At 40.0% G+C, this 144,179-nt stretch overlaps 1 protein-coding gene across 1 annotated transcript; it reads right to left on the reverse strand.

The window, feature by feature from the left end:
- Window positions 1-3,059: 3,059 nt before the first annotated feature.
- On the reverse strand, window positions 3,060-92,705 carry RYK (receptor like tyrosine kinase; the record flags this gene model as incomplete). Its single annotated transcript, XM_084232434.1, has 15 exons — window positions 3,060-3,171; window positions 4,121-4,257; window positions 23,800-23,959; window positions 24,121-24,230; window positions 25,443-25,575; window positions 38,584-38,653; window positions 43,303-43,389; window positions 45,139-45,264; window positions 46,351-46,451; window positions 51,593-51,737; window positions 55,491-55,544; window positions 57,670-57,804; window positions 59,714-59,813; window positions 69,337-69,458; window positions 92,477-92,705. 15 exons carry the CDS (start codon window positions 92,703-92,705, stop codon window positions 3,060-3,062), a joined length of 1,821 nt encoding a protein of 606 aa, XP_084088560.1.
- Window positions 92,706-144,179: the final 51,474 nt, after the last annotated feature.

Below are 144,179 nucleotides of genomic sequence, written 5' to 3' on the forward strand. Positions count from 1 at the left end.
TGTTACCTTCAAAATGTACCTCCAATCTGCCCCTTGCAATCTTCCACACTACCCAAATTGTTCTAAAACCATTAACTTTCCTTTCCTAAATCATGCAACGGTTTTTTTAGAGACTTATCACCTTCTTAAAATCCACTCTCCAAGGCCCCTGGTCTGTTCCTGTTTCTCCCAGACCTCCTTTGGCACCAGCCCCTCTCTAACTACATTCCAGTTTCTCTTCTCTCAATACCAGCAGCTGAAAGATGAACACAAAGAGCCAGACTGGAGGCCAGCTTGTGCCTACATTAAGGTCTCTGCAATTGTGTCCGTTCTGCCCGGATCTTGTGATAGATGGCTTCTTGTCATTCAGATTTCAGCTCAGAGATGTCTAGGTAAATATTACATCTAAAAAATATTTTCTCTAGGATGCCACTCTGCATTTTTTACAGCACTTACCAAACTCTTACTTATGTTCATGATGTGCTACTTAATTAGAACATAAGATTGAGAAAGGGAAGAACCTCATCTGTTATTTTCTGCGTATCTTGAGAGTCAGGCATACATTGGGCATTCAATCAATAAATAACCCAATTCTCCTTTCTTGTACAAATAAAATTTCCTTAAAGTGGAGTGTTATAAGAAAGGGTAAAATATAATAAAGCTCTAGGTCATTAGGGCCAGCTTATATCCCATGTTAATTTGCTTCTTTACCATAAAAATCACATTTTTCTGTTAAGTCTATGTAGTAATATTCACAATCTATGACAAAAATACTGAAATAACAGTCGTGGGAATCTGATAACTGTTTTTTTCGTGTTAATGACTACCAGTAGCTCAGCAATAAAATACCTACTTAAACTTAAACCACCTATTAAGACAAAAAAAAAAATCACAAAATAAAACAGCTTGCAAACACGAAAAGATAAGGTTAAAGGCATCAAACATCCCAACAAATTGGAAGCAACTCTTAGTATTTGCTAATTTGGGATAAAAGTGAGATGTCAGCCCTTTTTCTTTTGAATTGATCTTGTTAGACTTGTCATTTCTAGGTAATGTGCTCACGTGAATATACAATAAAATGCACCGAATGTTGGAAGGAATGCTAGAGTTGAACCACTCCATGTGTAGAACACAAAGTAAGTGCTAAATAAATTCTTGTAGACTGAATGCCTTTAAGAATGCAGACTGTGGGCATCCCTGGTGGTGCAGCGGTTCAGTGCTGGGCTGCAAAGCTGCCCCGCAGCCTCTGCTGTGCCGGTTCAATCCCTAGCCGCCAGCAAGGGTCCCATATGGCGTGATGGCACGCAGACCTCTCCTGCTGTGCCCGCTACTCCCCTCAGCAGTGTATTTTGTCAGTCTGCCTGTTCTGTTCCCCGCTCTGGCTCTGGTGAATTCTCTCACCCTCCCGCACTTCTGACTGTACCCAGTGCTTGTATAAATAAATAAATAAATCTGTTAAAAAAAAAAAAGGCAAAAAGAATGCAGACTATTGACAAAATATCTTTAACTGACAAAACAATTCAAAGAGCTTTCAAAAACCTGGCCGTTCAGAGAGCTGAGTGTTTCATAAACGTAAAGAACAAATGCTCAACCAATGGTATACAGGAAAATCAGGCTCATGGCCTGCCAGTGGCACAGCATTTACTATGTCAGTTGTTTTTCCAGATGTGCTGCTGATTTATAAAGCTTCTTTAAAAATAATAAAAGCCTCCAACTGCTACACAGTCTCCCTTATATAACTGTGAGGAGGGGAGCTGCAGGTCGAGTTATGCAGGGGGCCCATTCAACTCTGCCTGAGGCTAACTAACACCAAGCATGAATACATGCAGACCCCTAGTTTAATGGTCTGGAGACAAGTCTCAGTGTCGTAGTACTTCCTTATAATAATATTCCCAACTGTTTATTAGAAACTGAACACTGAGCAGAATCAGCAGCAATTGTGTTATGGCTTAGAAGCCTGAGTGAAACACAGATGGGATAAAACATGGAGATCTTGCTGTTGCATGTTCAGAGGTTTACCAGACACAACCAACAAATCCTTATGAACAATATTTTCAATATGGACATAATATAAAACAAATCCTTTAATTTTTCAAGTGTTTTAAAAAAAAATTCATATTTACGCCAGCCTTGAAGATATGCACAAAATTTACCAGTTTACATTTTGTTTTACCCACAATAACTCAAGCACCCACTCTGTGCATAGCACTATTCTAGGTGCAATACAAGGGTTTCTTAACCTTAGAAACATGATTTCACTTTCTGGAATTGTATTATCTCCTTCTCCAGAGAGTAAAAATAAATAGAACCACATTGTTTACTACTGACCTGCCCCAAGCCTGCTTCTGGTTCATGGAAAAGCTAATTTCTGACAAATTTAAGATGTTTCAATGAACTCAGCTCCTCTTCCCCTAAAATAAGAAAGCAGAACTCCTTTACATTAAAAAAGTTAAAAAACAATGTTCCATGAAAGGGCAGTTTGTTTCTAATTAAGTTTCTTTTAGTTTCCGTTTTGTTCTCTAATTTTTCTTTAAGTTTTCTTCCTCTAAATTCAGCCTTTTCTTGTAAGGCAAGCCAAACATCTTTTTATGCTGTTTTCTTTCCTTAAGAAAATTACTGCATCTTTGAAGACAAACCATTCCCCAAAACTAGTGATAAATGTTAAAAAAAAAAAAAGACTTTAAAGGTGAATCACCTACATTACCTTGATGAAATCAAAAAATAAAAAGCAGTTGGCACTAAGATAGCTATTCAAAATATTTGTTTAAACGATTTAAAAAACTGTTAATTTATTTTGTAAAATGTACCCCTAGTCCAAAGTAACTATGTTTGAAAAATTTTTTGGCCAAAAAATTTACAAAAACTTTTCAGTTCAACCTAATAAAAGTGATATCTAGAAAATATTCCACATTAAGTCTGTTTTTAAAAGTTCAGATTCTAAAGCATTCCTAAGGCACAGTGTTCTGGAAGACAAATGTGCTTCTGCTGGCTTTGCATGGCGCACGAAGCAATGGTGACTGGCTCCAAGTGAGCCCGGGCAGGCACCTTCCTCCTGATGCTGCAGGACTATGAGAGTAGAGTCAGACATAAGCCCCCAGGGCTGCATGGAACTCTGTGAGACACTGTACCAGCTGCTGGAACTTGGGTCTCTCCTCTGGATCTAAGGCCCAGCAACAAGCCATTACAGCAAATCTGCAGATGACAAAAATGGAAAAGTTGGCTAGTGATAATACAGTACTCCTAAACTTTTAGTCTATTTCATGCCAGTTTTTTGTCTAAATGTGTGCATGGGGGGATAACACACTGAAAATCAATTAATACTATTAATATTATTAATAGTATTAATGCGATCTGCAGGCAGTTCTAAAATAAAAAGAAACTAAGAGAAGTTACCAAGATTTTTTGTGAGGATTTCAATTCCTCATGAGAGGATATAAAAATCTATCAGCAAATACCAAGATTTCATACAGATACCCAAAATAATAACCTGTGTTATTCTACACTTAAATTCTAAGAGAAGGTGAAGCTTTAAGTTCTAAGAACCCTGGATCTACAATAAAATCAGTGCAAAAGCCACCACCTCACTAGAGCGTAGAAATCGTCAGTGGATTACAGAACTGACACCACAATCATCTGTGTATGCAAACAACCCCGAAGAGCTTCCTGCACAGCCCATTAAATAGAAAGGTTAGCCATGTGACAAAGTAGGAAACAGGAACTATCTTGCTCACTAGCTCAGAACATCTTATATCCCAATTGATTCTAACTGGTATCAGGCAAGATCGCAATGAGAAAGGCTTTTTATAACAACGAGTGTCCTTAAGGCTGTATAAATAAAAGTCAGGTCCTCACAATACTTTGAATAACTGACATAGTATTCAGAGTTTTTTCACCATGTACATTAGTCTCTTGGATTAGATTAAATACTACAACAGCAGCTGCAAAAAGTCCTACTGTCAAATTCATTAAAGAGTGAATAAGTCTGGTTGACTGTGGTTCTCTGCAAGACTCTAATTCAAATCCAAAGAATCATTATTCTCAAAAGTGAAGTCTCTGTATGAATATGGACACCTGCTATTTTTCTTTTATTCCATTACCGTAAATGGAATGAACCCATGTCATCAAGCTCAGGAAAACTTACAACTCATCAGGACAATTGATTGGCTGGGCTATTCGGTAACCATCTTTCAGGTATGCAGCCATCTCAAAGGGGTCGATGTCCACATAGGGTGTTTGGCCCAGAGTCATGAGCTCCCACAGCGTCACTCCAAAGGCCCACTGAGAAAAGCAACACGAGGAGACATTTAAAAGAGATGTCAGAGTGCTGCTGCCTGTGGCCAGGTATGGACCCCAAACAGCAGATGAACCAACTTCTAAGGAAAGCAAAACATTAGGTATCTAAACAAGTCTACCAAACTCAGTCAGTTCCTCTTGCTGAGACAGAAAAGAACATTAATTATTAATTAATGCATTCTTTAATGTGCTTATCATTACTGAATACTCTAAGGTAATTAGATTCAATGGAAAGAAATGTTTTTACTATTGATTACAAACCTTACCATCCAAACTGTTAATTATGTTTTAAGATTTTCTTGGTATGAAAATTTGTTACTTTAAATATTACAGTTAGCCTGTGTTACTGTGATGTGGAAAATGAAAATAACTTTAGCCTAATTGGAAGGAAGAGCATCCTGAATAAATGAAATATGCAAATTAAATAATATATAATGTCATGGATTTTTACTATGTTCAAATAATTTAAAGGTGCAAATATCCTAAAAAAATACCTTCCAAAATTGCTTAAGTATAAGATCAGATTTTTTAAAAATCAGTATGTGAACTATTGGTAGGAGCAGAAATCATAAGCAGTGTCAATAATGCACATCAATGGTCCCCCCGGGGACTCCACATTTTGACCAAGTCTGGCCCAGGGAGTGAGGGGAGGGCAGGCAATGTGTATAGAGAGCTGCCACCAGTGGCTGGGAAGAACTCGGAGCAGGGACTCCCACTGATCTGCTCACGTGAGTGCACCCTGAAGTCAGAACAGCTGAAGCTGGATGAGGAGATTCCCATGTACCCTGTATCATGTTTATGTGTCCCTACAAGTTCTAGGTATTCTGCCTCCTTTATTTATTTTTCACATCAAACCTGTGAGAATCATAGGTAGTTCAATTTTACAGAGTAAGAAACTGAGATTTAGAGAAGCTCCAAAATTTTTTTAACAAGTGAAGAAAAAAATGGAAAAACACTAGTCAAAAAAAACCCCAAAACTGTTTTCAATAATAAAATCCAAAAATACTCCTTAAAACATACAGATTTTTTAAAGTCTTGTATTAGTGCAAATTAAAAATGGAATAGTGCCTTTTAGAACATTTTAAAATTTGTCAATGGTCAACTCTATACCAAACCAAAGACAAAATACAGAGTTTTTCAACAAAAGCTGACAGAAGATGTCACTGGCAGACCTTCACTGTAAAACATATGAAAATAGTTCTTGTGGAAAGGGAAAACAACAGGTGGAAATCTGGATTCATACAAAAAATATGGGTACTGAAAATACGATTAACAACTATTTTTTTCCTCATTTTAGAATTTTCTTAATCAAGTGTTTAAAGCAAAAGCAACAACAATAATGGTATTCATAGTACAAACAGAAGTCAAAAGTATGTCCACATAAAGGATGGAATGGGGAGAGTGGAAATATATTATAAACTGTTTATGTTAAACATGAAGTGACAAAATATTATTTGAAAGTAAAAGGTGCACACTGTAAACCTTAGAAGAGGTTTTTCAACCTCAGAACTACTGGCATGTAAAGCCTAGATTAAAATCTTTCCACAAAGAAAACTGGATGAATTCTATCAAACTTGAAAGAAAGAAACAACACAAATCTGTATTCGTTTACTAAGAATGTCTCACAAATGAGGTGACTTACACAACAATATTTATTGTCTTACAGTTCAGGAGTCTAGAATTCTAAATCAAGGTGTGAGCAAGGCTAGTTCCCTCTGAAATATACAGGAGAGAAACCGTCCTTGCCTTTTTGTACTTTCTGATAGTTTGCTGACAATTTGTAGTATTCCTTCATTTGCAACTGTAGAACTTGTCTCTGCTTCTGTTTGCACAGGCATTATCCCCTTACGTGTCTGTGTCTTTATCAAGCTACCGTCAAGTTGAATTGAGATCCACCATAGTGGGCCTCCCCAATGGCGCAGCGGTTGAGCGCTGGGTTGCGAAGCTGCCCGCGGTCTCTGCGGCGCCAGTTCGATCCCCGGCTGCTCCCCGGCCACTGGAGGAGGGTCCCACATGGCGCGCAGACCTCTCCTGCCATGTCCGCTGCTCCCCTCAGCACTGTACTTCGGTCCTTCTGCCTGCTCTGCTCCCCGCTCTGGCTCTGGTGAATTCTCTCACCCTCCTGTGCTTCTGACTATACCCAGTGCTTGTATAAACAAAACAAACAAACAAATAAATAAATAAAACATGCCTCTATATATAAAAAAAAAAAATCCACCATAGTTAAGAGGAAGTATTACTTCCTCTTAACATTATATCTGCAATGACCCTATTTCCAAATAAGGTCAAATTCTGAGGTAATGGATTTAGAACTTCAACCTGTATTTGAGGGGAAGGGGCACTATTCAACATACAAGCGAGCAGAAAACAGAGGCGAACATTTTACAACTCATTTTAAGGACAGCATTACTGAAACCAGAGAGTTCAATTTTCTGGAACTTTGTATCTTTTTCATTAATAGTGGCCATTAGGGTAGAGCAATGCTCACTCTTAAGATCTGAGCTTTGGCAACAAAAAAGATAAACACATGCAGTTTGCAGCAACATGGATGGCGCTGGAAGGGATCATACTCAGCGAAATAAGCCAGAAAGAAAAAGAAAAAAACCGGATGGTGTCACTCATAGCAGGAATCTAGAAAACCTAAATAAGGGACCAGGAAAAAGAATAGCTATAAGAAAGAAAAAAAATCAACAAACAACTATGAACCAGAGACACACACTGGGGGTGGGGGGTGGGGAAAGGAGGGTTGGGGTCAAAATAAGGAGGTTGCAATTGTATGGGGAATATAAAAATAAAATTACAAAAAAAAAAGATCTGAGCTTTGGGAGGAGGGGAAGAGCAGGAAAAAAAATAAATTAGATTAGATTGGATTAGATTAGATATACACAGTCTAAAATTTCCAGGGACAGAGCCCACTGAACCTTCTAGATTAAGAAAAATGTTCTATTCCGCTTAAAAATGGAAAAATGATATCAAATTAATAAGTCAAATTTTTTATCTTACCTCCAACTTAAAATCTATTTCTATTTGAACTTAATAATGACAGTCATTAGTAAATGTAATGCTTTATTTTTAAAATAGTGCTCAACTTCTAAAGGGAAGGTAGTTTAGTTCACTTACAGAAGGAACAGAGCCCAAGAGGGGAAATGTGTCGGTAGGGTTTCACAGTCCTTCTTCACCATATGACCCAGCTAGGTCTGCTACAATTCAATGGTTGTGGCAACAGTTGTGGAGAAGGAACAATCAACCCAAAGTTGATTTTGGAAGAAGAAACAATGGGAATTGGCAACAAGAGGATCTACATTCTAACAACTGACTATAAAACTTTCAGAGAAATATTGGTGGTATCTGAGACCAGCAGTATCATCAGATACCATAACAACTACATGTATAAACAGACTTGAATTACTTATTTCACATCATTTGTCTATATTATTGCTTAAGCATTTAAGATTCTCATATTACATGTTGTAACACTAATAGACATCAAAAAAGGTCAAAGGGTCCACTATAGCTTCATTTCCTTCAAAGTCAACAAAAGTGATTAATTACACATTAGCTTACCCACATTAAAAAAAATGCAAGACCAAATAACACCAGGATGATTTATGGAAAATTTGCTCTCTAAAGTTTTCTGATAACTGAACCATGTAAAATAGACTGACTTATTCTATAATTACCTTTTGTTTGACATCTTTGGAAAGGGGGCAATGAAAAGGTCAAGGTTTTTTCCCCAGTTTCATGAAAGGTTGCTGCTAAGTTCAATTAAAGAACCTTTACAGAATAATGATGTTCTTCTATTCATCTTATTCTCCGTCTCCCAACTCATGCTACTGAGTTGTCAGAAAAGTCATATGCATTTTTGCAAAGAAAGCATGAAAAAAAGGTCATGACTTTTCTGACAGTCCAATATTTTATAGCATCTTAATATAAAGGATATAAAACACTTTTTTTTCACTAACAACACACAGTGATGTGACTTGTCAAAAAAGTATATATATATTTTTACTTTTTAGTGTAATAATAACTAATGGTGGGTCAATTAAGGTTATTTCCACTGTTAATTCAGGAATTTATACTGCAATGTTGAGCATAGTATAATGTATGTTGATGAATAAAGAACTGTGTCCATTCAAAATGATCTCACTGGACCACAGTAAAAGCACAATCAGGTGTTCTATGGCTAGACGTTTCTGTTTGTACTAGAAATCTACCGTTTGCCAAAGCTGTTTTTGCCATTCTGTAGGTCCTTTGTATTTCCATGTGAGTTTTAGAGGCAATCTGTTTCTACCAAAAAAAAAATAAATAAATAAATCAAAAGCCTACAAAGATTTTCATTAAAACTATGCTGAATCTATGTATTAACTTGGAAAAGAACATCTTAATATGAGTATTCTGAACAAGGTATACCTCTGCATTTGTACAGGTCTTTAATTTCTCTAAAGAATGTTCTATAGGGACCTCCTTGCTGGTGCAAGGGGTTAAGCACCACACTATAAAGCAGTCCGCAGCCTCTGCAGCATGAGTTCAATCCCCGGCATGCCAGGAAGCAACCCACATGGCAAGGCAGACCTCTTCTATCTCACCCGCTGCTCCCCTCAGCAGTGTATTTCAGTCAGTCTGCCTGTTCTGTTCCCCACTCTGTCTCTGGTGAATCCTCTCACCCCCAGCATCTCTGGCCTGTACCCCAGCTCTTGTATGCATAAATAAAGAAATCTTTAAAAAAAATGTTCTATAGTTTTCATTGTATAGGTCTTCTACATTTTGTCAGATTTATGCCAAATAATTTCATGTCTTCTGATTTTTTAAAATGTAATTTCTAATTTTTTATTATTAGTGTTTTACATTGATCTGGTGTCTTCTTTCTAAATTCATGGTTTAGTTCCACTAGCTACTCTGTGTATCACACTGGCTTTTCTTCACAGGTGGTCATGTCATAACAGTAAAATTTTATTTTTATTTATTATATTTTTTCTTGCAATTTCCTTTTCTTGGCTTAGTGCATTGGCTAGAACCTCAAATACAGCACTGATGAGAAGAAATGGATGGGTTCCCTAGTCTTGTTCCTGTTATTAGAAAAGTTCAGTCTTTCAGCATTAAATGTGTTATCTATAGGTGGTTGTTCTTTTTTTTTTTTTAAGATGTCCTTTACAGATTGGAGAAGTTCTTTCCTATTCCTAGACTGCTAAGAATTTTTGTTAGGAGGAATCTGGATTTTTTCCTAATAATTTTTCTGCATCTCTTTAGATGATCACATATTTTTTCTTTATTAGTATGTTAATACAGTAAATGTCACTTTTGATTTTCAAATAGCAAAACAAGCTTGGTCTAAAAACCAAACCAAACAAATAAATAAAGCAAAAATAAAAATATAAGAAAATAGAGACTCTCGATCTTGCTATTCCATCAGGCTATGATCATTTCATTCCTCTTCATAGCTAAATTTCTTCAAAGTGTAATCTATTTATTGCCCGCATTTTCTCACCTACTACAGAGTCCTTGACAGTCACATCTCACTTTAATGATTTTTTTGCTTATTCAAAAGTTCTCCTGATCCTTTCTGACCACCACAGATATAGACTACAACCTCTTTAAATTATTTCTTTTCTTGGCTTCTAAGACAGAATTCTCTGGATTTTCTTCTTACCTTTCTGTTTTATTCCTTTGTTCATCTTTCTTTTCTCACTAAAAATAAACATCCCCTGTATTCATCCTTTGACTTTCTTTTCTCTACATATTCACTACTTCTGGGATCAAACACTCTGTTTATTCAATCAACACTTTTAAGAAGTTGATGTCCAATTTCTAATATTATGCTTCCACACATCTCACCCATTAGTATATGTACTCAACATGCTTCCTATAAACTCAATAATGTTTTCCCCCAAAACCAGATATTCTATCTGCTGTCCTCAATTGTACTGCATATTCACTTAACATTTATTTTGCACAGTAGAACTGAAAAAAGTATGGAATGAAGACTACACTGAAGTTTTCAGAAACACAGGCCCTGGACAGAAAAGCAGTAGACAATTACACATTATATTTAACAGTTAAGAGAGGCCTCAGACCACAAAGGTTAATTAATGAGTCATTTATTCATAATTATAACAACTGTCGTCACAAGAACAGATGGGATCTCTGAAATGAAGTCTGTGGGAGTGAGACTAGAAGAAGTGCGAGGATTCAGCATGGAAATAGAAGAGAACAGTTTGAGGCTATTCAGGATTCTTTTATAGTCAAGTACACAGCTCTCCAAGGATAACATTAACACTGCTGGCTAAGAATGTTCTTAAAATAAATGACCCAAAATGTATGTATATGTACATCAACATCAATCCAGTAACTATGAAATACCTGCTAAGCAAAAGGCAGAGTTTCCATCACCCATTCTGTGAAAAATGAATTACGCATAAAAATATAAGGCATATAGATATAATTATCTGGAGATAAAAAGATCATCAAAAATTATTAAAGGACCTAGAATGTGTGGACGTAATTGGAATTTCAGATTGACTGTAATGAATATAAGCAAGCATACAGTAGAAAATATGAAGTTGAAAAGGAAAGGTAAAGTGATGAACAGAAGTTCTGAAGTCTAGGGGAAGGAGTCTGGATTTCTCTTTATCAACTTCATTTAAGAGTTCACTCTTAAGATCAAAATATTGTAAAGGGATATTCCTGGCTATATAAGCTTGAGTTTATTCAATTTTCTAGCAATAACCAGTTTTCATAAGTTTTCTTGTGAAGCTAACACTATACCATGTACAAGGTACAGGCTTTATTAGTAGATACCCCTTCTTAAATATCCAATTCTTAAAATGTTTATTATTCTATGAATTTTAACTTTTCAGATACGTATTTTCTAGGCCCTTTTAATAACTACGACTGAACTATACATCTATAGGATTATGTTACTTTTGTAAGGCCTTACAACTTAAATATTAAGAGCCAATTAATAAAATTATACAAGTGGCCTTTAAAGGGTCCCTTTAATAATTTCCTAGTCAATGTTAACTATTACCTAAAAATCTTAATTCTCCTCCAGATTTATCACTGTGGTAAGTATTCTAATTCCAGCTGAGCAGATGTACTGAGATATACGATGACTATATATAAAATGCGCTGATTACATGAGGTATCAAATTTAAATTTAGTCTGTATTGCTAACTCAAACTTCAAAAATCAGCAATCTTTGGGCACAGAGTGTCAGACATGGCTGAAAAAAAGATCACTTCTACTGTGAATCTGTCCTAGAATCTGTAATTAATTAAGAGGGAAGACTCAATATCAGATGCCCACTAGGCCATCATAAGTACCTACTATTTATAGCACTTTCCTTCACTGTACCAGTTGCTTAGACATTACTCCATCAGTTATGATGGAGTTTTCTGATAGAAATGTTAAACAGGATAAGGATATGACTAGGAAGGAAAGGAAAAAGATGGCCGCAGGTCTTTTGAGGAAAATATCCATTCTGAGGGAAAGCCAAATACAGAACATACATTAAAGTTAACAACTTGGTCAGAAGACAGCAAGTGGTCACTTCTGAAAATAAATTAACTGTTCCCAAAGTAAACCCATTTTTCCTCATTCCGAGGAACTATTGAGACTATTCAACTTTAAATCTTCATTTCCTAAACTAATGTATAAGTGGATCCTTTCACCTCTCTAGCTTTTTCTTAATGTCTTTATATCAATTTCTCTGAATGTAACTTTAGGTCAGTGATGACTGTTAATTTATAAAATCTGTAACCCTAATAGAAAAAAATTGTGAATTCTAAAGTTATGAAGGATTTAATAAAAAAGTTTCTGTACTTTTTTTTAAAAGTTATTTATTTATGCATAGAAGAGCTGGGGTACAGGCCAGAGATGCAGGGGCTGAGAGGATCCACCAGAGACAGAGCGGGGAACAGAACAGGCAGATGTACTGAAATACACTGCTGAGTGGAGCAACAAGAGAGACAGGAGAGGTCTGCCTCACCGTGTAGGTTTCTCCCTGGCTGGCTGGGGATCAAACTCGTGCTGCAGAGGCTGTGGATTGCTTCATAGTGCGGTGCTTAACCCCTTGCTCCACCAAGGAGGAGCACCAAGGAAAGTACTTTATTTTTTTTAAAGATTTATTTATTTATGCATACAAGAGCTGGGGTATAGGCCAGAGTTGTGGGGAGTGAGAGGATTCACCAGAGACAGAGTGGGGAACAGAGCAGGCAGACTGACCGAAGTAGCTTGCTGAGGGGAGCAGAGGACGAGTCAGGAGAGGTCTGCTGCACCATGTGAGCAGCTCCCTGGCTGGCCGGGATCAAACTTGCGCTGCAGAGGCTGTGGACAGCCTCATAGGTTGCATCCCAACCCCCTGCGCCACCAGGGAGGCCCAAAAAAAATTTTCTGTACTTTTGAAAAAATAAACATTTCCTGATTAACTATAACTTTCTTTTTGATACAAGGTAGTTCAGCAGACCACTCTTTATGGACATATTATGAATCTAAGTTTTTCCTGGTCACATCTACTCAGGTCATAGCAATGGCTTTCCATTGCAGTGGATAAACAGGGGTAATAAGAACTACTCATATAGTGTATCTAGTCTTCCTAATACGAGGGAGTTACCCTCTCCTCATCTTGTGATTACCTTTCCTCTGTCCTAAAGCCCCAGGCCACTCATTTCTTAGTTTAAGACAATACTGTTATTTTGCCTCAATGATGTTAGAATTTATAGCCATGCAGATTCCCCATACATATGTAAGTAATTTTTTTTTCTCTTTCTAAAAACAAAACAAAATAAACAAACAACACAAAAACAAAAAACTCCCACTGCTGCACAGGTAATACCTGGATAACTTCACAGATTTCCCTCCTTTTTTGAGGTAATCTTTAATGTTCATAAAGTAGTATAAAAGCGCAAGAAACAAATTTTAATTGCTCTGCACCTTAAAAACTATTCAAATACCTTAAAGGATCTCTTCAGAGCCATAAACTACACTGATAAGATTAGCTTGGCAATTATTTCCTTGACTTGTTTTTCCCAAGAAAATGCTTTCTTAAACACAATGTAAAGAAAATCATTAAGAATGAAACTTTCAACTGTGTATTCCTGATTGCATTTAGTCTTTCAGAAAGTAGTTTCTTAACAGCAGCATTATGTTAGCTGTTATAATTAACTACATAAATCAAAGATACATATCAAGATAACTAAAGGAAAAGAAAGTCACACAAAAAAATCTATGGTAGTATCTACATCTGATGAAAACAGGATAAAAACAATATCCCGAAAATCCTAAGAATGCCTATGATGATGTCATATCTTATAATAATACTAGAGATTTATGACTAGTCAGATCTGGTTGTGCATATTTCCTATGTTCAACAGTTAAAAACTGATCTAAACATCTTAAGACTCCTGACATACTGAAATAGTAACTCCTTCCACTAAAAATTGTGAAAAATTCACCCAGGGATTGCAATATAAATATATATATATATATATATATATTTTTTTTTTTAAAAAAAAAAACACTAATGTATTTCCAAACAAAGCATATAAAACCCTTTTTTTTTTTTTTGGTGGGACCCTCACCGGTGGCCGGGGAACGAACCGGCGCTACAGAGGCTGCGGGCAGCCTCGCAGCCCAGCGCTCAACCGCTGCGCCACCAGGGGAGGCCCAAGCACATAAAACTCTTATCTGAAAGGAAATACAGAAACGTTAAGGGTTTTGTTTAAAGGACAAAGAGCATTTCCCCTCATGGCAGTAGTAACAGTTGTTAGGTGCTACATTTGTACATAAAATGTACATTTTACATATGTAGAGACTATTGGGAATAGGGTATATTTGCTTCATTTCTTTGATTCTGCATAAATTTTATCAACACCAAGTAGAAAAAAATGTAGCTTTTAAAACCCCCAATTCCATCCATACAGGAAAAATGGGAATAAAAATTAATAATTATGGATACACATTTTTTAATACAAATGTTAAAAGCAATCTTTAATATTTGTGCTTTAATGTAAGAATTCAAAAAAGATTCAGTCACCAAAAGCTGAAAGGCAGAACTTTTACACTAATAGCCACATCACAGTCATACATAAGGGTGTTCTTCCTATTCCTTTAATCTCAATTTTCCAAGGCAAAAGATGTTTAGGGAATAAAAATACATATTTGAAGGAAGTGAACTAATAAGAATATAAAAAAGAAAAACCTGAACATTTCAGGAGTTAACGAACCATGCTAAATGTAAATCAATGGGTATTCCCACCATCTCATTCTAAAGTAAGTTTATTTTAAGTAAGTTTATGCCAAAACAGACTAAAAGTGATTATTATTTTTAGTTTTCCTGTTAAGTTGCTCAACAGTAAGTTCATGGTGATTTTTTAAAGATTTGAGAAAAATAAAAAACATAAAAAAGCACCCCTCTTCCCCCAAACGAGCCCAAATTGTTTTTACAGAACTGTTAAAACATTAATACATTGCTTGGAGTATTTGCATTGCTTGATTTATAATTTTCACTTTCAGACATTAATGTTAGAGAGAATTTTATAATATTGTCAAAGTTCAAAAAAACCAGATTTGACCTATTTCCTGTGGCTATATAAGCTGATTCCACAGGATTTGTTATCTAAGAATCTGGATACATTTCTCATACCGAACCTATCCACTACCCAATGCCTCTGGTTGGAAAAGGCTGTGGCAATATAAAGCAAGTTTCTGCCTACTGTTATCTGTACCCGCTCCTTGGAGCTGATATAACATCCCTCTCATCATCGTTCACATTTATTCTGCTCATCTATACCAAGTGTCAGGTAAGTCTTTTTTCAGAGTAATTAATTTTAAAGTATTTTGAAGAGATGCACAATTAAAGATCTTAATTCCCAGGGAAAAAGTCAAAACAATCATGTAAGTAAATTGTTTATTAACAACAAGCAAGCACATTTTATCAAGACACTTGGTATGTAAAAAGAATAACATATCAGGTAGCTAATTAGCTTCTGAAAAAAGAAAAAAATCAATTAGTAGATTACATTATAATCATTATCAAATCATTCTCACTCAAGTTTGAATTTCAGTTTTTCAGTAAGGAAATCTTAGACAATTCCAGTTACTGAGTATAATGAGTATAGTATGTCCGCATTCTAGTCTCTAAAACCTGTAAATATGAAACAAAGGTAAATTGAGGGCGGAGCAACATGGCGGCGAGGAGACGCTGCGAGTAAGATCTCCCATTAAAAAAAGTTAATAGGGAGGAAAAGTGGCAGGTCCCAGTGAGAACTGGGACACGGAAGATAAACGGACGACTCCAGCAAACTGCCCAAAGAAGAAAGTTGCCATAAAAGAGGACCAGAAGGGAGGGAAGCGCAGAACCCTGCTCCCCTCCCCCGCCCACAAAGTCAGCACTCTCCGACCAGCAGAGAGGAGGGAAACAACAAACCAAAACGGCCAACAAGAAAAACGGACGCAGCAAGTGGGAATGTGAGTGGAAAGGAACTATTTCAGCCACCACACCCCGTGAACGGGAGCTGTGGAGAACCCTGCAGGATCCGCCGCGGAGGTGAGCTCCAGGCACCATTAAAGAGAGCCCCGCCCCCCAGGAGGAGACCAGCACCAGCACACAGCCCCGGCCTCCCGGTAAGCTTGCGCGGAAAGCAGCGCGCTGAAAAAGCAGACGCGGATCCGGATCAGATCGCAGCTGCCCAGGTCCCCGCGCCTGCGACCTAGGCTTGCGGGGAGACCGCGGAGGCCCTCCCTGAGTGAGCAGGAACAAGGCGCCCAGGTAGGGAAGCGGGATTCAAAAGGCGCCATTCCCGCGCCACTGATCTGGGCTACAGCCCGCGTCCTGGAACTGAGGGCTTTGGAACTGAGACCTGGGGCACGAAATTAGGGGCGTGGGTTCCCCACGATGGTGGAGCACAAGGCAGACACAGCACCCCAAAGCCGCTGAGGTGTACCCTACCATCCCCGCTCTGCTCCCTGTCCCACGGGGTGGAAAATCAGCTCCCCAAGGGCTCTAGGAGAGATCTCTGGTGCCACCTAGCGACTTGAAGCCAGCAGAGGCTCCTGAAGGAGCTAGTGGCCAGCTGGGGAGTTAGCCCACACCAGGCCCCTTCCGACCAGTAGTCTGAGACCACAGGGAGAGCGAGCACCCACAGCCGGCAGACCAGGCGCGCAGAAGAGTGTGCCTGAGACCAGAAGCGCAGGGAGTGTGTCCCACATCACCATTTTAGAACAGGGACATTTCTTCAGTAAAGACTACCTGCAGAAGGCTTCCTCAGGAGCCAGAGGTGAGCGGGGGAAGTTCGCCCACGCCAGACCCCCTCTGGCCTGCAGTCCAAGCCCAGAGGGGAGCAGGAACCCACCGCCGGGGCAGACCAGGCGCACAGGGGAGTGTGTCCCCACATCGGCATTTTAGAACAGGGACCTTTCTCCAGTAAAGACTGCTTGAAACTGACAGATGACTCCTGGAGGAACCAGAGGGGAACAGAGAAGCCCACCCAAGATGCCGGCCAGTCCCAACAACACAGTGTCCCAACGCATATGGCAAATTAGAAAACAGACAGTAGGGAGGAGAAGAACCACACGCAACCTAGCAACTCTCCAGAGAAAAAGCACACCACAAAAAGAAAACCAGCCCCCAGATTGCAACGACAATAACTTGGAAGAATTTCTGAGCCTTCCAGAAAGAGAATTTAAAATTGCCGTGATTAAAAAACTGACAGAAGTCATAAAGGAAAACAATGATAAGGGAAAAATAATCAACGATCAGAAGAATGCAATTGAGTCCCTAGAGAGGGAAAACAATGGTCAGAAGAAAGAAATTGAGTCCCTAAAGAGGGAAGTAAAAGAAATGCAGGAGATCAAAGAATTAATGGAAGAACTAAAGAATTCTGGGAAAAGCAATGAAAGCAGAATAGATGAAATGGAAGAACGAATAAGTAATCTTGAAGACACAGAAATAAAAAGAACCAAAACAGAAAAGGAAAGAGAAGTACGAAGGAAAAAGAACGAAGAAAGACTTCGGGAACTATCTGACTCCATGAGGAAAGGAAATATAAGAGTTATAGGAATACCAGAAGGAGAGGAGAGAGATGTAGGAACAGAGAAAATATTCAAAGAGATAATTGAAGAGAACTTCCCAAATGTGAAGAAGGAGCTGAAAATTGATATACAAGAAGCAAGAAGAACACCAAACTTCCACGACGAAAGGAAAAATACAGCAAGACACATAATAGTAAAGCTCCCAAGAATCCAGGACAAGGAAAAAATAATGAAGCTGGCAAGAGGGAAGAAACAGATAACATTCAAAGGAAAACCAATCAGGCTGACATCAGATTTCTCCGAAGAAACACTACGGGCAAGGAGAGAGTGGAGGGACATAGTCAACAGACTCCAAGAAAACAGATGCCAACCAAGAATACTCTATCCCGCAAAGCTCTCCTTCCTCTTTGAAGAAAGAATATGGACCTTCCCAGACAAACAGAAACTCTGGAATTTCATTGCAACTAAACCCAAAAAATACTACAAGGAGTCCTAAAGCCAGAACCTCAGAGGGACGAATAACAATGAAAGAAGGCCAAAAAAAAAAAAAAAGTTATTAAAAGAATAAATAAATGAAATCAAAGGAAAGACAAACACAATGGCAAATACAGATGTTAACATATCAATATTAACTCTAAATGTAAATGGACTAAACTCTTCAATAAAAAGACACAGAGTTGCAGCCTGGATTAAGAAACAAAACCCAACCTTTTGCTGTCTCCAGGAAACACATTTAGCTACAAAAGATAAAAATAGGCTCAAAGTTAAAGGATGGAAAACAATCCTACAAGCAAATGGACCAAAAAAGAAAGCAGGAACAGCTATACTTATATCAGATAAAACAGATTTCAAACTCAAAAAGATAAAAAGAGACCTCAATGGTCACTACATTATGATCAAGGGGACAATACTTCAAGAAGAAATAACACTCATTCACATATACTCACCAAACGAAGGAGCACCAAAATATATCAGACAACTGTTGTCCTCTCTGAAAACAGACATCAGAGAAAACACATACGTAGTGGGAGACTTCAACACACCACTATCAACAATGGATAGATCAACAAGACAAAAATAAGTAAAGAAACCAAAGCTCTAAATAAGGACCTAGAGCAATTGGGCTTAACAGACATCTATAGAACACTAAACCCCAAAAAAAACAGAGTACACATTTTTCTCAAGCGCACACGGATCATTCTCCAGGATCGATCACATACTGGGGCACAAGACAAACATCAACAGATACACCAAGATTGAAATCATATCAACCATCTTTTCTGACCATGAAGGCATCAAACTAGAAATAAACCATAAAAAGAAGGCAAGGAACTTTCCTACCTCATGGAGATTAAAAACCACACTACTGGAATACCATTGGACTAATGAGGAGATCAAAGAAGAAATTAAAAAATTTTTTGAATTGAACGACAAGGAGGACACCAATATCCTAAATGTATGGGATGCAGCAAAAGCAGTAATAAGAGGAAAATATATAGCAATAGAAGCTCACATCAAGAAACAAGAAAGAACGCAAAGAAACAACCTAATCTCGAAGCTCAAAGATCTAGAAAAAGAACAACAAAAAAACCCCAAAACCAGTAGAAGAAAAGAAATAATAAAAACCAAAGCAGAAATAAATGAAATTGAAACTAAAAAAACAATCCAAAAGATCAATGAAACCAAGAGCTGGTTCTTTGAAAAAATCAATAAAATAGACAAACCCCTAGCCAGGCTCACAAAGGAAAAAAGGGAGAAAGCACAAATAAACAGGATCATCAATGAAAGAGGAGAAATCACAACGGACACAGCAGAAATCAAAAGAATAATCAGTAACTACTCTGAACAGTTATATGGAATCAAGTTTAACAATCTAGAGAAGATGGACAAATTCCTACAACTCTACAATCACCCAAAGCTAGATAAAGAAGAAATAGAACACCTAAACAGACCAATTACAATTAGCGAAATTGAAATGGTAATTAAAAACCTCCCCAAAAACAAAAGCCCAGGACCTGATGGATTTACAAATGAATTCTACCAAACATTCAGAGACGAATTAGTGCCTATCCTTCACAAACTCTTCCAAAAAATTGAGAAGGAAGGGACAATACCAAACACGTTCTATGAAGCCAATATTACACTAATACCAAAACCGAACAAGGACAACACAAAAAAGGAAAACTACAGGCCAATCTCCCTAATGAACACTGATGCAAAAATCCTCAACAAAATTTTAGCTATCAGAATCCAACAATGTATCCATAAGATAATTCACCACGACCAAGTAGGATTCATTCCAGGGACACAAGGATGGTTTAACATCCGAAAATCAATCAACGTTATCCAACACATCAACAAAAAGAAATACAAAAACCATATGATAATATCAATAGATGCTGAGAAAGCTTTCGACAAAGTGCAACACCCATTCCTGATAAAAGCCCTTGAAATTCTTGGGATACAAGGAACATACCTCAACATCATAAAGGCCATCTATGACAAGCCAACAGCCAGTATCATTCTCAATGGTGAAAAGCTGAAAGCAATTCCATTAAGATCTGGAACAAGACAAGGATGTCCACTCTCACCACTGCTTTTCAATATAATACTGGAAGTCCTAGCCAGGGCAATAAGACAAGAGAAAGACATCCAAGGAATCCAAATAGGAAAAGAAGAAGTCAAACTATCACTATTTGCAGACGATATGATATTATACATAGAGAACCCCAAAAACTCCACAGAAAAGCTAATTCAACTCATCAATCAGTTCAGTAAAGTGGCAGGATACAAAATCAACACGCAAAAGTCAGTAGCCTTCCTATACACAAACAATAAATCTGAAGAAGAAGAAATCAAAAAAACCATCCCTTTTGTTATTGAAACAAAAAAAATCAAATATTTGGGAATAAATCTAACAAAAGAGGTAAAGGACCTATACAAAGAAAACTATAAAACACTGTTAAAAGAAATAGAAGAAGACACAAAGAAATGGAGAGACATCCCCTGCTCATGGATTGGAAGAATAAACATTATTAAAATGGCCATCCTACCAAAAGCAATATACAGATTCAATGCTATTCCAATCAAAATTTCAATGTCATTCTTCAAAGAAATAGAACAATTATTGATGAAATTCATATGGAATCACAAAAAACCCCGAATAGCCAAAGCTCTCCTGAAAAAAAAAGAAGGGAATGGAGGCATCACACTCCCAGACTTCAAACTATACTACAAAGCCATAATCATCAAAACTGCATGGTATTGGAACAAGAACAGACATACAGACCAATGGAATCGAATAGAAAATCCAGAAATCAACCCACAGATTTATGGTCAACTAATCTTTGACAAAGGAGCAAAGACTATGCATTGGAGCAAAGAAAGTTTGTTCAATAAATGGTGCTGGGAAAACTGGGTCGCTACATGCAAAAGCATGAAGCTTGACCACTACCTCACACCATACACAAAAATCAACTCAAAATGGATTAAAGAACTAGACATAAGACCTGAAACCATGAAATATATAGAAGGAAATATAGGCGAAACACTACGTGATTTGCACATCAAAGACATCTTTACAGACACATCACCCAAAGCAGTGATAGTGAAGGCAAAGATAAACAGCTGGGACTACATCAAATTAAAGAGCTTTTGCACAGCAAAAGAGACAATAACAAAAACAAAGAGAAACCCCACCAACTGGGAGAACATTTTTGCACCCAACACTAATGATAAAGGACTGATCACAAAAATCTGCAAAGAGCTGATGAGACTCAACAACAACAAAGAAAATAATCCAGTCAAAAAATGGGCAGAAGAGGTAAAAAGAAACTTCTCTGAAGAGGAAATGCAAATGGCCAACAGGCATATGAAAAAATGTTCAACATCACTTGTCATCAGGGAAATGCAAATCAAAACTACCATGAGATACCATCTTACACCAGTGAGAATGGCACATATTAAAAAAACTAGCAACAACAAATGTTGGCGAGGGTGTGGAGCAAAAGGAACTCTTCTGCACTGTTGGTGGGAGTGCAAACTGGTCCAACCACTGTGGAAAGCTGTGTGGAGATTTCTGGACCTACTAAACATAGAGCTTCCACAGGATCCAGCAATTCCACTCCTAGGTATTTACCCAAAGGACACAGAAACATCAATTCCAAACAACACCTGCACCCCTATGTTTATAGCAGCACTGTTTACAATAGCTAAGCTTTGGAAACAACCCAAATGCCCAAAAATAGATGACTGGATCAAGAAGATGTGGTCCATATATATCATGGAATATTACTCAGCATTCAAAAAAGATAAACACATGCAATTTGCAGCAACATGGATGGCGCTAGAAGGGATCATGCTCAGCGAAATAAGCCAAAAAGAAAAAGAAAAATACCGGATGGTCTCACTCATAGCAGGAATCTAGAAAACTTAAATAAGGGGCCAGGAAAATGAATAACTATAAGAAAGTGAAAATCAAAATCAACAAAAAACTATGAACCAGAGACACTTTTAGGGGGGTGGGGGCGGGAGGGGAGGGATTGGGGTCAGAATGGGGGGGCTGCAATTGTATGGGGAATATAACAATAAAATTTATAAAAAAAAAAAAACCTGTAAATATGACTTTATATAGCAGAATGTGATTAAATTGAGGACTGAAAGAGCAGGAGTTTATCCTGGATAATGGAGGTGTGCTCTAAATATGATCATAGGAATCCTTAAGGATTTTTGAGAGACAGACACTTTCAGGGGAAGTGATGTGAACATGGAGTAGAGATGCAGCTACAAGCTAAGGAATGCCAACAGTCATCAGAAGCTGGAAGGGCCAAGAAAGATGTCCTTCTCAAAGCCTCTAAAGGAAGCATGATTCTGTCTACACCTTGATTCCAAACATTTAGTCTCCAGACTTGAACTGTGAGTGAATAAATCTCTGTTGTTTTAAGTCACCAAGGTTATAGTAATTTGTTACAGCAGTCACAGGACACAACTATATTGAGGAAAACAGTGTATTAAAAAGAGTAATCCATAAAAGAGTAAATCTGTAATCTGTAAACTTAGAAGTAAAAAAGTAACCACAAATTATAAATAAAATACAAGATAAAGATATAGTAAGCCTGATTCTTAGTGTTGAAACCCTGATGTAAATTATTGTAGAAGAACTTACACAAACACTAAAAGGTATCACTGAATGATCATAAAGGGGGGCATTTTAAGTAGAAGTATTACCTAGTCTCTAAATATCAGCTACAATAATAAAGTGCAACAGGCAAAAGACAGGAAAATAAATTAACCTTTAAAATCAGATTAAGGGTCTCCCTGGTAGCAAAAGGGGTTAAGATGCAACCTATGAAGCTCACCTAACTGCAGCCACTGCAGCACGAGTTCGATCCCCAGCCAGGGAGCAACCCACATGGTGCAGCAGACCTCTCCTGACTCGCCTGCAGCTCCCCTCAGCAGTGTATTTCAGTCAGTCTGCCTGTTCTGTTCCCCACTCTGTCTCTGGTGAATCCTCTCACCCCTCACACCTCTGGCCTATACCCCAGTTTTGTATGCATAAAAATAAAATAAATCTTAATAAATAAATAAAATCAGATAAAAAAATAACAGAAATTAAAAACAAATAAAAATGCTTGAAAAATACCCACAAGTAGATGTGACTTCTGAAAGTACATATCTCTCAGTATAAAAGATCCAACTGTATGATCTACTTGAGTGGGAAGAACCACCAAGGAATTGATTAAAGGGAAGAGAGTGACATCTGGAGAATTATAAATTACACAGGTCACAATACTTGGAAGAGGACATTAGAAAAAATAAAACAATAGGTCTTTATGATCGGGTCATTCTGAGACTTAAGAAAAGAGAGATAATCAAACACCATAACCTAAGGCTCAATATCTTCACCTTTAAAATTGGGACAATAGTCTTTACCTATCATAGTATAAACAGTGCTCTCTTCATCAGGCTAATGTGAGGATCAGAGGAGAGAGCACATAGTGCTGGCCTGTGGTTCGGGTCCCCGCTTCTCTCCATAAACTGGCTGAGTAGAAACTAACTGCACTAATTTGTCAATAAAAAAATTCCATGTAACAGTTACTAGATTTAAAAACAAAGCAAGGGGACTCCCTGGTGGTGCAAGGAGTTAAGCACAGCACTGTGAAGCTATCTGCAGCCTCTGCAGCACAAGTTCAATTCCTGGCCGGCCAGGGAGCTAACCCACATGGCACAGCAGACCTCTCCTGTCTCACCCGCTGCTCCCCTCAACAGTGTATGTAGTTCATTACATCTGCCTGTTCTGTTCCCCACTCTGTCTCTGGTGAATCCTCTCACGCCCCACCCCTGCCACACCTCTGGCCTGTACACCAGTTCTTGTATGCATAAATAAATAAATCTTTAAAAATAAATAAATAAAATCTAAGCAAAACATAAAAGTAGAAAAACACTTTAAAACAGATAGCCTTTTCTCCCTTCTGATGACATCTGGGGGGTCACAGCACTTACCACATCACTAGCACTGGAGAACTCATTATTAACCAGACTTTCAAGAGCCATCCACCGAACGGGCCTGTTTTCATTATCCCCTAGACAGTGATAGTCCATGGGGAACAAGTCTCTGGAGAGGGCATTGTCTGTGATCTTAACTTGAAGTGTGTCATCAATGCTGAAAAGTAAGATGTGAACATCAAATGCAATCAGAGTATTAAGAAATATGTATCATGATCACTCTTAAATAGAAAACAATTCACTCCATGATTCTGGAGAGAACATCAAATCCAGGGACCCCAAAACATCAAAAGACAGTGACAAGCTCATGGCACCTACACACAGTTCCTAGCAGCCAGGTCTTTATGGATGACTTCCCTTCTGGCCAGATAGCTCATTCCACAGGCAATCTGGATAGCCATGTGTACCAGGTCTTGTTGAGAAATTGCCTGTGGTAACAGAAAACGACAATATTTGCAGTTAGCACAAAAATTATGACGGCAACTGCATATTTTATTCTACAATCCTACTCCATCCCAAAATACTTCTTTACATTTATACTTTAAACTTCCTAAAGGCTACTTCTTAACCAAGAATATACTCCCACAGCTTCCTGACTTATATCTGCTGCAGTCCTTATCATTCCATAATGCATTTTACCAATTATCTCACTGTGTCCTCTTACCCATTAGATATACCTACCCAACACATAGCACATAAAATAAGTAGTTGCTTAATAAATATCTGTTCAATGTATGCTGAATTCTCAAGTTAATATTTCAAATACTTATCACCCAACAACTCATTCTTTTATAAAAATAGCAGTTTTAATTATTATCTCAAGGACCATTTTCAAACTAATACAAGTCTACAGCTCTCTTTCCTGATATGCTCCTCTAATGTATGCCAGTATCATGGGCTGAGGGATGAAATTTTTCCCTAGGTGACGCTGATGTGTCACAGCCTCTAACCACTTCTTTATTAACCTGTTGATTTACCAAGCATGCCACACATATTAGGTCATATACAATGCAGTTTTTGAATCCATTTTCTCCTGCCAACTGTATAAGTACATTACTATGAATCCTAAACCAACTTAATGGGCTACAAACTACAGGAGGGAGCAAAGCAACCATTAGGCTTTACTACCACTACCATCATACGATGGAGCTCACCAAATACTTCCTAACTTTGTGCAAAAGGGCAAGAAACTCTGAGATGGCTGACTCTTACAGTCAAGCATATTAAAAATATAACCAAGTAATCCCTGCTGCTTAGATCTCCAGTTACTATCAGTTCTTGATACAATGCTGACCAAATGTAAAGTCTGTAAAGTCTGTTTCCATTGCTTGTAGAGAGATTTTGTATATAACTGCCTTCAAAGAGTTAACAGGTAAATGACTTAGATGGTGTTAAAGAGTTTGGGTGATCCTGAATAAGTACACAATGGATATACAAAGAAAAACTTTAGCATCAGCAATGAGTAAGTCTCAAGATGGAATCAGACATCAGCTCCTTTATCTCATCTTCTCTATAGACAGATTATAAATAACTTTTTAGTTTCTCAATCTTTAAACAGTTTGAATATAAGAATGTTAATACCTACTTTCAAAAAGATCAGAAGCTAAGGGCAAATAACTGTTTGGGCAAATTCTTCTCACCTGAGGATTATTGGCCTCTACTAATTTGCACTGCCGTAAAAACAACTTAAGGTTCCCCCAATTCATGTAAGGCAGTATCACCATGGGCTTTTCTCCTTCTTCTATACAGACGTGAGTAATAGGAAGAAGATTTCTATAAAATGTAAGAAATCAGAAGAAAGACAAGTGAAATTTGGAGCCTCAGGGGCTTATTTTTAAAAAGTAGTAAGAATAACCTAAAACAAAAGAAAATACAAAACATACTTAAAAACACGACAATGATTAATAATGTAAAATTACAAATGCTCTTTCAAATCAGACTTTAACACTTCCCAAATATGCAGTATCTTGGTAGGAAAAAGTCATAAACTCAAAGTTGTTTCCTGTGGACTGGTTTCCTGAAGATAAACTAGAGCCACACTAAATATTTACTGTAAAGGGTAATCTGAGACACCTAAGGAATGGCTTTACCATGAGTGTATTCTGGTAATATCCCATTTAGTCCATTTATCACTCTTAAAAAAGATAAGGCTCCAATGCAGAATGTGGACAAGAATATGATCAAAAGGCCTTGAAGAAGCTGATACTGCCAAAAAAAGTCAAGAAGTCCTTAGCTGGCACATGGGATTAGTTGTGATTTCTAACTCCTAAATTTCCATTTACTGTCTGTGTGAGCATCTCTTTTGCTGTTAGTTTCCAAATCTCTAACATGGGATCCTACCAAGCATAAAAGGCTAGCTATGATGTACATAATAAAGGCAAGCCTGTAGTAAGCAATCTTGTTCTTTTTTAATTTCTATAGCATGCATGTATACATTTCACTCGGTTACATAATACTTCTCCATTGGCTTCCACAAATAATTTTCCCTATGTTATCTTACTTTTTATATAATTACATCATCTTGCCCACTAAACTGAAAATTCCTAGAAGGGAAACATTACTGTGGACTCTTATTTTACATCCAATGCTTTGTTTCCTATGTCACAAAGAATAAGCTTTTAATAAATACTTGACAAACATACAAATAATGTTCCCACTATCTAGCACATCTGCTTCAAAGAATGTTTAATAAAATAATATCAAACATAACAAAGCTATATGAACAGGATAGTTAATGCAATATTAACAGCAAAAAGTTACAAACAACTTGAATGTCCAAAGGAAAGCAAAGACTACACCCAAATAATAGACTATGTAACAAGTAATTACAAAGAGATATTAAGAAATACGAGTAAAAGCTTATTTTACATGAAAGCAAGATATAAAATTTATATATGTTTACAGGATAATCACAAATGTGGAGGAGAAAAAAATACTACACAGAAATACATCAAGAGTTAGAGTTGTTGTCTTTGAGCAATGGGACTTCAGATCATTTTTACTTACTGTATTTCCTAAATTTTCTCATGAGTATGTATTTCTTTTAAAGCCACAGTAACACAATTCTGGTCTGAGTAACCCTGCATAAGTGAAAGCTGTGGATGCCCCTATACTTGGAGTTCCTACGAGGGAAAGCACTCCCTCGGAACTAAGAAATTGAGGGCTCAGAGATCACTAAGCCTACACAACATAACCTCTCATAAGGCTTCTGTTTGCATTACAACCTGAGTGGCAGTAATGATTAGTCCTACTTTATAGGTAAGAAAACCCATGCAGAAAGAAAGGGCTAGTAAATGACAAGAAGTATGGTAATTTGTCAAAGACAACAGCAAGAACATGGAGAAAAAATATCAACTCTTCATCTAAACCCTAGTGTTCTCCCCCTGATCACAAGATGTTCCCTGCCAAGGAGCAGGAGGAAGTTTGGGGAGAGGACAGCACCTTCTACTAACAAGTCCCATACACACTAAAATTATTGCAACGGGTTTGCACTCAGGATTAACTGAGCATACCATGGCTTAAGGGGTAATGGGAGAGTTGCCCAACCCCTTTAGCTTTCCCTCCAACTCCTCAATTACTTCTCTATTCTTTTTCCCATGGCTGGATTCACTGAGAAGGGTTAGAAGCATTTTGTACAGGAACATTGTGTGAGGTCAAATCTTTTATTCTATCATCAAAGGACTAAAAGTCCTCTGCAAGAGGTAACAAACTGCATGATAGTATTTCATATTACAAATGGATGCTCTTCTTTCTGTTCATTTTATAAAGGAAAGAATAAGAAGGTAGGTCTGTATTCTTTAAAGACTGAACCAGAGCAGAGACGGAATCAACATGGCGGCAGGGAAACACTGCGAGTAAGACCTCCCATAAAAAAAAAGTGAATAGGGAGGAAAAGCGGCAGGTCTCTGCGAGAACTGGGACATGGGAGATAAACAGGTGACTCTGGCAAACTGTCTGAAGAAGAAAGTTGCCATAAAAGAGGACTAGAAGGGAGGAAAGCCAAGAACCCTGCTACCCCCCCCACCCCAACAAAGCCGGCACTCTCCGACCAACAGAAAGGAGGAAAACAACAACAACAAGAAAAACTAAAACAACCATCAAGAACAAACTACGCATCAAGCAGGACCGCGAGTGGAAAGGAACCATTTCAGGCACTGCACCCTGTGAACTAGAACTGTGAAGAACCATGCAGGAATCACTGCGGAGGTGAGAGAACTGGCTCCATTAGAGGAGAACAAAGACTCCCAGAGACCTACAAATAGCCCAAGGCCAGCAGGTAAGCTTGTGCAGAAAAGTTGCATGCTCGAAAATCATACGCAGCTCGCGGCTCAAGGCTGCCCAAATCCCCGTGCCTGCGACCTAGGCTTGTGGGGAGAAGTGTGGGAGCTCTCATTGAGGTGAAGGTCCCTCACTGAGTAATCAGAAACCAGGCACCCGGACAGCGAAGCGGGGTGCAAAAGGCGCCATTTCTGCGGACACTGAACTGGGCTACAGCCCGCATCCTGGATCTGAGGGCTTTGAAACTGAGACCCAGGTCATGAAATTCAGGACATGGGATCCCCATGATGGTAGGGCACAGGGCAGACACAGCACCCCCACGCCGTTGAGGCACTCCATGCCACTCACTCCCACTCTTCCTGCCCCCCCCCACAGGGGGGTGTGGCATGGGGGGCGGGAAAACAGTTCTGGAAGGACACTAATAAAGATCTCTGGCTCCACCCAGCGATCAGGAAAAAAATTCACCAAGTCCTGATGGTTGGAAACCAGGGATCCCAAAAACACCCTCAGGCTCTGAGAGAGAGTTGGCCACACAAACAGGGGTAAGGAGGTAAATAAGTTGTGGAGCAAGACCCCATCCTGGAACTGAGAGCCAGGCGCAGGATCCTCAGTGTGGGACGCGCCATAGCAGCGGGCACTGCACAGGGTGACAGCCAGCATTTGGATCCAGGACTTCTGATAGTCCTGGAACTGAAACCTAGAGCGCAGAATTCAGGGCATGGAATCCATACAGGTGCGGGCACAGCACTCAGTGAACACGGGACAGACACAGCACCCAGCATGAATAAGAGCCCCTATGTTGAGGAACTCCCCTCCACACTCCCTCCATTACTCAGAGAACCACTGGGAAAAAGCACAGATCAGCAAGTACGGGTCTCTGGCACCATCTCGTGACCAGAACAAAATCACCAACTAGCTGATTCCCTCTTGGAACTGAGTAAATACAGAGGGAGGGAACTGTAAGGGACAGTGCCCAGCAACACAACATCAACATCCTGGTGTTTTGGCCTACCAGTGCTGGTCTCAGTCTGGTAAAAGTTTCCGACACCCCTAAAGCAGCACTCCAAAGAGATGCCCACCAACACCAGTGGCACAACGTCCCAACGCATAGAACTAATTAGAAAGCAAACAACAGGGAGAAGAAAAAATATAAATAACCAAGCAAGCCCACAGGAGGACACACCACAAAAAGAAATACAATCACCAGAGCTCAACAATGACATGGAAGAACTTCTCGGCCTATCAGATAGAGAACTGATAATTATCATGATTAAAAAGAAGAAAACGAAAAGGAAAAAAATGATTTGAGACAAATAATCACTGAACTGAAGAATGAAATTGAGACCTTAAGAAATGAAAGAAAAGAAATGCAGGAGATTAAAAGATTACTAGAGGAGGTAAAGAACTCTGGGAAAAGCAATGAAAACAGAATCAATGAAATGGAAGAACGGATCAGTACTATTGAAGATACAAAAATAAAAAGAGCCAAAAGAGAAAAGGAGAGAGAAGTGCAAATGAAGCAGTAGGAGAATACTCTTAGACAATTATCAGACTCCATGAAGAGAGGAAATATAAGAGTTACAGGCATTCAGAAGGTGAGGAGAGAGACAAAGGAACTGAGAAATTATTTAAAGAGATAACTGAAGAAAACTTCCCAAGCATGAAAAAGGAGAGGAATATAGATATACAAGAAGCGAGAAGAACTCCCAATTACCACATTGAAAAGAAAACTACAGCAAGACACCTAATAGTAAAGCTTGCAAGAGTCCAAGACAAGGAAAAAATAATGAAACTGGCAAGGGGGAAGAAACAGATAACTTATAAGGGAAAACCAATCAGATTCACTTTAGACTTCTCCGAAGAAACATTACGGGCAAGAAGAGACTGGAGTAACATATTCAGCAAACTTTAAGACGGCAAATGCCAACCAAGATTACTTTACCCTGCAAAACTCTCCTTCCTCTACGAAGAAAAAATATGGACCTTCTCAGACAAACAGAAACTCCAGAAATTCATTACAATTAAACCCCCACTCCAAAAAATTCTGTAAGAAGCCCTAAAGCCAAAACCAACAGAGGAATGAACAAGAACAGAATAAAGCAAGGAATAAAATCACAAAAAAGACAAACAAAATGGCAAACACAGATGCCAATATATCAATATTAACTCTAAATGTAAATGGATTAAACTCATCAATGAAAACACAGAGTAGCAGGCTGGCTTAAAAAACAAAATCCAATCTTCTGCTGTCTCCAGGAAACACATTTAACCACAAAAGATAAACATAGACTGAAAGTAAAAGGTTGGAAAACAATCCTACAAGCAAATGGACCAAAAAAGAAGGCAGGAACAGCCATACTTATATCAGATGAAATAGACTTGAAATTAAAAAAGGTAAAAAGAGACATAAATGGACAATACATTATGATCAAGGAGACAATACATCAGGAAGATATAACACTCATTAACATATACTCACCAAATGAAGGGGCACCAAAATATATTAAGACAATTATTATCAGCTCTGAAAACAGACATTAAAGAAAATATGTATATAGTGGGAGACTTCAACACCCCTCTCTCACCAATGGACAGATCAACAAGACAAAAAATAAACAAAGACACTAGAGCCCTAAATAAAGACATAGAACTCATGGACTTAACAGACATTTATAGGACACTGCACCCAAAAAAAATTTGAGTATACATTTTTCTCAGTGTGCATGGATCATTCTCCAGAATTGATCACATACTGGGCCACAAGACAAACATTAACAGATACATGAAGATCAAAATCATTCCAACTATCTTCTCCAATCATAAAGGCGTCAAGCTAGAAATAAATCATGAAAAGAAAACAAGGAACCCTCCCACTTCATGGAGATTGAAATTCACACTAGTGGAAGACCACTGGACTATGAGGGGATCAAAGAAGAAATTAAAAAATACTTTGAGTTCAATGACAAAGAAGACACAACTTTCCAGAATGTATGGGATGCAGCAAAAGCAGTAATAAGAGGAAAATATATAACAATACAGGCTCACATCAACAAACAAGTAAGAACTCAAAAAAACAACCTAATCTCACATCTCAAAGAGTTAGAAAAAGAACAACAAAAAAACCTAAAGCCAGTAGAAGAAAGGAAATAATAAAAATCAAAGCAGAAATTAATGAATTAGAAATTAAAAAAAAAAATCCAAAAGATCAATGAAACCAAAAGCTGGTTCTTTGAAAAAATAAACAAAATAGACAAACCTCTAGCCAGGCTCACAATGACAAAACAGGAGAAAACACATATAAACAGGATTATAAATGAAAGAGGAGAAATCACAACAGACTCAGCAGAAATCAAAAGAATAATCAGAGATTACTATGAACACTTATATGGAAACAAATTTAACAACCTAGAAGAGATGGACAAATTCCTAGAACGATATAATCATCCAAAGCTGGCCAAAGAAGAAAGAGAACAACTAAACAGACCAATTACAAGCAGCGAAATTGAGGCAATAATCAAGCACTCCCCAAAAACTAAAGCCCAGGCCCAGATGGTTCACAAATGAATTCTACCAAACGTTCAGCAGTGAATTAGTGCCTATCCTACAGAAACTCTTTCAAAAAATTGAGAAAGAAGGAATACTACCAAATACGTTCTACAAAGCCAACATTATACTAATACCAAAACCAAAGAAAGACAGCACAAAAAAAGAAAATTACAGGCCAATCTCCCTGATGAACACTGATGCAAAAATCCTCAACAAAATCCTTGCCAACAGAATCCAACAATGCATCAAAGGCATAGAACACCACAATCAAGTGGGATTCATCCCAGGGGCACAAAGATGGTTCAACATACGAAAATCAAGAAGTGTAATCCAACACATCAACAAAAAGAAAAACAAAAACCATATGATCATATCAATAGATGCTGAGAAAGCATTCGACAAAGTCCAACATCCATTTATGATGAAGGCCCTTGAAATTCTCGGGACATAAGGAACATACCTCAACATCATAAAGGCCATATATGACAAACCCACTGCCAACATTATTCTCAATGATGAAAAGCTGAAGGCCTTTCCTTTAAGATCAGGAACAAGACAAGGATGTCCTTTCTCACCACTGCTCTTATTGCCCTAGCCAGGGCAATAAGACATGAGAAAGACATACAAGGAATCCAGATAGGGAAAGAAAAAGTAAAACTATCACTATTTGCAGATGATATGATAATATACATAGAGAACCCTAAAAACTCCACACAAAAACTACTCAAAATAATCAATCAGTTCAGTAAAGTAGCAGGATACAAAATCAACACACAAAAATCATTAGCCTTCCTATACACAGTCAGTTGGAAGAAGAAGAAATCAAAAAAACCATCCATTTTATAATTGAAAGCAAAAAAATCAAATACTTGGGAAGAAACCAAACAAAAGAGGTGAAAGATCTATACAAAGAAAATTATAAAACACTGTTAAAAGAAATTGAAGACACAAAGAAATGGAAAGACATCCCCTGCTCATGGATTGGAAGAATCAACATTATTAAAATGGCCATCCTCCCAAAAGCAATATTCAGATTCAATGCTATTCCAATAAAAATCCCAATGACATTCTTCAAAGAAATAAAACAAATACTGATAAAATTCATATGGAATCACAAATACCTAAAGCCCTACTGATGAAAACAAAGGAGAAAGGAGGTATCACACTTCCAAACTTCAAGCTATACTACAAAGCCATAATAATTAAAACAGTTTGGTATTGGAACAAAAACAGACACACAGACCAATGGAACCAAACAGAGAGCCCAGAAATAAAGTCGCACTTATATGAACAACTAATCTTTGACAAAGGAGCAAAGAACATGCAATGGAACACGGACAGTTTGTTCAATAAATGTATTGGGAAAACTGGACCTCCACATGCAAAAAAATGAAACTAGACCACTAAATCTCACTGTGCACAAAAATCAACTCAAAATGGATAAAAGAACTGGACATAAGACCTGAAACCATAAAATATATAGGAGAAAATATAGGCAAAACACTACAAGACATACATCTCAAAAACATCTATAGAGACTCATCACCCAAAGCAGTGGTAATGAAGGCAAAGATAAACACCTGGGATTACATCAAACTGAAAAGCTTCTGCACAGCAAAAGAGACATTAACCAAAACAGAGAGACACCCCACTGATTGGGGAAAAATCTTTGCACTACATCCAACTGATAAGGGACTGATCACAAAGATATACAAAGAACTCACACGGCTCAACACAAACAAAATACACAATCCAGTCAAGAAATGGGCAGAAGAACTCAAAAGACATTTCTCCAAAGAGGAAATGCAAATGGCCAACAGGCATATGAAAAAATGTTCAATTCAACATCCTTTATAATCAGGGAAATGCAAATCAAAGCCACACTGAGATACCTTACACCAGTAAGAACGGCACATATCAAAAAAAACAAGCAACAACAAATGTTGGTGAGAATGCGGTGAAAAAGAACTCTCCTACATTGCTGCTGGGAGTGCAAACTGGTCCAACCATTGTGGAAAGCTGTCTGGAGGCTCCTCAGTCTACTAACAATGGAGCTACCATACGATCCGGCAATTCCACTCCTAGGGATCTATCCAAAGGACACAAAAACAGTGATTCAAAAGAGCACCTCTACACCTATGTTTACTGCAGCACTATTTACAATAGGTAAAACCTGGAAACAACCCAAATGCCCAAAAATAGATGACTGGATCAAGATGTGGTATATATACACAGTGGAATATTATTCAGCAATCAAAAAAGATAAACTCATGTCATTCGCAGCAACAGGGATGGAGCTAGAAGAAATTATGCTCAGTGAAATAAGCCAGAAGGAAAAAGAAAAATATCAGATGGTTTCACTTATAACAGGAATATAGGGGAACCAAATAAGACATCGGTGTAAAAAAAGTAGTAACAACAGTACAAAACACAACAAAGCAAAAACAGACAATTATAAAACAGAGAAATATTGTAGGGGAGGAGGAGGGAGAGGGGTGAGAGGGATGGAGGGAGGAGCACAGGGGACTGTGGTGATGGTGCATGGGTGCCTTGGGGAAGGAGATTCTATGGGGACTCAATCTGAGGGGGTGGGGGGAAGCAAATATTGTCTTAAAAATGTAAAAAATGATAAATGTTATAATAAAAAAGATGAAAAAAAATTGAACCAGAGCAAAGCAAGTGCTATAGAGAACACGGTAGAGGAAGACGGTTCTGGGAGGACCTGACTGAAGACCTGCATACAGTACTCTGTCTCACCCAGTGACTGGCAGAGTGAGGGCTGTGAGGCATTCAGCCTAACAAGTGCCCCTTGGGCCAATGGAGAGTTCACACTACAAGCAGAAATAGCTCAAGAGTACTTGTGTATGAAGCACTTCTAAAATTAAGAGGTTGATAGCTGTCTTTTATTTATGCAGTTATTTTAATTGATAGTAAAAATTATTCTCACAAATTGCAGTGAAAAAATGAATGAAAAGAAAGGATTTCAAAATGGTTTAAAATATTTCAACACTTCTACAACTTCAATGATGGAAAATTAAATATGAAGTAAACATACTCAATTACATACCACAGTTAAGAAAAATAAAATCTGAAACCAATTACCATTTATTTCTGAGTATATTTAGTTTGCTTGATAAATTCTATGTGATCCCTGAAGATCATTATTTTATTTTTATCCCTCATGCCTAGCAAATTCAAGTGCAAAGTAGGTATTTAATGAATTACAATGAATAAGCAAATGCATACACACAGCTATGAGTAGTCTAGAAAACAGGAGTCAAGAAATAGTATGTGGTAGGCCTTAGTGCCCTTAAGAATGAAATAAGTGCTACAAAGAATGGAAAGAACTATATACTTTTTACATACTGACAATGTGTTTTGCTCATTATAAACCAGGAGTCTTACTATCAATTTATAGGCAGGAAGAACAATTAATCGTAACGAAACTGTAACTACCTTTTGTAAGATTTTCTGATGGGTATCAACCTCAAATCAGTATGTTATCCCATGTCATCACTTCAGGGTACCCTGGGGCATCTAATTCATACTGGTAGGATGTTAAAAAACCCTACAGTTTAAAGCTACATGAGGAAATACTGCAAATGCTTTGACCATTTTCAGCCAGAATACCTTTGGCCTAAGTGTTTCTAAAACTGCTCTATAGGAAAATCTTGGCTTTGTCTACATTTATCCCTGTAATGCATTTCTATGCTTTAGAGGTGCAGACTTTTCACTGGACTTAGAATACCTAGGTGCTGTAAGATCAGTCTCCCAGAAATTGTTCAGATAGGCTTTTTCCAAGATGCCCAGTGTAAGCTTTTTCCAACATGCTGTCTTGGTCTATGGCAACTAAGGCTGATTGAGGTCCTGCAGGTCTCCAGTGAAACTGTGATCATTACCTTAAAGAATGAAGATAACGCAGATTTAGGGTCATCTCCATAATTTTTTTTATTGGAGAAACCCATCTTAAGGCAGGGCAAACATGCAGAGGCAAGATTCTGTCACATTAAGTCATCCCTTCCTTGTCATGTGAGCTCCCCCCATCTCCTCTCTCCTCAACACCCCAGGGTCCTGATCTCATTCTTCAGGGTTTAGGATATAAACCCTCAGTTTGTGCAATTCACTACAGAATTTACAACCATGTAAGTTCTCCAGAGATATGAAATTAAATTTGGCCTTTCTCTCCTCCTTATCTAATATTAGTTTGTTTGGGGCCTCCCCTGGTGGCGCAGTGGTTGAGCGCTGGGCTGCGGAGCTGCCCACAGCCTCTGCAGCGCTGGTTCGATCCCCGGCCACCGGCAAGGGTCCCACATGGTGCGCAGACCTCTCCTGCCATGTGCTGCTCCCCTCAGCAGTGTATTTCGTCACTCTGCCTGTTCTGCTCCCTGCTCTGGCTCTGGTGAATTCTCTCACTCACCCGTGCTTCTGACTGTACCCAGTGCTTGTATGAATAAATAAATAAATCTTTAAAAAAAAATTATTAGTTTGTTTGCTTGACCAGCCAGAAAAGAACCCAGAAGGGTGTAGGAATTTTCCCCTGCATCCTTAAAGTACCTCAGTTCTATAATGGATTAACATTACATTACAGTATTAAATTCTTCTGACATTTCCCTCAACAAAAAGGACATTGCCGATGGATCATTACCTGAATCTTGTTTTGTTACCCAGAGAAGACAAAATGTTTGTTTTTCTTTAGAAAATATGGTCCAAAGGATAAGTTTTTCATCTATTCCTTTGCAAATGAGTTCTATTCTTGGACTGAATTAGGCCAATGGAAGTTAACTTCCTTAAGCCATAAAACTAACTATGTAAGACCTCTCTGGTGGCGCAGGAGGTTGAGCTTCACACTTTGAAGCTGTCCACAGCCTCTGCAGCGCTGGTTTGATCCCGGCTGGCTGGGCAGAAACCTACTTGGTGCAGCAGACCTCTCCTGTCTCGCCCACTGCTCCCCTCAGCAGTGTATTCTGTCAGTCTGCCTGTTCTGTTTCCCGCTCTGTCTCTGGTGAATCCTCTCACCCGCCACCTGCCCTGTGTCCCCTCTCCCCCGCACATCTGGCCTGTACCTTGTTTTTAAATCTTTAAAAACAACAACAACAACAAAAAATTAACTCTTCAAAGAGACATCCTCAGTGTCTCAATATTGTTGTGTTAATTTTTTCAAAGGTCTCTGGTATTTTGTTTTTCAATGAAAAAAAGAAAAATTATCACTGTTCATTATATTGATCAATTTCCCAAGTATAAAATTAATCTAATGAGGGCCTCCCCAGTGGTGCAGTGGGTTGAGTGTAGTACTGTGAAGCTGTCCACTGACTGCAGCACGGGTTCGATTCCTGGCTGACCAGGGAGACACCCACAAGGTGCAGCAGACCTCTCCTGTCTCACCTGCTGCTCTCCTCAGCAGCGCTTTCGGTTGTCTGCCTGTTCTGCTCTCCCCTCTGTCTCTGGTGAATTCTTTCACCCTCCTGTGCCTCTGGGCCTATACCCCAATTCTTGTATAAATAAAATAAAAAATAAATCTTTTTTTTTTTAAATTAATCTACTGAGACATCTGCTTTGGAATTTGAAATTAGAAAAATTTTCCTGTCCCCAAGGAACATCTTTGTATCTTTTCTTTCCTTTTTTTTTTTTTGACTCAGAAACCCTATTTCTTTTCTTCTCTTTCTAATGAGATTTATCGGCTTTTGGCTTTAGCCTTGGCTGTCCAGAAGCTAAGAGTTGTTTTAATGTCTAATCACAGCAAAAATAGTAGTCTCCTTATTGTTGGCTTTTTTTGTTTTCTCTTTTACAATCATGTCAAAAACCTCAGTTTCATTTACCATTTTACTTATCTTCTTATACTCTGCCTTCTTTCTGGGTTCTCAAATTCTTTTGAATATGCATCGGAGTATAAGCACCACTCAAAAATAAAGATCTACATAGTCATCTTATTTTTAGCAGAACTAGAGAAACTGCTCAAAGTTCATAGAAATTAAATGCATGATGCCTTCTGTATGCATTATTTCCTTTATCCCCCAGAAATGCATAAATACTTTTCAAAGGAATGGTTACTATTTTTTTTTAAACAAATTTCAGTAGGCATATAAACTAGCTCATTCTACATAGTGCTTTAAAAAGAAACCATCCCCCAGTATTGATATTGCTGCACACTGTGATACTATATTTAAGCCCATTTTGGCTGGGAAGGTATGTTTTTGTTTGAGTTCTGTGAACAGGACCAACAGAAAGTTTTTTTTTTAAATCTCTTCAAATAGAACTTTAAGTATTTTTTTTAAATCATACAATGATCTAATGGTGACACAAATTAAGTAAAGGGTGGTGCATCCACTCAATGATTATTATGTAGCCTTTTAATATGCAGACATGAACTCGTGGTTAGTGACATGAAAAACTGGATATATTGTTTTATCAAGAAGTGTGTTCACCTTATTAAAGATACTGATTTTGTGATTATATAGAAAAATAACCTCATTTTTTAAAAAAACACAAGTTGGAATTACATTAAAAGTGTTAAGATGTCCAATTTACTTTTATAAGCTTCCACACATACTAATACATAGATTATGGATATACATATACACACACACAAAGCAAAATATCACCTACTTTAGAAGTTTATTGATGTTTACTATTGTTGTCTTTGGTATTTTATATGTTCAAAATTTTCATAACAAATATTTTGTATCATTATCCTATTTTTTAAGGGAAATATGCACAAAAATATTCATAAACTCCTCTGGAAAGCTAAGCTACAATTATCCAGATATGGGCTTACATAGTTTGTTTCATACTTTACTCTGTTTTTGAATTTTGTGCAATCAGCATGCTTGTCACTTTTATATTCAGAAAAAAGCTATCCCAAAAATCTTTCAATTTAGAACACATCACAATATTCTTAAAATAAATAGCATACAATGTTACCAGGCTTATCACCTAGAGCCAGATGTTTTCTTCTCTCACCTGTGATGAAGACCTCGGAGCTTACAACTTTCAGTGAGCATCATTGTCACCTGAATTTCAGAAGCTTGGTCTATATATATATTAAAAAAAAAAAAGTATTTTGAATGGCAGTACTATAGGTAATATTTTCTGCTATTAGTAAATAATTATTTCAGACTATAATGTAAATTTTTATTGAAAGTTACAGGTAAATCTAAATAGGTATAGCCTAAAATTTTATTGCACTAGACAGTCTTACCACTGAAAAGGCCAAAAACTATTAATGAAAAATTTGACAACATAAATATTAGAAGTTAAGAATTCGCAAACAAGTAGAAAAAGTAGTAACAAACTGGAAAAATATCAGCAACACATAGGCATATAAAGGGCTAATTTCCTTTTGTATTTTTAAAGCATTTTTTACTTATTTTATTTTTTTATTGAGGTAATGTTAATTTACATCACTGTATGATTTTAGGGGTATAATTTCTTTTTTTAAATCTCCCTTTTTTAGATAGTTCACACAAATCAATAAGAAAAAAATTTTAAAGAGGCAAAGGATGCATAAAAATAGTTGGCTGACAAAAGAAACACAAATGATAAACAAAACTATAAAATGATTTTCAGCTTTACTCCCAAGTACAGAAATGGAAATTAAACTAGAAGATGCATATTCCCTATCAGATTGCAAAACACAAAAATCTGTCCTACCTGTAAGTTTGGGCAAGCGTAAGCAAACAGGCTCATTGATAGGGTAGGTGTGGAAAGCACATCTCACAGAATTTTAAAATGCATATAACACTTTTTTCATAAATCCTAAAAGACTTCTCTACAATATATACAATATATCACAAAAGATGATCTGTATATATCAGGAATATAGTTCCACAGTAACAACAAAAAGAAAACTTCAAAGCCATCATTGTTCCCATCAGCAGTGAATTATTTGAGTTAGCATATCAGAATACTATGCAGCTACTTTTAAAAACTAAAATTTAAGTCTTATAAGTAATGACAGAAGATGATCTCCAAGGTAAATTTTGGAAGCAAGGTGCCAAACTGTGTTTTGGTGATCAGTTACATTTTTTAACAAGCTTATCTGAAAATTTTCATACATACATTTGGGTAATTTTTTTTTTTCTTACTCATAGAGAGAACATAAGAAATTTTTTTTGGTGATACTTTCAGAGATGTGAGAATTTACATTCTTACCTCTCTGCAGTTAAAATCAAAAATAAAATATAATTAGGAAAGATGTAATTCTGCAATAGCTAAAATTAATAACATTATCCCAATTTACTTTTGACTTTTAAACTCATGGTCTTTGGTCCAGAGTTAAAAAAAAAAAAAGAAAACTAAAATTGGCTTTTGTCCAATGATTTTAAAACAAAAACATAACACAATTTATCAATATCTTTAGTTTGCAACCTCCAAAATAACTTTTAAGCCATCAAATATCTGAACAAATCTACAAGGATTGCTCATGTTGCAGGGCCCAGTCTCTTAATTGTATATTCTACACTATGTAAAAAGAACATTGGCATTAAATGAAGCGTATTTTTATTTAAGAAATCCTGAAAATAGTTTTTTTTAATAATTTTTAGATATCACGAACAAAATAAGAGTATAGTGTATCCTTAAAAACACTTCCACAGAATAACTAATCTGTATGTCAATAGTAAGAACAGTAATAATTTATAAAGCTTACAATCAATGAGCTAAGAGAAAGAAGACAACTGGCAAAGCCAAGATTCACACCTCTGCTTGCCCCACTAAGTAAAGTGCTGAGCCAGTGATAAAATCCAGAATTCTGGCACAATGATGGCATGTCATATTCACTCATTAAAGGTTGTGCTGTCACAGTTGAGAAATTGCAAATTTCATTTTCCTAGTTCAACTAGTGGAAACACTCCTGCCCTGCTACCTGCTACTGTTCCCTTTTGAGGCAGTTTCACTTAGTTAAGACTTTTATAAGAATGTAAAAATGGGTGGACAAAAAGTCAAGAACTTCAAACATTTGATACTTTTTTGGAAACGGTTCCTCACAACAACATCTGTTGGAATAAACTATCTAAACACACTTAAAAATTAGGATTATTTAGTAAATGAGACTAATTTATAATAATTCAGAAATTATTTTTAATGAAATTATGGCCAGGACTAACTGGGGGTTGTAGGATGTTTTAAGGATTAAAAACCAGTAATAGTTGAGAGTCTGCATCCACTTAGTAAAAGTTTATCTTACTGTCAACTGACATGGAGACCCGGGAAGAACAAAAGATAATTTCAGGATGTATCATTTTACACCTAAATTTTTTAAAGTTCTTATCTATGATAAGCATATTCTATAAACAAAGGATACTTGAAATGGATGATAATGATAAGAAAATGCTGAAATGGGAAAAAAAAATAGTATCCATTTAGTAAGATACTAAACCAATTTTCCTGGATTCCTTCCCTAGTATAGCCCTAGTCTTTTACTTTTCAATACTGAGAGGTCTATCTTCAAGATATATACATTTAAAAAGAATACTATAAAGTAATTTATACTCAAAAATTATAAGAATGAACAAAAAGATTAAAAAATTTATTCCAAAATTGCAAAAAATTAGCAGGTATAAAAGAAGAATTTCATACCAATAACAAACTAATTCATTTATTTTATGGAATTCAATTACACAATATTCATGCTGTGAAATTCAGATTCTAACTTCAATCTCTGAAAATATATACTGGAATATCCATAAAGTCTATGCAAAATTAAGAATTTTTGAAGATGCTAAACTAATTTCCTACATATGCCTAAAAACAGAAGGCCAATGATCTTTGAGAAATTTTTTGCATTTTCAACTACACTTCTAAATTGTCTAGCATGTAACAAGGCATGTAGTTTTGTGAGATTCTGTCAGCTCTATGAAGCTTTAATTAAAAAAAAATCCATAAGAATAAATCTCAGAGATACCCAATCACATGGAATTCTCTCTTTTAACAATTTTGAGGTAAGGGCTGTGGTCAATGCACTTCCTCTCAGTTTCCCATGCAAATCATGACAATACCTTGGCTAAGGACTCGCTGTGCTTTTTCTGGTTTCCGTCTAGCTCATGTGGTAAGGCAGAGGAACAACCAAGTGACTACAATTCAAGTGTATATGGAAAAAGAAAGCTTATCTTGTAAAACAAACCCAGCATCCGCATTGTGTTTACTTATCACTTCTATTTCCATTTCTCCCCCATCCAACCTTACATCACCCTACTCTGTACAGAAACCTCTAGTTAATTCAATATTTATTCAGAACTAATTAATAAAAGCATAGCTCTAAATTGTCCATAGAATATTTACAAATATTTATGAATCCTAAAAGAAACAGGAGCAGGTAATGTTTCTTTTGAAAAAAGGAGTGTAACAAGAGGCAGTAGTTATTACATTTATAAGAATAAAAGTGTAAAATATTCATTAAAGCTAGTTAGAAAACCTAGTCAGAGTTAACTTAAATATTAACCTTTGGAAGTATTTTGGAGGCTAGAAGAAGTAAGTGAAAAAAATAATGAAAAATATAAAAAGTTAAATCATTTCTTCAGAAAAAATAAAAGGGCTGTGCGTTTCTGCAGCATTCTTCAACAAGCAATTTTGCTAAATTCAAAGCAATCAAATTCCAAAGATTTTTTTTGCTGGATTGATATAACTCAAGTTTTTAGAAATAATAAAGATAAACCCTTCATACTTTGCAAGAATTCCTTTCAGTAAATTTAGAAACATAAGTTCTATAAACTAAATTTATAATAAACCTCATAAGACTGTCACCTCCTACTCATAAAAGTGAATTAAATTTTTCCCTCAATTTCTACTTTCAAAACACTAAATATTTTTCCAAAATTAATATCTTATCATCCCAACCTACAGCAGATACTGTTAGACATTAACATCCTATAAATACATTTTTCTTTCTCTTAAAAGGCACAAATAATAGACTTAAGATTATTTAAGTTTTTACAGACATCAGTTAAGAAATAATTAAAAGTCTAGTATTTCAAAAGGTCTTATAATTTATTAGCATTAGGGAATAAGCTATACATAATATTATAGTGTATTTTGATAGGAACCTCTAATTGAAAAATATGTATAAATCGATAAATGAAAAAATTAGGCATCACATTTCAATAGGTGGCCCAAAGCACAGTATGTGAAAATGGGTATTCTGTTCATGAAAACATTAACTACCTTTAAGAGAAAAATCTGGAAATATCTAACAAATTTTAAATATAATCAACTGTTCAGCCAGCAACTCCAACTATGAATATACCTGAAAAACTACATTAAGAAATATTTTTCTGCAACAATAAATATAATAGCCAAAAAGGGGGGGGGGGTTGAAGGAAGACAAACAGTTGCTTGAGTAATGTCAGCCTAGGGCTAACTGTTTTTGTCTACAATGAGGGGATACTAACAACAATGCTTTTTAAGAGAGAAAAAGATAGTGCCAAAAAATTTTAGCCTAGGATAAAGATAGTAATAGATACAGCAACAATAAAGTCAAGTGGATATAGTTTAACCAAAAGCCTAAGTAATTTCTAATAAATGTTTATGTCTTGATTTATTAGACTGTATCCAATACCTAATGAGGTCAACCCAAATCTTCTAAAAAAGCCTCAGGTGGACTGATTTAAAGGTCTGGCACACACTGAGAATCTATGCCACATTAGACAGGGTAGCACTGTGGAAACAGTATAGAAAATACCCTACCTTTAACTGTTTTTACAAATGCCTGCTTTTCTTTATTTGGATCTTTTTCATCTACTAAAATCCCATGGAAAATACGGCCGAAAGTACCTAAAAAAAAAATAATATTTAATGAGATCATGTGAAAACCTTCATAAAATTATAACTACCAAACTTTCTGGCACAATCTAACTTAAGCATAACAAGGGTATATGTGATAAACAACATGACTCTAGCCCTGGCAATGAAAATCTTTGTCTTTTAATGACTAGTTGAAGTTCTTTGTGACTATTAAATAATCCTAACTTGCTTTTAAACTAAGCAAGCTGTCGCCCGCTGCTCCCCTCAGCAGTGTACTTCGTTCGGTCCTTCTGCCTGTTCTGCTCCCTGCTCTTTTCTCTGCTCTGGCTCTGGTGAATTCTCTCACCTTCCTGTGCTTCTGACTGTACCCAGTGCTTGTAAATAAATAAATCTTAAAAAAAAAAATCTCTAATACAATGTTCATTGAAAATCAATCACAGCTTTCTCTCACTAGAAACTTTTACTTTCCTTCCTTCACATTTTAAAAAATATGTTTGCAAACAGTTTTACTTTGCTGCAGATACCTTGCATATGAAGATGCGTGCTCTAATGTCTTTCCCTCTATGACTTAGAGTTATTGGTGCCTGCCTAGTAGGAGTCAGAGGTCTACGAAACAGTGTAACTTCGATGCTTGAGGCAGAAAAAACTTTTGGATAATCTTTATTTAAGACACTTTGCTTAGAACTGAGTAAATATTTTCAAACACTGTAGCTAATACATAGCCAGAACTATATACCTTGACCCCTTTGATACCCGAAGTTTACCTTGCTTACACTTTCACTCTCTACCAGAATAGGACTGTAACAACTTCTACCCTGTCTTCCTAGTACCTATTCCCACTTATAAAAAGCATTCCTAAACATATACTTAAAATCCATTATGAATGTAGGGAATATATACAAAAGAACATCTGTGTGTATGTGTGTGTGTGTGTGTGTGTATAACCTTACAAAAAGGTTACTATAATTGATAGTCCTATCAGCAATGTATAAGAGCGCTTGTTCCCCCATTCCATCTGTCAGCCTGGATGTTATCTATCATTTTAAATTTTGCCAACCTGACAGATGAAAAATGATATGCAACTATTGTTGTATTTGACCTCTTTTTTATTGTTAATTAGCCACTGTGTTTTCTTTTATGAATTTAAAAATAAGCTATAAAATAGCTTATTATTTATTATTTTTATAATAAAAGGAAAGCAAAGATGAGCAAGCCAGGAAGGGAAAGGGTATTATTTTGTACTAAACACCTATTACGTGTTAGTTCACTGAATATATACCATTTCATCTAATCTTCATAACTACTTTAAGAGTTGATACAGTTCAAATTTATGGAAGAGGAAACTGACATGGAAGACATTAGGTGATTTCTCGAAGGTCTCATAGGTAAAAAATGGGAGTGGAACTTGAGTATAACTCCAAAACCCATGCACTTCTTCTGCTAGACCCCTCTTACTATCTGTCAGATAAAAAACAATTTAGAATACTTTAAAGAGGCCTGCCAGGATGTGATCATCTTTAAACAAGAACTACAACAGAAAAACATACTTTAAAGATAACAAACACTAAAATATATGCTTTCATATACTTGAAAATCAAGAATGCACCAAAGCTGCATTAAGGTAAATAAAAGATTTAAAGAAAGAGAACATGAAAATCAGATTAACAAGTGCTTTCTATCATTAGACACAAAGTGAGATGGAATTCATAGAATTTGAAACAGAAAGATTTTAATGCTAACATTAAATCTTCCCTGAAAAATTGATTTTGAGATCAATACCTTCTTGGAGTACATCTTTTAGAGTTATCCTCTCCCTTGATATTGCTATATCCTTCACCTTGGCTTTTGCTTCCAAAAGGGTGACACTTCTCAGGTCATTCTTCTCTATCCTCAAGGTGGGATAACCTGAGGAGCCAACATAGCCAAACCAAGAAATATAAATACCCTTAATATAGCCTCAGGGTAGTCAACTAGTTCAGGTAGTGCCTCAGGACTAAAGTAACAGGAATTAATAAGTATAAGAATCATAAAAGGAAAAAGGTATATACATGAGCAGAAAGGATTGCTTATGAAAATCAATTTAAAGAAATATTTTTTAATCTACTACAAAATCTTAAAAAGCAGAATTAAAACAAGAAATACTTAAAAATAATACTATCATCTCAATTGTCTTTCAATCAAATGAAACAAGCTTTGATTGATAGAATTTAATTTTTTTATTGGCTGTTTTTCTTCCAAAAGATTTTCTAATATAGTCTCCTAACAAAAGAACTTTTTAAATGAGAACCTAATCAATCAATGTGATTATCACTAAGTCAAGACTGGACTTGTGAACCCACTGTTTATCCTAACGATTATATTATTATTTGTATGGTTAATGATTCCAAATTATTTTAGACATAATTTATATACTAATTTATTATATACACAATTTATATACATAATAATACTCCAAGAGTATTTTCTCCCCAAGTATCTACAAATTACAGTGCAAAAACTTTCATAAAATCCTATTTTAAAAGAGGAAACCAGATCCCATTCTCTTAAATCTCATGGCAGCTAGCTTCCTATTATGGTAGAAAACAATGTAAAAGTCTTACCATGGTCCATAAGAACATCAAACAACTCATTAAATCCAAAGCTTCTGTTTTCATGCACCTCAGTAGCTTACTCTAATTACCTGAAAATCTTCCTTCTGAATCTTTGTAAAAGTTGATTCGGTAGCCCTCTCAACAGTTAATCTATGGAAATCTCCCCAAATCAAATCTAATTCTAGCAATTAAGCTTTAATTTTATTTTTAATACTCTGACTTTAGACTATTTCATTCAATATCCTAGAAAGCAAAATTTGAAGGTTAAGGTTAATTTATTACATGTTAGGCACAATGTACATAGAACAGTACACACATCTCCCAAGTAATGAGCCACAGAATAGTACTGATAGACCATACAACTTTGGTAAATCATCTTTAGAATTAAATTAACTCTTACTGGTGATAGGAGTTGCATTGTTGGGTGTGTCAGCTCTCAGATACTGAGTCGTCTGTGTTGAAGGCTGAGACAGCCCTTGGGAACTACTGCTGGCACTGATGCTGCAAACAATTTTTAAGAGAAAATAACTGGCAAGTCAGCTTAAATGAGAAATTTCCTTTTCCATACATATAAAATGCACACAGCTATATAATCAGTCTAAAATTTTGAAGGAGATCATAACAATGCATGAATCTTTATCACAAATGTTCTGTATTGAAATTTTAAACTACCTTATAATGTATACTCTTTTTACTTTCTATCTCCACTATCTAGCAGGTTCATTTTATCAAAGTCATTAAAGAAAGTACTAGTCCTCAGAAGTCACAGAAAGCAGTCCTGAATCTCACACAATGATATACTAGGGAATTATAAGGATCATCTCTTAGAAAAAGAGCCAGTGCCATTCAACTAGATTGTTTTTAAGAAAAGGTTCAGAAAGGATTCTGTTCATGATGGTCCAAAATCAAGTGGCCTGCAGATGAGGAAATAATAAAGCAAATCAAAAGTGTTGATATGCTTAAAGCTTGGAAAGGCATATCCTATCTGATTCAAGTTCGTTTAATCACATACATTTGGCTTCTTTTAATTTCCCTAATCCTATCTATAGAATTTATGAAACTTACCATAAACCTCTAGTACTTGAAACATGATACCATATTCTTTTAATAATACTGGAGACCCAGAAGATGGAAGGTTCATGTAACTTCTAACTCTACATTTGAGATTACTGCAAATCAATGCCTCACAAATGTGTACTTTTGCCTTTTCAGGCAACAGCCTTATTCCACGTCACCCTTGAGCACAATCCAGTCCCACTGCCTCTACTCCTATAAATGTGCAGCAGTAGAAAATGAAGTACAGAAATTCAGCAGGAAGAGTGAAATCACACAGCAGAATGTCAACCTTCCATGTTTCCCTTAGCAGGATTAGCAGAACCCAATCAGAGTTCCTGACTTTCTTAAACATTCAAAGTCTTTTAACTGACCACTTCCCACACAATAGGTCTGTATTTTCAAAACCCAATGATTAAAAAAAAAATACAGAATGAAAAAAAGCTGCTATTCAAGAGCTGAACTGTATGAATTTATACAAGCAGTGGGTATGGGGGGAAATACAGTAAAGTGATGAAGAACATAAACCATGAAATCAAAACTGCCAGCACTGCTTTTTATCAGCTGTACGATCTACGGCAAACAAAATATTTTGGAGCCTCAAATTCCACATGGATTTTAAGGAACATAATACTAGCTCCTGACAAGGCTGCTACAAGGATTAAATGAAAAATATATAGGCAAGGCATTCAGAACAGTGCCTGGCATTCAAACATATATTCACAAATTATTATTACTAATTATTTTTATTACTAACATTATGTTTTCCCAATCCTTAGATTATAAAGGAACCATGGGGTATCTGTTTTTGCAGTTCTCAAATATCAGTCTAGAAATCAAAGTTGTTAAAAGTCCGTGATTCAGTAATGAGAAGGAAAAACAAGCATTACCATCCCCAAAGAGGTGGAGGGAAAAACTTCAGTTTACTTACTTAAAAAGGGACTAAGAAAATTTGCTTCCCCAGATTTCTGAGAGGTTCAAATTATATAAAAAATGTGAAAGTCCTACTTAAACATTGCCTGCATCACTGCAAGTTGAAAAAATGTACAACCTCAAATTAATCACTAGAAAATTGTGCTGATCTCCATTACATGAACAATAGGTGGCACTGCAGTACCACTTCAGAAAAGACACTGGGCATATAAAGATGTAATGAGTATGAACACGTCAATTTTTCATTCATTCAACAGATATTTGGGAGGGGGCCTGTATAATAAGTGAAGCACTATATTAAGTGTTCAGAACAATCCTCTTTGAAACCAGGTTTACTATTATGAGAAAAGCAGGGAGTTGTAGGAGATCTACCCTTGACACCAAGTAAAGTTAATTTTTATCTAGCTACATCACAGGAAGTGGAAAATTAGACAAAATGTACATTTACTAGCACTTACTAGTTTAAAAACAATCTAAATAAATCACCTCATTTGACTTTCATAAGCAAGTAAGAATAGTCAGGGAGATATTAACATTATTTTAGAGTCAAAGTTAGAATTTGGGCAAAGGTCATTGTCCTTCAGAGAGCACATATTCTGTTTTTATGTGTAACTCATTTATTTATTCATTCAAAAAATATTTATTTAGTTGTCTACTACTTGCCAGGTACTATGCTGAGGACACAGCAGTAAGCCTAACAGAAAAAGATCCTCCCCTTCTGAACCAACATTCCAGTGGGAACTTCTTGTTTAATACTGGCCTCATCTACAAACATTATAAACCTAATGAGAATAGGAAAAGTACCTGTTTGTTCACTCCTCCCACCTAGCACATAAGTCAGTGCCTGGCACAACAGGCCCCAAGCGAGTCCAATGATGCCTCAGTAAGGGCTCAATTAACACTTACTGAATTAATCAATCAATGAACTGAGAAAACCACACCTCTAGGAATAGAAAGACATAAACCAGGAGAATGGTCACTTCTGACATTAGCTACTGATATATATATTCAAAGACACAAAGAATTATTGGTGTTGCAAATGTTTTTGCCTCTCTCTACTCATTCTTCATGCAACATTCACTCAGGAGACACCTATTAGGCACAAACTACAGAAAGCAAATATGAGAAATAAAGGAGACTTTGTCACCAGTAATGGGAAGGGTGGCTGGGTAGAAGAGATAATGAAAACTGATTATATTGGCAAATAACAAGTTAAAGTACACCATAAAAGAGGAACGAACTTTCCTACAACCATAAACTACAATAGGGACAGGCTCTACAGTATGGATCAACCCCTTTGTGGAAAGAGTTACGTGTGAATGTGAGAAAAAGCTTTGCCTCTCCGGGATAAGCTCATCCAGAATAACAGAGACTGAAAATCAGATGAATTTATATTGTCAGGAGCAGGAAAGCTACAGACTGGCTCCACTGCGCTGGTATGAATAAATCTCAGGTAGTTTTATTCTCTGCCATTTAAGATGCTCTATTAATAAAAGGACTCTGACTCCTAAGTGCCTGAATCTCTCTATCCTTAGTCTATCACTACTAGCATTACTACAACCTGCTGGAGGAAAAAAAAAAAACATAATAATGGCATATACTATACAGCAGGACTTTGTTCTAAGAATTTACAGTATTTTCTCATTAAACCTTACAACACTCCTACTAAGTACATGCCATTATTATCTCTGCTTTATAGCAGAGAAAACTTACTCTATCTAGACCATAAAGCTAATGGCCAGAACTCAAACAGAAGTGCTGTGGCTTCAGAGTCCATGCTCTCAATCAGTAGACTATGCTCTGAAAATACATATTATAAAATGTTGCTTTAATTCAGAGAGTATCTGGAAGCCTTCACCAGAAAGTCAGAAAACTAAAGGACATCAATTCCTTTTTAGATGGTATTAGATGATTTTAGTAGGCATAGGTATATATGTCCCATGGACTCTAGGTTCTTACGCAACTCTGGCCTTTGTAGGTTCACAGCCCTAGCACACAAACAAGCATTAAAGAAAAATGCAACCCTATATGCATATCAAGACTGACTTCTAAATGCCATGCTTTTCAGTGAACCCTCTAACTCTACTTGTATCCTCTCTCAAGTCCTATCAAAATGTTCCTGTTAACTTCATTTTCCATTCAGTAATTTCCAAGCGCCACATATTCCCCTATAAGAAATCGAAATTTAATTTCACCACCACCAACTACAGAAAACATATTCTGAAGCACATTACCCTGTATTTCTCATTCATTCTTTTTCCCTTTTCTTTCTATACTCAGGTAAAGTAAGTAAAACAGTGGGGACAGAAAGCACTTAGGGTCAGGTATTAAATGCAACCAAGCTCCCTTCCCCTTGTGGTTTCTGTTTATGCCACAAATATGTAAACCCATTGTATGAAAGACACTGCACTAGGACTGAGGATTCAGTCACTAACAAAATACACTGCTCCCTAATTGGATAAAGGTTACTTTTTAGTAGATGACAAAAAAGTATTATAGAAGGAAAAAGGATAATAACTGCTGCCAAAAAGAAAGAAAGGCAATGCTAGAAAAGCAGAGAGCCCTGTGGGCAGAAGGAAAATATGAAGAAATGTGCTAAAGGGCAAGGTGTAAGGTAAAAGTAAGGACTAAGTAATCAATTGGCTGGAACACAAGTAAGGATATGCTGAGAAAGAAAGATTCAGAGAGTATGGGCGATACATCGCCATATAAAGGAAGGGACTGAAAGCCAAGTCATGAAGCAGAGAATGTCTTTAATCAGCAACTGGGAATCACTGAGGAGGGAAACAAGAATTGTTGGGAAAAGAAACCTGTCTACTACTCTGATCTTTCCCTCTTTCTCTATCCTGGCTACAATGTTCTCCCTGCCATCTCTGACTCATCCAGGCTAGGACAAGCACCTTTTGCATTCCCACACTATACTACACATATCACCATCATCAAATTTATAAACTTTTATAATTATGGGTTAGTGGCAAAGATTAAATACTTGAAGCCATGAGGTATATCATTAACATTTTTATTCCCAGCATTTAGCATAATATCTAACCCAGTATAACTCAAAGGCTATATATCAGAATCATCCAGGAACCTTTAAGAAAAATACCATGCCCACACACTAGTATACACCAATCACATCAGAATCTCTGGAAGTGGGACCCAAGTACTGATGTTTAAAAAGCTTCCCCAGGATTTCAATGTGCAAGCAGGTTGAGAACCAATGGGTTAAGTCACAGCAGGTTCTCAGTAAATATTTACTGGAAGAATGGCTGGCTAAAAGGCTGGCTGGCTGATTGGATAATGATGGTGGGACAAAAGAGGAGGAAGAAACTGGGTTACGTTTAAAAGGTACTAAGAGTCTAGAATAGAGTCATATCAAAGGGGTGGGTAAAAAATTAATCTCCATTTCCTTACCACCAACTAGTAAACTGATTTTTGACTTCACAAATTAAAAACAAACAAACAAACAAACAAACAAAACCAGAGAAACACAATGACAGTAATCACAAAGACAGTAATTTTTCCCTTCGCTTAGACTTAGTTATCCTCCCTCCTTCCCCTCCACCACCAAATGCCAGTGTGCATGGGTGTGTATGAACCCACATCTAAATGCAAGTAACCGCTTTTTTTTTTCTTCCCCAAAATATAAAGAATACCTGTCATCCAGTTCAATCCTTTTCATACTATGAAGGTGCAAAACAGCTAATATTATTGCTACAAGAAATATTACTGCACAGCAAACCCCTACACTGATATAAAACACACGAGTAGAAGTGGTTGGAGCTGCATGTACAGGATCATCTGAAATGAAAATGAAAAACACATTAAGCTTTTTAAATATATATATAAATTGCTTATGACCCAATATACACAATGAGTTTCCTGTTCTTGGTAAAAGATTTTCATTTCATGTGTCCTTTCTTTGATAAAATTAGTCACCAGTAGTGTGATGTAATTTTCACAATTTTTAAAATGTTTTTGTTGTAGCTTGAAAAAAAAAAGATTTTAAACAGAACTTCTGGCTAAAAAAGTGTAACAGTCATTTGCAAATGGTGTGTCCATACAGTAAACCATCTGTAGAAGTGCTATTCAACAGAACTTCCTGCAGAGATAGAAATGTTCTGCAGGTCGCTAACAAAGCAGCACTAGACCACCTGTGCTATCAAGCACTAGAAAAGTAGCATGAGGAACTGAAGTTTCATTTCACTTTAAGTAATTTAAAGTTCAATTGCCACATGTTTGAGGGTCAGATTACTTTTGTGCCAATGACCACTGACTTACAGGAGAAGGACTATACAAAAGGGACCCACAAGTTAAAAAAACAAACAAACAAAAACTCCATCTTTTTCTCTTCTGAGGTAATAATTTATTTTACTTATCTATTTTTAAAGAGAAAGGCAAGAAAATAAGGCTCAACTCATTAAATAATATTCAAGTTTTATATCATTCAATATAGAGAAAGTGTCAACAATAGAAGTGACTCAAAAACATAGACACACAGAGGCAAAGACACACATGGTATGAGGAACAGAGAGGAACACAGAAATAGAAGCATTTTCAGGATTCAAGTGGGGTTAGTGAGTGTTCACATCATAATTCCACTTAGTAAAACCTTAGCGCTTTGAGTTTTACCTTAAATTAAATAGGAAATTATTACAAGGAATGACATACATTATCATTCTTGGGAGAAAAAAATGACTCTGCATGCAGTGTAAAGAATGCTGTATAGGGGGCAAGAGCAGAAAAAAACAAGGAACAATTTTAAAGTTACCACAGCAGTCCAAGAAAGAGACAGCTGTGGCTTAGGCAAGAACCTTATAAAGAAAATGAGAAATTAATGGATTAGGAAGCAAAATCAACAGACCTTTGCTAATAAATGACACTGGGGTAAAGGGCCAAGAGGAATCAAAACTTTGGCTTAAAGAATTAGGTGGACAGGCAGCTCTCCTGCCTACTTGTGACATTTCCCTTTCATTCATCTAATAAACTTAACCTTTTTGGAGATATATATATATATAAAGAAGTAGGTGGATAATGGTACTTCCTACAAAGATAAGAAGTAGAGAGAATCAAGAGTTTGCTCCGGTGAAGATAAATTTGAAGTACCTAGTACAACTTAACAAGGAGAAGTAAATTTGACAGAAATGTAAGTTTAGAGCTCTGGAGATAGGTCAGGACAAAAGTAAAAACTATAGCTTTCAAAAGCAGGAAAATAAAATTGCTTTCTAAAACTTAAACCTTGAGTCAACAAACAATAAGTTATAAACAAATTAATACAAAAAGAGAAAATGGCTTCTAAGGCAGCTTGATAGATTTAACTGTAGCATGAAAGAAGGCCACCAGTTACGGAATCTTAGAAAACGTTGATCCCAAAAGCTGATGCTGGCAGTCTCTACCCAGGTTCACTCCAGGACAGAGAAGAGAAAGCCACTCTGCTGAACCCCAAAGCTCCCTGCTCTATTACTTCCAAATTCCCATTCCCCTACTCTGACTTTTCACCTACCACTACCTGGCTACTCTTCAGGTCTCAGATGAAATGTCACTATCCTCAAAAAGCTGTCCCTCATGCCTTCACAGACGAGGTTCTGTACTCTGCTCTTCAGGAACTGTGTGCTTGTCCTACCACAGTTGACTTGCTATGTTGTTATCACTGACAACTGCCCTGTCGACCTCCATTACTATATGATAAGCCCTTGAAAGTCGGGTCTGTTTTGCTCAGTTTAATCCTCTGCCTCAATCACACTACCTGGTACATCATAAATTCTCAATAAATGTTGGCTGGATGCATAAGTAGGAAGGGAAGGAAAGAGGGACTGAGGAAGACACAAGCAAGAATATGCATTACTCTATTCTCTTTCTATGAAATAACATCCTACTAGTCTGAAAGAAATGACTAAAATCACAAGAATTTTAAAAGTAAACCTAAGGAGCTGATGTTTTTAAAAATAGCATTTCTACACAGAGATAAATCCAAATGAAATATTCTCAAAAAGCTGACAACATCTCATATTATTTTTCCATCAAAAAACATCTACTTTGAAACATCCTGATACTCTGAACCTCCTGAGGTGATGAAAAAGATAAAATAAGAAAGATACACTACCATGTGAAATATTCTTGCCAAGAGTTGGTCCTAAGTCTAATCAAGTATGAAATCTACCAGTTTCTAGGAGAGACAAAACCATGTCAAATGTCACAAGGATGCAGATTTGGGGAACTCTATGGGATAAATGACTCAATTTCTTTAGCAAATAGGTGTTATTAAAAGGAGAAGAGGTGGTATCTAATTAATATAAAACTCATATCAACCAAATATAGTATATATAGGCTTCATTTAGATCCTGATTTGGGTGGGGGGGAGCAGGAACTATAAAAAGACAATTTTGAGACAATCAGATTAATTTGAACGTAGACAAGCTATAGAAGATGTTAAGAAATTATGTTAATTTTTATAAGTGAAGAGTTGTTTTTTTTTTAAAGATTTATTTATTTATTTTATACAAGAACCGGGGTACAGGCCAGATGTGCGGAAGGGTGAGAGGCTTCACCAGAGACAGAACGGGGAACAGAACAGGCAGACTGACAAAATACACTGCTAAGGGGAGCAGCGGGTGAGATAGGAGAGGTCTGTCATGCCATGTGGGACCCTTACCAGTGGCTGGGCATCAAACCGGTGCTGCAGAGGCTGCGGGCAGCTTTGCAGCCCAGCACTCAACCACTGCCCCACCAGGGGAGGCCCCGTGAACAGTTATTTTAAAGAGAGCCACATTAACCCTTCATGGATGAAAATGCTATGATACTGGGAGGTATATCAAGACACTGCCTTTTGACCCACCTACCCATCCAAGAAAGGAGGGATTCAATGGAACACCACTGACAAAATGCTGATCATTATTCAAGGAGGGTGATGATCACACGGGGGTTCGCTGGAGCACTCCCTTAATTGTTGTGCACTTGAAATACACACAACCCCTATTTTTTTTAAGTTTACTTTGATGAGGAGAAGCTTAGTAATATTTTAAGATAAGGTTATTAAAAGTATATCAGCAAGAGCAAGAATCAATGATGTACCCATGTCAGAAAAGGAAAAAAGAAGTCACAGTTATACTATCTAAATACAACTATTACCAAAAAATAAACATCTACTTTGAATTTCAGCTTTGTAGGTTCAAATCATGTGGTTTCTTTTAAGCTCACATTTCTCACTTGGATCAAATGAGCTAAAGGTTAGGTTCAGGTCACAAATCAGAATTTTCTCAACTTCTCCTAAACTTTATATTTCATGTTCACACTTTAGTAGTGACCATTTGAAATGATGTGCTATAAATTCTTGCAAGATTTTTAGATCATCTGTTATATATGTAAACTTCACCTTCTAAAATTTTCAGTATTTTGATAATTTCATATGACTATATAATCTACAAAATATCAGTGAAATAAATAACACAGTGTCATTTATCTTTAGGAAATTACAAGCCTCCAAACTTCATGTAACGATGTTCATTTACAATCAGCCTTTTTTCATTAATAGAGAAAGATGAATGCAACACTTACAAATAGTTCTGCTAGTGTTTTTGTCCAAGGGTGAAGTTTTTACTTCTTCAAGCTCTGAAGTAAAAAGGAGATAAAAGATACTTTAGAAATTCTTTTCCAAGAAAACCCTCAAATACTGTAATTGCATTTTCTTAATTTTGTGATCTATCAGAATGCTGCCTGAATAAGTAACAAGATACTTGCTGCAAGAAAATAAATGCTGCATTACTATCAGATAATCATCAATCAACCTTCTATGGCCAGCACTGGCCTAAGTGTGTAGCTTTTAGATGCTCATTGAAAAAGTGTTTCAGTGGTCAAGTTTCAGTGGTTTGGGAAAAGTCACATACTATAACCTCTGTGGAGACTCACAGTGCCCCATGCACATTGCCACTAGCACACGGTGCACAGGCTCTAGGGAGGGCCAGAGTAACAAAATTTGTCTGATCCAGTAGTCCCCACCCTCATATGATAAAGAGCCTTTCTTGCCAATTAATATCCATTAACATTCAACAGCACAGATAAATTTTCTGTGCTATGTTTTTAAATGTAATAGAGTGAAAAATCAAATACACAAATACATGAAAACATATGAATTCATGACTAGAGAAGTAGGACCACCAAATAAAGAGGAGGGTACTATATTACACTTATGTCTACAATGGAATAGAAAACTGCACCAAAAGAGAATTTTAAAGTTAATTTTCATATATGTGTTAAAGAAAATGGGGACAATATGGAATCTTCCTAAATATCTGTTAATCCTTAACCTTAGTGGATATTAGCATTGGTGGGCTCCACAACCAATTTTTTGGCCAACATTCTGCCTCTAAGCATTAACAGATGAGGGGATGTGGTACGGTCATTGCACACCTCCCTAGAGATCAGGAACTGGAGGTTTCACACTACTCACTGACCAGCTATGCTGGGTAGGTGGCCACGCCAGGGTCAATCATAAAAGAATTACATTAAAGCAGAGGGTCTCTTAAGTCTACTTTAATGTTAAAATTACATGAAAGTAGGTATACAACTAAATACATGAAAACTCAAAAACATATCACAACTTGAAAGCTAAGAGGTGTTCATTTTTCATTTAAAAAATGTTCATTCTAATGTAGTATGGCTTTTTGATTGGAAAATATCTGAACATTAGTCATTATAACTCACTTCAGGTCTCAGTACAAACTTCGATTAGTATGTTAAAAATTTAACAAGGCAGCTAAGAGCATGGGTTGCATCCCAACTGTACCACTTGACTTTCTGACCTTGGCAAGTTGGTTAGATTCTCTCAACCTCAGCTTCCTCTTTAGAAAATGGAGATATGGAGAGAACCTCCTCCCTAGGGTTGCCCTAAAGATCAAATGGGTTTAATGCATGTAAAATACTTGGAATACAAGCTTACACGTTTTCTTTTCATTCCTAGTTCAGACACTAACCAGCTCTACCTACATGACCTTATAAAGTCAGTCACTTTACCTTGTCTAGAATTTAAAGTTAAGTGGGTTGGACTCAACCTTTAAGGAGAACACTAACATTCTTTGATCTATAATCTAGACCTCTCTTATATTCAGTGCAATTTCTTGAATTGGATTTTTCAAAACCAAAAATGATTAATTTTTATTAAGTATTCACTTATGGTGAGTACTCAGGTTAGATTCAATTGGTGTATATAAAGAAAAATCTCTAAGTCTCTGAAACAGATCATGCTCATTCTACAGGTAAAAATACTGAGACTTAGGTTAAGAAACTTGTTCCAATGTCCTGGCAAGGGCAGAGCTGTGATTCTGACCCAGGTTTATCTGGGCTCATGGATATTTATCTGGGCTCATGGATACCGCTGTATAGGGGTAGCTTTATAAGGGAAACATAGTAACACACGGTTACTCAAGGATTCCCATCAGAATTACCAGATTTCTTTACCTCTTCAGCTGCATCAGCACTATCTTACATTGCTAATGGGAACTGTCCAAGCAATTTTGATGAAAGATTTCGAGCAAAGAGAGACTGTGTCATCTGAGTGAGAATTGTGGCTGCAAGTTATCTGATGATTAACTCCAAATTTCATCTGTTAGTGCTCTTTTTTTCTCATTTTGCAACTATATTCAAGACTTGGTGACAAATCAGCAAAAAGATGACAAATCTAATTTTGACATTCTCACATCTATATAAAAACACACATTTTGGTAAATAAATTCCTTACTTTTGTAGCACATTTTCCTTCTTTTAAAATTTAAGACTGTAAAATTTTTTGAAGAATTTACTGTCAAGTTGAGCTGCATAAGTATCATAACTTCAGAATCTACTTTGCCAGTACAGGAAAGTTCGACCCGAAACACTGTTTAAAAAAAAAGTAATTACTCATTAAATATCTTAGAATTATTTAATTTTGCTGCATAAAACTAAAAATGCATTTACATAAAATACTAAGCAGGAACTTTCAGAGAGTTTATTGGCAGAACACAGTTTCTTCAGACATTAAGTATTTTACTCATTATTAACACGAAAGTTAGCATTAAAGAATAAACCAAGATATAGAGAGAATTATTCTCAACTTTTGTTCAAGATTTTTAACACATCGCTTTATCTCATTATATTAAATCATAATGCTGTAGAATCATAAGGCAAACTCTGCTTACTTTATTAGTCATAGCAGCAATAGTTAACAACAAAAATTACTTAATAAAAAGGACATACCATCAAAATGCAATTATGTGTTACTCTGAATTAAAGGATTAAATATAAACCTGTAATGAATCTGATAAATTCTCAATTATGAATTTAAAAAAATAAAAACCTTTCTGAATAGAAACTGGCATTTTATCAATTACTATTGCAATGGAATCACATCATTTTTTGAAATCATTCAGTTTAAGGTTCTTTTCCTACAAACATAGAATAAATCATTCTCCCATCTGCATGAATGAATGAGAAATATGGACCCTTCTAAATATCTTTACTGATCCACGAACCAGCCTTCCTATGTTTTCTTTAAGTGCAATTTTTTTTTTAAAGGTTTATTTATTTATACAAGCACTGGGTACAGTCAGAAGCGTGGAAGGGTGAGAGAATCAGAATTCACCAGAGCCAGAGCAGGGAACAGAACAGGCAGACTGATGAAATACACTGCTGAGGGGAGCAGTGAGCACAGCAGGAGAGGTCTACGTGCCATGTGGGACCCTCGCCGGAGGCCAGGGATCCAGCTGGCGCTGCAGAGGCTGCAGGCAGCTTTGCAGCCCAGTGCTCAACCGCTGAGCCACCAGGGGAGACCCTCTTTAAGTGCAGTTTAATGTATGTCACTATTAACAGTGAACAAGACTACCAGGAAAAGTTCTACACAATGCTGTGGCTCACATTTTCAAAGTTCTAACAATCTGTATTTTCTTAAAATCTCTAATCTCCGAGGGACCTTTCTCAAAAGAAGTTAAATTTGTATAAATTTGATACTTAAATCATTTACTGAGTCACTACTGTGGACCATCAAGTATGAGACACTATGCTAGGCACCAAAAGAGCTGAAAAGATAGCTCCTGTCCGGCAGGTGGCCACAGGCTAGTAGGGAAAAACTGAAACAACGAATTACAAGATAAAATGATCAGCTCAGAAACAGTAAATACATGTTTCTATGGGGCAGGATAAGGGTTAACAGTAAGGAGAGCAGGAGACAGAAGAGGACAGGGCAGGTTTTGAGTCTTCCAGAGTGAGCAGTATGTATGCATTCGTAAGCAGAAAAAAGGAAAAGACAGTATCATGTGTACAGGCAAGAACATCAGAACTGCATTCGATGATGCGGCAAGTGCAGGAACAGACAGGTATGCAGGAGCAAAGGTTAAACGCAGCACTAAAGAGTCTGCAGTGCATTCAGTCGATGGGGGTCAGGGCTGATGGGCTTGATGGCACATGGTCAGGCATTAGTGTGCAATGATAATTACGCCACAGTGTGGGAAATAATGGAACAGGAACAAGACCAGACACAGGAACCCATGTAAAGGCCACTGCCAGTCAGCAATGCAAAAAAGGAGAAAAGAAGAACTGAAAAGAGATAATGCTAGAGGATAAGGAAAAGATGGAATGGTTTAAAACATGATGCAAATAAGCACTATTTACAAAAATTACTTATCGAAGTACTTAGGTATCTTATGCCTATCAAATAAGACACTACATATCAGTATTTAAACTGTTGTTGGGGAGATGTCAGTAACACAGTTTAAAACTGCATGTTATCTCTGTCTGAGACTCACTCTTACCTGATAAAGTGCGTGGAACTTCCCCTTGGGCAGAAATGTTAACCTGGGGCATGTCCATAGCCACAAAATTGTCTACTTGGAATCCCAACTTATATTCAACCTGTAAAATGGAGAAACAACTGAATCTGTGATAACAGAAAAAAGAACAGCTTGACTTAACTGATTAGCTCATTGACTAATAAATGCCATGAGCCTTTCACATGTGAAAATTATGCAGCTATAAAAAAATCCATTTGTCAGAAACAACCATGGATTTTTCAACTGGATAAAATTTCAACCCAGTAAGCCACTCTCTATTAAATGTCCAGAAAAACCACAAACTCCTGATAAAACCTGTCATCTAGGATTCAGAAATCTTGCTTAGGGCTACAGAGTCATCGATCAGGAAGACCTGAAAAGAAAGCTATGAAGAGCCAAGAGGTTGAGATGTGTAATTTACACACCAGGACTAGTCACTGATGTCTTCTCCGGTTGATGAGTCAAGCTCTGAATGCCTGCATGTACTGGTGAATGAAGGTGTATGCTCTACAACCCGCTGACCCCACGAGTGATTTCAAGGCATGAAATCTTCATGGAATATCTAGACCACATTCTCTTGTCTAACAGTACCCACTAAGAAAGTTCACGTTTGGATACCTATCTAACCTCTGAATCTATTTTTCAAGTGACTCAAAATCTAGAAGAAAGAGAATTAACTAAGAAGACATCCCTGGAACCCAGTACATATCAATACCTGGCCAACACATCATAGCTTCATGGAACCAACAAGCATTAATCAATAAATAAACCCTTGTTCCCAGAGAGATGTTCATGGGAGAAGCTCAAACTGCAAAGCAATAGCTGAAATTCACAATGGCTTCCACTGTCGAGACCTTGAAGTAATATTTCATGTTACTCTTTGTTCTGTTCATGGGGTCTTGATAAGAATATCCCTCTCCCAAACAAAGCTTTGGTGGAGAGCTAGAAATAGCAGAAGACAGGGGCAATCATTCTTTAAGAAACTTACTAGGACAAATTGGGGGTGGGGGGTAATCCAAAGTTTTTTTTTTCTTTTTGCAATAGAGATATTCAAATGTGGTTATGTGCTAATGAAAAAGTCAATGAAATAAATGGGACATAATATAGGTGAAAGGAAACAGCAAGAATATCACCCAAACGCTATAGGATATATAAATATTAAACTAAGTATACAAAGAATTTACTTGGTAAGTGCAAATTCACAACAAAGGAAAAGTTCTTGCTGCTTGCTGTGCGAGTGGCTTTGTTGCCTCTGACCATACTGTTGCCTCTGACCATACTGTCACTGCCACCAGGAGGTGCTATAGCACTATATAGCCCAGCAAGTTTGGGCCAAGAATGAGAAACCTTTCCAGAAGCACTCATTGACTAATTTCAAGAGAATGCACAGAATATCCCTATATTCATGCTATCTCTGAACAGGACAATACACAAAGACCAAGTGCACAAAAGAAATTCACACAGCAATCACAGAATTTGGAACCAAGAGAACCTATGACCCTTAGGTAAATGATTAACTTTTCCAAGTTCAGTTTTGGTAAAATGAGGAAAACACAACACTTTGAGTCAGTGTGACACAGGTCCCTCCTGACAAAAGCAGACCCCAGTGTCAACAGCAGTCACTCCCTACTGCCCCACTGCTCTTCTCCATAAGCCCCAGCCTACTCAAACCCAGAGACTCTGACATCAGCCTTCCTGTGCTCTGCCAACAACATGCTGCAGTCCTGTCTCCCATCTTGGGACCCACAGTATTCTAAACACCCTCAGTCCCACACCCTTAGCCTCTTCACAAACACCTTTCCCACCTTCTCCCTCAATCTGACTTTCCTCAGAAGTCATCTCTTCCCTCCATCATTCAGTTCCTACAACACCAGAAGTAGAATGAGAAAATAGGGTTAGCATTCTTTCAGGGTCATTTAGTCCTCTCTAAACATCTCTTCCTCATGTAATCCCCTCCCTATACGCTGAAGCTCACAACTTCTACTCATTATCTTTCATGCCAGAGGCCTTGGCTCTTGACTGTCTCCTGCCATCTTCCTGATGCCATCTTGATTTTCTGTCATCTTCAAATGTCAGTATTCAGTATTCCTACATACCAAAGAATTGCTTCATAACTCAAATAAATGCAAAAATACCCCTCTATCAAAGATCTCATCATTACCTCAGATTCCTGAAAAACCAGTTCTTTGTCTCCATCATTTTATTCAATTAGCATTTATGAAGCACATTTATAAGCCAAGGGTTGTGCTCATAGCTGAAATGCAACAACCAATTAAGCTATTTCTCTCCTCTCCAGTGCAGTCAGTAATTGGTTTTACTTTCCCATAACCTGTGCACCAAAGAAGAATGCTACTGACAAAAGTCGTATGGACACCCTCAACTATTTCACTCCCACACCCTTAGAGGGCGCCTCCAGCATCCTGGCAGCCCCTCACTCTACTCCTATTGCCCAGCACTGCTGGGAAAATGACTGCCCAGGAGAGAAGGGTATTTTCACACAATGATGACACCCCCGGCTCCCCACCCAAGTTCAGTGTAGTTGCTTAATCCTGCTCAGCAACCCCAAACCCTCTCTCCTACTCATCTCACCTCAAACCTCACAGGACCTCACCACTTCACTGTTACCCTTCTGGTTTCCTCATTTTTGGACAGTGTTATTGTCCCTTTTAGCTAGCACAAAGGGAGCCCCTTTCTGCCTTTCTTTTGAGTACCAGGCAAATCTGTTAAGGCATCCATCCTGTATGCTTCGGTCCTGAGGAAGACTTACTCTTATCGTAATGACAAACTCTTCTCCCTTAGTACGCTAGAAGTTTCAGACCACCAGACCACTTCACCACAAATGGGCTCTCATAGCATCAGCTGGTCTTTCTCATACCCCTTTATCTCCAATCTCTCCCACTTAGCTACTTAATAGTCTTACAGCCCTCAATTTGACAGATTCAAAGCCAAACTATTATGTTTCCCCACACTTGTTGTATCCTTTATTCAAGATCTCAGTTATCGTGCAGAGGCACAGTTAATCAGGGGCCAGAGCTCCTAGGAAAGCAGAGGGAAAGAGAATGGTGACTAGGGTCCAAGGTCCCGGTGCAGTGCTAAGGGTGGGAGTCAAGACTAGCACCTGAAGTATCTCAGTGTGACAAAGAGAAGAGGGCAGGAGGAGAAAAATGAACTAGTGAATGCAGATGGATAGAGTGAGGGGCATAGGGGGAGGTGAAAAAGGCACTGAGCAGTAGGTCTGAGAAGGCAAATTCTTTGACCAGAACAGCAGCCTAGAAGAGTATGAAGGATGAAAGCATGGAAGCTTGCCCTTCGTTGCTTCCCTTTTTGAGAACCCGTTTAAACATCTGAGGCATTCACAAGGCATTTCTCTTCCCTCTCTGAAATCTTTACATATAAATATTAAAACTGCACTTTCTGGGGTCAGAGAAGAAATTGCCAATTATTAAAGTTCAATTTTCTCTGCTTTGGCATGCATCAATTTATATGAAATCTCATGTCCCAATAATCCTTTGATGAAACATATCTGTTTTAAAGCTAACATTCACAACCTACTGGAACAAAGGAAATATGAACAGCAGTTATTTATCAGGAAAAAAAAGAATGAGCCAAAATACTTCAGAAAAGAAACTAGAGAAAATATAAATATTTGAGTAAGCTAAAAAATAAACATTTTTGGTAATCTTCCCTTACTTGGAAACAAATGGCAACTACAAATAGATAGCCAATGAGTGAAGCCATTTTCTTCTGGAACAGAGGAGCACTTCAAAGTGAATACACTTCCTACAGTCAAACAGCTTTTAAATTCCTCTGAAATTACCAGAAATTCTGCCTTTCTCATTGAAATCCCACTCTGCTGGGGATACAGCAGGCTGATCCCAATAGCTGCTATAGGAACTCAGTACACGTTCCCTGCAGACCCTCATGACAATGATGGAAAGTTCCTGAAACCAGAGAACAGCTATGGGGTGTGGGTGTGGGTGGGTTATTCCAGTCCATTTTTATACAGTTTTGCCTTTCAGTTATCTATTTGTTTAGTGAGACATAACAAATGCAGTTGTATGTTCTTTTTTTCTGGATATCAGAGAATGTTTTAGAGTATTAAAAAAGCTAGGTCTTCAAATCCAGCAGTCTCTTTTTCTTTTCTTTCTTTCTTTCTTTTTTTTGAGTGTGTGGCCTCATAAAAGAGAAGCAATGCCAGAGTTCTCATCCCATCTGGAAATGCAATTAACTAATGGTATTTACTGACCACTCACCTCACTAGGCAGTGTGACCAAGAACAAGACACTGCTGCAGCCTCTGAGGATACCACAATCTGTTTGGCAGGATGAAACTGTCATGTAAATACTAAAGAACAACATTATTAGCAAAAGCTTTGATGAGTGAAAACTAATGGTGAAATATCTACAATGTGAACAGACATGCCAAGGAGCCTGGAGATCTTTGGAAGCAAATACTTCACCTCTGGCAGAATCTTAAAAAGCCAGAACTGAGAGTTTCTGATCAAGTGTTAGAGTTTGGGCGCCACAGCCCTCCTGAAAAACCATGCTCACATCCCACAATCAACCTGAGTGCCTTGTCTCCTGCCTTTTTGTATGACTTTCCCACTATGAGTCACCGCTGCTTCCTGCTTCCTTGGCTCCTACTACCACATTGATTCCTTTTCCAAATCTGAGACTTTTTTTCTCTCAATAAACTGAAAAATATACCAAACCACTTACTAATATGTGATACCACCACTGAAGGGAAAAGTCCAGCTCTACATGCAATGAAGTATAAGCACATGAGATGTTCATTCCATACACACACTCTCTCTAGAAGAGAAGGCAGGTACCAGGTAACAGTGGTTGCCTCAGGGAAGGGGAACTAGGTGCCTGAATTGATAGAGAGTGGTACAAAGATGTAGGGGACTTATTTTTCACCAGACACCCTCTGCCTTTTGAATTTTATACCAAGCACTTATACCGCCAACTCAAATTAAAAAAAATTTTTATAAAACTTGCCAAACAGGGCTTCCCCGGTGGCGCAGCGGTTGAGCTCTGGGTTGCGAAGCTGCCCGCAGCCTCTGCAGTGCCGGTTCAATCCCCGGCTGCTCCCCGGCCACCGGAGGAGGGTCCCACATGGCGTGCAGACCTCTCCTGCCGCCCGCTGCTCCCCTCAGCAGTGTACTTCTGTTCTTCTGCCTGCTCTGCTCCCTGCTCTGGCTCTGGTGAATTCTCTCACCCTCCCGCGCTTCTGACTATACCCAGTGCTTGTATAAATAAATAAATAAATCTTAAAAAAAAAAATTTAAAAAAAAAAAAAAAACTTGCCAAACAGATTGTGGTCCCCTCAGAGGCTGGAGCTGTGTCTAATTTCTGATTAATTTAATGAACTGTGCTAAAATCATCACAGAAATTAAGACCTGAAACTAAGGCTACAATGGTGGCTGAAGCTTGAAACTAGATGATAACACATACTCCTTAGTTTTTTTACCATAAAACATTTTAAGATATGAGATTATTACTTTAATTCAAATCTGTTACAGATGAATTTGTGAAATGTGGTAAACTCTATATTCAATCTACAGATTCCAATCATTTCTCCAAATTTACAATTTCACTCTATTCAGAGTAAGACAACTGAAAATATCTCACATGGTGAACTAGTATCAAGTGTACCCAGCCTATATCTTCATACTTCTAGAAAGAGGAAATTTGCCACTCCTAAAGTAGCACATTCCAACTGTGAAAAAGTTCTAACTGCTCAAAAGTTCCTGTTGCTTGAGTTGTGCCCTGGGGCTGCTTCCTGTGCATCTCTTCTGTAGTCAGTTAAAGAACACCTATAACTAAGTACAAGGGACATAGAGAAAGATAAAAAGGGACTCCTATTCTTCAGATACTCAGAATCTAGAAGTGGGACAGAAAGGAAAATTAACTTCTACAATACAAAAGCTTACGGTGAGGATGCTGAAGGAATAAAAAGAAGGTACTGTGGATACAGAAAAGGGTACCTGGCACAGCTGCAGGTGACTCCGGGTGTGAGCTTTATGAGATGAGGAGTTAATCAGTAAAGAATGGAGGAGAGGACATTTCTAGTAGCACAAACAGCACAATGGGACAGAGCACAGGGCAATCAAGAAATTGTCAGACATAATGCCACAAAATGATTTAGACAGAAGATAGAAAAGACAGGTAAGGATCAGGTTACAATGGTCTCCTAAGAAATCAGAATTTGACTCTGGTGGAAACCAAGAGCCCTAGGAGAGTATGAATATTAAGATTTATAATAAGAAATATTTGCTCTTCAATCCCATTCCTGGAAAAGAGCTCCTGAAACCCTTGAAATTTCTTAAGTGATGAGATTCATAAAGGTGTCTTTTGTTATGTTAATTAGGTGGCTTTCTGAAAACTCCCAGGGATGGGGAATGGCTAGAGGAGAACCAACCATGTGATTACAAGGTTGGAACTTTCAGTCCTATCCCAAACCTCCAGGAAGGTAAGAGCAACTGGAGATAGCATTCAATCATCTATAGTCAATGATTTAATCAATCGTGCCTATATAAAAAGCCCCATAAAAATCCAAAAGGATAGGGTTCAGAGAGAGTCCCAACTGGTGAACACATGGAGATTCATGAAGCCAGGCACACTCAGAGAGTAAGGAAACTCTGTGCCCTTCTCCCTTACCTTGCACTATGTTTATTTTCCAACTGGCTGTTGCCGAGTTACATATCCTTTTAAAATCTACTGTTAATCCAATAAAATGTTTCTCTGAGTTCTGAGAGTCATTCTACCAAATTAACTGAACCCAAAGAGGGGACTGTTAACCCCCTTACCACTGGTCATTCAGAAGCACAGGTGATATACCCTGGAATTGCAACTGGCATCTGAAGTGGGGAGTTAGGGGCAGGGAGTAGCCTCGTAGGACTGACTGAGTCCTGAACTCTCTCTGGGTAGATGGTGTCAATCCTGACAACTGAGCTGCACTGTAGGATACCCAGATGGTGCTTGACAGTCTGGGAAATCCCCTCTCACACAGTGGAGTTGGGATCAGAATCTTTTTAGGCAATTTTACAGAAGGTGCAGCAAGAGGTCAGTCTGGAGGCAAGGAAGTCAGTTAGAAAACTACTTCCATTTCCAGGTAAGAAACAACAGAGGCCCAAACTAAAGATGAGGCATGAGGTCAGGAGAGAAGTAGACAATGAATTTAAAGTATAATTATGAAAGAGAATGAACTAGGAGAAGAAAGCTAAGATCACCTCTACGCTTCTGTTCCCTCTACAATCAGGGAACTTCTGCCTTACTAGGAATATCAGAGCAATAATAATAGCCCAAATGTTCACTAATGTTAGTTATTTAATACCTGCCAAAAGAATTGTTTAGAAATTATGCTTTTCAAGGTAATAGAGAAAACATGGAAGTAACAGAGCTATATCAAGGCTCCTCCTGATCCAAAATGTACCCAGGCCAACACTATTAATTTTTTTGAAAATATAAAAAGCTTCTCTGCCTGGTAGATGATCATAAAAATAATTGATCTTAGAGTTGCAAAGAAATTTAAAATCCAAGAACAGTCACTCCCCAAATGTTTCATTTCCTTCTACAACACCCCTACCAAATAGTCACCCAATATAGGTCTGTGCTCTCCTAGTCAAAGGGAGCATGCTACCCTCCATACAGCAATGGCTGAAGAGTGAACCCTAGTTCTAAACATAGATGCAAAATTTAATGGCTGAAAGGATAATTAAGAATGGGATTTTAATAAAATTTCAAATTACTTCCTACATTATTTATTGTGAAGGGGACAACTGTACAGTGGAAAACCTGGTTAAGAGATTAGAGTTAACCTAATTAAGAGATTAGAGTTAACATCACCAGTAATGGGACTCATGGACATCAAGTGCACCATGAAGAAGCAATTTCAGTGGTGTTCCCATAAGGTCATATGATATTACATAAGAACAATAAAATATGTGTAAGCCCAGGTTACTTGAAGAGTACAGGGGCTACTCATTAAAATGACATAGCTCAGATTAAAATGTTTTAGGAGAACCTTTTTTAAATTACCTATTCCACTTATTTTGATACTTCAGTTATCCAGACTACTACTGATTAAATGTTCTTAATTGTTTCACATGAATTTCTTCTCTTGGCCTCTGTTTCTGCAGTATTCACCCTATCGAGATCTATACACTACTATAACAGTACCACCTTATTTGGGTACCCTACACCAAGAATGTTAAAGAGTTGAAATGCTCCAGACAGCATTTCACCCATGACCCAGGCTAACTCCACTTTAATCATAACATTCCCGCAGCTATGTTTTAATGCATTAAGTGTATTTGTGTATAATATTTCTGTAATGTATGAATATATATAATAATATGACTATACACATACTTATGTAATTTTTACTATCTGATTTTCACCATCCTCTTACTAAGAATTCTGCCTGCCAAAGTGAAGAAAAGTACTTGTAACAATGAAAGGAAGTGCTTGAATAGTAAAATGCTATTAAAAATCCATGTGTCAATGAAGTCATTTACCAAATAACTGTACATCACACAATACCATACTAGAAAACCATTAAAGAGAATTAATTAATTTTATTAGTAGAGTAATGCAAAGATGCCAAGATATAGCATTAAGGGGGGGAAAGTACTATATGTGTCATAAAATTCCTTTTCTGTTTAAAAAATAAGCCTTAAAGAAGTTACATTGAAGCATAGACAACAATTACATTTGGATGTAGATCTACAAAGTCTTTACAGTTCTTAAAAGCATTTCCATAACATTTGAATTTTCCCAGTAAATATCATTTTCTGAGTAGAAAAAAAATGAAGATAAGAAGACCTAAATGAAAGTGGTGAAATTACATGTAATGACTTGCAACATACATCAGGACACTACTTTAAAAGAAAGTATGCAATAAATACTCATATGTATTTTTAATAACAAAGCTACTTTTATTTCCCAAATAGAATCCCACACTGAAGCCTATATAGAAAGCTGATTTAAAAACTAAAACTGAAAACTAAAGTTGATTGGGGAAGGTAGGTTCTACACTCAGCCAGCCACTTTTTGACCTCCCACTATTTGCATGTCCAAACAGGTGAGGCAATCAGAAGATATGTGAAGAATTCTGCAACAAGTAAACCAAGCAAGAGGTTCCTTGTGGTTAAAGGAGCTAAGCCACAGTATACATGGGTACACCTTACTTTCACCACTCCTCCATAAATGAGAGAACTGTATCCATATAAAACAAGCCTGAAACACCTATCTCACCAGCACCCCCAATTGCCACCCAGATGACCATAAAAGCACATCATTAGCAGATCGAAATGTCCCCTCTTGGAACTAGAGTGCATCCCTATTGAAAACCAGAAGGATGTAAGTTTCCTGTCAAGTGCTAGTCACATACATGATAACCGCCTTCATTTTAAAGGGTTCCAGAAATTCTAGAGTAATAGGCTGAAGATTTTAAAATATAAACCTGCAAAAGCACTGTTACAGCCCACCACCCACAGACTCTTTTGTATAAATGGCAGCCACCCCCCACATCTAGCCCTTGGCTTGGCCTCTGGGCCTCAGTGTCCCTTCCATGGTGCTTGGATTCGACCACTCTCTTACCTTGGACTTTGCATGCCAAGTGAAGTGCAGGAAATTTGTCTCACTGGGTACTAACAGGTTAAAGGATAGAGCATAGTGACTGATAAGGTCATTTCTCACATAATAAAGTTCTGCATCAAGACCTAAGAAAAAAATAGGGAAAAAAAGAATTAAACATCTAAAATACTCTCAACATCATTAACCATCAGTATTCAAATACTAAAAAAGTGAAGATAATATTGATGTACACATCTGCATCACAGACATCCCTCATATATGCTACCTTATACAGACACTGGGTTTTATCATCACCAACAAAGATAAAGAGCTGGAACTCAACATCCAAGTAGCTAACCAGCTAAACTCAACAGTGCTAAAACCAGAAGTCTGCTAGTCCCTCTCTTCTGAGGATTAATGTGTCTCTTTTCCTTTTGGACACAGTAATTCTTAAGAGTAAAACCATAAATAAAAGCTACTTCTCCCCCCAAAATTAATAAGAATTTATGAAGAGATACTCAAAATAGAAGGGAGAAAAGGACCTCTGTGAAAACATAAGTGTGAGCCAATGCCTCAAGCTCCTGGCCAGGGAAGACACCTGTTTCCTGCCTCCCCGCCCTGGCTGCTCTGACACTCTTTACCAGGGTATACTCTCCCCAGCTGTCACACACACACACACACACACACACACACACACACACACACACACACACACACGTCACCTTCCCCACAAGGTGGAAAACACCAAATTTCTCTTCACATTTTCAGGACAGTTCTCTTTACAGTAAACATTTGTTAAACAACAGGTTAGTGGTGCAGATAAAACACCATAACTGCAATACTTGAGAAATGCTATAGAAGTAACTCCCAAATTTTACTCACTCTCGTATGACCTTCTGGAAGAGGACCACACCCAACTTCTAACACACACTACCTCCTCCAAATCCTACCTTTGTATACGCCTTCATCCTATCTGCATGTAACATTTTTCTTTAAAATTGCTTCAATTTTCGAAAACAAGAATTTACAGGCAAAATCTAACTATCCTGACTAGAAAATCAATAATTACTGTGAAAAAATTCAAGGTGATCAAAAAATTCAATTAAAAGGAAAACAAAACAGTATTACTAGATTCTAGTTAAACAGTTGTACCTACCAAGGCAGTGAGCTTCAGCCTAGCTCACTGTTTACAAAAAGGAAGGGCTTGTCAGCCAATGTTTGAGAGTTTCAAACAGAGGCTTTCTCTATGATAACCCTAAATGAATTGAAAGAAAAAAGGCTGCTATACTTTTATCTAAAGTTGTGTCCAGGTATCTCTTTAGTAACAGAGGGTATATGTGTATGTGTGTGTGCAATATCCCACACATGAGAGAAAAGGTACAGGGGAGACCAACTGAAGTATAAATTTCATATTTACTGAGCCTGTACCATGGATCTGAAACCTTGTGGTATGTTGAGATTAGGGAATATGGGAATATTATACCTCCTAAGAAGTGAGACATAGAACAAATGACTGCTACCAGCATTTTGCCTATAAAATCAATCTTCTCATTTCTGAACTTAATTGATAAAATTATTAATTCATTAATGAGCTTGAGGCTTATCTAGAGGAGAGCTACTGCACTGGCTGGGTAGCACTGTTTTATTTATCCCACAAAGGTACCAAGTGGAATGAGAGAAAAATAAGAGGTTTTCTTCAAAAGACTTTCCCTGCTGGAAAGGCAATTGCTAGCTTTGTATTTTAGAAAATAGTCAAAGAAAACACTTCATAATTCATTTTCTAAGGCCTGCATTATACTAATATTAAAACTTGGTGAAATATTGTAGAAAATTAGATTGACATCCCTCAAAAGCATGGGCACATTCCCCAGAAAACATCAGCAAATGGAGTTTGGCAATATATTAAAAGAATATTATATCATGACCAACTATATATGACAAGTTAGCTTTAAAAAATATATATAACTCAACATAACAGGAAAAAAAAAAAGATTAAAATCCAGAACATCTCAAAAGACGCAGAAAAAGACAGTTGGTAAAATACAAAGCCTAAAATCATCAGAAAAACTGCCAGAAAAGTAGGAATAGACAGAAATTTCCTCAGCCTAGTAAAACTCTACACAAAACTCTACATCTAACATACTCAATGGTAAATTATTAAATTATTCTTGTGATCAGAAACAAGTCAAAGGTGTCCATTTCCACTTCTATTCAACTTCTACTTGAGGTTCTAACTAATGTATTAAGACTAGACAGAAAGAGTAAGGGCTGCAAAAATAGATGACTTGATAAAAGAAGATGTGGTATATATACACAATGGAATACTATTTAGCAATCAAAAAAGATAAACTCAAGCCATTCGCAGCAAAGTGGATGGAGCTAGAAGGAATTATGCTCAGTGAAATAAGTCAGAAGGAAAAAGAAAAATATTGGATGGTTTCGCTTATAGAAAGAATATAGGGGAACCAAATAAGACATCAGTGTAAAAAAAAAAAAAACAACAATACAAAACACAACAAAACAAAAACAGACAATTATAAATCGGAGACATCCTGCAGGGGAGAAGGAGGGAGAGGAATTAGAGGGAGAGAGAGAGGAGCACAGGGGACTGTGGTGATGGTGCACAGGTGCATCGGTGAAGGAAATTCTATGGGAACTACACTTGGTGGGGGGAGCAAAAATATTGTTTAAAAATGAACAATGAGGGGGCCTCCCTGGTGGCACAAGGGGTTAAGACGCAACCTATGAAGCTGTCCGCAGCCTCTACAGCACGAGTTCGACTCCTTGGCCGGCTAGGGAGCAACCCACATGGCGCAGGAGACCTCTCCTAACTTGCCCGCTGCTCCCCTTAGCAGTGTATTTCAATCAATCTGCCTGTTCTGTTCCCCACTCTGTCTCTGGTGAATCCTGTCACCCCCTGCATCTCTGGCCTGTACCCCAGCTCTTGTATGCATAAATATATAAATCTTTAAAAAAATAAAATTAATTAAATCTGCAAATATAAAGCTAATAGAATTTCAACAAGGGCACTGAGGCAATTCAATTAAAGTGATACTAACACAACTGGGTAAGGGTATGACTGGAAAAATCCTGATCTCTATATTATGTATCATACAAAACCTGATATGAGATATACCTAAATATAAAAGCTAAACTATAAAGCTTCTAGAAGAAAATATAGGTGAATAACTTCATAACCTGGAGTTAAGAAAGTTTTCTTAGATCATACAAAACATGAACCAAAGGGGGAAAAAATTGATAAATTGGTTGTCATCAAAATTAAAAGCTACTTCTCAAAAGACTTGTTGAGAAAATGAAATTCACATTCACAACTTGGAGAAAGTATTCATAATACATCTGTTTTTAAAAAGGGCTTATTTCTAGAAAATATAAAGATCTCCTATAAGCCAAAAAATACAGTCCAATTAAGTAAAATGGGTACAAAGGTGAACATGTTTCATAAGATATATAAATGGACAATAAGTGTGAAGAAAAAGTGTAGAAATACATGGTTTTTTAAAGATTTATTTTTATTTATGCATACAAGAACTAGGGTGTAGGCCAGAGTTGTGGACGGTGAGAGGATTCACCAGAGACAGAGTGGGGAATAGGACAGGTGGAGAGACTGAAATACACTGCTAAGGGGAGCAATGGGCAAGACAGAAGAGGTCTGCCTTGCCATGTGGGTTAGCTCCCTGGCTGGAGATTGAACTCATGCTGCAGTGGCTGCCGACAGCTTGATAATGCTGACTTTTTCCCCTGCGCCACCAGGAAGGCCCCTGGGGAAATACATATAAAAACCACCAGGAGATACCATTTCCACCCAAGAGAATAACTAAATGCTGGCAAGTATGCCAAACAGTTGCAACTTTGCACATTGCTGAGAATGTAAAAATGTTCAACCACTTTGGAAAATTCACACTTTCTTATAAAGTTAAGCTCACATTTACTTTGTGACCTAATTCCACTCCTCAGTAATTATCCAAAAGAAATGAAAACCTATGTCTACAAAATAATCTTGTACTCGAATGTTGATAGCACTTTTATTCATAATAGTCAAAACTGGAAACACCACAAATGTCCATCAACAGATAAATAGATATCCAATTGTGTATATTCAGACAATGGAATACTACTCAGCAATAATAAATAAACCACTGCTGAGAATTTGTAACAATAGGGATAAATCTCAGAGAAGATATAAGTGAGAGAGAGGCTAGATTCAAGAACACATACTACCTAATTCTACTTATATAAAATTCTAGAATAGGAAGAACTGATCAATAGTGATAGAAATCCAAGCAGTGCGGTTACCTGGCAGGGAGGGTAGTAGGGAGATTGGTGAACTGATAGCAAAGGGGCCCCTGGAAAGTCCCTGGTATGATGGAGATGTTCTATTTAACTGGGGTGGCAGTTACACAGGTGTAAGCACTTTTTAAAACTCAATCAAGTGTACATTTAAAATCCATGCATTTTATTATAAAGTTTACCTACAATTTTTAACATGTTAAAAAAGAGTTAACAATTTTTACCTCTTTTCTAATTTCAAAAAGGTTCCACACCATAGGATGTTATTAGCACTAACATAAAAACAACTCCTCAGTTTAAACCTAATATCTGTCACAAGGAAATAAAGAACTTTGTTCCTAACAAGTCATGCTGTTACTATTATTAGCAATAATGCAAATGCTTAAGTTTTCCAGACAGAGTCAGGAGTATCAAGAACATCTAGAGGTTCTGTAAATTCAACTCCCTATAAAGTTAGATGAAAAAGAGCTGTGAGCAGAAAAGAAATGAAGAAGGAAAGTACGTTCTCAAGCCATATATGCCGTCACTTAATTTGTGGTTTTAGTCTTACTAGAAATTCACCCAGGGCTCCCTCCTCAGAGCAGTACCACCAGCCTTTGCCTGGTTTCTGAACCACAGCAAGCCAAGCTGCACATCCCCTTGTGCCTCTTTAATGACAGCCCCATTGGCTTAGAAAGTTACTTCCATCTGCACTGTCTCAAGCCCATTCAGGCTGTAATTTCCATACTGTTATGTTTTAATATTTTTAACTCTCTGAAGCAGGCTCAGCCATGTTCGGTGGTTTGACTATACTGTCCAAGTTTTCTTATATGGTGCCAGTAACGCCTTTGTTGTTTGGACTTGGTTTGAAAATTCAGAGGTGTTGAGTGGTTTGCCTTTAACATTATTTTCACCATAAATCCTGTTATTTTTAGTGAGTGGACACTAAAAAGGGTGAGAGATTAAAGGGTGAGAGATCCTACCCCAAGCCATTAAACCTCTTCAGTCAAATCCCACTCTGTTCATCTATGGGATATATTGAGTTTTCCCTTTGAAGGGGGGGGGGGTGTTAATGACCAAAAAGCACTGTAAAAGAATATGAACTTATTGATATTACAATTACAAATAAAATTTAAGGAACTGGGTTTGCTTAGAACATAGGCAAGATACAAGCCATAAACCAATTTTCACCAATGTCTGCCAAATATAATAGATTATGCCTATAAACAGGTATTCAGTAAAGGTCCCAGTGAAGTAAAGTTAAATGTATATGTAGTATATGCAGATGCATGTTGTGAATGTGGTGTATGTTTTAAAGAATAGGAATACAAAGAAGTGTTAATAGTGGTTGATTATAAATAGTGGATTGTGGGTAATTTTTTATTGTATGTTTTTATTCTTCTGCATCTCTTTGTAATTTTCCTATGTAAGCTAAACTGAAAAACACAACAAGAGTTTAAAGAAATGTGCATACATAGCTACAGCCATTGACTAAAAAAATATATACTTACTGCTTAAAACAACCCATAAAGGCCAATAAAAGCTGGGTGAAAAGCTCCCAAATAATAAAATTCAATAAAAAAATAACATTCTTAATAAATGACATATTTGATATATCAAGATTAACACTAGCCAAAAAAAAAAAGAGAGAGATTAACACTAACAACAATAAAATACTAATTACTCAAACACTTTCACTCAACTTTCCCTTACTATACCTATATATACAAAAAGACAAAATTTGGCAAAGCAGTATGAACGAAAGGAGAAGATCAAAATCAAAGCTTGGAAAGAATTATACATGTAATATTAACAATGGGGTTGAAACAAAAGGAAAATTCTTGACCTACCCTCGCCCTCTATATAAATGAGAATAACATGGGACTTACCCATATGATAAGAATGACAAGGAATGTGAAAAAAAAAACAACTACAGTAGAGAGGGGATAAGAAGCAAGCCAGAAATTTTATTCCCAAATTCTCCTCACATGCAAAGATGACAAATTCTCAGAGGATTTCAAAAATTATACCAATTATGTATTCTGCTATTCCACACTGAAACACTAATAACTAGAAGCAGTTGGATGCAGTCTCAAAGGAGGGGTAATAGACGGCAGCGGCTGTCACTAACAGGGAATGGTGCAGCAGACTCCACAGAGGTGAATAAGCAGTGAGGAATGGCAGTGAGGGAAACAATCTACACCGTGATGCTTTATTGAGCTAGTTCTGCAGTAAGGCAAGAATAAGGTAACTCTTTAGGAAACCAGGAAACAGAGCTTGATTCCAGAAGAAAGGAGTAACTGACAAAGAAGACTGGGGTGTCATGGTTCAGAGCAAGTTAAATTCCAAGAGCTGAGAAGATCAAGAATAAACAGGTCAATTCAAATGAACGGCTTTTTGGACAAGAGACCTCTAAATTGGGACACCAGCATGGTCACCAAGACTAAGCACTGAGAACAAATCAAGGCAGGTTCTAATATCCTTTTGGATAAAGGGAATGCATCAGGTGACTCCAACAACTCTAATGGCTCAAACATCATATAAGGAAATATCATTGACATCAAAAGTCAAGAGGATGCTGAGTCACTGTCCTAGGGCAAAATAATCAAAGTAGGAAAGGAAAAATAAAATGCATGATAAAAACTGGTCTGCTAGTGAATCCAAAAAGTCAGTTAAGAAAACAATCTCATTTACAAGAAAATTTAAACAAGGAGGTGAAATACATGTGCAAAAACTGTTAAAGAAATAAAGACCTGGGCCTTCCTGGTAGCACAAGGGGTTAAGACGCAACCTACGAAGCTATCCACAGCCACTGCAGCACGGGTTCCATTACCAGCCAGGGAGCTATCCACATGGCGCAGCAGACCTCTCCTGACTCGCCCGCTGCTCCCCTCAGCACTGTTTTTCAGTCAATCTGCCTGTTCTGTTCCCTATTCTGTCTCTGGTGAGTCTTCTCACCTCTAGCACCTGTGGCCTGTACCCCAGTTCTTGTATGCATAAATAAATCTTTAAAAAAAAAAAAAGAAATAAAGACCTAACTAAACAGTAAGACATCCCATGTTCGTGAATTGGAAGACTGACTACTGTTAAGATGGCAATACTAAACAAAAGCATCTAAAGGTCCAGTGCAATGCCTATCAATATTCTTACCACGTAAGTGAGCTAAAAGCCAAAACAGTCTCGAAAAAGAACATAATTGAAGGAGTCACACTTTTGATTTCAAAACTCACCACAAAGGTGCAGAAATGAAAACAGCGTGGTGCTGGCATAATGATATAAATGTAGAAACCAAAAGAGCAGAACCAAGAATCCAGAAATAAACCCAGATATTTTGAACCAATTGCTTTTTAACAAGGATGCCAAGACCATTTACTGGGGCAAGATTAGCCTCTTCAACAAATATGCTGTGACAAGCAGACAGCCATATGAAAAAGAATAAAATCAGACTCTACCACATACCATATACAAAAACCAATTCAAAATAGATCAACAACCTAACTACAATACCTAATACCAGGGACTCTCCGGTGGTGCAGCGGGTTGAGCACAGCACTGTGAAGCTGTCCGCAGCCTCTGCAGCGCAGGTTTGATTCCTGGCCAGCCAGGGAGAAATCCACCTGGTGCAGCAGACCTCTCCTGTTGCGCCCACTGCTCCCCTCAGCAGTTTATTTCTGTCTGTCTGCCTGTTCTGCTCCCCACTCTGCTTCTGGTGAATCCTCTCACCCTCCCACGCCTCTGGTCTGTACCCCAGTTCTTGAATAAATAAATAAATCTTAAAAAAAAAAAACTAATACCATAAAACTCTTACAAAAAACTAGTTGTAAATATTATGACTTTCCATTTGGCAATGAAGTCTTAGATATGGCACTAAAGTCACAAGCAAAAGTAGAAGAATGCAGACAAATTGGACTGTATAAAAATTAAAAACTTTTGTTCATGAAAAGACATTATCAAGGCAATGTAATCCCTACAGAATGGGGAGAAAAATGTGCAATTTATGTATCTGATAAGGATCTAGTATTCAGAATATATAAAGAACTTTTTTAAGTCAACAATAAAAAGAAAACTCAATTCAAAAATGGGCAAGGGACCTAAAAAAAGATTTCTCCAAATAAGATACACAAGAGGCCAATAAACACATGAAAATATGTTCAACATCATCAGTCATTAGAGAAATGCAATCAAAACCACAATGATGTAACATTGCACATGAAATAGAATACCTATACTCAAAAAACAAACAAAAAACTAAAACCAGAAAATAGCGGGTATTAGTGAGGCTATGGAAAAACTGGAACACTGGTACATTGCTATTGGGAATGCAAACTGGCCCAGTCACTGTGAAAAACAGGTTGGTGGTTTCTCACAGAGTTAAACATAGAACTTTACCATAAAATCCCCAATTCCACACCTAGGTATATATCCAAAGCTAGAAACAGGTAATCAAGTACACATACAAAAGTTTAACAGCTTTTAGTGACTAGAAAAGATTATGAGGACACCATCACTTGGAAAAATAGTTTCAGTTAAGCTAGAGTGAGAAACACTATGAAAAGAGTCAGAGGTAACTGCAACAGAACTGGAACTCCACAGGTAAAAGTGAAAGGATCAGCAGAAAAGACAACAAAGCAGTGGAAGCAAAGTGGAGGAGGGTGGATTGTGGCTCAACTGGTCTTAGGACAGGAACAAGAGCAGGCAGCTAGGGACTAAATAGGTGTCATTCTGTTATTAGAATGCATAGAATTTTTCTATTCTAAGTTAGAATGAAAAAGTTCAGTTGTTCAAGTACAATAACCAGACTTAAATTTCTCACTGCCAATTCCAGCAAAGTAGGAATGTTGCTCTCTTGTTAGAAAATATGACATTTGTTTACAATTTTATTTTTAAACAATTCAAATTCCAAGCTGGAAAGCCAAAGTTATTCCTGTGAAACTCTCAACACCCATCAAGAGAAATTCATTTTTCCCTAAACAATCTTAAATTTAACTCAGGCTTTTGTTCTACATGACCTGCTATGTCTAACTCAAGTTAAGATAATTGAACAGTTCAAAATCTTTTCCAAATGAATTTAAAAATTAACTATCAGTTTCTCAAGAACATAATTAAGGTTGATTAATGTCAAGCAAGCAAATCATCTCCTTTCATAAAAGACCCACCTTTATAGGATTTAATGAAATACATTATAGGGAGTTATTCATAGGTCTGTCTTTCCTATTACCCTTCCCACCTCACAAGCAAGGTTGGGGTATTAGCATAGCCGTATACTACTCATATAATCAAATATTAGATGCATGAATAGTTGACTGTTGATAAAAATCAAGTACATCAAAGATGGATTTTAAGGGAAATTATATTTTAAAGAACATCAGGAATCAGTTAAGGCAGCATAATAAAAGTAATGTCATGGAAACTAAACTAATGTAGAATTTATTGGCAATCAATTCTTTAACCACCTTCTCTAGGCATCAATTTTCTCAACTAAAAACAAGAGAACTAAACCAGATGATGTTAATGTCCTGCCTTGGCTTGAAATGGTATTATTCTATGATATCATCCCCAGTTTACAAATGTCAGCCAAAACCCTATTATTCTATATCAGCCACGGTTTCCAAATGTTAGTCAAAACAAGTAAAAATTTTATTTAGCAAAGATAATCTTCTAGGTTCTTAGGGGAATAGGAACATGAGTTATTAATCAGAGAAAAAAGTCAAAATCACTATGTATGAAACTACTGAACATACTTTAATTGATGCTACAAGAAAATAAATATGGAGCTCTAATTTCAATTTTTTCATTTATGGAAACTAAAAAACTGAACTTGATACAATAAAATAACAATTTGCTCATCAACATCTAATCATCTAATAAAGCTAGTCCCAGAAAATTGATATAAATTAATCCTAGAAAACCATACCTAGAAAAATTAATTTAGACTTAATATTCAACTTCATTATAAGATAAGAAATTATAAATATTATACTCTAGGAAAAGGGGGGATTGTTTCTTCATAAATAAAACAGGAAAAGCACATATATCTTCAATCCCCATAGCTGTTCAGACAATAATCTTGTGGATTACATTAAGATATAATTATCTGCCCATTCAGCATTTTCCTCCTCTATTTCCCCTGCATCCTTAAGTGTCTTGATAGAACTGGGATGAGAGCAGTATAAGTGTCCTGCTCCCTTCACCTGCTTCCTTCTGACTTCCTGCCTAAACTGACCCCCACAAAGCAGAGAGACCCACTCTTCTGGTCCCTGGGGATGGCTAGAGTCTGTTTCCAGACAACACAGAGCAAAATGAACTTTCACTGTACTTCTGTGATCCCTGTGCTTAGCTTTGCCTCTCTGTATCTGTGATGCTATCACCATCTGTGATGAGAAATTGTGTGGAATCAAGGGTCACTACTGTCAACTTTCTCCATTTGCAAGCACTGTAGTGGATGGATAAGAAAATATAAAGAGCAACACTAAAATACAGGGTTAGGGAACAGATTTCACATCTAATTAATATATTAAATTTCTTGATAATTCATGAAAGAATCCCCTCAAAAGAATGATTTGCACCACATATACAGAGAAGTTATAGGTGCTTCCCAAATTCTATCCAAGAATAATAAGTTACAGAAATATAACCCACAGTTTCCAAATAAATCATGAAGCATGCCCTGCCACAGAGCCATAATGTTCCAGTTATCTGGTAAATAAATGTCATCAGCTACTGCTTTATTCAAAGAAGAAAATTATCTGACCCGCTCATACGTGCATTGCAGGTACAGTCCTATAATAGAAATGAAGAAGTTTATTCGGTTTGACATCATCGCCTTTCAGCCTCTTTCATAGCAACTCCTAAATGGGAGCATACTCACTATCTCAGTCAGTGGTGGAGGCCATCGGTAACTTAAAACTGGCTGTTATGTCTAAGGGCTCAAAGAACAATGGAAAACTCACAAACATCACTTCTCCCTGTCAGGGACAGCATGCATTGCAAAGTGCTAACTTGGAGTCTAGTTCTAAAGCTACCTCAATTCTTTCCTTAGGCTAATAATACAGCTCTCTGCTAGAAATCAGTTCCATAAGGGCAGGGATTTTTACTTGCTTTATTCCCTAAAATATGTCCCTAAAACCCTAAAATAAGACCTAGCATACATTCAATAAATAAATATTCAATAACTGAATGCTACTACTAAAAACAACCCATTGTATAATATCAAAATTACTTCTATTTTCTAACATTCTATGGTTTTGGTTTTATCCAACAACATGTCAATCCCCTGTCACTAGCTAAAATAAACTGTTTTGAGGATTATGTAGCATTTTCATATGTATTATATAGCATCTGTGGACAGCAATTCTGTTATACACTAAAAGCATCCCCACTTACATTTGAGGAAACCAACACTCAAAGATGGATTAGTTGGGGGAAGCAAATATTGTTTAAAAATGAACAAGGATGCAAAAAATAAATAATTTAAAAAAAAAGATTATTTGCTTACTTTTACAACAGGAGTAGGAGACAGAACTAAAATTCAAATATTCAGACTTCAAATCCAATATTGTTTCATCCCACGGTATCAACTATCTACCCCTGGTATCATAATAGCTTTACTCCATTATGGATTTGTGGACAGGATTAAATGAGATTTTAATATGTTGGTAAGTAGTGCTGGATTAAAATACTTTGCATTCATTATGCCAGTGGAATCACCAACCACCTGAGGTAGATATGTCCAGTTTCACCATTTTGCTCATGTGTATTCTCTCATCTGGCTCCACACAACTTTTTCTTTAAATTGTCTAAATTCTCTCCTTTACCAAATAATTAAGGAGTTAACACTAGAGAAGATATAAACAATCAAAAAGACAATCCTTGGTCATTTCTGCCTTGTGGACAAAATAGAGTAACAGGGACCACATGAGCCCTCTCACCTGAAATAACCAAAATACAGGCAAATATGAAACACTTGTTTAAGACACTGAACATGAGGCAACAAAGGACAATGATCTCCACTGTGTTAGCTCCACAACTGCAGTGTAGAAAAGGGAACTGAGGAGATAAGCAGAAAGACAAAGTTAGCTAGGGTGCACAGGACAAAGTACTGGAGAGGAAAGAGGGACAGAGAATGCCAAGATCTGCTGAATCCTCCAGGATCAGAGCATGCGTATGGGAACCACACAAGAATAAAGGGATGACAGAAGAGAACAACACTTACTTAGGACTGGAATACCACCTAGTTTCCACCAGCAAGACTGGAAAACCTCAAGATTCACAAAGGTTACTGGGGAAAGTACACAAAATGGTCTTGACTGAGCAAAGGACCATAATTAGGCTTGCACTTAGCACTACCAACTCTTACATGTGAGACCTAAAAGGATCAAGGATCAGACTGTTTTCAAGTAATTTATCTGAGCACCAGAACCAAGCTGAGGAATATTTATAAGAATACAAAAATACCCAACACCCAGCAAATCAAAATTCATGATGTCGGCTCCTCAATCAACAGCTTAGCATACTAAAAAAAAAAAAAGAGAGAGACAGAGAGAGAGAGAGAGAGAAAGATAAATCAATTAAAACCAACCCCAAACTAGCACAGATGGTAAAATTAACAGACAAGGACACTGAAACAACTATTAGAACTATAATTCACATGGGCAAAAGTTAAGTAAATCACAAAAGACAAAAAACCCAAATCAAATTTCTTGATATAAAAACTGCAATGTATGAAATTAAAAATATACCAGGTTTCATTTCAGAACTAAAGAAATTAAAGTATCAAAGAAATCCTAATACAGAATAAGGAATTCTGTGTCCCAACTTTCCATTACTGGAAAAGGCTTTTGCCAGAATCTCTCCTGCATACTTCACATCCTTCAACTCTCAGTCTGCTGAGACTGCCCAGACATGAGGTGGCATTAGTGCTGGCAGTTGAGGAGAGACAGAATGAGATGGGTACAGTGATACAGATTTACTTATACAGGGTGTGGAGCTATGGCAGCCAAGATGGGGGACAGCTTCCTGGAGAAGGCGGTACAAAGGACAGAGACTTGAGAAAATTAGGCAACTTTAAAGAAAATAAACTATTAAAAGCTAATTTATCTTAACTCCACTCATAGCGTAAATTCAGTCCAATTTCCCTTTTGGATGATAACCTACCAGGCAATGGAAAATGAAAAAGAAAATTAGGACCCCAGTAAAGCACAGGATAGTGAAACCAGACAAAAATAAAAGTGTAATTCATTCATTATTCATTCACTGACCTTTTAGTGAAAATCTACTATGTGCAGTGTTGTTTAAGATGCTGGGTAGAACAATATAAAAGATCTTACTTAAACAGAATTAGCTTTCTTATGGGGGAGACAGAACAACAAAAAAAAGTACCATGTGTTTAAAATAAGACAAGATGAGAGCACTGAATGGAATTGAGATCAACCCCAAGAAGGCAAGGTTCTCTGGGGAAGTGGCATTTTTAACTTGAGACCTAGAAGCCTTCAGTCATGTAAAGATCTGAATAAAAGTCTGTCAGGCAGAGTGTGAGAAGCTTGGCATCAGGTGGCATGAAGGAGGGCGGGGATAAGAGAGAATACAGGTGGCAGGCAATAGTCTTCATATAAACATTAATTTATAAACCAGGAAAATCTGAAACAGCCCAAATTCTTGGTATTTATGAATAACAGTTAATTTCTGAAATGTGATAATGGTTATTAAAAAAGTATGCCTCTGGGTTTGCTACAAAATAATCCAAATGGGAGATGGAAGAGTAGACCAAGGGAGTAAACTGGAGGGTGGGACTGTACAGACAACACATAATTGGCTATGAGCCGATAACTGCTGTAGGGCACATGGAGACTCATTATACTATTCTGTCTTCTTTTAATGGCTTAAAATTTTCATAATAAATACAATTCAAAAAGCAAACATTTAAAATATAGGATGGGGTATTTTTAATAAAAATGCCTCTTCCAAAATGGGGATTTTTAAGGGTAATAGGACTAATCTGTATGATATTATGGTGGACACATTACACTACATATTTGTTAAAACCCACATAACTAGAACAGAGTGAACCTTAATGTCTTCATTTTTTTTTTTTTAAATACATGAAGGAGGTTAGGCAGCCCCAGGGTAAAAGACAGAGTGAGAAATGTCCCATTCCAGAATTAGCTTCTGTAGGACTCAGATGCATCAGGTAACCTTACATCAGGGGTTCCTGCAAGGCTTTCAAAATCTAAGAACCTATGCACAGTAGCAAAACTTAAAATGTATGGGGATCCCTGCCTTTCTCTAGGGAAAGGCCCTAAGGCTTTCACAAAAAAGGTTGAGAGCCAGTGACATTTCTCCTTGTCAGCAATAACCGAAAACCGAATTACTATTGTTTTTAAATGTAACCATAGTATCTCCCTGCCATCATCTGGCCTCCCTGTAAGGACATTACTATACAGCCATTACCACAAGCAAATAAATAATAAATATCACCAGAGAATTTTACAATTCTGAAAGCGATGACAGATACCAAAAATAAAATAAAATAAAAATAAAGGTGGCAGTTATGTCTGTGTTTCCTTTAAAATATTATCTTTTTACAATACCATATATAACCTAAAGTGCACCATTATTTTTGGTACCACTAAGAAAGAAAAAAAATAGTTAACTTGATGTCTCACCATTGATTGTAAGACAGTTTCAATTTTCAAACGTGAATAAATTGTACCTCTTACAATCAATGAAACATGGCATTTGAAAGGTTTATTAGCTGACCCCATTTCTAATCTCCTAAACAAGCTCAGGGTAGGTGTAGGAAACGATTTTGTTTAAGCCCCTTAGACAATTCTGGCTCAATACCAAGCAAACGTCTAACCTTTAGAGGAAGTACAGTAGAGAAAGCACATACTTTGGGGTCACAGAGCCCCACACATCCTTGCAATCTCCAGCAAATTCTATAATTTCCAAGAGGTTCAACTTTATCTAAAAAAAGGTCAATGCCGGGCCTCCCTGGTGGTGCAAGGGGTTAAACACAGCACTGTGAAGCTATCCACAGCCTCTGCATCACGAGTTCAATCCCCAGCCAGCCAGGGAGCTACCCACATGGCTCAGCAGACCTCTCCTGCCTAGCCTGCTGCTCCCTTCAGCAGTGTGTTTCAATCTTCCTGTTCTGTTCCCCACTCTGTCTCTGGTAAATCCTCTCATTCCCTGCAGCTCTGGCCTGTACCCCAGTTCTTGTATACATAAATAAATAAATCTTTAAAAAAAAAAAAGGTCAAGCCACCTACTTCTTCTGCATGATAAAATAAAAGAACACATGAAATACTTGGCAGATAGCAAGAGGAATGCTAACATACACATTTATATAAACATTTACTATGAACAAGACAGAACATACTTATCTTACAAACAAAAATGGAATCTATAAAATTACTTTTCAGAAATATTCTACCACTCAGCACTGTTACAGTTAAAAATTCACTTGATAAGTGTTAATTTTGTAATTCAACAATTCACATGCATTTGTCTTGACACGTAACATTTTTAAGAGGTTCTAAGCTGTTTAATAACCTTTTGATTAGAAAATATTGTACTTGATTTACATTAATAGGGATAACACACAGAAAAACATACTGTTAAGTGTGATGTAATTTAAGTGGCTAATGGTCTGTTTCACATCCAAGTTTTGGTTTTGTTAGTGTGCATAGTTGGCAATTTTTTTCAGAACCCTGGAATAACTACATCAAAACCCCAACAGCAATGCTGCGTAATGTCTCAATCCAGGCTACTCAAAAAAAAAAAAAAGTCCATGTTTCATTTATTTCTAAAGTGACCCTTAAAATCAAAACAGTATTTTAGGTAACACCTTCAGAACTAACTTGTCTACTCAGGATGTGTGACTCATGAGGGACAGGTTTAGCCATAATTGGATAGAGTTCTCCCACATGTGTAGCATAAAGAAGAAAAAAACTCAAAACCCACAATTGCACAATGTCTCAGCCTGGCTCTCCCAATGAAGAACACATGGATTCAAATGAATGTTGCGTCAATGCTACCAAGTCCACCCAAAACGCCCAGGGTTAAGAGTTTGCTGCAGGACGCTAACCCCTCTCTACCAGCACCCCAACTGACCCATCAGGGCAGTGGCAGGTTATACCAGACATCAGCAGAGAGAATACCTTCACCACGCACCCCCTGCTGAGCAGTTAGCCCGAGATTTAAGAGGAAAGAGAGGTGCTGGGAGGAGAGGAACACATGGCTCATCTCATTTTTCTTTCTCTAAACCACTTCCCAAAAGGAAAGAGTCCTTTGGTACAGCTGCCCAAATCTGAAATCCTGGATTCCTCTGTGGCTCCTCCCTTTTCTTTAACACTATAGTCTCCTCCACTAAGTCTACTCCCTGAAAATTGCTCATAAATCCATGCCCGCCCCTTCAACTGCCCTTCCCAATCCCTCTTACCACCACAAGACTGGCTCTGTCCTATTTCCCAGATGCAGCTTTTCAGCCTCCAAGCCACCCTTTTCACTTGGGTAAAAAATGATCTTTGCTGAGACTAATTAATACAAAGTAAAAATCAAAATCAACAAGCAACTATAAACCAGAGACACACTATTGGGGGGGTGGGGAGAGGAAGGATTAGGGTCAAAATAAGGGGGGGGGGGTGCAATTGTATGGGGAATATAACCAAAATGAAAATGCATACATTGTGCAAAGATGAAAAATGATGTCAGAATTAGATAAAATAAAATATTTTTTAAAATGATCTTTTCTGTAACTCAGTACTGACTATACATTCTCCTAAAGTCTTCAACGTCTTATTACTTATAGGTCAAAATTAAAATTCCTAATCAAATCTCAATCTACCTTCCAATTTTATTATATTCTGCCACTCCCTGGCCTTGCCATTTTTCCTCATCTCAATCACATTAGATTCTCCTACTCCCTGATTTCACAAACATCCATTTCCATACTTCTATGCTCTTCGCTCACAGTATTTTCTCAGCCTAGCACAAAGCCCTCCTCGTATCTGTCAACTCATCCTTCAAAATGAGGTTCAAATGTCTCATTTTAAGGAACACCTTGCCGAATCTCTCAACAATCCCTGCCATTCCCCCCACCTTCTTATAGAACTGACTTAGTTCTTAAAGTCAAAAGTAATCACTCCCGCTATAACTTACTTATATCAGCAATTTAAGTTGAATTTCAGTGTTATAGTCATAAAGTTTCCTCTCCCCTATGAAATTCTAAGCTCCTCAAGAAATGGAATTTAATAATTTTCAATCACTATTTTCTACAACATATGGTTGGTTGTTGGGCTTCTAAACTTTTACTAGACTGATTTGGGGAGCTATAATCTCCACTAGCATTGATCTGATCTTAAATAAGATGTGAACACTTAATTCTTCAGAAAGTATTTAAGAGAAGCAAATTATCCAAAGTGAATTTCTAACTAGTGGAAGGCAGAGTCTTGTTTCAGATACTTCCCAGATCCCTCCAGATTCCCTATTACCAACACTGCTGTCATGACCAATTCATACCAAATCTACCCATGAGCATTTTATTCCCAAGCCTCTGGCACTGCCTCAGTCATCTAACACTTTCACAAGCTCTAGCACTCCACAAATTTGATAATTACTATCAGAATTATCAATTAGATAGAGAATATGGAAGATGCCGGTAATAAGATCACAAACAAGCATATGTGTCAGTGGACTTGCAGATTTCACTCTTGGGTATTTTGGGTAATCACATCTCCTCCAGAGCTGACAAAGTGACACCATGGATTCTGGACTCAAGCAGGACCAAGTCAAGACCTGGCCTCTACACATTGCCCAGAGGATCCAGATCCCAGGGTTCCTCACTGGTAAAAAGGGGAGATATACACCTACATTGCAGACTGTTAAGGAGAAATAAATTAAAGCAAAAAGGTAGGCTTTGGGGACACAGGGAAGCCACACAGAGATTAAAAGCACCTGAGACTTCTGATGTCTCTGGACAGAAGAACTTCCATCAAAATTACATGCCCTACTACCAAAGAACTGCGCTAGTTACATACTACCGAAAGTCTGTTTCCTCATCTACAAAATGGAATAAAAGTAGGTACCTAACATAGAGATTATGTTTGAGTCTGATAGAGGCAAAAGACTGCTACACGTCTTTTTAACCTGTTATTACAAATATACTTTCACATGTCACCAGTTCTTCGGTATTCAAAGCACCCTAACTGCCATTTATATATTGTGGAATGACCACTAGCCTTTCTCCCAGCTTCCTCCCAAACTCCTCTAAAATGACAGTGATGAAATCACAAAGATATTTAACTATCTATACAAAGACAAACTGAAAAGGAAAGAAGACAACAACGTATCATTTTTATAAGATGGAAAGCAGTTGGAGGAGTGGCAAGGCTCCTCAGGACCCCAGAGGGGCTCAGCTCCGGCAGCATCAAGAGCCACCAAACACCAGCCTAAGGTAAGTTAGCCTGAAAAAGCATCTCAAGGGGGTATTCAAAGAATCTGAACCTCCAACTCAAACAGAAGATCCAAAGCTTCTTCTGAAGAAAATGAACTTCTGAAACAGAACTGTAAAGAGAAGTCAAAAAGTCTACAGCCTGAATGGCAGCAACCTCCTTCCCTTCCCAACCAGATCACCCAAACCTAGGCAGCAGCTGGTATGTCACTAAGCACACTAGAAGCAGGAGATCAGAGGTGTCTTCTTTGCAGACACTAACTAATCCTGAAGATGTAAGGGTTCTGCATGTAGGGCAGTTTCCAATGAAGAGTCCACCAGCACTCCAAGGGAAGTCAGCAGAACACCAGCACACAACACATGGTTTCTCTTCCCCAATCAACCTTACAGCATCTCACTCTTAATTACAGACAGTCAAGGACCACTATATATTTGGGGTTTTTTTAATTAATTAATTTATTTATTTATTTATACAAGAACCAGGGTACAGACCAGATGCGTGAGAGGGTGAGAGGATTCACCAGAGACAGAGCAGGGAACAGAACAGGCAGACTGACGAAATACACTGCTGAGGGGAGCAGCAGGTGAGATAGGCGAGGTTTGCTGCACCATGTGGGACCCTCGCTGGCCAGCCGGGATCAAACTGGCGCTGCAGAGGCTACAGATAGCTTCAAAACGCTGCGCTCAACCACCTGCACCACCAGGGGAGGCCCCCACCATATATTTGTGGTCTAAACAAACATGCAAAGAACACTGAAATGAACGGGCAAACTGAAGGAACAAAATATCAAAAATATATTAAGCTTACAGAAAAAATTAAGAACACACCTCAAAAACAAGTGAAGATAACACAATCGTAGAATAAGATGCAATGGAGTAGAGGGAAAAAAAGAGCTTCTACAATTTAAAAATATCATTGATAAAATCTTAAAAAGTTTGGAAGGCAAAATCGAGAAATTCTCCCCCTCTCTGCCTCCGAATACGAAGATATAAATAGAAGCAACCAAAATTAAGAAAATGTGATGATCAATTCCAGAAGATTCAATAACCAAATCAACAGACATCTCTAAAAGAGAAAACAAAAAAAAATAAAGGGCAGGAAATTATCAGAAGCAGCACTTCTGAAAATTGACGGCTGAGTCCCTAGATTGAAAGGGTCAACTATGGTAAGACAGGCAACAAGTGGAAGGAAAAACCCATATTAAAGATCATAAAATTTCAGAATCCCAGAAAAAAAAAGGCTGTGAACTTCAGGAAAAAGAAAAGAGAAAAGAAAGGCAAGGAAAGGAAGGGGAAAAAGAATCAGGATATTTTTGAATGTTTATCAAAAACCCTTAAATTCAGAAGAGTGCAAAAATGCCATCAAAGTTATAGTGGAAAAATAGTTTCAACCTAATACTTTAAATTCAGCCAGATAATCTATAAAGCATAAGGATAGGACAGATACCTTCAGAAATGCAAGGCCTAAAATAATTTACCTCCCATGCATTCCTCCTTCTTAGGAAGCTACTAAGAATAGACTTTAGCAAAATGAAGCAAACCCAAACAAAGGAAGGCTGTAGATTCAGAGACTGTTAGACAGTCTCTAACACAGGTGAAAAGAGAACAGAAGCCCCAGGAAAAACAGTTCTATTTATCCAAATGAGAGCAAGAGGATGCAATGCTATGGCACAGGGAGTGTCTCAGAGCAATTCAAGTGGAAAGGATAGATGATTTGATGTGTTACCTGGGAAAAACTGCCAAAAGGCATTTAACATATTTCCTGGAATATCTGAGGGAGCAAAGCAATAACTACATTAAAAAAAAAAAAAACTAATCTAAAAGTTTAAAAGGCAATTATTTGCTCCAGGAAAGACAAAAACAGAAAGGAAAAGAAACAAAATTATAAGTACCTATTTAACTCATTAGTGATCAGTAAACATGTACACAATAGTCTAAATATTGACTGCTGTTTTTACCAAGAATTGTAAAAACAGGGGTGTGGAGGGCAGAAAAGAGGAGAAGAGCTCAGTTGTGATACTAGAAAGTAAAATGCTTAATCTGTGTTGATTTAGAAACATTAAAGTTGAAACAGGGGACAAAAATAAACAGAACTATTGTAGTCTGAAATAGTAACTTCCGCTGGAAAGTAAGGCCTGGTACATAGAAAGGCCAAATGCAGGACACTGCTGTTTTTCAATTTAAGCCATTTAGCACTAATGGACTTTTTAAAAACCATGTGCAAATATTAATGGGATTAAAACAACAGCTTATTTTCATATCAAGGGTAATTTATAAAGGTATTAATATTGATTTCATTTAACCATGGTAAGTTTCCCAAGTCAGCTCTCAGAAAGCATGTAATCCATAATAGTTCAAAAATATGGTAGAAAAGTATTATTTAAAATAGTCCCAAACACTGTAAGAGTTTCTGTGGAAAACTGCAGACTGAGAACTCAAGCATACCTATATACAGCTCAACCCCACTGCTTGTTCTTTCCCACACAGGAGCAGTCAAGGAATCCTTTCATGGTAGAACACAGGAGGGAGATGAGAAGGGATAGAACGAGAGGACCTGGAACTGAAGGATGGAGAGTAGAGAGACCCACTGGATATGGTCAACTGGATATGCAGTAGAAAAACTACTGCTCAAGTTTCCTCTTGCTTTAAAGATAAATGAGGCTGATCAGCAAGCCCATACAACTTCCTCTCCTGCCAACAGTGCATTCCCAGGCAGAAAGTGGGTGTGCATCATACAGGTAATAAACACATTATTTCAAGTATTCACTATCACTGATTTCTTTTCCACTATACAATAATCAAACTTCAATGTGAAAAAGAGCTTCATTTCATTCAATAAAAAAACCTTACCTTCAGCCTACATCAGCACTGTTTGATTTAAAAAGAAAAAGATAATTGTGCCACCTTGAGCAAATTATTCAAAGCCTCATCTTTCCTATCAAAGGAAATGATGATACCTGCCTCATTGGGTTACAAGAATATTCAAGGAAACAATGTGTATGAGAGATGTTGGGGCAGGTAAATGACAGGTACTCAATGTCAGCCTGACTGTCCTCGCCTACCTTGCCCCCGCAACCCCCTGACTGGTTTCTTATATGTAAACAAAGTTGTGTTACATACTCTTAACCAAAAAACTTTTGTAAAATCATGTATAATATATTGATCGTTTTTGAAAAATCAATGCTGTAATTCAACTTAGTCATTTTTCCTAAGCTTTATAAAGTCTTATATTCCAATTTCTAACCCAATTAACCCAGTTTAAACTCAATTAATTCAGCTAGACCGAAAAAAAGGATTAGGAATGGCAGAACATTACAAAAAGACAGCATTCATATCTGTAACAGTGTTTAACAGTCTGCTGAAAAGCAATTCCATTTCAACACTGAGTGTAGCGCCACAGATTTCAACAACAAAGTCTTACACTTGAAAATAACAAAATAAAACTGACAGATAATGGATGATGAAGAGAGTAATTGTGTTCCCCCTCAGAAACTCAATGCACAACAAACCTGATAGGAAATAAAGGGATTGCTACAACACAAAAAAGAAAGAGAATGTCTAGATTCTCTGCAACGACCAAAGTCGTCTTATTTGGGGCCGTTTCTATCAAGCCTTCTTCAGTGGGGGTCACTTCCAGAATCGACAAAGTCCGACCACAAGAACACCACTGTTTTTCAAATTCATTCCCCAAACAACAAAGCTAACTAAACAGAGAACCACCAACTGCCCCAAAGTCAAGGTCTCCTTTTCCTCCCAGCTATTCAAGGCAGGAGATGGCCCAGAAATACAGGATCGGTCCAAACGACGACACACCCAAGACGAGAACCAAAAAGATAAGAGAAGAAGCCAAAAGGTCTGCTCCCCGAGACCCATTCACTATTTAAAATTATATTATCGCTAGCAAAATTCGGAGACGGCCACGCATCAACTTTCTCTCATGACCATTTTAGTGCTGCCTCCACTGGGGCATCTACACCCTAGCCAAGGGTTTGTTTGCAAATTTAGTCTAAAAAACGTGAATTTCGAGGTCTCCAAATCCAGGCCCTCGAGAGACACGCACAGGAAGCGCCCGGAGAAACTTGGTGCGGCGAGGAAGAAAAGTTGCAGGGCGCCTGACTGCAGGTAACAGAGCAGAGCCCCGGCGGCGGCAAGGCTGGCAGGGTGGGAGGGGGTCTCGCGGCCCGCGACGGAACCCCTCCGCGGGGCACCGCGAGCGAGGGGGAAGGCCGTGCGGGGACACACCTCCCGGCCAGCACGGCAGCAGGGGCCGGGCCCGCGGCCACCCCGCGCCCGCGACGGGACGGGGAGCGCCGGGGAGCGGGAGGGGACCCGCCGGCGGACCAGGGCGCGCGGACTGGGCCGCCGAAGGCCGGAAGCAGCCGGCGCCCGGCCCGACCTGCCCGGCCCGGCGCGGGCGGCCCCACTTACCGATGAGCCGGCGCACCTCGTCCTCGCTCAGGTAGAGGCTCACGCTGGGCCCCGCGGCCGCGGGCTGCAGCGCCGGGGGCCGCAGGGCGGGCGAGGCGGCGGCGCCGGGCAGCGGCAGCAGCGGTAGCAGCGCGAGGAGGAACAGCAGCGGCGGCGGCGGGGCTCTCAGGCCGCGGGTCCCCGGGAGGCGGCCCCGGCCCGGCGGCCCCGACCGCGCCGTCCCGCGCATGGCCACCGCCGCCGCCGCCGAGGAGGAGCGCTGGCCGCCCGCCGCGCGGCCGCCGCCCACCCCCGGCCCCGAGCCCATCACAGCCCCGAGCCGGGGGCGGCCGCCCAGCTCATGGCGCCGCTGGCCCGTGGCAGCCCGCAGCCGCTTCAGACCGCCGGAGCGCGCCGCCGCCGCCGCCTCCTCGGCGGCATAGTCCACTACGGGGGGCTGGTCGCGGGCGCGCGCCCGCGCGCGTCGCCGCCGTCCCGAGAGCGCGCACGCACGCGCTGCCCGCCGGGTGCGGGCTGGGGCTGGGCTGCGGGCGCTGGGGTTTTGCAACCCCTGCGCTGGCCAGGGGTTCCCTAGGCGCTTTCGAAAGCAGCCAGTCTCCCTCCACTCCGCGTTGACACCGGCCTGGGGTTTGCTGTCTATTGTCTGCAGGGCCCCTCTGCGCCCAGACGCAGGATCCAGGCAGGCAGGCCCTGGCCGCGCCCGCTGCGCAGTGAACTCTGCAGATCGGGGAAATGTCTGGATGCTGCTGCGGCTCTGGTTGCTTTTTTTGTTTAGTGAGAAATTGGAGAAAAATAGAAATCACCTCTTAGCCCACCCTCAGAGGTCAACATTAAGTTAGCATTTGCGTCTGTTCTCTAAGATACATAGAGTAAATGTATTTGTTCTCCAATATGGTCTTGTTTAGCAAACTTTAGTAACTTTGTTCTCAGTCGTTATTCATCTATTTTTAATAACGGTTTCTTAGTTTCTGTAATCAGCCCGCAGCAGGGGTTAACAACCCCTGAGGTCCCTGCCAGACTTTGACAGGCATTCCCCCCTCCAGCCCAGTAAACTTGATATTGTGTTCAGAAGTGTGCCTGATCTCAGTGTGTGCTCGGACAGTGTGTGCTGTGTTAATGCTTGAGCACACAGAGAGAAGTGTGTATACATCGCATCATTTACTCCAGGGTGTCCCTGTCCCCGATGAGGTTAAAAATCACGGACACCAAGTCTTTCTTAAAGACAGGCTCTAGAGGTGCGCGCACCACTTGGGCTCTGAAGCATTTACAGGAGCTAACAATCCACCGTCGCGGGCAAACTGTGTGCTGGTGCCCCATGGCTCCTCTAGGCTCCCGATCACCACGCCCTTGTGAACGAGTCCTGGCCCTGACCCCACGCTCCTGCCGGGCCAGAGACCCGCGAGCAGCTGCTCCCCAACCAGGCCTAACTTCAGTGCGCAGTTGCTCCACCCGCCGTGAGGCCCTGGGAGCTGGCTATTTTTATCCTCTGGGGAGTGTAGGGGAAGGGAGCTTGAGGAAGCAGGAAATCCTGGGACTTGATTTTTCTCCTTCTCTAGGGCACAGGATGAATTTCATTTAGATATAACCAGCCCCCGCCACCCCTCTACCCCCAAAGAATAATCTGCCCTATAGGAGAAGGCTGGGCAGAGGGTCAGGGCTCTGTCCTGAAGGACTTGGGGCTGAGAAAATGCTGTGTTAACAGGGCTCTCAATTGTGATGGGAGGCAGTTTTTACCGGATGACATGTTGCCTGCATTTTAAAAAATGCCTGGTTCCCAGTCTTAAAGTCCTCAAGTGAGGAAACTTCTGTTTCTAGGGGCTCTCCTCTTGTCAGTGACTTCTTGTGGCAGCCTCTGATATGAATGGAGCCCAGAGCTGTCTGTCAGGCCTGGCAAGGTTCTAATACTCATCAATGGTGTGACTTCAGGAAAATTACTTAAGCTGTCCAAGTCTCTGTGTCCTCATTCATAAAATAGGGGTGATAATGCTAGTCTTAGAGGACTTTAACAGGATTTAATTGGAGCTGATGTGAGTAAAATACTGAGGCAGTCACTAGACTGGGTGTCATACTCCTTGTTATGTTATTGTAATTAATTCCTTTCCTCTAAGGTCCATTCCTGTGAATGTTTCATCATCACTTACCTTCAAACAGTTCATACAAGAGATTCTCGGGCCTCCCTGGTGGCGCAGCGGTTGAGCGCTGGGTTGCGAAGCTTCCTGCAGCCTCTGCAGCGCCGGTTCGATCCCCGGCTGCTCCCCGGCCGCCGGAGGAGGGTCCCACATGGCGCGCAGACCTCTCCTGCCGCCCGCTGCTCCCCTCAGCAGTGTACTTCGGTCCTTCTGCCTGCTCTGCTCCCTGCTCTGGCTCTGGTGAATTCTCTCACCCTCCCGTGCTTCTGACTGTACCCAGTGCTTGTATGTATGCATGTATCAATCAATCAATAAATCTTTAAAAAAAAAAAAAAAAGAGATTCTCAAGGACTTCACTCAAAAGCATGATGCCTGCTCCAGCGCAAGAGCTCAAAACAGTTGTGCCAGGCACCATGCTTAGCCCTGGGACCTAGGTGCTTCCCTGAGCATGTCTGATAAACAAATATTTATTGCCTGTTTCCATCAGTGCTATGAAGCAAAAATGTATTGTTGTCAAACTGTGGTTTCCAGTCTAGCAGTATGATTATCACCTGGGTACACATAGAAAAGCAATCCCTGCCTCACTGGTGCCTAGGGGTTAAGTCTCAGCGCTATCACTACTTGGCCTGAGTTCCATCCCTTGCCAGGGAGCTAATCCACATATGACGCAGCAGACCTCTCCTGTCTCACTGGCTGTTCCCCTTAGCAGTTTATTTCAGTAAATCTGCCTGTTCTGCTACCCACTCTGTCTCTGGTGAATCCTCTCACCCCCTGCCCCCCACACCTCTGGCCTACATCTTAGTTCTACTATGCAAAAATAAATAAAATTTTAAAAAAGAAAAAGAAAAGTAAATTCCTAAGGCCCCACCCCCAGACTAACAGAAGTAGCAACTTCAGGGGGTAGCAAAACATAAAGAAGTAGTATGTACAATTTGTTATTTATTCTAGGGAATTCCTGTCTCCCAAAGAGGTGATGTTGGCCACTCTTTCAAGAAAATCTCAGCTCAACTCTCTCTCCTTTGGACTATTGCAGTTACCTCCTCACTGACTGGTGTCTGTTCTCTAACCAGTCCAGAGCCATCCTCTTAACTATCCGCCTGATCCTTCATTCCCTGATTCTTGGACTGCCAGAGACTTACCAATTGATCTAGAATAAAAGACAAAGTCCTTTCAAAATTGAAGGCAGTTCTCACTCTCCACCTTCCTTCCTATAGACCTTATCTCCTACTCTCCCCATACTCATTTAGCTCCAGCCACAGTGGCTTCCTTGCTATGCTTCCAAAGCATCACATGCAATCCTACCTTAGGGCCTCTGCACTGCTGTTACATGTATCTAGAATGCTTTTGCTTCTGACATCCATGTGGTTTACCAGTCACCTCCTTCAAATCTAATTAACTTCTGTATTAGATTAAAATTGTGAGCTCCCAACACATCAACTCCCCAGAGAAGAAATTGGTTCCCATCCTCGATCTCCTGTCTCTGCAAGGTACTTGTTTCACTCAAAGGTTTTCTCACAATCCCCCAATTATCCCTAGAGAGGGAGTTCCCTCTCCGTCCCCTAACAAGGTGTGGGTGTCAACTTTTGAAATTTCCTAGTGCAAAATTTCTGGGAAGCTGTCTTCTCAGCCTCCTGAGGTTTCTTTACCTGAGGAAAATAAGGTCCCAGTCACCCCACACCCCATGCATCCCTCCCACACCCACCCCCATCCTCCATCCTTCTTGGTTTTCCTTGTCACAGTCATTGACCTTATTCTGCAACTCTAGACAACAAATTTCAGAAGACCCAGAAAATACCATCATGAAGATTTGTTTCACTACTGAAAAAGACCAGTGCAGCGAGGGGGTGTGGAGTGTCAAGGCATCTGGCATTGGGAATGCTGTTCTGTGGACTATAGATCAGTTTACTTTGGAAGCTTCCTCCACAATTGACATATTAGTCCTTTATATTGTGAAAGAGTGAAGAGGCAAGGAAGCACATGGAGTGAAATGTGAGCATTCCCCTGACATAAACCATCATCTCCCCCCACCTCCCAGCTTGGTGTATGATCTTATAGCCCCGTTTCTAGACATTTACCTAAATATAAGTGGATTGGAGATTCTCTCTCTCTCTCTCTCTCTCTCTCTCTCTCTCTCTCTATATATATATATATATATATATATATGTATATGGATTCAGTTTCACAAAAATAGAAACAAACATACAAAGAGTAACAGTGATGCAACTTGCTTTTTTCACTCATCAAAACAAGTTGAGGTTTTTTTTTTGGATGTTTGCATACAGAACAAACAGAGGCGTCTCTATGGTGTTCCTTTCATTGGGATGGACCATGATAGATTTCACAGTTCTGGTGCCTGACCACACATGCTTGCATATACATCTCTGTGCACATCTGTAGATATTTAGGATAGAGTCTCAGAAGTGGTGTTGCTGACTCAAAGGAGTTGCCTTTACATGTGGTAGATTCTACTGACTTGCTCTTCAAGACACTCCACAAACACTTCCACCAGTGGTATAAATGAAAGAGACAGGTAACAACATATCAGTGTTTTTATTTTGCTTTTGACTGTGTGGGTAAAGAAAAATAACTCATTGTTGTTGACTCTGCACTTCCCTTATTACCACTGAGGTTGAACATCCTCTTAGATGTATTTGTCCACCATTCTCTACTTTGTGAAGTATCTGTCCACATCTTTTACCTGTTTTTTCTACTGGGTAGTTTGTCTTCTTAATGACTCGCAGGTATTTTTATTGTGGTTATTTAACTTTGGTTATGATGTTCCTTGCTTAAAGTTTGGATTTTTATTTTAGATGGATCTATTTAATCTTTTTTTAAGTAACTTCTGCATTTTTGTGCCTTCTTAAGAGGAACTCCACAATTAATATTTTTTGTATTTTTAATGTTTTTGTACTTAAAAAGTTTAACTCCTTAATCCTTTTGGAATTTATGTTTATATATGGCATATGACACAATTTTATTTTTTCCATATGGGGAGCCATTTGTCCCAAATGCCATTTATTGTATTTATTGTATATTTCACTCTTTGCCATTGTGATCAACGGTATTATTCTGGATTCTCTAGGGAAACAGAGTCAATAGGAGATATATATATATATATATATATATATATATATATATATATATATATGAAAGAAAGAGAGAGAAGGGAAATTTATTGTAGGAATTGACTCAGATGATTTTATTTATTTTTTTAAAGACCTATTTTATTTTTATGCATACAAGAGCTGAGGCACAGGCCAGAGGTGCGGCGGGTGGGGGCGGAGTGAGAGGATTCACCAGAGACAGAGCAGGGAACCGAACAGGCAGACCAACTGAAATACACTGCTGAGGGGAGCAGTAGGTGAGTCAGAAGAGGTCTGCTACGCCATGTGGGTTGCTCCCTGGCCGGGGATGGAACTCATATTGCAGTGGCTGGGGTTAGCTTCATAGGTTGATTTTTAACCCCTTGAGCCACCAGGGAGGCCTGACTCAAATGAGTTGAGAGGCCATGGAGTCCTAAGATCTGTCATCTACAATTCCAGAGAACAGGAAAACCAGCCATGTACTTTAGTCTGAATTCACGGACCCAGAAGAGGAGGGGATTAAGGTATGAGTCCGAGTCTAAGAGGAGTATAGGGAGAGATGGATGTCTCAGCTCAAGCAGAAAGAGGGAATCTGAGCTTCCTCCACCTTTTTGTTTTGTTCAAGCCCTAGCAGATTAGATGATGCCCACCCACACTGGTGAAGGGAGGTGGATCTTCTCTACTCTAGAATTCAAATGCTAATCTCGTCCAGAGACACGCTCACAGACACGTCCAGAAATAATATTTGGGCAGCTATGCAGGCATTCCTTAAGTCAGTCAAGTTGACATTTAAATTAATCATCACAAGCCTATCCCTTTTCTCCTTGGCTCTCATCTGCACCAACTTCAACCATACCTAATCTCAAAATTAAAAGAATAATAAGGTAGTAAGTCTTACCAGCATGACGTGACCATCCTGCATACAACCAAAAACCTACTAATCCCTTTACCAGAAGAGGAAGTAAAATCCTCAAGTGATGTGTACTCTTCTCCTGATATCCTTTAACTTAAAGTTTATGATGTAAAATTAACAATACTTAAAGCAACACCTCTTAAGTTACATAAGGGAATAAAAGTGGAAAGAACAGAAAGATATTTGCTATATATACTGTAATTATAAAAAAATAAGTTCTTATTCATAACAAAGTATTTGGGACAAATGGCTCCCATATGGAAAAAACAAATGTATTCATAACAAAATTCATGACAGTTAGAGTTCCTGGGTCTGTAACTGGTCACATGATTATAGGTGGTGTTTATAACTACCTTCTTCTTCTACCCATTCTGTACCCATTCTGTATTCCCTTTGCCTTTAGCAAGCACCTCAGCTTAATGTGGTTCCTTTATAGTGGGGAGAGCCAGGGGCACAAACCTTCACTGCTAGAGGATCCTGCCTAGACTGGGTTGTCATTTTTCAACACTGGCCTTAACTACAGGGCTGATAAACAAAGAGACATCCTAAGGAATCACCTGTGTCAGAACACTCTTCCTTGCCTGTCTTCTAAAAAGCTTTTGAAAAAGTAAGTTAAAGCTCTGACTGCCACTCCAACACATTATCTGTCTTTTCTCTCTGACTGTTATAGGATCTTTTTATGGTGTTTTGCAGTTTCACTGGAATATATTTAAGTGTGGATATCTTTCCATTTAATTTGCTTGAAATTTATTGAGACTCCTGAATCAGGTGTAAGGAAGTCTAAGAAATAATCAGCTCCATTTCCTTTATTATTCATAGATATTCAATTTTTTCTAAAACATTTGCAAATAATTTGGAGACATCATATCCCTTTACCCCTAAATACTTCACTGTATATTTCCTAAGAATAAGGACATTCTTCTTGAGGTCATGACTACCTTTTAGGGTACTGGTTTTCCTCAGATATTTCCTGACTTTTGATTGCCTTCTCCTGCTTCGGTTTATGAACCCATGTTGGTCTTTGAGGTGCAGATTCTGGAACCTCTGATGAGTGTGGAGAGCCTTTGCTTGTGTGTGTTTTGCCATGAGGTCTCCTTATCTGTCCTGGAACTTCCTTGCTGCTTGGGCATCCCTCTGCCTCTCTGGCCCCAGTGCTTAACCACTGGGAACAAAACCGCTGCTAGCAAGAGGATTGCAAGATGATTCCACCAGTTGGGTTACTTGGCAAAGCCCCTGTGCTTCCTTGGAGCAATCTTCTCCTGCTTGCAAAATGAGGTGGATAGACTTGATGTTTATATTCCATCCTGTGATTGAATCCAATTTTTATTTGAGCACATGGGAAGAGGCCAGGACTCCAACCCCATGACTTCCCTTCCCTCACCCCTCCCCCAGCTCTGTGATCCGAGGCCAGTTATAGGCCCTTCATTATAAACAGAGTTAGTAACTCTGACTTTGCTGCAGAACTTAGGAAAGAACATGAAATTGTGCACCCAATCCATTGCCTGGTCCATAGGAAACACAGCTATGAATTACTGCCATGTGATGATACCACACAGAGGAAACCCCCCTTTGCTTTCCATCAGATTCACACATACGCACAGTCCCATGAAAAAATCCCCTTATTTATTCACAATCTGCAAGATCAAATTTCATCCAACCTAGAACTCCCAGTGCCATCTGGGGTGTCCCCATCCGCTCTCAGTTCTTTGTTCCATATACAACACAACCCCTTTCCTCCATTTGTGGGATCATGTGGGGCAGTGGTTATGCAATAAGCTTATTAAAGTTGTAGAGGAAAGGACCATGGGGTGGAGGGTGTGTAGGAGGGGTTCTAGATCAGCAAAGAATAGAGCAAATCTTGAAAGGACATTTAATAAATGCCTCTAATCTCTGTACAATAGCCCCACTCCCACAGGACCTAATTCTCTCCAGGCAGGAACAGAGGTGTGAGATGGTATCCTCTTCCTCCTCCCCCCACCCCTAGGCTTTCCTCAATTCTCTAGCCATTCTAGATGCTTTTTAAATCCCCAATTCTGGCCAGAGGAGTATAACTATCTCTTTGTTTTATATTCTCAACTGTTCACCTTCTGCATCCATCCAGGTGATGTGTCAAACAAAGAGCCTTGTGCTAAGGAGGAATACATGCCTTCGGGGAAGGTGCGGCTGCAGTTTGCTGTGACTTTAAATGTTAGCTAGCCTATCTCTCTGCTACAATTAGAATCTTTACTGAATTATGTCAGGAGAGACATGACAGTCAAACTAGTATGTTGGCTGGATCATTTTGGGGAAGATTGAGAGGATGAACTAGAGGGGGAGGGGTAAGCCCAGAGTCTGGGAAATCAGGCAGCATGATTTTCCCCACAGGGGAAATGAGAGAGAATTTGGAATAAGCAGGGCAGAGCCGTGAGGATGGGAACAAGGTCTGATATGAGAGCTATTTATGGAATAGTGTCAGTATCTTGATGATAGATTGAATAAGGTTAGGGGGCAAGAGAGGCAGGGGCCAAGGGTGAATCTCAAATGCTGTTGCCAAAATAATGAATAGAGACTATCAGTGCTCACCTTCCTCACCTTTTTCCTCCTCATTCTACTGCTTCTGATAATTGAGATCATTTGTAGGACTTGGGCAATATGTCAGACACTCTGAGGAGTGCTTATTGTGCTCCATGAGATACAAGAAACCACTTCATTCTATAAGGAATGTACCAGCATCCAGTTTTCCATATGAGAATGCAGCAAATTTCCCAAGCTTTCACAAAGAGCAAAAACACTTTGGGTAAGTTTAGGTTCTGAAATAGTGACTTCTTTTTAGGAATGCTGAGCTTGAGGTTCCTGCTGAACATCCTGGCAGAAATGTCCCACCAGCAGATGGAGATGCAGATCTGACTTAAGGAAAGTAACTGGGTCAGAGATCCAGTCACCCACAGTGAGGTGGCAGGAGAGGCCAGGTGATTCTTATGGAAAGAGCTGTGAGAGAATGCCAGGCACATCATCAGAGATAAGAGATGAAGAGAAGCTACGAGAATGAGACGTGACTACAGAGTAATCTGAACTAGGAGAACACTAGAGCAGTCCAGTAAAAGGAGTATGTTAGGAAGGGAGTGGCCAAGCATGTGACACAGTGCCAGGTAAGCCAAGAACAGGAGCATGCCCAGTTATCTGTTGACCAAGGGTGTATTGATGAGGAAGGCTGTGACACTCAGAAGGCTGAGTGTGAAGGTCAGAGCAGGAAGGGAGACAAGAAAGTGAAGACAATAAGTACAGATATTTTCAAGAAGTCAGTTGCAATAGTAAGGAGAGAGAGTATGCAGTGTCTCGATGAAGAGAATTCTTATAATATGTAATAAGTGGCTTCTAAGCTGAAAGGAATGTACCAAAAATATAGGGGAGAAGTCAAAGTTATAAATAAAAAGAAACAATTGATAGGGCAACATCCCAAAGAGGAGGGGTTCAGTGTTCAGACATAGACACCTTAGACATAGCCCCATAGACATAGGGCAGTCAAGAATGGGAAGGAAGTTATGAAAATCCATATTTGTTTGCTTCTCTTTTCTCTGAAATAAGAATAGTTAAAACACCAAGGAGTAGAGTAGACTTGGGGCCTTGGTAACAGGATTGAATTATGCAATTGCTGGTGGTAGGGGTGTTCTTCTGGGCATTGTTGAAGGTTATGCTGAAACAGATGAAGTGAAGTCTCTGAGGTCACAACAATTTTTGTGTTCCTTTATTTGCAAGAGGAAAGAAAATGGCATGTGGAATGAGTCATATTTGGTTACAGATCCAGAGCAGTAGAAGGAAAAAAGAGCAAGACTGTAGAGGATGTTTTAAGTGATACATCAGGCCATCAAAACTGGACACTTCCCAAGTATAACCAGAAAGGACTAAAATAGAATGAGACATTGCTGCTGAAAAATGGCAGATTGAACACAGCTTCTTAGCGGTCCCCAGCTCCCCAAACTCTACTAAAATGACAGAAAGGGATTTTCTTAAGTATATAAACCCAAATGACAGCGAGCAATGGGGGTAGAGATGGCAGTAATTGCATTTTGGAAGCTGAAAACAGGTGAACTGTGGTAACTGATTTAACTAAAATGTAAGTCAGGAACAGAGGTACACATGTCTGTGGAAGGTGGAATGCAAGAAGGACTAAGAATAGAAGTATCCCTTTGAGCAGTAAATAGATTCCTAGGTCTTCACTCCAACTTAACCACAAAGCTAGACGTTTATGATCTGGAAAGGATAAAACAGGTCTTTGGCCTAGAGGACACTGGGCACAGATACAGGTGAGAGCTAGAAACCCGAGTACCATACTAAACACAGGAGGATCAAGTGAAAGTCTATATATGAACTAGAAAAGAACACACACACACACACACACACACACACACACACCCCACACACCCCACACACACACACCCACTTCAGCACTCTTCCTATACTTAGTTCCCAGTATAGTGGCAGCCAGACTGGTCAATAGATTTTCCTCCAGAGAATCTGATCAGTCCAGTGGTAAATAGCTGACAACACAGGTGTATCTTGTTTCATTGCATTCATTTTATTGCACTTTGTACATACTGCATTTTTAAAATGGAAGGTTTGTGGCAACCCTGAAGCAAGCAAATCTGTCAGCACCATTTCGCCAACAGCACATGCTCATTTCATATCTCTATCACATTTTGGTAATTCTTGCAATATTTCGATATTTTTGTATCACTATACCTGTTACAGTGACTGCAGTCTTTGATGATACTATTGTAATTATTCTGGGACACCATGAACTACACTCATATAATACATCTAACTGAACTGATTCTTGATGCATGTGTACTGACTGCTCCACCCATGGTTTCCCATCTTTCTCCCTCTCCTCAGGTCTCCCTGTTCTCTGACACACAATAATATTAAAATTAGACCAATTAATAACCCTACCATGGCCTTTTAGAGTTCAAGTGAAAATGATCTTGGCAAGAGTCACACATTTCTCACTTCAAATCAAAACCTAGAAATGATTAAGCTTAGTGAAGAAGCCAGGTTGAAAGCCAAGATAGGCTCAAAACTAGGCCTGTGGAGTCAAACTGTGAGCCAAGTTGTGAAGGCAAAGAAAAAGTTCCCGAAGGAAATTAAAAGCGCTACCCTAACAAACACATAAGTGATAAGGACGTGAAACAGCCTTATTGCTAATATGGAGAAAATTACAGGGTCTGGATAGATCTAACCAGCCACAACATTTCCTTAAGCAAAAGCCTAATCTAGGGCAAGGTCCTAAGAGAATAAATAGGAGATGAATGCTGTGCTGTAGTCCAGAGGCTTAGACAGAAGAATATGAGAGCGAAGTCTCCATGAAGAGTATATTGTACTAAGATAAGCGCGTAGGAAATTAAGCAAAGGAAGGGTGGGAGGGTAGGGCAGTTATAATCTCCAGGGAAAACAAAAAGTGTTACGGAAAGGCAATTAAAGCATGCTATAAGGCTCATATCTATGTGACTAGTATCCATAGCGTCAAAATATATAGACCCTAAATATTGGTGGGATGAGGAGAAATTTGATTGTATGGCAGTCTTTAAAAAGAGAGACATTGTTATCTCCCAAACTTGGAAATTAGTCAACAGTCCTGAAAATTGAGAAAAAAGCAATATAATCCCACTCTTCAGCTATAAAAAGGAAAATGTCAAAGAATCAGTTAAAGGATAACGTGGTTATAGGAGTAGAAGCTAGGGAGGGGACTGGAAGTTTGCAGTTTTCTAACATTTTAGAGAATTATTTGACTTTTAAAGGTATATGAACTTGTGACTTTGATAAAAATTAAATGAAAAGATGGATGTGGGATGTGAAGGGCTGACTGGAGCAAGATGAAGTGGTTCTACCCACCGCTGAACTAAGCAGCCTGGCAGTAGCCCTTGTTCAAGCTGCATTCACTTTATAAAAAGCCAAGTAACTCAGGAGGCAGGCTGAGGCATGAAGTGTTATTTGTGGCAGACTCATACCTGAGACATCAAATAGCAGGTTCACTGGCCTCAACCACCACAACACGTCTGCTAGCAAGTGGTAGGCAGACTCCTTAGCTTATCATTTCAAAGAAGTTCTGTTCTCTAGGATGGAAGACAAAACAGACTGGAAGGCATACACAAACTTGGAGAACTGGTTCTGTGCGGATGTGTGTGTGCATGTGCGGCCTGTGTGTCCATGCCTGCAAGCACACACACCACTTCCACCCGCTTAAAAAGAGCTTTGTGCCAGAGGAGGTCAAAGACAGAGGAGACAGAGCTATAGAAGGACCAGGAAAAAGAATAACTATAATAAAGAAAAAACAAGCAACTATAAACCAGAGACACACTGTGGGGGAGGGAGAGCGGGGAGAGGAGGGATTGGGGTCAAAATAAGGGGGGGTGCAATTGTATGGGGAATATAACCAAGATGAAAATGCATACATTGTGCAAAAATGAAAAATGATGTAAGAATTATATAAAATAAATAAATAATAAAATAAATCATCAAAAAAAAAAGAATAAGAGATGGAACACCTTTTGCTAATGACAGGAGAAAGGGGAGGGGGAGAGGAGAATTGCTCTGTAAAGGGCTGGGGAATCTGAAAGAAAGGAAGACTTGGGGGCTTAGTTTTCCAGCTACAGTTGCTCAGATGAGGCTTGTACCTTCTGATAGGGGGCCAAGAGGAATGGTGGTGTCGTGTATTTAGAGAGTAGACTTCAGTTTCTCCCAAGCCCAAGAGCAGTTTGGAGAGCTTCTGTGAGCTTGTAGTGAGCACAGCCTAACTGGGAGTGAGAGAGACAAGCTGGCCTGGTTGGGAGGAGATATCTACCCACGGTGGGGAGGGCGGGGACTGAGCGGGTGAGAGGGGGAGATCTTGGCCTGTCCCTGGAGACAAGGGAAGACCAGGCCTGATCCTTAGAAATGAGGATTGGGATCTGTGGGATGGAACAGAATGTTCCACTGACCAGAGCTGTCATCTCTCAGAGAGCACCCCAGACTATGGGACACCAGTAACTGACAACAGCCAGGGTCCCAGGAGCATAGGAGACCAAAAAAGGACCCACATCTCCCTCAGTGTGGTGACTAAACTGAGGTGCAAAGTCTCAGATTATGTGAGACCAGGAGAAGGGTGATGAAGTGGAGATGATGCCCTGAGCTCAAGCCAAGCCTGCTGAGGTGTATAACTATTGCGGTGACCTAGGCTGGATGTGATAAAGGTGTAAGCCTGAGCAGAGACCTGAGAAAGGAGAGAGAAGACAGATGTGGAAGAATTTAAAAGGGAAATGCACAGGACTTGATAAATCTTGATTTATCATCCCCAAATTAGTTAAGAACTTATGGTTGGGGACTGCGTGCATGGGGACAAAGTTGTCCTTTAGAAGCTAGACAAGAGTCATCGGGTCAGAAATTAATGCCCTTCAAGAAATTAATAAGGTTCTATTTTTTGCATTTCAGTTTTATCAATAGCCACAGCTGGCTATTATTTCTTTTAAACTTGATGATATCCTTTGAGTTGAGCAAGACCTTAGAGGCTGAAAACAGTTATCAAATTGCTTAAGAGCTGCTGCTCAGGGGAGGTATACTACGGGCCAACTGTTTTAGTCTCAGAACCTCATTTAATCCTTATGCACCCAGGGATGTAGCCCATTATAATCCTCATTTTACAGGGGAAAGGGCTGATATTTAAGCAAAGGAAATAACTTGACCAAAGTAGCTATTAAACGGCAAAGACGAAATTCCGACTCCGCTAAGATTGAATCTAAAACTGGTTCTGACATTGAAGAATGACGTGCCCAAACTCTGCTTAGCCACAGGGCCTGGTTTTCTAGAAAGCGACCAGTGTCTGGACATCAGTGAATGAGTGCTCCCATTCACCTTCTGGGGCGAGGGGGTCTGTTAGCACTCCCGAAATATGCTGTTGGAGCAAGAAGATAGGGTGTGGACTGGCAGCCAGGTGAAAGCCCTGATTTAGGTGCTCCAACCTGCTGACAGGAGCAGAGGCAAGTATGGAGCAAGAACCCTGAGAGTCTTCAAGCTTGAGGCATGCTTTTTCCAAAAGTAATTTTGAAACAGTTGAGGAATTTCTTCACTTTGGAATGTGTTCAATAAATTTCTAAGTGAGGTATTCAGTCCAAGCTCTTTAAACTTGTGCCAAAGAACTGTCAACTTAGATCACAAAAGATCATAACATTAAAAGTTCTCTGTTCTGGCAAGATTTATCAAGTCCTATTCATTTCCCTTTCAAATTCTTCCACATCTGTCTTCTTTCTCCTTTCTCACGTCTCTGCTCGGGCTTCCACCTTTATCACATCCAGCCTAGGTCACTATAAACCCTGCAGCAGGCATGAATTGAGTGCTACTTTGGATCAGGAGCAGGCTCAGTGGGGACCAGAAGTAGAGAAAATCTTGTTCCTCAAGAAGCTCCCAGGCCCAGGAGATGAGTACTTATGGCCCAGACTGCCACCCACTCACCCAAATCACTCTCTTTCTAGGAGGAGAATTACTGTTCCATATGACTGCCCAGCTCAGTTACATTTTCCCCATCCTCTCTTAGGCTTAGAGCCAGATGACCAAGTTGTTGACAAAGGAATGTGGAAGAAATAAGGCATGGCAGGTCTAGGACATCAGGCCTGCCTCCTCTACCCCCTTCCTTCTTCTACATGGGCTGGAACCCACTATGGGGCTGACCAAGTTTCTATCATCGATTAGTGACCATGATCAACAGAACAACACAGCAATGACTTAGAAGGAACCAGGTCTTTGAATGACCATGAAGAGCAGGTCTCATCTCATAACTAATATATAGGAGAGAAAAATAGATATCCACATAATTGATGTCACTGTATTATAGGAATCAGTGACTTAAATTACAGACACTCAACCTTTGTTGTAGACACATACCTTTACACCAGCCATAACAGCAATGTTAAAGTGTAGGTCCACGTATTCCTGGTGCAATGAGGAAAGTGGAAAAATTAGTTCAGGTTGGGCAGAAGGTAGGAGAATGGAAGGAAGGAGGAGGCTGCCCTTGAACTGAATCTTGAAAGGTGAGTGTTTTTAGCAAACTCTATTCATATATCTCATCTACATACACCTTATTCTTTGGATTTGTCATTACTATACATGTTACTTCTTCTAGATATATGCTCTCTCATCACTATTTCCACCTATTAAGGTCTATCCAGGCTTCAAGATTCAGATTAAATCTCATTTTCTTCAGGGAAGCTTTCTTTGGCCAACTCTTTCCTCAAAGAATCCCATGGCATTTAGTCTTTATTATTTATTGTGCACATATCTTCTCTACCAGATGAGAAAGCAATTATTCCAACCATTACAAAGAAAGGGTAATTATGTAACATAATAGAGGTGCTAAATATTGCAACAGTGGCAATTATATTGCAATATATGTTATCAAATGAGTGTGCTGTACACCTGTACGTAACCTTATATATTGAATATATTTTCATCTCTACCAATCTCTGGCAATTTCCCATAGCCTCACCAGCACCTGGCATACTGCCTGGATTTTGCTTGGTCTCCCCAAGGGATTAGATAAACCCTGTATATCTACTGTTTTGTAGCAAACGCCTCAAAATTTAGTGGTATCAAAAGATATGATAATTTATTTTTACTGCTCACAGTTCTGGGGGTCGGCTAGGTTTGTCAGGGTGCTTCTCACATAGGGCCTTGCATGCTGTTGCAGCCAGATGACAAGTGGAGCTGGAGGCAGCAGAAGGCTTCACCAACCTAGATGTTCAAGATAATCACACATGTGGTGAGCAGTGGGTGCTGCTGTGCTGTGGCATCTGTCAGTTCTACCAACTGAAGAGCTTACATTTGGCCTCTCCATGTTATTTGGCTTCCCACATAATTTGGCTTCCCACATAATTGAGATTGGATTCCAAAAATGAATATCTAAGAGGACTGTGCAAAAGCCTGTGACTTAACCTCAAGAGACCCAAAATATTACTTCTACCACATTCTGTTGGTCAAAAAAGTCACTCAGCCAGCCAAAAAGGGGAATGTGATGTGAGAAGAGACAGATGCCTTCAGAGAAGTGAGAAATTGATGGCAGTCATCTTTGGAGACCCTCAGCACATCATGTAAGCACGGGGTTCAAGATTGAGAGTGATGATCACCTAAATCAAACAAGTGACCCCTTTGCATTTCCTCATCTGCAAATCAGAGCTCAGGAAGATGTTGCTACCCCTGCTCCCTGCGCCAATGTTTTCTGGCATTAACCTGGGGGTGGGAAGGACAGTCAAATGTCAGCATGTCCACCAAAGTTTGGATGGCTCAGTGCTAGTGAGTCAGGACATTGCCAGGAGTAAATAAAAGAGGCTATGGGAGCAGATATCTGAAGAGGAGGTGAAAGTGTCTGCTCATTTGTGTTCCTTCTGAAAATCACTTACCACCCATCCTTGCCCACTTAACATGGGGGTTAAGGGCCAGGATTGGAGTAGAGTTAAAATTGGGACAGGATTGCATGATGCTTAACTTGGAAGAAGGATTTCCTTGGCCTCTTGGTCACCCATTTGAGTTGAGTAAAATGTGGCAGCTCTCCTGTGGCTACAGGAGGAGGAGACCATTCCCCAAACTCTACCACCAGCAACAGTGGCCTTTGAACCTTTGGGTGGATTGAACAATGCCTCTCCAAAAGTGTCCAAGTCCTAATCCCCACAAACTGAATATGTCATGTTACATGGCAAAGGGGAATGAAGCTTGCAGATAGCATTAAGTTTGCTAATCAGTTGATCGTAAGATATGTTATCCTGGATTCTTGGGGAAGGCCAAGAATCAATCAAAAGCACCCTTAGATGTGGAAGAGGGAGGCAGAAGAACCAGTCAAATAAGGAGATCAGACTATGAAAGCAAAGGTCAGAATGATGCAATTGCTAGCTTTGCAAATGGCAGGGAGCCATGAACCAAGGAATGTGGCAGCTTTTAGAAGCTGGAAAAGGCAAGAAAACAGATTCGCCTCCAGAGCCTCCAGAGAGGTAAATAGCCTTGCCAGCAACTTGAACTTCAGCTCAGTGGGACCCATTTTGGACTTCTGAACTACAGAACTGTTAGATAGAAAACTGTGTTGCCTTTAGGCCACTAAATTTGCAGTGATTTTTACAACAGCAATAGGAAACTCTTACAGTGAATAAAATGGGAGTCTTGTCATGAGGGATAGAGCACCCACATAACTCTGCCTGACAAGGCAGAAAACACCTTGTCAGGACTCTCCAGGACTGCAGGGGTGAGGGGTGGAGAGGAAAGTGGCAGAAACAAATAACACACCAGGCTGCTGCTCTGCCTGAGCAATCATGGCAGTTGACAGGGGATCGGAAGTGAATGACCAGAGGAGGAAATAAAGGGTGTCATAGGAAAGAGACCACTTCCCTTCTTCACAAAAGGAAGGACTGGAAGAGACTACTATGTTGGGTGAAATAATTTCTCTTCACTGACTTTTGGGAAACATTCAGTAAAAGATGGGTCAGTTCACGTGTGTTTTGGATGCACCGCTGGAGGAAGCGTGGCCACCAGCAGCCAAAGTTGCGGATTAAACGAAAGTCTCACCTCCTTGTCTAAAGAGCACAAACAGGTCTGTCTAAGCTTTTTCCTTCCTCCTTCCCTTCCTTCCTTTCTTCCTCCCCTCTCTTTGCCTTCTCCTCTCTCCTGTGCTCTTTCTTTCTGTAAACAGCTTAGCTCTCAAATCCATACGTTCCTCTCGTCCATACAGCAGGCACTCTGTAAATATACAAACCAGCACCCTATGCGGATCAGGCAGCAGCAGGGGGTGAGGCGCCAGCGTGCAGACCATGATACAGAGTTGTTTGTCCAACTGCAACCTCCGAGAGAGCAGGGAGGCAGCCATTGCTAGGCCGTGTGACGGCAGGGGCACTGTGACGACTGGGGCACTGTGACAACATAGCCGTGGCATGGGGTCCACAGTGGTCTGTAAGCGCTTGGTGCCATAAGAATAAAAAATATGCAATGCCTGAGGGATTTACATGTCATTCTTGTTCAGGGCCTGTGGTCATCTTTTCTGTAGTGCTCATGTTTTAGGGCCTGTACGTGTACGGCCTGTGCTGCCTCTTGGGCTCATCCTCCACCCCTCTCCACTTGAAAAGATTTTGTTGGCGACTGCAGCGACACAGCCTTCCCAATGAAGGTGCCTGGTGATCCAAATCAGAATATTCGTGGGCCACAAACCCCAGATCATTGTTTGTTTATAGACTACTGAAATAAAATGACCTGCCCTGATTCTCCACTTGCTCCGCTAAGCTTCCACACTGTGGATGTTACACTCAGAAAAGAAAGAAGAATTTTAACTATTGATGTTCACTTTATTCACTTTATTTCCAGCTCTGCTGGAAGAGGAATTGACCAAATGGCCAATCCCAATCCTGTTCATTCGCTAGAAGGAAATGGTGGCTGGCCTGAAAAAAATCATATTCCACAGTTCATTCTCACACCTCAGATGCCCTGAGTGAGACACTTTTATTTAAACTTCTTCTATTTGTTTGTTTGGTTGGTTGGTTCCGGGAATTGTAGGATGTCTCATACTTCCTACTTGTTGGAAAAACAAATGGCAGAGTTCTAAAGTAAGTTTCATTTAGATTGAAGATCTAAATGTTAAAAATCAACCCATAGAAGACAGCTAGAATCAAATGTTGATTAAATTTCTGGACAGGAAACACATTTATAGGCTTTGAAGTGAAAACAAAAAAGAAAGAAAAGAAAAGAAAAGAAACCACAAACTAAGCGACTGACGAATTTGAGTAAATAAAAATTTAAAACTTCTGCACTACAACAAAAACAGTGAAAATGAAGTAACCAACAAAAAAGGGCAAAGAGACCAGAATGGGGGTGGTAGGGTGGAGGCTCTAAGATGCCCTGACCACAACCAGAAGACTAACATCTTTGTTATATAAAGAACTCATAAAAATTGGTTTAAGAAATTAAGGCTTGAATAAATAAACAAAACAGCTGTGCTGACAAATTACACAAGTAGAAGCATTGCTTTAAACAAATGTGACATAATATTAAAGCCTACGTAATCATAGAAATAGAAATAAAAATTAACACCAGGGAAAAGTATGATATTGTCCCTCACAATGAAAAATTTAAAACAATGATAATGCCTAATCCTGGTGATGGTGCAAGGAGCTGACATTTTCACAGGTGATGCCTGTCTCCCATGCAAACCTTGGAAGGCCATTTGTCAACTCAAATTAAGAGACATAAAATGTTTTTACACTTTGACCCAATTAATACCATCTGAAAATTTAGCCTAGGGAAATAATGTAAAATAAGGAAGAAGTTCTTTTTGGTGATGTCCATGGGCTTATCATTATTTTTTTCTGGATGAGCTGGCCCTGAGTCCACAGTGCTCCTTCAAGAATGTGATTGCAAGAGTGTGATTGCAAAAATGTGATTGCAATGTTGATATGCATGGCAGCTTTTTTTTTTTTAAGATTTATTTATTTATTTATTTATTAATTTATTTATTTATTTATGCAAGCACTGGGTACAGTCAGAAGTGCGGGAGGGTGAGAGAATTCACTAGAGCCAGAGCAGGGAGCAGAACAGGCAGATGGACGAAATACACTGCTGAGGGGAGCAGCAGGTGGCAAGAGAGGTCTGCACGCCATGAGGGTCCCTCACCCGGTGGCCAGGGATTGAACTGGTGCTGCAGAGGCTGCGGGCAGCTTCACAACCCAGCGCTCAACCGCTGTGCCACCGGGGAGGCCCATGGAAGCTTTTTTTTTTTCTTAAAGATTATTTGTTTATGCATACAAGAACTAGGGTATAAGCCAGAGGTGGGGCGGGGGGTGCATGAGAGGATTCACCAGAGAGAGTGGGGAGCAGAACAGACAGATCTACTGAAATACACTGTTGAGGGGAGAAGTGGGTGAGGCAGAAGAGGTCTGCTGAGCCATGTGGGTTGCTCCCTGGCAGGCCAGGGATTAGACCCATGCTGCAGTGCCTGGTGATAGCTTGATAGCACTGTCTTTAATCCCTGTGCCACCAGCGAGGCCCCTGCATGGCAGTTTTTGGATTTTGGTTGAGGAATAAGTGAGAAGTATCTAGAGAAAATAAAGATGAGGACCATGGGGAACAAGAGGATTTGAGTCCCCACCACTCTAAGATTGGCTGCCTTAATTAGTTTTGAGACTTAATGAGAGAATGGAAGGAACAGAATTAATAGAGCTATGAGACCCCACATCCAAGCAATACAGCCTCAGATCCTGCGTGGCCAGGAGCAAGGAGAACAGCACACTCCTACCCTCTCCTCTCTGCCACAGATCAGCACACTGTCCAGGGCCTTCGTTGCAGTGTGCCCCAAGGTTCCTGGCAGCAGAGGAGGAATGGGCAGAAGAGAGAGCATGGAGTTCGTGAGGGCAGGGACTGCAGCTGTCTCATTTCCTTCCATATCACCAGATGCTTGTCAGAGTGCCTCCCATATAGCAAGCACTCTCTGCACATGTCTGAGTGAATAGAAGAATTTCTTTTTTTTTTAATTTTTTTTACATCATTGCTCATTTTTTTAATTTAAATTTTATTTTTTATATTCCCCATACAATTACAACCCCCTTATTTTGACCCCATGCCCTCCTTTCCCCGCCCCCCACCCGCCATAGAGTGTCTCTGGTTCATAGTTGTTTGTTGATTTTGATACTTTCTTTCTTATAGTTATTCTTTTTCCTGATCCCTTATTTAAGTTTTCTAAATTCCTGCTATGAGTGACACCATCCGGTATTTTTCTTTTTCTTTCTGGCTTATTTCGCTGAGCATGATCCCTTCCAGCTCCATCCATGTTGCTGCCAATTGCATGTGTTTCTCTTTTTTGAATGCTGAGTAATATTCCATGGTATATATGTACCACATCTTCTTGATCCAGTCATCTATTTTTGGGCATTTGGGCTGTTTCCAAAGCTTAGCTATTGTAAACAGTGCTGCTATAAACATAGGGGTGCAGGTGCTCTTTGGAATTGATGTTTCTGTGTCCTTTGGGTAAATACCTAGGAGTGGAATTGCTGGATTATATGGAAGCTCTATGTATAGTAGGTCAAGAAATCTCCACACAGCTCTCCATAGTGGTTGGACCAGTTTGCACTCCCACCAACTGTGCAGGAGAGTTCCTTTTTCTCCACAACCTCACCAACTTTTGTTGTTGCTAGTTTTTTTAATATGTGCCATTCTCACTGGTGTAAGATGGTATCTCATGGTAGTTTTGATTTGCATTTCCCTGATTACAGGTGATGTTGAACATTTTTTCATATGCCTGTTGGCCATTTGCATTTCCTCTTCAGAGAAGTTTCTTTTTAGCTCTTCTGCCCATTTTTTCACTGGATTATTTTCTTTGTTTTTGTTGAGTCTCATCAGCTCTTTGCAGATTTTTGTGATCAGTCCTTTATCATTAGTGTTGGGTGCAAAAATGTTTTCCCAGTTGGTGGGGTTTCTCTTTATTTTGGTTATTGTCTCTTTTGCTGTGCAGAAGCTCTTTAATTTGATGTAGTCCCAGCTGTTTATCTTTGCCTTCACTATCACTGCTTTGGGTGTTGTGTCTGTAAAGATATCTTTGATGTGCATATCATGTAGTGTTTCGCCTATATTTTCTTCTATGTATTTTATTGTTTCAGGTCTTATGTCTAGTTCTTTAATCCATTTTGAGTTGGTTTTTGTGCATGGTGTTAGGTAGTAGTCAAGCTTCATTCTTTTGCATGTAGCGACCCAGTTTTCCCAGCACCATTTATTGAACAGACTTTCTTTGCTCCAATGCATATTCTTTGCTCCTTTGTCAAAGATTAGTTGACCATAAATCTGTGGGTTTATTTCTGGATTTTCTGTGAATAGAAGAATTTCATTGGTCATCACTAGCCTGAAGACTTTGGGAAATAGTTGGGGCTGATCTGGGCAAGTGAAGATCTCCACTGAGGCACTGCATGAGGAGCTGATAGCTCCAGATCGGACCACATTGCAGCATTGATGCCAGGGTGGTACCAGCTATCATCACAGTGAAACTGGGAAGTTGTAATTATATTTATAATATAGAAAAGTTGGAAACAATTTAAATGTCTAACCATCAATTATGGAATGTGCAGCTAATGAAAAGTCACGCAAACATGAAGTTGGCTCACTGGTCCTCTTAAGTTCTCTTCCTGAACACAAGGAAGCCTGATTTTCACAGGCTTCTCCTTACACTGCTTTGCCTTAAGACAAGACCTGGTGAGTAGAATGTGATTAACATTTTCTGGGGTTCAAGAATTTAAGAGCCTGTGCATGGTTCTCTATCACAGTGGAGGAGATCATGTGCCTGATGCAGGCACCATAATGCTAACGTCACCTCCATTTCTAAGTCACCACACGGTGGATTGCTGTCTCATAATAAGAAATGAGCCTTATTATATCAAGTCTTTGAGATTTGGGCATTGTTTGACACTGAAGCATAACTATCGTACATCTAAGGGACAACACAGAAATCATCCAAAAACATAGTATTTAGAAAATATAAGGTGTTGGGGCCTCCCTGGTGGTGCAAGGGGTTAAGTCTCAGCACTATGAAGCTATCTGCAGCCCCTGCAGCACGAGTTTGATCCCTGGCCAGGGAAATGACCCACATGGTGCAGCAGACCTCTCCTGTCTTGCCCACTGCTCCCCTCAGCAGTATATGTCAGTAGATCTGCCTGTTCTGCTCCCCACTCTGTCTTTGGTGAATCCTCTCACCTCTGGCCTGTACCCCAGTTCTTGTATGCACAAATAAATAAATCTTTTTAAAAAAGAAAATGTAAGGTGTTCATAATAAGTCTGTGGGTGTTTCTTTGCTGTTTTTTCTTCTTTACTCCTAAAATGTTTTTTTATTGTTGCCTAGCTGTCTTTAGGAGAGGCAGAAGGACAAGAATTGGGAAGACTTGCTATCCAGTTTCTTCTGCTCTTGCATTCAAGCCTCCGGATCCTACTGTCTTCCTCTCAACCCATCCCACAGCTCGAAACAGCCAGCTTTTATAGAACATCATCTGTGTGCTGGCTCCATGTAAATTTACTATATATCATCTTACATAATAGACAGCAATGTAGATTCAGTAGTGTCATTTTACAAGTGTGGAAATTGAGATTCAGTAAGATTGTTACTTGCTTGATGTTGTGTAGCAAAATAGTGGCACAGCAGGATCCAGGCCCTGGGCAGCCTTCCTTGTTATCAGCCTGTTCAGCCCCACATCTTAGTCCCCAGCAGATCTGAAGAGAGTGATTTGGGGAAAGTTCCCTGGCAGTTTTGCTTTGAAAACACAACACGTCGCCCCCACCTCCCATATGATCACTTGCTTTCTGTTTCCTGAACAGAGCTATCTTTAGCCTCATGTTTGCACCTCCTCATGTTTATGCTAAACAAGGAGGCAGTAATGGTAGTTTCCCATGGATGTGGTGGACGGAAGAGACCCTTGTGGGACCAGGGGCTGCCCCGTCCTTCTGAGGACATATGGTGCGACTATGAGCTCTGGATGAGGCAGAGGCAACCGGAGCTGCTGAAGTCCTCATAATGCCTCTTCTGAGCTCTGCCACCTTAGGCAGTTCTCATCACCTTCCTGAGCTACTAGCTTCTCCTCTGTGAAAAGATGATAATCTCTTCACTCTTCTCATGAAGTCCACATAGAGGGAAAAAGCTCTTTGAAAAGTGTCAGTGATGGAGAAAGGGAAAGTGATGTTATTATTTTCCATAACAGGGATGGGGTCAGGGAAGGGGTGGGAGCCACATCTGGTGCCAGCATTACCCAGAAAAGCATCTTGGTTTCTCACTGCTGTCTGGTCTGCTTTGGGGGCTTAGCGTTGGCTCTAATTTGACCTCTTCCTCTCAGGCAGGCCAAGGCTCATCTGAGTTTCTTTAGCTGTGGGAGGTGAGTGGGTGAGTAGATGAATATCTGTGTCTCAACAGACCCCTTGCCCACTTTTTCTCCCCCCCCCCCTTTCCTAGGATTGTGCCTGAGAAGAGATATGTATTTCCTCCAGGTCACATACACGATCTCCACATTTCCTTGTTCTCCTGAAATTACATGGAACCTCTGGCCAACTCTGGGCCTGTGAGTGGGTGGTGGCCCTTACTTCTGGGCTGATGCATTTAAGGACCTCTGTGTGTCTGTCCATCTCACTTTCCCTGCTCTGAGGACCAATAGATCTAGTCATAATTGGGAAGAGCCTCCATCAGACTGGGTATCTGAGACTCAGCACTGCAGAGTCCCTGCCGATTCATTTTTGGATGCATAGCATGAGCAAGAAGTAGAATTCTGTCTTAAGAGATTGAGATCTGGGCCTCCCTGGTGGCACAAGGGGTTAAACACCGCACTATGAAGTAATCCACAGCCTCTGCAGCATGAGTTTGATCCCCAGCCGGCCAGAGAACAACACACATGGCATAGCAGACCTCGCCTGTCTTGCCCGCTGCTCCCCTCAGCAGTGTATTTCAGTCAGTCTGCCTGTTCTGTTCCCCACTCTGTCTCTGGTGAATCCTCTCACCCCCCACAACTCTGGCCTGTACCCCAGCTCTTGTATGCATGAATAAATAAATCTTTAGGAAAAAAAGAGAGAGATTGAGATTTGGGGGCTGTTTGCTACCAAAATAAAATGTCTCCTTTCCTGCCTAATACAGATCAGAGAATCAAGTCTTCTCTGCAGGGAACTTGAGCCTAGGAAAGGACAAGAGGAAGAGAGTCAATGACATTTGCTCTTGTTTGTCAGAACCCTTCAATCACTTCTTGTCAGATTAGGCCTACTAAGGAAATTAAGTGTATTTTTAGAAATATTACTCATTTATTACAAAAGCGAGGAACACCAGTGGCAGTCAGATAGAGGGAGGGAGAGAGTGAGCGGAGCCAATCTGATTACCCTTGTCTTTTGGTGGTGCCTGGAAAAGTCCTGCTGAGACACAGGAAGGTGGCCAAAGAGGGCCTTGAGCAAGATGAGTATGTGGAGAAGATTTGAGCAAGCCTGCAAAGAAACAAACAGGAAAAAAAAAAATCCTCCTTGTTTCTGAACTTTCCTAGCTGTACTTCTTGTCCTCGGGTTTCATTATCGGTGCAACAAAGATTTATTGAGTGTCTACTATGTGCCAAGCAGGGTCCAGGTGCCAGATATTCAGCTTGAACAAATGCAGCGCCCTCCCTCATAGGCCATGTGTTTCAGGGGAGAGAGAAAGCAAACCAAGCAGTACGTGAGTGTGATAGAGAGTCAGCAAGGAGAGGTGATAAAAGGGAGGGTGGCTGCAGTTTTTATAAGTGTTGTCAGAAACAGCCTCACTGAGAATATAACATCATCTGAACAAAACCCTGAAGAGGATGAAAGAGCAGGCAGTGAAGCTCTCTGGGAGCAGGATAAAGATTATTAAGGGAGTGTTTGGTCAGATTGATTGGCCAAGGGCTAAAATGGCAGAAGATGAGATTCAGGAAGTATTGGGGAAGGCAAGTCATTATAAGACTTGGCTTGGATATGGGAACTTCTTGATGGATGTTAAGCAGAGGGATGATATAAGCAAATTTACATTTAAAAGTATGACTGTGGTTGCACCCTGGATAAAGTTGCCAGATTTAGCAAATTTCATGATCTCCAGTTAAATTTGCATTTCTGGTTAATTAATAATTTGTAGTAGAGGTATATTGTATATGATACTTGTGACATTTTTGTACTGAAATGATTTGTTATTTATATGAAATGCAAATTTAATTTTATTATTATTTTTAATTTTATTTTTTTATTCTTTTTTTTAATTTTTTTTTATAGAGGCATGCTTTATTTATTTGTTTGTTTGTTTGTTTGTTTGTTTGTTTGTTTGTTTGTTTGTTTGGTTATACATGCACTGGGTACAGTCAGAAGCACGGGAGGGTGAGAGAATTCACCAGAGCCAGAGCGGGGAGCAGAGCAGGCAGAAGGACCCAAGTACACTGCAGAGGGGAGCAGCGGGCGGCAGGAGAGGTCTGCGCGCCATGTGGGACCCTCCTCCGGTGGCGGGGGAGCAGCTGGGGATCGAACCGGCGCTGCAGAGGCCACGGGCAGCTTCACAACCCAGCGCTCAACCGCTGCGCCACCGGGGAGGCCCTAATTTTATATTTTTTATATCATTTTTCATTTTTGTACAATCAGTGCATTTTCATCTTGGTTATAGTCCCCCCAAAATTCTCACCACCCTTGTTTTGATCCTATTCCCTTCTCCCTCCCTGTAGTGTGTCTCTGGTTTATAGTTGCTTGTTGATTTTGATTTTTACTTTATTATAATTAGTATTTTTCCTGGCCCCTTATTCAGGTTTTCTAAATTCCTGCTATGAGTGAGACCATCCGGTATTTTTCTTTTTCTTTCTGGCTTATTTCACTGAGCATGATCCCTTCCAGCTCCATCCATGTTGCTGCAAATTGCATGAGTTTATCTTTTTTGATCGCTGAGTAATATTCCATTGTGTATATGTACCACATCTTCTTGATCCAGTCATCTATTTTGGGGCATTTGTGTTGTTTCCATAGCTTAGGTATTATAAATAGTGCTGCTATAAACATAGGGGTGCAGGTGCCCTTTTGAATTAATGTTCTATGTCCTTTGGGTAAATGCCTAGGGGTGGAATTGCTGGATCATATGGAAGCTCCATCTTTAGAAGATTGAGGAATCTCCACACAGTTCTCCATAGTGGTTGGACCAGTTTGCATTCCCACCAGCAGTGCAGGAGAGTTCCTTTTTCTCCACAACCTCGCCAACATTTGTTGTTGCTCATTTTTTTAATATGTGCCATTCTCACTGGTGTGAGATGGTATCTCACGGTAGTTTTGATTTGCATGAAATGCAAATTTAAATGAGTGTCCTGCGTGTAATCTGTCAGCTCTATACATGGAGAATGATTTAGAGTATAGAGGTAATAGCAGGAAGATTGGCAAGGGGTGTTATGTAAAACAGGTAGAAGACCAAGGTGGTTCTCCTTGGTGAATGGTAGGTGGAGAGAAGTATCAATAATCAGTTGGATTCTGGAATATGAGAGTCCTTGTTTCTCTTCCTACCCTTCCTCTCCCTCTCCCTCTCCCTCTCTGTCTTTCTCAACTTGATTCTTTTTTGCAACCAAAACCCAAGGAAAAGGGATGGTGGTCATTGGCAGGATGTGGGTGCGGCCTTTGGCACATGGGAAGGATATGGGTTTCACATTTCAGATGGTTTTAAAGAATCCATGAGAAGAGAATTAGTCGTGGAACCAAAGGTCAGGTGACCACCCTAAAAGAACTCCTCCTTCCTTCCCCCTCAGCCCCTGAGGAGGGTGGGACACTACTTTGTTATGATACTTCCTTTTTGGTACCTTCCCCTGTGGCTCGGTGCCAGCTAACAGGCTAGAGGATGAGTGGGAAAGAACCCGTGGGGAATGGTGACTTGTAACTGGATCTTTGTCTTCAGATCTTTTGTTCTAAGCCATTTTGCTGAGTGTATTCTTAGAGGACAAGGTCAACGTCTCATAAACTCTCAGGAGCTGGAGGGAGAAGGCCCCAGCTTTGTGTGCTAATGCCAGGTACATTACTCACCACAACCCAGATCCCTGTCTCCTTCTTTTCATGGAGGAGGCACAGCCTTGCATCATTGGGCAGGACTCCTCGGTCTTCCATCACCATCACTTGTCTAATTCAATAAAAATCACTTCAGGGGCCTTCCTGGTGGCGCAAGGGTTAAGACACAACCTATGAAGCTGTCCAAAGCCACTGCAGCATGAGTTTGATCCCTGGCCAGGGAGCTACCCACATGGTGCAGCAGACCTCTCCTGACTTGCTCGCTGCTCCCCTCAGCAGTGTACTTTGGTCAATCTGCCTGTTCTGTTCCCCACTCTGTCTCTGGTGAATCATCTCACCCCCACCTCTCCCCGTGCCTCTGGCCTGTACCCCTGCTCTTATATGCATAAATAAATAAATCTTTTTTAAAAATCACTTCAGTGCTAATGAACTGAGAGCCTGAGAGAAGATGAGGCAGCTGTACAGCTTTTACTCCACTAAGAGTTTAAGGCCATGTGGCTGGTCAAAAGAAACCACTGTAAACAAAATCCATTTGGCTTCCCTCCCTGCCTTCCTTCTGCCTCATCTATTCAGTTGTTCAACAAAAGTGTACTTGTTACTGAGCTCTTCTTATATACCAGGTTCTGTGCTAGACCCAAGGATGCATTAGGACAAAAACTTAACTGTAAAGTTGAGGTTTAAAGGGAGAGAATAGTTAATCAGGTCAAAGGAAAGTGATGGATAAGACAGCCCATGAAGAACTCTTATGCACTTGCTCTGTGGCTGGAGGGAGTGTGGATAACACAGGTGGGAGACAAGCCTGGCGAAAAGACATGCTGATTCAAGGAGGTTGTGTGGGATCAAGTTTAAGGACCAGTGTTTTTACTCCAAGAGGCAGGAGATGCCATGGAAGGACTTTAAGTAAGATTATGACATGATCAGATTTACGTTTGCAAATGTTTGTCACTAGAGGGCTAGTTAGGTCAATCAGTATACATCCGTCTGGGTACTTCCATGCATCTCTTCAAAGAAGGACTGTAAACTAAAAGCATTATCTCTAAATATGGTTAATTATATAAGGTACAGAATAGTGTGTGCTACATCCTACTGTTTGTGCATGATATATATAGATACAGATATACATACGGTTGATTCATGTTATTCCTTTTATCTCATATTAAATGAATGACTATTCATATTATAGGAATGTTCTATAAAGTTGCTACAAACACAGAGTTAGCAGACACTTAACCACTACTCCTGGGGAAACACAGGATTAGATTCCTATGAATGTCTTGTTACAACATTTTCCTCAACCTATCTACTCATTTGTACCTTTGCTTTATGCAGCTTCTGTTCAAGGACCTATGCTCTAGTAAATATAGTCGATACACTGCCAAGAGCACTGGAATTTGTGACTGAAGGAAGCTTGTCCAAGACAAGCTTGAATATTCTCTGCAATGTGCACCACAGCCTCCCACGCTAGGGACACTACGTGGCACCTCAGTTCTATGTTTGGGCCATTTTAAACAGTGAAATCACCAACAGGAAACACAAAAAAGTGAAAAACATGGCACTATAGACTGCAAATACGTCTTTTATTTACAATGTGAGAGAGGAAATAAAAAGGCAGAGAGCTGTCTTGTTCCGCCACAGCTGGTACCGTGCTAGGCAACTCAAAATTTTTGTGCCCTGCTCATGTCTGTGAGTGACTGTGATGGCGCCCTGAGTGTTGACTTGAGGTTACACATGAAGTTCAGAAGGAGGTGAATTTACAAGTGTGAAAACCATGAATATTGAACATCAATATTTTTGGGGAAAGCTCAAATGTAGACATGATTGCAAAGGTAAAAATAGTACAAGGATGTTCATCGACCCCTTACCTAGATTCACTTATTGTTTACCTTTGACCCCACTTGGTTTATCATTTGTACCCACATTCCCCACCTGCCAGTATAAATGCTCACGGACATGAGCGCGCGCGAGCACACACACACACACACACACACTCACTTTTTTTCTCTGGAACATATGCAGGTAAATTATACTCTCATGATCCTCTATCCTTAAATACATGTATTTCCTTAAAAAGGGAATCTCTGACATGACCATTTGGCTAAGTTTAACATGGAAACCTGCTTTTATCTGATCTGTCATTCTCTCCTTAATTCTGAAACATGTCCACAGCCTTTCTGTGCCTTTTGTGATATGGATGCTTTGAAATCATCAATATCCCTTCCACAACTTTTTCAAAAGCATAGAATATTTCTCATTTTGAGTTTGTGTGATGCTTCCTCATATTTGGATTCAGGTTATGCATTCTCTCCTAAAATGCTGCATCGGTGATGATGTACCATCTGTGCACCCCTAAAACATGTGGAATAGCTCGGGAAAGAAGCTGGTGACGGGTTTGTCTTTTGAGAAGACGCTGGGAGCCTGGAGGAGAGAAGAGGTGGGGAGAGGAGAGGGAGGGGTGTGGCCTTTCACTATATGCGCTTATATCTCTCTTGTCATACCTACTAAAAAATGAAATTAAAAAATATCAGGCAGTAGCCTGATACTACTGCCCCCACTTTCCAAATGGAGAAACACGCTCAGGAGGGTAAGTGAGCCTCGGGAAGGTCTCCACTAACAGTCTGACGCCTGCTGTCCCGAAACCAGGTGTGTGCAGGTTGAATGTGTGACCAGGGGGAAGAATGACGGTGGTGGGCAGGGGAGGTTTCCTGGAGGAGGAGATGCTGAGCTGAGTGTGGGAAGGTGAGGCGCTAGCCCTGTGACCAAGTAAGGACCGGGGGATGGGGTGACAGAAGTGGAAGCTGGACAGAGTATTGCCTACAGAAAGCACCTTGGATCTCAGGATAGCAAGTTTGCAAATGTGTACACCACATTCAGCTCTGCAAATGTTAGGATGTTCCTCAGCACCCATGCCTGGGTAAAAGGGAAGCCTACATTGCCTTTTAACAACTGATCTCTCCACTTTGAACAGTCTCCTTTTAGTCTGAATATTCAACCTGTTGGAGTTGAACTCCCTCGTGTGGTTGCTTTCTATAGACTCTTAGAAAACGCAGTGTCTCTGAATTCTGAGTTCTGTCCTGCTTCCCAACTCTCCCTAAGATGCCATCTGGGTGTCAGATGTGTGAGGGTTCTTACTGTATCCAGGGAAGTTGGGAATGGGGAAGGGAGAGGACCCTCAATATATCCAGGTCCTCTGGACCTCTGTTGCTCCCTCCAGGAGAGGAGCCTTGGATCGTGGCAGTTAACATGAGTGATGAGACTGGTCCCCAAGTGGCATCTGGGGAAAGTGATGCCAGGGCAGCTACATAATTGGCAAGGCCCAATTATGAAAATGAAAATGTGGGCCCACTTGTTCAAAAATCAGAACAGCAAAAACCTACTAAGATATAAAAGATTTTCTTCTAAGATCTCTTTAGACTTATGAAGGTGTTTTTATTTGTTGTTTAGTATCCTTTTAAGTAAATAAAAATTAAGTTTATATATATATCAGTTTGATTTTTGCTGTTTATCTTTTTTTTAAAGATTTATTTTATTTATGCATATAAGAGCTGGGGTGTAGGCCAGAGGTGTGGGGGCAGTGAGAGGATTCACCATAGACAGAGTGGGGAGCAGAACAGGTGAATCGACTGAGATACACTGCTAAGGGGAGCAGCAAGCGAGACAGGAGAGGTCTGCTACGCCATGTGGGTTAGCTCCCTGGCCAGGATCGAACTGTGCTGCAGTGGCTGCAGACTGCTTCATAGTGCTGAGACTTAACCTCTTGTGCCACCAGGGAGGCCCTGTTTATCTTTGTATTATGCAATGTCAGTTTTAAATAAAAAATTTAAGGTCATTTAACTCATGCAACAATCATGCAACAAGATACTCCCTGGCTTACCTTAAGATATGACCTCCTAACCTGGAAGTTATTAATGTTCTTCCGGGCTCAAGTATTTAAGAGTCCATGCATGATTTTCATCACAGGCATTAACTTTAATGCTGCTATTCCCATTCTGCATTTTAAATTAATTTTATCTTTGAACTTGTGTTTTGTAAGTGAAGTCCAGTATGACAATGAAGAATGTGCAATATGAGTGTCTACTCTTCCTTGCCACCTCATGTGCATAAGTATATAAGTTGCAAGGCACAGGGAGCACAGAATTCCAATCTACCCACAATGTGTGGCATTCAGCAAGACTCAAAGCCAAGTACACACTAAGAACTTCATGTTATGACTGAATGAAGGGAAGCTGACAGCCCTAAAAGGTCATGCTTTCCATTTGAACCACAACTTATTTGAAATGAAGAAAGCAGACAGTGGGGTTCTAAGAAACCCAAATAACCAAGGACCCCTACCATATCCTATCTTGTGTTACTTCCCTTTTCTAGTCAGTTACATTAAAAATGATGACAGGGCCTCCCTGGTGGTGCAGGGGGTTAAGCGTCAGCTCTATGAAGCTATCCGCAGTTACTACTACACAAGTTCAAACCCTGACTAGGAAGGTGACCCACCTGGTGCAGCAGACCTCTCCTGTCTAGCCCGCTGCTCCCCTCAGCAGTGTATTTCAGTGGATCTGCCTGTTCTGCTCCCCATTTGGTCTCTGGTGAATCCTCTCAAACCCCCCTCCCCTCCTGCACCTCTGGCCTACACCCCAGTTCTTGCATTCATAAATAAATAAATCTTAAAAAAAAAAAAAGATGACAGATAAAAGAGAGAGCAACCAACAGTAGTTTTTTGTCCAGAGGGCACCAGGAAGGTGAAGGTAGAGAATGCTGATCTCTGTGAGCATATCAGAGTAAAATTATAAAGTTCACTTTATGCGCTGTTTCCACTGTCTGGTATGAGGAAGATAAAAATGCATGAACTAAGGATGAAATATAAATTGTGTCATTTCCATGATGGGACTAGAGGTCACAGCGAATGGGATGTGACCTTATGTCAAGTAAAAGTAGGAGCAGGGACCAGTGACACTCATGTTGCTTGTATCTCCTCTGCTCACATACACTCTTCATTGTGCCACTGGACTTCATTTACAAAACATGAGTTAAAGATAACGTTAAGAATTTCAAGCTGGGGGCCTCCCTGGTGGCACAAGGGGTTAAGCACCGCACTATGAAGCAATCTGCAGCCTCTGCAGCATGAGTTCAATCCCTGGCCGGCCAGGGAGCAACCCACATGGCGAGGCAGACCTCTCCTGTCTCGTCCACTGCTCCCCTCAGCAGTGTATTTCAGTCAGTCTGCCTGTTCTGTTCCCCACTCTGTCTTTAGTAAATCCTCTCACCCCCCCACATCTCTGGCCTGTACCCCAGCTGTTGTATGCATAAATAAATAAATCTTTAAAAAAAAGAATTTCAAACTGGTGACTATCTATTATTAAATTGCAAGGGAGCAAAATTCTGCCACCCCAAAATTTGTCTTTGGTGACTTCATGGGAGGGCTCTGAAGGTTGGGTAGGGGTTGTCTTTGAAAAAAGATATCTCCTTGTAAATGTCTCTCGGTAGGGCTTCTCCCTCACTGTGCCCAGAAGACATAACCTCTAATCTTCGGGCCTCCCATAGCAAAAGCCTGAGTTCAGTCCCTGGCCAGGGAGCTAACACATATGGTGCAGCGGACCTCTCATTAAATCCCCACTCTGTCTCAGGTGGTCTACACCCCAGTTATTCTATACAAGAATAAATAAATATTTTTTTAAAAGATCTAATCACTCTTTTCTTGCATCTGCATAACAGTCATACCGATGTTTACTGTGCCTTCCCTGGAACCTCCCTAATTGACTTTCCCCTTTCTCCCCCTCAGCCTTTATCTTAGCTGAGTTATTTCAGATGGCCTCTGAAGCCATGTGGGCCAGTTACTCAGCCTTACTGGGTGTCTCCCATGTACACAGGAGGTAGACATGTGACTGTTAAACTTGTCCTTTTCCTTGTGCTCTCATCAGTCTGATGCTTGTATGAGCATTTACCAGCTTAGAAGAACCAAGAGGGATATTGGATGCTGTCCTTGCACCCTGACAGAACCCAGTGTGGACCCGAGCGTGGGTCTTATGTAATAGTGCTGGTCAATTGTCCATGAAGCAGAGGTAGGCAGGGATGTCCACTTCTGCTGTCCTCTTCCTGCCTGCTGGACTTGGTGAATGTAGTGGTGGCAGCTTCAGACTGCCACACCTTGAATGGCACACAGGAAAGCCCCTAGTACTTCATCAGTCCTGGGTGACCAATTCGCAGGTTTTTACAGAGAGAATAAATCTCTGTGTTATAAGCCACTATAAAGCCAAAACCTATCCTATCTCATACAGCATCTCTGTATCTTTCACTGGAACATAGGACCTTCTGGAAGCTGTGGAGATGCAGGGATTGGCCCACTGGCTTAAACACCCAGCAATCCAATTGCCCCCAGCGTTGACTGCTGAGCCATTTTTCATGTCCCAGCTGAAGTGCCCTTCTGCTCTAGACTAGGGGTCGGTTAACTATGGCCCATGATTGGTCTGTCTTATAAATAAAAGTTTCATTGGAACACAGCCATGCACATTCTTTGTGGATGCATTTTGATACTGTCTTTGCCTACTTTTAAGTTGCAGCCGTAGAATAGTTGCAAGGGTTCCCATTTGGTCCTTCATGATAGGAGTCAGCAAATCTTTTTGTAAAGGTTTTCCCTCTCAAAGAAAGTCTCTGGTTCCCCCACCATCAATTTAATCCTGTGGGTTTCACCAGTTGCTTTCACCACCTCCCTTCATCCTCTTTTCCTCTGACAATCCTTTGGACCAGAAGGGCTAGGTTTCCCACATGGTCAATATTAACCACAGACTCTGAGAGGAAAAAAACACCTGTATGTATAACTGTTGCCCATCTGTGTGGTGTGAATATTCCCACTATGACTGTGTCAGGCTACTAACATGATATCAATGAGGGTCAGGAATTGATGAAGACAACAGCTCTAAGCAGCCAGAGACTGCTCTGACACATCACTGGAGTCATTCCCTAGACATCTGGCCTGGGCTCTTCCCCCAATTTTGCAGGTAATAGAGCACTAAGTTCTACTCTAATTAATAGAGCACTAAGCCAGGACTGCTTTTGATATATTAAGTGCAGTTAAAGAAATTTAGAGAATTGGGCCTCCCTGGTGGTGCAGCGGGTTGAGCTCAGCGCTGTGAAGCTGTCCGCAGCCTCTGCAGCACCAGGTTCGATTCCCGGCCGGCCAGAGAGAATCCCACATGGGGAGGCAGACCAATCCTGTCTTGCCCGCTGCTCCCCTCAGCAGTGCTTTGGGTCCGTCTGCCTGTTCTGCTCCCCGCTCTGACTCTGGTGAGTCCTCTCACCCTCTCGCGACTCTGGACTGTACCCCAGCTCTTGTATAAATAAAAGAAGAAATATTAAAAAAAAGAAACTTAGAGAATTGAGCCCCCTGACTTTCAGCATATTTTTCTCTTTACCTTCTCAAAGCTTATAATTTTTACATCCTGTCCTAGTCCTTTCATAACATGTTTTGTCCACAGATGATTCTAAGATACTAAACCCCATACAAATAACATTATTGTAACATGTACTTATGTTATAATTGTGAAAATATCATTTGCTGCAGAATCAAGTGCTGGTTAGAAAGCTTAAGAAAACAACCTTAGGTTACTAAACATCTGTAGGTTAAGAGAATGTCCAGGCATCAAGTCCAAACTAGTATTGGTTTATTTTTTCTGTTTGTATTTCTTTTAACATTCTTTCCCATTACAAAACACTCATTTATTCTTTTTTGAATTACATTGTTTTAGTGGGACATCTTCATGAATAATTTCTTCCTATGCAGAGCTTAAGTGCTAAATTTTCTGACTCCCTGGTTTTCAAAAAAAAAAAAAAAATCTTTGCTTTGTCTTCATTTATGGTGGTAATAGGGCTGATTATTGAGGTTTATATTCAAATTAATTTTCCTTCAAAATCTGATGTAAAATCTGACATTTGGGTGAATCTCATTTCCTTATAGGTAACCTGTTTTCTTTCTGGAAGCCTAGATAATTTTCTCTTTAAGCTATATGCTCTGAAAATTTACCCAAGTGTATTTAAATTCTTTATTCAATCTCATTGGCCCTCAGTGGGCCCTTTAAAACAACACAAAACCAAAATAAAACATTTATTTGACTTAATATGAAAATGTATTATAAGGAAAACAAAGATGGCAATAATGGCATATCCAGATAGCTTCAGTTAACATTTTTAAGCATAAAGTAACACAATGTCATGCAAAAGTGGAGCAATTTCTGTACCTTACAAAATGAAAGTTACTGTTAGCACGCAGACTGAGGGGTACCCAGGGACCCCCCAAACTTGCATGCTCTAAAGGAGCCCAACCATCTGTGCACACAAAGACAGACTCTTTGTGTGTGAAAGATCTTTAATAGAATTACTTTAATTCTGTTATTAAAGTAATAGAAGTACTTTAATAATAAATTAAAATATCTTTATTAGAATTAGAGAGGGGGGGCAGGGGAGGAGAAGAGAGAGGTGGAGAAGGAGAGACAGGGGGAGAGAGGGGAGGGAGGAGGAGATTGGCTAATAATTTCCAAAACTAACACCCCAAATTACCCATCCCCCATGGGCAAATGCCCAGCCAAACAGGGTCTGACTGACGTGGGACCCCTGAAAGCTTGCTGTAAGTCTAAGTAAGGCACCTTCTGGTAAATGTAGAAATGGAAAGAAAGGGGCCAGGCAAGTCTGAGATGAAAGGAGTAAATTCAAGATACAAATCAGCATAACGGCTGCCATGTGTCTTGACATGTCTCTCCTCCACGGGTCTCCCCCTCCATGGGTCTCCCCCTCCATGGGTCTCCCACTCCACGGGTCTCCCCCTCCATGGGTCTCCTTCCGTTCCCAGCAGGTCTAGGGTGCAAGATGGACTGCAGGAACGAGAGCTGACTCTCCTTTATTCTTTCTTCTCTCTTTTCTTCTTCCTCCAGCCTACCTGCCTTCTCTCTTATGTAGCTTCACTAGGCTCACACTGCCCATTGTTAAGCAGGGCAGGAACACAGTGCCGCCCCTCTTTTTGGAAATGTCTTTATCACAGTACAACTCTCCTCAGTTTTCACCTATGATTCCTCCCCCTCAGGTGACCACTTTCACTGGTTCAATGGATATCCACCATCCAGGAAAAATTGTTTATACTGGCATATAGTATTCGCTTTTTAAAAAATGCACACACCACCCACGCTCACCGACATCTGCTTTCCTTCATTCCATCATGGATCTAACCATCAGACTTTCAAGTTTCATGTCGACAAAACAGTACTGCAGAAAACCTATGAATGATTACAGAATCTTGATGTACTGTCATGAGTATAAGTAAGGGATAAATTCTGAATGGTGACCTTACTGGCATAAAGACTTTGTGTGTGTGTGTGTGTGTGTGTGTGTGTGTGTGTGTGTGTGAGAGAGAGAGAGAGAGAGAGAGAGAGAGAGAGAGAGAGGCCCTCGCCAGCAAACCGGTGCTGCAGAGGCTGCAGGCAGCCTCGCAGCCCAGGGTTCAACTGTTATGCCACCAGGGGAGGCCCTGGCATAAAGACATTTTAAAAATTGTTCTTTCTTTTTTTCTTTGCCAACTTGCCCTGCAAAAATGGTCACACCTATAGCATTCTCAATAACAGATAATTAGTATCTTATTTCTGATTTGCTTAATAAAATCAGGTATTATCAAGCTTCCTAAAATATACCTTTTTGGATAGGTAAAAACATGTTTTCACGTCTATTTCTTTAGCTGTATGTATGGCTTAGTGTTGTTTCCTGTGCCCTCTGTATTTCTTTTTCCTGTCTTCCTATTCACAATCTTGGATCTTATCTCAGATGCCCTGTGTCTTTCTTTGACTCTGGAAAATGGCCTTTGGTTTCTTCTTCAATGGGCTCCTCCCCTGCCTCTTGTTTGTCTCTTTCCTTGCTTCCAGGCATCTAGATTTGTCCTTGTGACATTTTATTTTATCCCATATTGCCATCTGTTGATCTCTTCTCTTTGCCTTAAAGGAAATTCCTATGAACATTATTTCTCCAACATTCAGCTTGCTTTTTTAAAAATAAATTTTAGAATATTGTTTTAAAAATCAGGGTATTATAGGGGGTTATTGTGAGGTTAAATATGTCCTGTATGTAGATAGCACTGTCCTATAATTCCTTACTCTTGATTGCCTCCCCTAAACTTTTTAGCTATTTTTTTCTGAGATGTACTTCTGTGTTTCTCAACTTAGGCATTATCTTTGATTTGCTGTAATAGAAGCTGAAGATTTGGCACCATACCACCCCATGCCACCACTGCCATTCTCTCCATCCCGCTCAGATAGTAATATCCCAACTTTTGTGGAATTATTATTTACTTTTTGTGGCTACATGTGTGAGTGTAGTTCACAGTTGACCCAAAGAGTTTATTATGGTTATGTTTCCTTTGTTTTTTTTTCCCTGAAGTTAGTTATTACCTGAAATGTTTTTGCTTAGGTTTATATGCATCTTTAACTAATGTCTTCTATGTCCTCCAAGAAAAAAAAAAGTACAGTCCTTTTGATTTCAGAAGAGCCCTTTTCCATGTATTAAGCCCTTCTTTGCTTCTCTCCTTCTTGAGGTTTGAGGACAGAGCCAAGAAAAACAGGATTGGGGTGCCAAGAAGAGAAGAAGAGCAGGAAAAGACTGGGGGGCTAGGAAGGGGAAATGAACCCATAGGGAAGAGGAGTTTTAGCAGGATCTTGTTGGACTATAGGATGTCTCTATAAAAATAGTTTCGTGATAAATAAGTAACCATTGTATGAATGAATAAGCTACTATCTGCTCTCAGAATTTAGCCCTGCAGGGTGATTAGAGGAATAAGTGACATAGCTTTCCTTTCATCACCACTCCTGAATCTTTTAGAACTCTGCCTCAAGTTCTGTGCCCTGAGATATTTTCAGGTACTTTAGATGTCTAGAGGCATTACCATGAATCATCACATCCTTTCTCACAGTGCAAGTCCTTCCTATGTGCTAGGCACTGTTTACTGTTTTTCACCACCATCTCATTTACCCCAGACCTACTTCTCAATAACTCCTAAGAAGCAGGTCTGGTTATACCATTTTGACGCTGAGGGCACTAAGACTCAGAGAAGTTAATCTGCCTGGGATCAAACAAATGTGCCTAAATAGGATCCCAGGTCCATCATTACTCCTATCTGTGCAAATAACCATGCAGCAATACTGGGACACCAAAGTGAGGGTTTACCAAATGATTAAAGCAGGAGGAATGCACAGAATTCTGAGGCCTTGTGTTTTCCAGCCAGCAGGGGTCGCTGTTTCCCCATGCTGGACCAGGAACCTGGCACTATGTTCCCCCAAGCTCAAGAATGCAGTCTGAGCTTGGACTTGTGAGTCCCAGGGAGTCCCCCAAACTCTATGGGACCCACCCCACCTTACCATAGTCCACAGCACAGTTTTCAGTTAGCCTACCCTGCAAAAGGTAGCATGGGGAGCTTGGCAATTATAGAAGCCAAAAGAGAAGTGTGAAGTGGGACGTGATTTTCTGTCTGCAAGTCTTCCAGGAGTCTTCCAGGGGCCTGGCCTCCTGCTCCATCTCCTACCTGACAAAGGGTGTCACTCCAGGAACAGGACCCAGCATGCTTTACATGTTCCTGGTGGACCAGACTTAATGGAATATATCAAGAAATTCAACTCATGTGATCCTGAGAGCCAGGACAAGTCCTTTCTGAGGATTCCTATGAAGAAGCCAGGTTTGAAAGTAATAGCAGTACCTGCACAAGTGGATGAGAAAGATCCGTGACTGAGCTGTCACTTCCTCTCCTTGTGTGAGTGCTCAGCTGCATTATGACATAAAAACAAAGACAGCCTAAACAGAGCTGACAAGACATCAATCTCCCAAATTCAAACCTGTCAAAACTTTTTGAAATCATATCTATTATCATTCATGATGAGCCTTGTTATAGTATCAGAAATAGCTGTGTCTTGCTATTAATAGTAGCTAGTGATAGGAGTATGGCATATGGGATCTCAGGAGTGCAAGCTAAAACATGTTTGGAGGCTGAGGCACAAATTCAAAGAACTTGCCAACAGTTCAGAGCTCCTGTCCTGACAATTCTTAGCAGTGGCTGTGGCCCAAGGGTTTATATGTTGGGGTTTGTGGAGATTGTTGACACTGGAACCATAACCCTTGGAATCTGCTTCAGATTCCAGTGGAGGCATTTTGAATCAGGTGGTTTGTTTTGTTTTGGTCTGCCTCATAAGTATTTGTTCCTTTACCAGGTGAGGAGACAAGGGAGAAGAGGAGGGAGGCTTCTGTTGTGTGGCCTCCTCTGTGCTCACTGAAGCATGTCTACTTGTGGGACACTGGAGGTTCCAGCCTGGTTTGCTGTGCATTGTCCTAGCCTACACAATGGGGGTCCTCCCTCTCAGCCCCATTTCTTATGGGCATTCTTTCAAAGGCAGAAGATAAAAAAGATGTCATGGGATTTGTCCAAATCATTCTAAGTGGACTCTGAGATACAAGGTTATCTCTCAGTTCTTGTCAAAGTGCAATCCAGAAACCAATGGAATGATCATTCCTTTGGGTGATTTTTAAACATGCAGAATCTGTGAGTGGGTCAAGGAAAATGCATTTTAAACAGATCCCTCCCCTGCCCCCCAAACTGATGATTCTTAAGCACATGTACATTTAAGAAACATTACTCTGTATAATGAGCATTTTGAAAGCTATGGATCTGCAAAGAGTTTATTATCTCAGTTCATTTTTCTTCAAATGGGATAGTTAGGCCCTGCAAGCTGTCTATTCAGTTTAAGCATAAGAATGGAGTGTCCCTCAGAAGCATCAGCCATTTGTTAAGTGTGCAAGGACCTTAACAGTGAACGGGAACTGGGCCTCTGCTCCTGTCAGAGCCCTCCTTGCCCAGTTCTGACACACACACACACACACACACACACACACACACACGACTGTGGGAAGTGAGATGACAGTGATGAGAGCCCTGGCTTGAAGTCACTCCATGGGCAGGAGGTGAGTTTAGGGGTCATATTCATCTCTGAAACCAGATCCCACTCTGGAGCCATTGGGAATTACTGTCTCACTCATCTTCAGAATATGACCCCAGTACTCAATGCTTAAAGGCTGGGCTGGCCAGTCTAACCATGTGACCAATAAAACCTAGGGAATTTCTTTAGCAAAAATCTGCACATGGCCATTTGGTCTCAGAATACTAAAGCAGATTCTGGAGTAGAGGCAAAGATTAGAACTCCCTTTCCCTGGGACCTCCCTGGTGGCACAAGGTGTTAAACGTCAGCACCGTGAGGCAATCTGCAGCTACTGCAGCATGAGTTCGATCCCGGGCCAGGGGGTGACCCACATGGTGCAGCAGACCTCTCCTGTCTCGCCTGCTGCTCCCCTCAGCAGTGTATTTCAGTCAACTTGCCTATTCTGCTCCCCACCCTGTCTCTGGTGAATCCTCTCACCCACCCCATCTCTGGCCTGTACCCCAGTTCTTGTATGCATAAATAGATAAATCTTTATGGGGCCTCCCTGGTGGGACAAGGGGTTAAGCACCACACTATGAAGCAATCGCAGCCTCTGCAGCATGAGTTCGATCCCCAGCCGGCCAGGGAGCAACCCACATGGCACAGCAGACCTCTCCTGTCTTGCCCACTGCTCCCCTCAGCAGTGTATTTCAGTCAGTCTGCCTGTTCTTTTCCCTACTCTGTCTCTGGTGAATCCTCTCACCACCCCCACCCCCCACACACACACACCTCTGGCCTATACCCCTGTTCTTGTATGCATAAAAAAAAAAAGATCTAAAAAAAAAATCTTAAAAAAAAACAAAAACTCCCTTTTCCTTCAGAGCCTCCCTCTTGCCTCTGCTTCCCAGGCCAATCCCAACTCCTTTAGGAGGCTCTGAAGAACAGCCCCTCCCAGTAGGCCCATCCTGCTAACTCTATGTTCCAGGCTGAGCCAGGATCTCTCCTCATTGCTCCCACTACCTCCTGGGCTTGCCTCTGTTTTGTCACTTAATACACTGCATTGTACTGAACTGGTGGTTATTTGCTTTCCCCAGGGGACAGTATGTCTCTTGGGAGTATGGCCTGGGTTCATCATTGGGGCCTCATCACCGAGGCTTCTTTGGCATCTAACTTAGTCATTATCACCCCACAAGCCCCCTGAGACAGAGCCCTGGTACGCCCATTGCAGGAACCGCCTGGCAGCTGTAAATGTCTAGATGTCCATTTTCTGTGTCATGGGGCAAAGGCGGACCTTGAGTTGGGGCTGCAACCTCAAACCAAGGCTGCAAGGCCACTTGCCACTCTGTCACACTGGGCCTACCTCCAGATGTGGCAGCACCCTCACTGGTAGGAAGGGACCGTTTTGTTTTCCTCCTAGAGGCTGAGAAAGCAACGGCAAGGACAGCCAGCCGTCCAAGCCTGAGCACCAATCCAAGCTCCTGTGTAGTAAGGTGTCAGCCAATGAGTCCGGCTTCTGCCTCCCCACCTTTCCTGGCAACCTGCACAGCCTCCCCTCCCCAGTAGTGAGCAATGCCAGTTCCAAGCATGTCTTGCTTCATTACCGACTTCTCAGGTGTCCTTCAGCAGGTCCTGGGCTGATAAAATGCAAAGTACTATATGCAAACAGTGTGAGGCTGTACCTCCTTTCCTATTAAGAAGGAAACCTGTCAGCAAGCCTAGAAAATGGGTGGAAAACCCTTGCCTTCCTAGCACACCAACATTCATGGTGACAGGTATGGGGGTGGGGGGTGCCTTTCCCCTCAAACAGGAGAGACAACCACTGTACGATCCACTTCTTCGAGTCCTTGGAGTCTGGAAGTGCTTGAACATGTACAACCCAGTCCTGGTTTTAGGTAAAAGTCACATTCTGCTTACCTGTTTCAGTGGTGTTTTGTCTTTGGTGCACCTGATTGAGTGGTTTCTGCACCTGGTGAAAACCCCAGTCTGGTGACTTTCCAATTTCCTGGGCCCTCCGCTCCCATCAAAAGCAGTGCTCCTGGCTGTAGGGCAACGGTGCCCTTCACAGTGGGAGCCATGTACAGGCCTACCGGTATCATTTTCTTAGTTCTCAACCCAGGGCCACAGGCAAACGGATCAGCTGCATTTCCTTCCCCTAAGCCCTCAGGGGAGCAGCGGGAAAAGTCACTGTTGTGGACACTTGGTGACCCCTCTAGGTTGATGTGCCTGGCCCAGACGGTGCCCAAAGGGAGGGGTGACATTTCCAGTTGGGAGATTCCCACCTCGGGACCTGCCTGCGAGGAGCTCCGGGGTCCCCAAGCATTAGAGGTCAAGACTAGGTTATATGTTACAGGATGGGAAGCCGGGAGAGGAAGCCGCCTTGGAGTTCGGATTCTGAGCTTAGTTCTTTGAGCTGAAATGGCTCGTAATCTAATTTGATTGACAGAAAATAACAAAACACAAAAACCCGCAATGGAAAGGGGTGGCAGAGATGGAACCAACAAAAGGCGCCAGGAGCCCAAATCCATTGCCCGGAAGCTGTAGGCTTCTCGGGGAAGAGGAAGGAGGGCATTCTCGGATCCAAAGGGCGGGCTCGGGCTGGGGGTGAAGGTGGGATTGGGGGAGGGCTGTACCGCGGGTTGAGGGCTGCGAGTGGAGGGGCCAGGGCGCCGGTGCTCTCTCTGGCCGCTAGGGGGCCCTCACGCGGGCTCGGACCGGCGTCCTGGGGGGCGGGGCGGGGGGCGGGGCGGGCAGGGGGCGGGGCGGGGCCCGGGCCGGCTCCCACCCGGTCGGGTGGAATGCGGCCTTTGGCTCGTCCCCAGTCCGCATTCCGGCTGGCGCAGGAATGTGAACAGGGTGTTCACCGCGCGCCCTGAACGCATCAGTTTGTTCCCCTCCCTTCGGAGAACGCCAGGCAGCGACTTCGGGGGAGGTCCCCTCGCTCCACCCCACAGGACCTTCAGGATGTTGGGGTGGCAGATAGGGTCCCAGGGACTGCCAGGCCAGTGGGAATTCAGCACCAGAGTGGGGCAGCGGCGCTTTGACAGCAGGTGTGGTTTATAAAAGGAGGGGAAGGCTACTGAGGCACCAAGAAAACCGACTGATGACTGACAGACTGGCCCTCTCTACCACCAGTCTAAGGGACAGAGGTCAAACCCTCTGAATTGCCCATTTGGGGGGCATATTGTGGATAGCAAGGCTGGAGAGAGAAAGGAAGGGAAAGTAGATGATTCAGGTTGGGATTAGGCCCTCTCTGACCAGTCAAGATGTGAACACCCAGGAGTAACCATTTAATTAATTCAACAAATGTTTACTGAGCCTCTGCTCCATGCTAGTCCTAGTCTGTGCCCTAGTTGGGGGCACAGACATGAACAGGGCATCCTCTGTCCTTGAAGAGCTGGCATTCTCATCTTAGAGACAAGTGGCTGAACTACCCAGAGAGAGTAGGAATGTCAAGAGTACTGGGAAACCTGGGTTATTAGGAATAACCCAGGAGAGCTTCCTGGAAGAAACTGCAAGAGGACCTGAACAGCCGATAGGAGTTGCCCAAAAGTAGGGGGGGAAAGTGTTCTAGACAGAGGGGCCCTAGCGTGTGTGGAGGCTGACGGCAGAGCATGTGGGCAGTGGCTCCCAAGTAGAGCTTGGACCTGCTCTCCTGGCAGGTGCCTGCCAGACAAACAATTGAGTCAAACAAGGACCACAGTGTCCACCTCAGTCCACCCCAGGATATTGATTGGCTTATGGAGTCCCCATTCATGAAGGAGGTGCAGTTCTTGTGAAGAGGGTAAGAAGGACTGACATTCAGCATGCTGCTTTGGAGTGTTGTGGAAACTAAGTGATGGTTCATCTGGCATGGTGCTTAGCACCATGGCTGGTCTTTCGCCACCTTGACTGATTGACTTCTTTTCTTCCCTTTCAAGTTAGTGATTTCTGTCTTGGAAAATGGCACTTGTCCCGCCATTCATTGACTGAGGGCTGCATGCTGTGGGTCTGGCCATGGAACTTTTGGGTTTTTTGCCCCTCCCTACTTAGAGAAGAGAAAGCCTGCTGCAGATGGGACGGGTGTGGTTGGCCATCGTAAAGGTTCCAGAATACATAACATGCATCTGGTGCTATAGGTGCTGGGGGCAGAGAAAGGGACCTTCCTGGGGGTACACTCTGAGAGCATGGACTAAAGATAGGATGCAAGAAGCAAGGAGTTTCAGGGACAGGAAGGCTGGACTTAGGCTGCAATCCAGGAAAGGAGAGATAAGAACTAATGAGGGAGCGGGGAGAGGGGAGGATAGGACAGAAGTCATGCTGGGAGACAGAGATGGGGAGGCAGATGTGACCAGGCTCTGCAGCTGCTTGGCTGCTGAGTGCGGCTGGGGCTCCAAATACAGTTAGTTCCTCACCTGGTGTGGGTCACTATGAAGCTGAGCACAAGTAGCCACAGGTCATCATGGCTTCTGTGCTCAAAATGTCCCTGAGTGATGGATCAGGAGTGCTTGCATCCCACAATTCCTTGTCTGGCCCCCCTCCCAGGAATGCACAGGGACCTAAATTCTTCAGTACAAAGGAAAAGCTCAGGCCTTGGAATGGCCATTGGAGACATTGTTCCTTGGCAAACACAGGAAGATGGGTTTCCTTTAGCTTTGTGGTGCTGACATCTGAATCCGGACCCCTCCTCCAGGCTTTGGGGTGGGGGGAAGGAGGCAGAGGACCAGGCAGTGGATGGAAAATAAACACCCATCACTCTGCTCTGCGGCTGACTTATTTCATGTTCTTAGAATTTCCTCTCTTGGATTCCGGCTTTGTTATTTTAAAATTCCACACATTGGCTGGGAAAATCCCTTGTTGCCATTGCTATGGAAAGGCCACTGGTGGGGGAAGGGGGGTGGGGGCACAGAGTCCTGGCATCCCAGGATAAGCACTCCCCACCCCTTTCTCCCCACCCCAGCAAGCCTGCAGCCTGTGTCCTACTGTGCTCCTGAGTCAGTCTGGGTGAGCAAGGCTCTTGGGGCTGGGTGTGTGTGCTCTGCATGAGCATGTCTTTTCCCACAGTGGGGACGTGGCAGTGTTTTGGGTCCAGCTGTCTGTGCTGTGTCCAGCTGTCTGGATGGGGTCCAGGCCAGAGCAGTGATGGCTCTGTGGGGAAATGGCAGGACCTCCAAAGGGGGCTCCAGGTGGGCCTAGGCAGTGCACACACTAGAAAGCTCTCCCATACCCACATGACCAGGGCTGCCCTCTCTCCTGGGCTCTGTGGTGGGCACAAGGGTGATGTGTTTCCCTGTTAGGGTGGATTCTGCCTCTCCTGACACCCACCCCCATCAGAGCCAGAATTACAGGGCCTCCCTGTTGGCCTAGGGGTTAAGTCTCAGCGCTATGACATCTACGGTGGCCTGAGTTCGATCACAGGGAGCTAACCCACATGGCGCAGCAGAGCTCTTCTGTCTCACCCGCTGCTCCCCTTAGCAGTGTATTTTCAGTAAATCCACCTGTTCTGCTCCCTACTCTCTTTGGTTAATCCGCTTACCCTCTGCCCCACACCTCTGGCCTATACCTCCCTTCTTCTGTGCAAAAATAAAATTAAAAAAAAATCATTACAGTATTTCCTTCATTTACCGATTCATTCATTCACGTCACAAATATTTGTTGAAGGCCTACCAGGAGTGAGGCACTGTGCAGGTTACCCTTATGGCACAGGCCTGCAACTAGGGTGGAGCAAGTGAGGTACTTGCTTTGAGAACAGAATGTAAGGGGGTGTCAAGAAAACTTAGTAATCAAGATAAAAAATATTTTAAATCGTATTTTAAAAAATTTAATACATAATTAATAAAAAATAATCCATGGTGAATAAAATAGCAATATTGTAAATAAAGCAGTTAAGTAGGAGTTTCTGTGCTGGGACATGAGGGCAAGGAAAAATCGATACTACTGACCCCGTGTCCAGAACTGAATACAGCATTGGCAGAATGTCATGCCACGGGAAAATAGGTCAGGGAAGTTTTCTTATTGACATAGAAAGAAACAGCATATCATTGGGTGGAAATGGGACAATACAGACAAATACATAAAAAGGATAGTCCTTTGAAAAATATATCCAGGTATTGGAAACTGTAAGAACATGTGCTGAGATGTTAACAGCTCTTTTCTCTCTTTTAGTGCCTTCTTTTTGTTTGTTTGTGTTTCCTGGTTAGCAGCAAACATGTCAAATTTATGTGGTTTTCTTGAAGGTATATAAAAAATAACAAGAGAGCTATAGCAGAGCACACAGGTCTGCAATGCAGCTATCACGAACTTTCTGACCTATGAGAGATTGGAGAATTCCCCAAGTCAACCTTCTCAACATGGGCAAGGGCAGAATTTCCACTCCCATTTTATAGAAGAGAAATTGAAACTCAGCACATGGTGGAGGGACTCAGAGAAGAACACCCATTTGGGGTATAGTGGAACCCACCTTTGCCTATAGGCCTGCCCCCACTTGGATTTACATCATACATCATCCCTAGGATCCACATTACATATCCCCTCCTAGGACCCACATCACCCATGAATCCCCCATTAGGACCCACATCACCCATGAACACCCCACTAGGACCCACATCACCCACAGACCCTCCACTAGGACCTGCCTCACCCATGGCATGGCATGTGGGGGTCTCTTGCTTCCCAGTTTCTTCAAAGCTTAAATTTCTGGTCTCTCTTCTTCATGGCCCAGCTGCTGTCCATTGGTCAACCTCTTCCACTGATGCTTTTCTCAACCAGTAGAACTGTAGGAAGAAAACCTGTAAGAAATATTTGGGTAGATGTGTCTCACCTCTCTCTGGGCCCTCAGTGAATGACAAGTGGGCTTGTGGGTGACTGAGTGAGAGAGTGAGAAAGCATTTCCAATGTTATGTTTTTCTCTCTGGCACAGGCACACCCTGCAGACTGGCATGAATCATAACTAAATCCCTAAAGCCCCCATCTGCATGAAAAGGCCTAGTGGTATTTCCCATCAGCCTGCATGCCAGCAGGCTTAGCTCTTCCCTGCCCAGCCAGAAACCTCTTGCCCATCTGAGAGGGCACTGAGGGAGAGGGGTCTATGGCAGAGCTGCCACTGCTAGAGTGTGGGACCATGCTGGGGGGTTGTTCATACAAGCCTGAGCAGAGACCTTCCTAGAGTTCCCTTTCCATGACTCCGTAGGCCTGTCTGGAGCATGATACCTGTGGGGCCAGAACAGAGGCCTTTTCTCTCCTGGCTCCTGCTTGCCTTTAGCAGTGTGTGCCCATGGTGTTGGGTGTAGATGTGGCAGATAGCTTTTCCCAAAGATGGCCATGGCGGTGTTTTCCTTGCAGCTGGCTATGACTTTGTAACCATGTAAGTTATGGCTAATAACATGTATTGTAGAATGATAAATGGAATTACTATGTAGAAATTTCTGGAAGTTTCTTTTTAAGGAAAGTAGTGTGCTTTCTTTTCCGTTCCTCTATCCTGATCTCTGTCATGCAGATCTGATGGCTAGAGCTCATGTTGCCTTCTTGGATCATGAAGGCATGGGGAGGGGAAAGCTTTAAAAATTGCTAGTAAACCCAGAAATATGAAAGAAAAGATGAACACATTTGACTCGATTAAAATCTGATCTATTTTGTGTCAAGAACTAATACAAGAACAACAGCTAAAGAGATCTAGAAACTGTAGATAAAGAGGGCACAAAGAAACTCTACAAATTGACCAAAAAAAGGATAAGTGACTCAACAGAAATATTGGCAATTTATGGAAGAGCAGTTCCAGAGAACCAAAAGATATGAAAAATCACCAGTAGTTAGTGAGATGATTAGGTCAGCCTGAAAAAAATAAAAAGGATGATAATAATTATCACTAGTAGACCTGCAGAGAAAGTGTTCCCATATATTGTTAATGGACATGTGCATTTTTATAAACTTCTAATAAAATCAATCTGGCAACATCAATTAAAATTATTATATATTTAGTGATTTTATATATTATAACACATGAATTACATGTGCATTAGAATATTTTACCACCAATCTATTACCATCTATCCTCAAGTATATCTGTACAGGATAATAATAATTATTGCAGCATTGTCCAGTGTCCAATAATTGGAATCAAGGTGAATGTCCATTCATAGGCACATGGTTGAATAAGATACATATTTAGGATCTATATTTAGGAATATTATGCAGTCACTAAAAAGAATGAAATGATAAATTCTCATTAGATATTGATGACTAAAACAAACAAGGTGAAGAAAAGCATATTGTTTAATTAAAAGAATGATTTAAAAACCTATGTGTTTTCAACAAAACGAAACAAAAAGAAACAGACAATTATAAACCAGAGACATCCTGCAGGGGAAGAGGAGGGAGAGGGATCAGAGGGAGGAAGGGAGAAGCACAGGGGATGGTGGTGATGGTGCACAGGTGCGTTGGTGAAGGAAATCCTGTGGAGACTACACCTGAGGGGGTGGGGAAGAAGCAAACATTGTTTAAAAATGAACAATGATGTAAAAAATGTATGAAAAAATAAAAAAAATTAAAATAAAGAAAATATTCAGTAAAAACAAAAAATATATAAAAACCTATGTGTTTTATTTGTTTTATTAGTTAGGGTGCCTCCAAGGATCAGTTACCAAAATGGGATTAAATTTTCAAGAGGTGTATTGGGCAAAACTCCTGTGAGTGGAAAATGGGGAGTTTGCTGGAGGAGGCTGTGAGAGCATCAAGCTAAGAAGTGTAGTTTAGGAGTGTTCTTCAGTGAAAGTCCCAGGCTTGTGAAGCCCTGTGTCCTGGGTACAGACAGACCTGCCTTAGTGTCCTAGCCCTGCATAGTCATTGATGGGGGAAGCTTTGCCTCAGAGCCTTGCTGCAGAGGTCTGAAAGGTGCCTTCTCCTGCTGCCACATATTCACACGTGGATAAGCTTGTGTATATGTGTGTGTTTACCTAGGATATATGTACATGTATGCATATGGATATGTGTGTGTGCATACATGTTTGTGTGTGCATATGTACATATAGGGATAATTATGGAAGGATAAGCACTGGGTGGTCACATGTGATATGGGGAGGGAGTTCTGTAAGATAATAAAAATAAAAGAAGAAAAGATTGCACTAAAATCTCAGACTCCTATATTCAACTCTCTATGACATCTCAAGAAACATCGCAACTTTAACATTTTTAAAAAATTAATTTCTGAGTTTGCCCCATTCCACTAATCAGCCAGCTCCAGTAGCCTCCTCCTGTACCTGCCCCACCACCTCTGTCCCCACCCAGATCTGTTTCCTGTTTGCCTACAGATGATCTGTTTTCTTCCTGCTGGAAGTCTTTAGAAATTTTTTTTTCATTTAGTGGTCATTGGCAGACTTTAATATCCCAGAAAATGAAGTCCATCCAACACATGAAAAATGTAGGAAATTTCACACAGACATGAAGTTTCCAATTCAACCTTTATGGCCACTTTTAGAATGAGCATTACATATAAATATCACATCTTATAGTTCCTGGACTTCGTAATTTTATACCTTGATTTTTGTAGCTTCTTTTTGTGTTTTACATATTTCACCTTGCTGACTAGATTAACAAACCCTTAGCTGCACCACTTTAGATTTTGGAAGAAAGTGGAAAAGAACAAAAATAGTGACCTAACTCCTCCCTCTTTATGAAAATGAATGAAATGTGTATAGCACTATTTTAAGAAAATAGTTTTAAGACTAGGGCTACACACATGAAATACAAAATTAATTCTTTCAGTGATACTCAGATGGACTGACACACAATAATTTTCTTTTTTCTTTTTGAAAGCAGGCTAAGCTCTGAGACCCTCTAATCTTGACATTAGGCACATTGCAATCTTCCTTTATTGCACTGTCTTTTTTTTTTTTTAATCAAACCCTAAACACTGTATTGTGCATTATTTTGTTTGGTGCATTATTTTGATATTCTTTGAAATGCTTTGTATTTGTTTAGTTGTGCTCCTTAGTCATTTTGGCTTTGTTTTATCTGGCATCTATATATTTCTAGATTGGTTCTAGAGCAGTGGTTAGTCTAGAGCTAATGTATCCCCCTCTATAAGGTGAGGCCCCTCAGAAAACTCTACCCATCTTGATGTCCTTTCATGGATGACAACTTTGTTTCCAGCTGTGTGTAAGCTCTGGAAATTGTTCACCTTAGTGCTTGCCCTTGCTTTCTTGAGTGACCCCAGTGGTTTTAACTAAAGCATGTGAAGATTAGTACTCAGAAAAGAACTAGAGTCCTCCACATATCACCGGAAGTTCTCTGTGCAGCTACCATCTTTCCGGTTCTTTAGCCATAAAAATGTTTTAGGGTTGTATTTGTACTCCTTTTAAGAAATTTTTTTTTCGGGGCCTCCCTGGTGGTGCAGGCAGTTGAGCGCTGCACTGGGAAGCTGTCCGCAGCCTCTGCAGCAGGGGTTCAATCCGGGTCGGCCAGCAAGAATCCCACATGGCTCGGCAGACCTCTCTTGTCTCTCCCGCTGCTCCTCTCAGCAGTGTATTTCGTCAGTCTGCCTGTTCTGTTCCCCATTCTTTCTCTGGTGAACCCTCCCACGCATCTGGCCTGTACCCCTGTTCTTGTATAAATAAATCTTTAAAAAAATTTTTTTTCAGGCCATTATCTCCTGTTCTTTCCCCCCTTCTCTTTATTTTTTATTTATTCATTTTTGCGTAGAAGAACTGGGGTATAGACCAGAAGTGTGGGGGCTGAGAGGATTCACCAGAGACAAAGTGGGGAGCAGTGAACGGAATTACTGAAATACACTGCTGAGGGGAGCAGCAGGCAAGACAGGAGAGGTCTGCTGCACCATTTGGGTTAGCTCCCTGGTTAGGGATCCAGCTCAGGCTGTAGTGGTGACAGTGCTGAGATGTAACCCTTAGGCCATCAGACAGGCCCCTCCCCTTCTCTTTAGAAGGCCAAAGATTGTATTTGAGAATAAGCATCTTTTTAAAAAAATCCCTTGTCACTTTACCTTCCCCCTTCCTCTTTTTTTTTTTTTTGCTTTATTTATTTAAAAAAATCATTTATTTATTTATACAAGCACTGGGTACAGTCAGAAGCGCGGGAGGGTGAGAGAATTCACCAGAGCCAGAGTGGGGAGCAGAGCAGGCAGAAGGACTGAAGTACACTGCTGAGGGGAGCAGCGGGCGGCAGGAGAGG

This window comes from Talpa europaea, assembly GCF_964194135.1.
Source record: "Talpa europaea genome assembly, chromosome: 4".
Lineage (NCBI taxonomy): Eukaryota > Metazoa > Chordata > Mammalia > Eulipotyphla > Talpidae > Talpa > Talpa europaea.